Source organism: Malus domestica, chromosome 03 (assembly GCF_042453785.1).
Source record: "Malus domestica chromosome 03, GDT2T_hap1".
In the NCBI taxonomy this organism is placed as follows: Eukaryota; Viridiplantae; Streptophyta; class Magnoliopsida; order Rosales; family Rosaceae; genus Malus; species Malus domestica.
The window spans coordinates 34593141-34698651 of record NC_091663.1 but is presented as its reverse complement, the minus strand read 5'-3'; the positions used below and the strand labels follow the sequence as shown (position 1 = coordinate 34698651).

General features: G+C 38.0%; 11 protein-coding genes, 2 long non-coding RNA genes and 1 pseudogene across 14 annotated transcripts; 5 read left to right on the top strand and 9 right to left on the bottom strand.

Moving 5' to 3' along the window:
• The first annotated feature begins 4205 nt into the window (after window positions 1–4205).
• LOC108173099 (FCS-Like Zinc finger 16-like) lies at window positions 4206–6318 on the top strand. The gene is made up of 2 exons (XM_017331488.3): window positions 4206–5226; window positions 5873–6318. The coding sequence occupies exons 1-2, from the start codon at window positions 4913–4915 to the stop codon at window positions 6015–6017; spliced, it is 459 nt and encodes a 152-aa protein (XP_017186977.3). The 5' UTR covers window positions 4206–4912; the 3' UTR covers window positions 6018–6318.
• Window positions 6319–17579: 11261 nt separating this feature from the next.
• LOC103432417 (type I inositol polyphosphate 5-phosphatase 4-like) lies at window positions 17580–22533 on the bottom strand. The gene is made up of 14 exons (XM_008370604.4): window positions 21952–22533; window positions 21778–21865; window positions 21291–21359; window positions 21068–21155; window positions 20836–20940; window positions 20126–20744; window positions 19858–20051; window positions 19624–19732; window positions 19308–19456; window positions 18867–19179; window positions 18701–18784; window positions 18331–18407; window positions 18080–18157; window positions 17580–17818 (listed from the first exon to the last, which is right to left on the bottom strand). The coding sequence occupies exons 1-10, from the start codon at window positions 21979–21981 to the stop codon at window positions 18954–18956; spliced, it is 1677 nt and encodes a 558-aa protein (XP_008368826.3). The 5' UTR covers window positions 21982–22533; the 3' UTR covers window positions 17580–17818; window positions 18080–18157; window positions 18331–18407; window positions 18701–18784; window positions 18867–18953.
• A 6818-nt stretch (window positions 22534–29351) lies between these two features.
• Window positions 29352–29894, top strand: LOC114824239 (glycine-rich cell wall structural protein 1-like). Its single transcript, XM_029100683.2, has one exon. It carries the CDS (start codon window positions 29352–29354, stop codon window positions 29892–29894), a length of 543 nt encoding a protein of 180 aa, XP_028956516.2.
• A 4826-nt stretch (window positions 29895–34720) lies between these two features.
• On the bottom strand, window positions 34721–36887 carry LOC103432510 (probable polygalacturonase At3g15720). The gene is made up of 3 exons (XM_070819780.1): window positions 36056–36887; window positions 35668–35951; window positions 34721–34932 (listed from the first exon to the last, which is right to left on the bottom strand). Exons 1-3 carry the CDS (start codon window positions 36841–36843, stop codon window positions 34721–34723), a joined length of 1284 nt encoding a protein of 427 aa, XP_070675881.1. The 5' UTR covers window positions 36844–36887.
• A 400-nt stretch (window positions 36888–37287) lies between these two features.
• On the bottom strand, window positions 37288–38176 carry LOC103432416 (CST complex subunit STN1). Its single transcript, XM_008370603.4, has one exon. It carries the CDS (start codon window positions 37901–37903, stop codon window positions 37406–37408), a length of 498 nt encoding a protein of 165 aa, XP_008368825.3. The 5' UTR covers window positions 37904–38176; the 3' UTR covers window positions 37288–37405.
• An 802-nt stretch (window positions 38177–38978) lies between these two features.
• On the top strand, window positions 38979–39958 carry LOC103421084 (uncharacterized). Its single transcript, XM_008359124.4, has 2 exons — window positions 38979–39277; window positions 39408–39958. The coding sequence occupies exons 1-2, from the start codon at window positions 39178–39180 to the stop codon at window positions 39815–39817; spliced, it is 510 nt and encodes a 169-aa protein (XP_008357346.2). The 5' UTR covers window positions 38979–39177; the 3' UTR covers window positions 39818–39958.
• LOC103432414 (homocysteine S-methyltransferase 2-like) lies at window positions 39898–48132 on the bottom strand. The gene is made up of 7 exons (XM_008370600.4): window positions 47702–48132; window positions 47102–47158; window positions 46797–47026; window positions 41503–41632; window positions 40972–41175; window positions 40561–40632; window positions 39898–40392 (listed from the first exon to the last, which is right to left on the bottom strand). The coding sequence occupies exons 1-7, from the start codon at window positions 47879–47881 to the stop codon at window positions 40231–40233; spliced, it is 1035 nt and encodes a 344-aa protein (XP_008368822.1). The 5' UTR covers window positions 47882–48132; the 3' UTR covers window positions 39898–40230.
• LOC139194556 (uncharacterized) lies at window positions 41947–42443 on the bottom strand. The gene is made up of 2 exons (XR_011579524.1): window positions 42306–42443; window positions 41947–42157 (listed from the first exon to the last, which is right to left on the bottom strand). It is a non-coding gene; the product is annotated as an uncharacterized lncRNA (long non-coding RNA).
• A 572-nt stretch (window positions 48133–48704) lies between the features above and the next one.
• Window positions 48705–50961, top strand: LOC139194555 (uncharacterized). 2 transcript variants are annotated; one of them, XR_011579523.1, is made up of 3 exons: window positions 48705–48925; window positions 49566–49629; window positions 50334–50961. It is a non-coding gene; the product is annotated as an uncharacterized lncRNA (long non-coding RNA). The 2 variants fall into 2 exon arrangements; XR_011579522.1 differs by having other exon boundaries at window positions 49566–50961.
• Window positions 50962–51066: 105 nt separating this feature from the next.
• Window positions 51067–53983, bottom strand: LOC103408106 (serine/threonine-protein kinase 54-like; annotated as a pseudogene).
• Window positions 53984–73606: 19623 nt separating this feature from the next.
• Window positions 73607–81110, top strand: LOC103448961 (protein NETWORKED 1D). The gene is made up of 5 exons (XM_008388221.4): window positions 73607–74020; window positions 74359–74431; window positions 74554–74841; window positions 75290–79521; window positions 79759–81110. The coding sequence occupies exons 3-5, from the start codon at window positions 74739–74741 to the stop codon at window positions 80806–80808; spliced, it is 5385 nt and encodes a 1794-aa protein (XP_008386443.3). The 5' UTR covers window positions 73607–74020; window positions 74359–74431; window positions 74554–74738; the 3' UTR covers window positions 80809–81110.
• On the bottom strand, window positions 81084–84269 carry LOC103448962 (protein ANTAGONIST OF LIKE HETEROCHROMATIN PROTEIN 1). Its single transcript, XM_008388222.4, has 3 exons — window positions 84129–84269; window positions 83445–83805; window positions 81084–82605 (listed from the first exon to the last, which is right to left on the bottom strand). Exons 2-3 carry the CDS (start codon window positions 83587–83589, stop codon window positions 81551–81553), a joined length of 1200 nt encoding a protein of 399 aa, XP_008386444.3. The 5' UTR covers window positions 83590–83805; window positions 84129–84269; the 3' UTR covers window positions 81084–81550.
• Window positions 84270–84846: 577 nt separating this feature from the next.
• Window positions 84847–85332, bottom strand: LOC139194852 (uncharacterized). Its single transcript, XM_070819779.1, has one exon. The coding sequence runs from the start codon at window positions 85330–85332 to the stop codon at window positions 84847–84849; it is 486 nt and encodes a 161-aa protein (XP_070675880.1).
• Window positions 85333–87902: 2570 nt separating this feature from the next.
• On the bottom strand, window positions 87903–94100 carry LOC114824210 (sulfate transporter 3.1-like). The gene is made up of 12 exons (XM_070819401.1): window positions 93558–94100; window positions 93115–93322; window positions 92220–92391; window positions 91600–91665; window positions 90764–90877; window positions 89854–89970; window positions 89591–89717; window positions 88995–89281; window positions 88696–88886; window positions 88516–88601; window positions 88329–88405; window positions 87903–88222 (listed from the first exon to the last, which is right to left on the bottom strand). Exons 1-12 carry the CDS (start codon window positions 93892–93894, stop codon window positions 88034–88036), a joined length of 1971 nt encoding a protein of 656 aa, XP_070675502.1. The 5' UTR covers window positions 93895–94100; the 3' UTR covers window positions 87903–88033.
• Window positions 94101–105511: the final 11411 nt, after the last annotated feature.

Sequence of the window (105511 nt, the reverse complement as noted above, 5' to 3'; positions counted from 1 at the left end):
TAGTCATATCCAATGATTAAAATATAGATAATATCGGCGAAATATCACCGATATTATCGTTTTTCAGAGAGACCGATATTTTCCCACGTATCCCCTTAATTTTCGTCAAAATATCGCGATAATATCGCGATATATTCGATACTATCGAAACAATCGTCGTGGCTCCGTCGTCGGAAAGGCAGCCAAGGCTGCGTCGTCGCAGCTGCCCAGATCTCTCTCTGCAATCCAGGCTCAGACCCAAGATCTGCGCCTCCATCGTCGGAAATGAAAAATCCATTTTCTCCGGATCCCAAAACCCGCTCGGGTTTGAATCAAACCGTTTGATGGATCCCCTTGCCTGATGGTGCTCGTCGGGAGGTGAGAAAAGGAGGAGGAACGATCCATAGGTGGTGATGGTGCTCGCCGGAGTGTGCGCCACTGTGGTGGAGGTCACGGTGGGGTGTGGGTGTGGTATGTCTGTGCTCCGGGAAGGAGAGTTGCAGAGAGATAGCCATGGTTGCTTTGCTAGAGATTTCTGGAAAAAGAGAGAGAGAGAGAGAGAGAGAGAGAGAGAGAGAGAGAGAGAGAGAGAGGGAGAAAGATTTCTGGGATTGTGTTTCATGGGTTGATAGGAATTAGGAAATAAGAGAGAGAGAGAGAGAGAGAGAGAGAGAGAGAGAGAGACTTATGGGATACGAAAAAGAAGAAAATAAAGTAGAGGAAGAATAAGTGAGAGAGGAGGAACAGGATACGAAAAAGAAAATGTCAGATATAGCATTGAGAGTCTCAATTTGGGACCTTGGGTTATGTGAGGGAGGTGAGGTGGAGGGGTCATCATGTGGTTTAAAGAAAATGTTAAACACTAATTTCATTCAAAATATCTTATATTTATTTTTTTATTTTTTTAAATTAAATTGTTTTATTTGGGAAATCCATCTTTGAGACCTTGAAAGTCTCTTTGAAGATTAGATCATGCTATATACTTGAAACTCTAACGTCACATATACTATTTTTTTGTAAAAAAAAAAACATATTTTTCACGTCTTTCTTATATTGTACTAATTCATTATATATAAATGATTATGGTGTGTTTAAACTTCTTTCATTAATTACTACATATTTTCTGCACTCACAATGTTTGCCAGCTCGCTATATAATCAACTTAAATCAGTTAAATCCATTATGCAATGCATTTCCTTCCAATTTTTTGTGATAAACTAATAGATAATTGACTAAATAAACATTCTGCAAAGTTTCAATAAAAATTTCCAAGTTTTTCTTACAATTTCCGTGGTTTTTATTCAATTTTTATCGATATCGATAATATCTCAATATTTCCATTGAAATTTCCGTGTTTTTGGACTACCGATATTTCCGATATCATCGATATTTAATACCTTGGTCATACCATAGTGCTTGCTAGGATAAAATAGTAATATTTGAGAGCATTAATAGATTTCTGCGTACTTATTTTCTCTTCCTACTCCTACACACTATTTTTTAATATTTAAATTACATTAAGTTAAAAAAAAAATTAGATAACACATAAAGAAATGTGTCTTTAATTTAAAGAAATTAATATCAGCCTCAATTCCGCGGAACTTGATTGTAGCTCGATCATACGGCCTAAGATCATTTTACCACAACCACAAAATTACCCAAAAAATTAAGGGAACTTTCATGAAAACGGCTTGGATTATGTTTATTTTAATAAAAAATCATGCTATAACTTTATTTAATTAAAAAGACTTAAATTTTAATGAAAACCCCTTAAATTTTAATAAAAATGACAAAAGATCTTAAATTTTAATGAAAAGGACATAATTTTAATATTAAAAAAAATATGACGCGCGAACCCACGCTTCCTCACACTGTTTATGAAACTTACGACACTATTTATGAAACTTAATGCACTGTTTATGAAAACTTACGACACTATTTATGAAACTTAATATATTGTTGTTTAGGCCCAAATTATTGGTTTGGGCCGATTTTAGAATTATTCTCGGCCTGGAAGCGTTGCTCTGGGGCCGGCCGTGTCCTATCAGGATAAGGTAGTTGAATCCTGATACAATAAGGAGTCTCGGCAGGATGAGGATGCTGAAACTTGGGAATGAATGAGGCCTGATAAGAGGTTGAGTTCAAAGTCGTAATAGGAGTAGGACTGGCCGAGATAAGATTGGATCAGGGTAAGGAATCATAATCCGAGTATAAATTTGATTCGATCAGAAGTAGGTTTGCTACTATAAATAGAGGCAGGAGTGCATCATTTAAACCCCCTCCAATTCAACACACAAATTGCCCTGCGCAAACTCTCCCTCTACGCGAAATCTCTCAACAACCTTGAGATTTTTATTTTCTTTTTTGCTGACACATCTTTAGTTTGGATAAACAACACTGTGAATACAACCGGCGAACATCTTTAGTTTGGATAAACAGCACTATCGCCGCAGAATCAGCCGACCACGAAGTACCTTCAGTTTGAATAAACAGCACTGCGTCGAGGCCGACTGGTTATCTATCCAAGTCTCGGCCGAGAAGGGTTTTCGAATCCTTATTGGCAGAGGTCATCTCACGAACTTTCTCGGCGAAGTGAGGTGTTACGAATCACCAGACTCAGTGCGTTGAACGCCGAGTTATTTTATGATTGGATACTCACAAGTTGGATTTAGAGTTCGACATTCTAACTGCCGAACCACATTTACGATGAAAACGTACATATGTTTTGAATACTTATGTCCATATAGTCTGGTGTCGACGGCGTGCTTATACGAAAATAATCACTGTGACCGAATCCGACGTCGACGATTTGTGAACTTCGTAGAACTAGCAGCCTTGTCTTTAGGCTCTAGAACCCGAAGGTCGAGACTGTTCCTTCCTCGGCCGCAATAACAAGATCGAGAAGTCTGCAGCGCACCTAACTCAACATCAACATATTTTACTCCTCGACCGAGCTCGGTCGACGAGTTGGCACGCCCCACATCAACCGAATGACGTAGTTAGCTCATTAGTTACTCGGCTTGTGCGCCACGTAGGCTTGGTAGTTTTTAGGGTCAACAACTGTTTATGAAACTTAATGGTACTACATTATTCTCTCCTCTCTTGAACTCAATCTCTCTAGCACCGAGAGAAGAAAGCTCTCACCCTCCCACTTACCTTCACAAATCAACCCCAAACTTAGCATATTCGAAGTCTGTGGGATGCAAAGATCACAATGGTGGTCTTACATGTGGGATCGGTGCAATGTGGACATCGGCACCATTAATGCCCGAGAGCTTGAAGGTCTCAAACTCAAACCAGTGAGGTCTCTACTTACTTTTGAATTTCTAGGTTTTAATCTCACTATGTTGCACTCTGTGATGCTAATTTTGCGTTGAAACTCAAGGGTTTCAACCTTTGCAACTTCTTCGCATACGAAACCCAATCCCGATGACAAATTCCAGCAAAATGCCGTCTAAAGTCGGCTGGTATTAGTAATGCATTCATTCTCTCTCTCTCTCTCTCTCTCTCTCTCTGTTTGGATGAAGGATTCGTTGTATCAATTTATATGGGGGGATGCGCGCAGCTCGTTACATTACGAACTTTGAATGCTTACGGAGACTTCAAGCCTTAACTTATGAGTGGAGCAAAACCTACCAATCCCACAAAGTATGAATCATGACTGACGTAGAATATACAGATCAACATATGAATCATAAAGATCCCAGCGCAGGTTGGGTTCTTTATGGATTTTTTTTATTTTTTATTTTTATTATTTTATCTTTATCATTAAATAAAGTTAGTGAATGGTTTTTTTTTTTTTTTTATTAAAATGTAAACATTTGAAACCCTTTTAATTAGTTTTCCTAAAAATTAACTACTTGAAAACCAAGTTTTACATTGAAAGTTTTACTGTTAACACTTCTGAGTTTCTTAGTTCTTACCTAGCAGCAGCATGGGCAGTGTCAAATCCTCCTAAAAAAATATTCAAAAATTAAAAATAATCCTCCAGAAAAAAAAAATAATAATAACGATTAAATGGTGGATTTTGATTCATTTTTCTTACCCAAGTACACTTGTTTCCCACAATCCCTACACAAAAAAATAGACAGCGAAAGGACTCAAATTCAGTACACAATTAGAGTATCCAAACAGAGCAATAGTACATCAGTATCACTGTAACCAAATATGGGATTCCCATCTCCCGGTCCTTCGATAAAACGTAACGCCCCGATACTACGAGCTCCGGCCCTCTCCGGCTCTTCTTCACTCGCTGCGGGAGCGCGATCCTCGGCTCCGCGGAAGCATAGTAAGTCGGCTCCAGCTCCAATCGGGAATCGGACGATATAGTCCCAGCCACTGCTTTTTTAGAAGCCGAAGACGAAGATTGATATAACAGATTTTAGAGCGTTAATTATGTCATACATATATTATGTATAGACACTGAGCAAACAAATTAACCATACGAAAATATTTATTCTAAAAGAACCAAATATATATACCTAGATTCTTAGGATGTCCGCCATAGAATCCAGCCGCATCGATCTCTCGAATTTCCTGTGCAGCTGGTACAGCAACCGAAACCAACAGAGAAGAAGGGAGAGAGAGCAAATGAAACCAAAACCACAGAACCCAAACCAAACGAAGTCAAATTAGAGGAAAAGAACGGGAAGATGCCAGAAGACGCTGCGATGGCCGACAGCTGGAGAGGAAGGGCAAAAACGCAAGCGGTGCCGACTGCAGAGGAAGGAAGCGGTGGAGAGGAAGCAAAGAAACGGTGAGAAAAGAAAAGATGCGTGTGGATGAAAGGGTGTACAAGTATCCAGACTTGGACGTATTTGACTCCTTCTCTCTCTCTCTCTCTCTACAGTAGTTATTTGTTCGTACACTCTTAAACCTCCAAGTTCTCTTCTCAATCTTCCCAAATCCCTACAATCTTCAATCTTCAATCTCAATGTCGGCAAAGCGCTCGCGGAGTGGCGGCTCGTCGAGCTTCGACGACGCCGGAGTGTCCAACCACCACCTCCTGCCGCCGAAGCAGCCGGCCGAGGGCTCCGATCCCCGGCGCCACGTCCGTGCGGGTTTTGGTAATGGCGCGAAGGCTTTGAAGCCGTCGCCGGAGGCTGAGAAATCTCCGCCGTCGGTTTTGAGGATGTCGTCGCCGGAGACTGCGCGGATGGGACGCGCGGCGCAGGTTGACGAGTTCCTTGAGCAGTGCTTCTTTTGTCACCGGAAGCTACCTCACAACGAGGACGTGTTCATGTACGGGTAAGGTTTCTTCACTGATTTCGTATGAATTTCTTTTTGTTTTTAAAAAATTAGCGTTATAGGAGGAATTTCATTGTGTAAATTTTTTATCTCCGTTTGGCTTCTTCTTCTTTTGTTTTAATTGTGCATGTTGCTCTTTTCCTCATTACTCAGGTGATATTTTTCTTTTGTTTTTGAAATTATCCTTGTAGTAAGAATTTTGTAGTGTAATTATTTGATCTCTGTTTGGCTGCTGAGAAAATCAAGGAAAATTTTGAGTTGTGAACTTGTGATTTATAATTCTTCTTCCTCTATTTTAATTGTGCAAAAATTTTCTGTTCTCTTTTACTTTCTTTTATGCTTCTGTTTTCTTTGTGGAATCATCATCATTAGTACTGTTTTCCCTGTGTGATTGCGTAATTTCTGTTTGGCGGCTGAGAAAATCAAAGAAGTATAGTAGAAAGGAAAAATGTTTGAGTTGCAAATATGATTCTTCATCTTCTCTTATCCATTCTGTTGTTTGAATTCCTTTGTTTTCCTTCTCAGTTATAACTTCGATTCTCCGTCAATATACGTGAACTTCACATTACTGCAGAGTTGTTTATATGCCTGTGGCAGCAAATTAATGAAATTTTATGTGTTCTGAAAATTCCGTGGCGTGATGCAGACCCTTTCGTGCCTTCTGCTCACCCGAATGCCGTGACCAGCAATTCAACATGGAGAACGTAAAAGACCAACCAAAGCAAGCACGTCTTCAATCGACTAAAACCCTGTACAGCATGACAAACAATGTGAATGGCCGAAGAAACTAGCTAGGCGCTACCCAGGCGGCGCATGGCAGTCATGTTTTTTGAGATTGGCACGAGCTTCCGGTTAGCAATGGTTTTACATTTAGTCTGTCACATTCTGCTTCTCTTTAGGTAGTGTAAAGCTTTACTAGTTTCTTTTAGGGATCATCACAGATGAAAGCACTAGGTTTTTATTTCGAAGGATTACAATTTAGAATCGTTGGATATATTTCGACGCTTTGTTTTCGTGATTACCGTGGAGCTGAAACATACTGTAGCTTAACTGGAGCTTTGCTCAAATAGATGATCACCGAGTATATTGTGCTACTAACTTATAGCCTGCCTTCACCTTACCTTTTTAGTTAAAGATTTGAAGCTGTTAATCTTCTTAGCTATCTGAAACTTTAAACCTAAAACAGGTTATCGATGTTTCTTCCGGTTTTCAATGTGTTTGACGTTATATTTATCTGTTGTAAGGACATTTTCATTCATCAGTGTTTTTGCTAGAAGTGCGTTTATTATAAACATGTTGAAGTCTTAAAAAAGAGAAATTCAAAAGTGTTTAAAGAAGCACGAAACCAAAAAATGTTTCTATGACCCAACAACGCTTCTTTATTTTTCTTAGGCCCTTATTGGGAAATGACATATGCTGCTTGACAGAAGAAACATCTTATGTAAGACTTCGGAATGCAAGCTGGAATGGAATTTCTGTTTCCTCCATTGGACTTCCGAATCCAAATCTGAAAATTTCCTAAACTTACTACGTTGGATACTGGATCCATATTGCCTAATATTCTTATACCCCACGATCCTCCCATCAGGTTTAATCTTTTGTACAGATTAATGGCCCAATGAAGTGTATGCATTGGGCTGAAGACCAATTTGAAGTTTGAACAATTTGAGTTAATAAGTTCTAGAGCCCAATTATTATGGATTACGAAACTGTTTCTATAACACTCATCACGAGATTCCCCCAATGACGAAACCCAAAGTAAAAGTATGATGATCCAGGAAATGAGTGGTATACTTGAATGTTTAGGTTCAATGTAATTAAATTTGGTTGTCACAAGGAATATATCTGTGTTTCTGTAACACTTATCAAGAGAATCTTTGAAGGGCAAGATTGAAAAAGAAAAGTATGAATAATCATGAAACGACTGTTAAACTCGAATGTGTAGGTTCAAGTTTACACGTAAGTCTAGTTGCCACTAAGTCCATGGACGCATCCACATAGGGTCTTAGAGGCTGGAAAAAACATAAGGCATGTTCTTTAGGGACCATTCGAATGCTGATATGGGACCTTGTGTGTTCACTAAGTGTTTGACGAATTGTATGATCGACAAGATGAGTCGACGTCACTTGGCATGGATCTAGACAGAATGCAATGTGCATCATGGCTCGGCAAATGACAACGAGCATACTAATGTTCGACAAAATGCACCACTTAGAAAATTAAAAATAAATAAATTTCTTTGTATTTTTATAAAAAAAAAAACCTTGGATGTTTTACACTAGGACTCTCCAAGTTAGACTCCTAGATCTAACTAAGTCAAAAATTTTGAACTTAAACGTCTTGATTCAAATGGCCTAAGGAATAATCTCAATCGCAAAATGTTTAGCCACGAAAATAATCAAACACGTACTTAAATCCAGATCACTTGCTACAGCCTCAAAAAAATGAAGGATAGTATTACTAGCCCATTATGAGACTTAACTTACTCCCTAACCCCTTAGTATAGATAATATCGTTTCTAAAAAATAAAAAAAATTCCAAAATCACTTGCAGAATTATTAGAGCCAATGACAGCGGTAATTAACGAGGAAAATCTTTCAAATACAAGGTAGGAAAATTTGGAAACACTAGGAGGGTCTGCCATGGCTGACTGAAGAAGCTACAGCCTCGAGATTTCTGAAGAGAGTTTGAACTTTGCACGTGGAGATAGAATTGTTGAATTATTAGAAAGACGGGCTAACATCCCACTTCCAACACTATTGATATTGTCCTTAACTTGTTAATTACCATCTGCACAATCTGTCAGATGTGAGTTTTATCACACAAGACCTCAGTATTAGTTAAATTATGATATTGAAACTCTTCTTTCTTTATTTCTCTAGCAGATGTAGGATTTCATCAAGAATCACACAAGATGCTAATTAGTTATTAACTAATTAATTAATTAGTCTCCAAATGTGACACTAACGATTATATCAGAATCACAAAATATCTGTGGTCAGCGAGTAATTAATTTCTGTCTCTGTTGACTGTTGACCGTTGGATCATCGCAAGCCCTGTGCATCTGACTCGCCTCTGAATCACTGAGTCGTCCTGAGCAGCATGCAGCACTGATGCCTTGTACAACAAGCAATGGACAATGCCTTTAAGTTTCTCCCAAAACCCTAATTAGTAAAAAGTTTTTAAGTAATTAACCATGACATCACTCAAAACGTTGCAGTTTTGTACTTTGTAAGATCATATGATCGTCCTATTTATATCTAGCTTTAGATTCTATTAGCTTTCAGAAATTATCTCCTGAGGACCTGAGAAATTGCCACTTCCATGTTTAAGACCTAGTTTTTCTGTCGATACTTCCAGAGAATAAATAAATGCTGTCTGTGCTCAAAATTGTCAAATTTCACTTTCTTGGTTTAAAGCCAAATTATGGTGTAGAGTTATTAAGAAATTAGGCTAAACTTGCATCAGGATATTTTGAAGGGCGCCAAGTTGACATGTTTGGCGGCAAAGGATTGCTTTTCCTTTATGGTTTTGGCGGTGATTTTGGATTTATTCCAACGTAAATCAAATGGTCTACAACATAAAATAGGAATGTAATGTAGATATTGTCATTTGATATCGCCTAAAGATATCAATCTTATATTAGTCTTGTAACACAAGTAAGATTGACAACGTCCTTGATTTCATGTGATTATGATACCTAACTGATAGGCTAAAAAAATGGAATTTGGGATTTCTTTATGGACAGAACCTTAATATCTTAGCTAGTATAAATACTAAAGTCCCTGCAAATCTTAGATACGCAACAAATGCTCCCCATAAAGTAGTTGTATTAGGCTAGGTGTTTTGTAGAAAACCTTGGTGATGCCGCAACATCATCCTCCTTGCTTGGTCTCCAATGACTATCCTCTCCACTTGGTTTCCAATGGCTATCGCTTCATGATCAGGTCATCGAACTCCTTGTTTTGTGTTTTAATTATATAACCACCGCTTGGTCTCCAATGGCTATCGCTTCATGATTAGGTCAGCCAACACTCCTTGTTTTGTGTTTTAATTATATAATCACCGCTTGGTCTCCAATGACTATCGCTTCATGATCAAGTCAGCCAACTCCTTGTTTTGTGTTTTAATTATATAACCAGCAAGTGGCCTTGTTTTGCCACTATGGTTTTGATCTCTATATAAAGAAAGTCAGTGCATGAAGTTGGAGACACTCAAAACAATCAAACAAATATTTCTCTAGAAAACCAACGTAGGAAACCTTTAATTTCAGAACTCATTTTCGTTTGAAAGCTTAATTTAATATTGCAAGCTCTTTCATTTCTTTCAATGAAAGTCAAATCACTCTTTCAATTTATCATAGTTTTGTTGTCTTTACAAGTATTCCTCTTTAAATCTCTCTTTTTTAATAGCTACTAACATTTCAAATACAAGTTCTCTCTTTAAACTATTATTGTTGTTGATGCACAAAATTAGTGAGGACTTTGGTACAACAGAAAGTGTCAAGTTTGTGACATTCGCTGGATCGCTCCGGTCGCTAGTGTGGATAAATATGTAAATGGATAGAGACAGGGAAGCAAACACAAGATGTACGTGGTTCACCCAGATTAGCTACGTACACGGAGTAGAGGAGTTCTCATTAATTGTGAAGGGTTTACACAAGTACATAGGTTCAAGCTCTCCTTTAGTGAGTACTAGTGAATGATTTAGTACAAATAACATTAGGAAATATTGTGGGAGAATGATCTCCTTTTATAGAAGAGAGTTTCTAGCTTTGTTCTGATATTGACACGTGTCGTGTTGTGATTGACTTCTGATGTTGACACGTGACGTGCTATAATTGGCTTCTGATGTCGACACGTGTGATTGGCCTCCTGGTTGGAGGAAAACTCTTCTGGATCCTTGACGGTATAACGTTGACCGGTGCTCAGTAGTTTCAGAATTGGTCAAGTATGGTACAAACAATTGTCATTTCGATACAAGATATCTCTTACTATTGTCCTTTCGATACAAGTTCTCTCATTATTGTCATTTTAATACAAAGCTATAAGCAATTTTTCTTTCTCTTTGAATCATAGCTTGAACTCTTTGTGTCAAGACTTTAATTCACCATTTCCATATTGTGATTTATTTCTCTACATAAGCAAAATTCTTGACTTTAAAGCAAAGAAAGAATCTTAGTTGAGTCACTCCCACGCAGTGGAACAATTTTTTGTTTAGAAGTCAAATAGCACAATCTCCATCACTTAAATATCATCTACTAGCGGTAACTAGTAGTAACACGCTCACTATCTCCAATTTCATGTTCAATTAAATTTCCGACCTACCTACCAGACCTAGGGCGAATCTAGAGGGTGAACAAATGCAGATTAGGGTTTAGGATTTAGTGCGTCACACACCTTATTATTCTGAATCGATCCTCTCATTGTGTTTTGGCATTTTGCTGTCTTGATTCTTGAAGTTGTTCACAATATTCATCGGTTTTAGGGTTTCTAGGGGTTTTAGGTTTTCGAAAAGTAGGGAAAGTGGATTTTTTTAATGTACATTGTAATTATAAACCAATAGTTTGATGAGCGTGGGATGAGTAGGGTTTTGAGGTCACAACTTTGACTGAGTGGGAATTTGTAGAAAAAAACTCATGCTTAGATCATGCCCTCGTGCCATCTTCAACTTCAAGCGTGCGGCAAATATTGTCAGAATTTCTTGGACAAACCTATCGCCTAGAAATGCTTCATTTTAAAAATGGAACTTTAACGAAAAACTTCCGGTACTGTTTATTTTAACAAAAAACAACATTTTTATACTAAAAAAATCAATCATGGTACTATTCACTTTACCCTTTATTTTGTTCTTATCGTTAAAACTCAAAGTTTTCAAGTCATTTTCATTAGTTTTCATTTTAAAAAGGTCCCCTCCTTGTAAGGAGAAAAGTTCATTTTCTCTAATTTTACATCATTATGTCGTACCAATGTTGAAATTATAATTGTTTATTTTCTTTATCATTATCTAAAGATTATTTAAAAGAAAATCATTCTATTTGAAGACCTATTAGTGGGAAATAAGAACTCGATTATGACATTTGTATAGTAAAATGTTACATCGTTAATGAAGAAAGAAGACTTTCCTCATTTATGAGAAGGGGAGTATTGTTATTTAAATTTTTCTGAAGCCCCTTGAGAAAAGCAAAAAGGAAGATGTAGCTAGCATGCACTTTTTAGTATAGTGAAATGCTGCAATGTGTAGTGGGGAATGAGAACTAGACCATGACATTTGTATAGTGAAATGTTGCAACGTCAATGGAGAAAGAAGACTTTCCTCGTTTATGAGAAGGAGGGAACTATTGTCATTTTTTTTTATTTTTTTGAAACCCTTTCAGAAAGGCAAAAGGGAAGAAGTATAGCTAGCTAGCATGCATTTTTTGCCACTCTTGAATCTGATACTGTTTAAAGTGATACAAATGTGGTTTCAGATAAGGGTGCTGATTGGTCATGTGCAACATACATATACAAAGTCATCATTTAGATTTGTACGTATAAAGGAAGAATGAAAGCTACCTAGGACCACAAGCTGCAGCTGCATGAGCTACTAAGTAAATGATCGAATCTGTTGTTGCATTGCAGCCGGCATAGTGATCGTGACAAAACACTGAAATTACAATGATACACACACACACACACACACATATCATGCAGATGCAGAAAATATATATAGTTGGGTATCATAATTACTACTAGTACTCCTTATGATGCTTTTAAGATATTGGGGTATATATATAACACAAGCAACCATGTAGCTGGTAACAGAAATGTTAAGAAGACTCCTTCAAAGTGAGATTCTTTATGAATTATTTACCACCTAACAGTTTAATATCAATTCTGAGGCAGTAGAAAGTCTATCGAGAGTCCCATTTGAGAGACTCTCCTCCTTAGCATTCTCTAGCATGGTAATTAATTTGAATAGGGTAATGGTTTTGACAAATCTGAAACGTAAAAATATTCCACCTCTGGCTCTAGACCAATATAATATCCAATAGAAAGAATATTTAATAGAAAAATATTGCACCGATAGAATATCCAAACCCTAAATCCTTATATGAATTATGAACTCGAATTTTAAAGAGATTTTTTGAAGTATTGGGCATTCAAGCGATCCTCTATATATTATACTATAATTGATGAAAATGATATATTTTTTAGTGTTTCTTTATTTATTTTATGACATGTAGAGTAATGATCGCTTCAATATCGGGTGCTTTGAAAAGTTTCTCCAAATTTTGGGGCCCCGCTTTCATCTACCACTACCGGAGTCTAGTTATAGCTACCAAAACAACCATTTCATGCTATGCAGATCACATGCCAAGGTGCCACTGCCACATCAGATATGTCTCACCCACGAGAGATTTTTCATTGTGACTGGAACATGGAATGGTACACCATGTGTCACCGTATCAATGGTGGAATATGTGTGCTAAAAAGTTAGTAACTTAAAAAATACAATTTCCCATCACTTATACAAAAACACATGGTGTACCATTCATGTTTCCGTCACAATGAAAAAATTCTCCTCTTCCACGCCCGAGAGACTGATCCGTACCGGTGCTCCGGTGACTTCCAAGGCTGACGTGAGAGTTGTCTGTTTAAAGCAACCAATGAGGATTAGATACAGTTCCTTGGACAAGTCATGCATATGCACCACCATGTCACGCCAGGTATAAAGAGATCTGGACGTTGTTGTTGGGTTTGCACTTGCTCCATCGTACTTTGCAGTGAATTACCATAAAGTCATCAACTAATTTTGAAGAGCAATATAAATAACAAAGACAAATTTAGAGAACAATTAGTAACTGGAAGCAAATTAGTTATTGGAAGCAAATATGTAACAACTGAGTGCTTATAGTACTATTAATCTCACTATTCCGACTCTGTAACCCTTAGACGTGCAAGATCTGAGACCTGAACGCAAGATTTTGTGACCTAACGCCCGACCAGTCACTATCGCTTGGAAATTAACAGGACCCTAAATACCAAAACCCAACACAAAACAAAAGTGTTTAATCAACTCGACCAGTTAATTAATTGTTAAGGAGGGAGGGGAAATTAAATTTAAAAAAAAATAGAACTGATAAAAAGGAAGCATAGACAGAGATCAGGATGTACGTACGTAGTATGGTTGTGTAGGAAGGGCACTTTTCCTCTTTTGTCTTCCTTAAAACCCGTCTAGGGTTTGGCGGTGTCTTAGACGACTCTATGTCCTTTAAAAGCAATATAATTATGTTTGCTTCATAAAACAGAAACCAAATGTGTCACTCCCTCAACCCCACTTGGATTTTCTGCCTCCCCAGTCCCCTCTTTACTATTAATCACTTCTACTAAAGCTCATTAGGTTAAGTTTAGTGTCAAAATTCAGACATTAGCTTATTCAAGTTAGTTAGAATAGTGGGTTCTTCACTACAACTAAATTTGAATCTTATTTTTTGTAGTTTTGAAAGTAGAATATCGCTTGTATCACAATCTTATTACCAAAATAACTCTAAGCACCTTCATTAATCCAAAAGCAGAAATCCTGGCCAAAACTGAGAACCAGGAAGCCAAACTTAAAAAGTTGATCAAAGTAAATTCCTTGCCTCACTGGCCATGCACTGCATTGCTGATGCGTGCAGCTTATGCTCAACTTTGTCTTGGAAGTTAAGCATTCATTGAGATTTGTGCAACACTTGAACTCTGCTGTTTCTTTTCTTTCTTTTGATATGAATGAACTCTCTGTAGATGTACAAATTACTGAGTAGTAGCCTACAGTGATGCACATGCGCCAATAGTTCCTTGGAGAAAAAAAACAATGCTTGACTCATTCCCGCTAAGGTACAAGGCAGGAATTCAGATTTTCTCTAAATCTCTGTGTTCGGTTTCAATGGATTAGAAAATTTGGGCCGTTTAAGAGAGAAAGAGATTCGGGTTGTTCAAAGGTTTGATTTTGTGTGAATTTGGTCAGTGATATGAGCTAATGAAGGTGATATAATTTAAATTAAGTGGTCCGAATTCTTTAGTTCATCGATTCCAGACACATAAATCTGAAGAATATTTAAATTCGAGTACAAGAGTACAATGCATGCAAACATATACAGAAATAACTCGTCAAATGTACAAAATAAAATTTTTATATGTAGTAAACTATAAGTCGCAACTACTGAACTCATTCCCAACAAAGAAACATTGTATTCTCCAACTCATGTTTCATAATAAAAAACAATATTGAATATTCCAACAAAAAGTCATCTTCTATTAAAAAAACAATATTCCAACAAATAGTGCATGTAATATTTGTTATTTTTTAACTCATTACCTTATTATTTTTACTGTATACTTTAAAAAGTAGATGTAGAACAGCAGCCAGAAGGAAAAGAAAAAAAGTGAAAAAGAATCATAACAGGAAGCAGGGAATCTCCATGACTTGAATGATGTGTCCAAGTCGACAAATCCTGTGGGACTCTCAGTTGCCACATGGCAGAATTTGTAGGCCACAATTTTGTCACCTCGATCAACTCCCTTTTACATTCCCCACTCCAGCTTCCTGTAAATGTGCTTGGTAATCATCTTGGAGATGGAGCTCCCCAATAATGGGGTAGCTTGACCATCATGAGAAGTGATACAGTGACTCTATTAATAGTGGAACTTTGTATGGATTTTTTGTCATCTTATATTTTTTATACAATATTTTGTAATATTTGTACGAAAATTAATATTAAACTGTGAGGTAACAAAGAATTTATAAAAAATCTCAATTTAAGAGTATCCTTAGCATTTCTCGTTTTACATAAGTAGGTAGAATGATACTTAACTATTTCATTCCTTTGTACAATGACCCGACCAACCACGTAATCAAAATGCCGTTTGTGAGATTATGAGGATAAAGTACCAATAGTGAGTGACCAAACCATGCAAGGGTTTATAAGAGGTTGAACTATTTTCCATATTACTAATTGATTTTATAATGGAACCTCAACTTTCTTCACCGTTTATAAGTATTTATCGCAACTTAATTAAGTTTGTATTTTGATAGTCACTTGAGCTTTTAGTTCTATCTTTTATAAGTTGATATTATAAGTAAACTTTAGTGACAGATAATCACACACAATTTTTATCTAACTAATCTAACTCATATCGACAACTTTGAATTCAATTTTAAGTCATCTGACTTTTTTAAAATGTTACAATTATCTTGAATTGTCAAATATGTCCAATTTTTCGTCGAATTAAAGATGATTTCCATTCGTTTTTATTGGTGGAAAACTAACAAAATGTATGATAATTGAAAACTGAAGATAAGTTTTGCACACTTTTAAAGAACCAAGGAAGATTAACAACAAAAACTGAAAATCGAGAGGGCAAAATGGGAAAATGACACAAGCCTAAAACCAAATTGACAGTGTGCAGCACGTGCACATTGAGCGAGTGACAGAAGAAAGGTAAGTAGGTTTACCTGGAACACATCCAGTGAGACGGAGACGGGTCTTAGTGTTTGGGAACAAAGGCCGTTTTCAAGCGCGTGGATTTCAGTTAAATTTTGACCTTTTTAACCTTTCGGTAAAAATGGAGCACACTTTCAACACTGTAACAAAGTTTTATGTGAGAAAATGGCACTTCTAGGACTCGTAGTAGTGGTCACTAGTATTAATTAATTAATTAATTTTTATTTTTACTTTTATTTGGGAATTGACAAGTACCTACTAATTTATTTCTTTCTTTTTTTTTTGAAATTCATATATTTATGAAAACGAATTCTAAACTCGTATTACACATAACATGTCTTAGGTTTAATTGCTAACGCTGATGAATCATACGATAATGCTCAGGAAAAGGCTAAAATGACTATTGAGTTTTTTAGCCCTCGAAGTAGTCGACTGATATGATAAAGCCACCTTCTAATCTCATATTAACGGAAAAAAGTGAGTGTTAATCATCCTATTCCCATGCCATGATATTCCTCCATAGTCCATACACATACAACAAAGAATACCAATGTAGTCGTTTAGGTTAAATCTATAGATGATATATCGACAATTAAAGAGAACATTTACGTTTTACAAAAAAATTCATGAAGCGCATCATAAAAAATAAAAATAAAATCATTTTTGACTCAAAATAAATTGACAGGGTGAGTAAAAACTTTAGCTCACATGATGTTGAATGAGATTTGGTTGTTTTTGTTTTGATTTGTTGGAATTTAATTTCTATACTTCCGGAAATTTAATTTGTATTATAAAAACGTGTATGTACAAAAATGGGTTGTTGTTGGTCAATAAATTGCACCAACTCTGCACACACAAGTCTGAATTCTGATCTACCAGACTCTACCATAAGTACAATTACTTCCTACTTTTCTTTGTATTGGCACTTCAAGTTGTGGGGGGTTTTCATGTCCTATTAATTTATTCGATTTTTACTTCTTGGTTTTTTTTTTTCAAATTACAATTTGACATATGGATCGGAATTTTTTGTTTTTTGTGAGTTTAATGAGTTATTTTTCACAATGAGGCTGTGATTTAAAGATCAAGTTCTACGACTCCTTATATTTAACGAGTCAAACAATATTATAATTCTAATCGAATAAACATAGTTGACACTAGATCATTCATTTTTTACCAACTAGATAAGAAAAATTTCATGACATAGGTACATCATTACCAAGACATTCCTTGTCAATGATATGAATATGTATAAATATTTGTCCATACAACTTTATATTATTTACACAAAATACGACAAAAATAATGTAGCTGTGTCATCTAAGTTGCTTTCCAGCTTGGAGGCAACATTGTCCTTGATTGCATGGAGAAGACTTGAGGATATTGTAGGTTACGAGTTGCCCTCACGAATCAATTTGTTTTTACCTATTCTGGTGCAACCATATGACCCTAAAGATTGGTGAAAAAAAAAGAGAAAAAATTTAAAATTATTTGTTCATTTGTGTAGGCAAAACATTAGATTAGAAGCAAGCAACAGAAAAAGAAACTTAGGGTTTTAGCCAAAATGGTTTTTAAGATTAGCATAACTCTTCATCTTGCTCATGAATATTAAAAATCAATACAAGTAGTCCCGAAATTTATCTACCGTCAATTATTTTGATTTTTCTATGAAAATCTCCGTTACATGGAAAAACAAGTGAAAAGGTTGATTGAACAAAAATATCATCAATTTAACAGAGATTTTTTCATAAAAGGGTCAAAATGATTAACAATAGACAAACTAAAAGATCACTTTTATAAATCTTCAATCTCAAAGATCAAAGAAATTATGACAATTTCAAAAATATTTTTGACTAAAAAAAACCCTTTTTTTTTTAAAGCAAACAGAAGATGTCAATTTCTTCCATTTTATTCACAAGTATTGAGTATCCATCACATCTCCCACTTCTTTTTGCTTTATCCAGTACAAACAAAATATATTAAAAAATTAAGCTTTACACTAATGATTTTCTCCTCTACTTTTTTCCACTGATAACTTCATGATTTTATCTTATTTTTTTATTCAAAAAGATTTGTCAACAAATTTGATGTCAAACTAACTTGGCGCCTCCGAAACTTGGTCAGCTATTCCTACAAAAAAAAAATCACAAAGTAGTTAGTAAAGATTCTTATCTTATGAATGTTTTCTAACTCTTTTACGAGATAAACTTACATGTACCGAAAATGTTACTGTAGTAATATTTTACGTTAATCACGCACTACCATGCGTATTTATTAATTTCTAACTTAAAAAGTCTATGATTAACTTAAGATACTGCTTCAGTGACGTTCCTGCTGAATAACCAACAATTTTATAAAGTCAAAACCAACATTCAATTTCCATAATCTTACCTGATTACCAAGATCACTCAAATCCAGAAACTTCCAAACTTGCCAATTGAGAAATTTGGGGATGAAAAGAACTGAAACCTGCAAACGTGTGGGGTTACTTAGTAGGTGTCAACAAAATCACCCTAAATTTGTACCTGCCTGCTCTCCGTGTGTGTGTGTGATGAGGAAAAGTATGAGGAGAATTAGACAAAGAAGAATGTATGAAATGGCAGCCAAAAAATGTGAAAAAGGAAAGAAAGTGAGAGGCCAACCTTCTTTTGGATTGTGGGCAAAACAGTGTCTTCTGGATTGTGCCCACTTGCAATTTGGGGGACCAAAAAATTTTCAACTGATAAGAAACCAGAACAAGACAGAGATCTTCTCAGCAATACAACTTTAACCGGGAAAGAAGACGGGTTTTATGCCCATGCTTACGAAAGTATATGCGCAGTACATGTTCGATCTTTTCATCAATGCATGACTGGAAGGCAACTGAGGACTAAAGGAAGGGTTCTTGGCATAAAGATTCGATCTTTTTCACGACAACAACATTTTTTTGAGTGGTAAAGAAAACCCTTTGCTTGTGTTATCGGAAATCATGACGAGGGATTGTTTAAAATGAGGGAAGATGGCCAAAGTTACCTGAATGATTGAGGAGGTGAAACAGAGTTGAAACTCCTGAAAATTTTGTGTTTCGGTAATGACACTTTGTGTTTGTAGGAATTCCTGTTTGCAGACCGTTGAAAATTAATTCGATTATATAGAGACGTGTGAAAAGACGCAAGGAAACCAGATCATAGAATGTTACCTTATGTAAAAGTGGCAGTAAATTCTGATTCAGTTGTCCTGAGCTGAGCATGTGGACAGTGAATTATCAGACAGGAAAGGCCACCCTTCAATAGAAATTAAGGCCGGTGTATGCATGGGAGTGTGGCAACAGCTCCTCTACCTCGATTCGGGAACTGGAACAACTCATGCTTTTTTTTATTCGGCTACGGTTAATGGACTCAACCTCTGCCAGGAATACGCCGTAGACTGGCCTATGATCTGAGAATCTCGACTCACCACGAACATAAGATAATTGATGGAGGCCTCTTCCGTACCATAATATACGATCACACCTTCACATGTAGATAGCAGGTTTAGATTTTCATAAATGTACAAAAACGAAATGCTTTACTAAATGCCTGATAACTTTTCAATGTTTAATTACTCTTGAAAAGAATTTCTCTACAAGATTTGTTATTACCATGCTGGAGTTCTTCGCTTCTCCTTGGTGTGCCTGTCATCACCTGCATACCGATCTGAATTATTTAAATACTTGTAAGTTGGAGGGAAATATATCCTCCCTTCATTCCAACCCTCAAAGACGCGTCCTCTTCTTTGCTCTATTCGTAGCTGAGAGTATAAACCATCAAAATTTCAGATACAAGCCATTCGAAAGCAAGTCAAAAAAGACCACAACTCTTTTTTTTCTTTCCTTTTCTTTTTGGCCCCATGGGGGTACACAAGACTAACACATTTGAAAGAAAAGCACAATGCTTGTAGTGGAATAGGTAGCATACCTGGTCATTCTCTAACAATGCCCTCCAGTTGCGCATCTCAACAAGAGCTTTAGCAGAGCGGTAAGAAAGGGCAATGCGATAATTCAAATCCCCAAGCCAAATAATTCGACTGCACATGGAAAGTAATATTTGAACTTAATCACTCTAAGGCTAGTTTCTTAAAAATTATCAACTTCAAAGAGAAAGAACAGCAAGACTTAATGCATAAAGAAGTTCGACAAAAGGGGGACTTACTCATGCTCTAGTATAGTCTGAGGAGAGTTTTCATCTCCCATGCCATGAACCCAAGGAAACCTTGTCTTTCTAAGGATCTCCATGACATCGGAATTCCTACGAAGTTCATCTCCTTCCTTCTGCCCCGAGGTCAGGTGAGTACAGATGAAGCAAAAGCTTGTTTGATGCAAAGACATGCTAATGGAAATTGAACCCTGGAAAATTCAAGAGAATGAAATTGCTGCGTCTACTAGAAATTCAACATATATACCATAGGAAACTATTGTACCTTATTTCCGAGATAGCCCATTAATCCTCTTCCAACACAAGACACTTTCAAATTGCGAACATCATCTCGCAGATCACTTTTTACCCACACTGTCAAAAATATACCAACCATTTGTTTGCTGGCAACTAAGCAGTATCTCGAGTGGCCTAGCTGTCTATCTCTATCCTCCATTGAGAAAGACCCACTGTTGGACATTGGTGAATAATGTGTCACAACAGGTGAATCACCAGGTACATTCTCATCATCAGAGGAACCCCATCTGTAATTGGGATCATAATCACTTGGTCTGTGTCCAAACATAACCTGATCACAAACGCTGAATCGCCTATCATGTCTGGGTTGTGGCATTGACATGTCATTGTCCATTCTCATGCTGCGGCTCAAGGATTGGAAGGACCTGCGGTGAAAGAAAGAGGAAGCCTTCTGCCTAGTTGATCCCTCAAAGTCCGCGTCTAATTCTACTATCGGATCAGAAACTGGTGAAGGTGTATGGCAAGCACCGCTTGTTCCAGGAAGATTATTTAGAGTCTTCCTTATAAGAGCTAGCCACTTTTTAGCTGGCCCGATGTCTTCAGTGCCTAAAACATTGCCAGCATTCAAAGGAACTATTTCTTGAAACCTGGAAACCAAAAGGATTGATGAGGATTATATTACCACACAAAAACTTTGCACAGATTAGAGAGAACATATCTATGTATGCAAGAACATACCCAAGAACATAAATATCAGCAGGAAGAGATGTATGAAGCCAATCTTCGAGATTCAAGCAACTCGGAGGAGATTTTCCAGCCACATTCCATGTAGCTACAAAGATCCTGTGCCCACATTGAACACCAATACATATTACAAACGGAGAAAACCTAGCCCGAAAATTTTGGATTATCTATTCATCCACAAAGAAGAAGTGCTTAATTACATGACAATTCTAGTTTCATTTCATACCTATAATTATGTACATCAGTAACTTGTGATGCTTCCATATCAATCTTACCCCGCCGGATTCTATCCGAATGCCTCTTGCTCAACCTTTCTGTGGATTTAATTGGGGTTTAAGAGGGGATTAGTAAAAAATTAGAGAACTGGCCATAAAATTAGGAGATTCTAAACAAAAAATATGATTGTTTTCTTATGTTAAGAATTTTGTGGTCCAAAGCAAAAACTGAACCTGTTTTACTTTTCTTGGTTGTGCATGCCTCCCTCTCTGAATAGTTGCTCCTCCACTCTCCATCACCACCTGAAAAAGATAGCCCCATAAAGTTGTTAAAGCTGAGCTTTTTCCACTGTTGATACATTCAGATGATTCAAAAATCACCACAAGAAAACAAAAACAAAACAATAAGAACAATTTTCAAGTTACAAAATAAATGAAGAAAATATTAATATTAATAATAGTTAAAAGAAATTGTTTCAGAAAAAGAGGAAGAAAACAAATGGCAGATCTTGAAGCTGCAGAGTCCATTAATATCTGAAATTTTTTGTACCCAAAATTGCAGTGATGCAGATTAGAGCAATGCAAGAGTGTTCGAGCATAGAAGAATCTAAAAATGCAGAGAAATCCCATTTTTTGTATCCTGATTAAAATCCAGGATTCCCAAATCAGAAAGTCCAAATTTTTTATAGAGTCCAAATCAATGCATGTATGTGACAATGACCTCCATAAACGGCGTCGTCTGCATCGAAGTCCTCGGCTTTGCTCTTGATGTTGAACCATTTTTTAACCAGTGTCTTGGGCCATGAAAGCTTCAGAAAATAGCACAAAAAAAGTCAGCAATCTCAGAACAAAAATGCAGAAAAAAAATTGGAAAAGTGATGGCAATTTATCAAACCTTGCTTTTCTTGCAATTCTCATCTGTCATTGTTTCACTGCTTCATAAATGGATATCTGTACTTGCAGCAATGAATGCGGATGGAGAAAGAAGAAGAATACCAACAAAATTAAAACCCAGGAAGAAAAATGGCTCAAAAGCTCTGGTTTTTTCAGGGAAACAATGGGAAAAGCTCACTGATTTGCTTAGAAGAAGAAGAGAACAAAAATGGGTAGTGGGAAAATCCCCTGTTTCCTCAAGCAATGAAGGGAACCCGAGTCGGCATTTTATTTTCCCAGCTTCCAAACAGAAAGTTAAAATCCAAAATACCCCACTGGGTACTTTTCTCCTGCACTCCCACACTTCTGCGTTTGGAAGGAGAGAAAACAGAGGAAACTCAAAGCGGAAGAAACAGAGAAGGACACAGCCCTTCTAAGGATAAATCAAGACAATGCAGGATTCCTAGAGAGAGAGAGAGAAAGAGAGAGAGAGAGTGAGAGAGTGAGAATGTGGGAGTTGTCTGAGAAAAACCTCGTTATGGGTACACAGAGCAAACAAAGTATCGAATTTTGAAGAGAGAATAAAGTGGAGTGGTATAAGAGTTAGAGAGAGAGGTTGGCTCTGTGTGTCGAGAGACTTTTTACCCCAAAATCCAAGGCCGACTCAGCCCTTTGCTTGGGGACTTGGGGAGGGGCGCTCAGTAGAGATATTTTTTAACGTGACCGTCACACGAAATGGTACATTACGTTTCACTATATAAATGGTGAGATATGTGTGTTAAAAAGTTAATAACTTAAAAAATAAAATTTTCCACCACTTATATAAAAATACATAATGTACTACCCGTATTCCAGTAACAATTAAAAATTTATCTGGACTGTGACTTTGGATTATATTTGGTCACCCACTCACACCCAAATTCCCTACACTGCCCACTGCCAAGCTTTCTCTCTCTAAATTCTTCCCTTTCTCTCTCTAAGTTAGGTTTGATCTAAACCCTGGCAGTTAAAGAACCCAACAAAATAAATAAATAAAAGAGCATAATGCATTTGGGAGTTTGTTACAACTCATGACACAACTCTGATTGGTTTGAATCACTCCTAAATTACCAGTGACACTGTCCGATTTTATATTCCGGTAGCAAGTTTTTTTTTCACTTCTCTGTTTGACTTGTGAATTTTTTTAATTTAACGAAGTATATTTACACTAAAAGTGGAAGATTTGGGCTAAACAACAGAATGAGATAGTCGACGAAAATTAAACAAAAAACATCTCACTTATAAATAGATAAAAAAAAATGACTGGCATTAAGTGATGCTTCACTTGTGAACCATATGCGGTTGTGTTTTCACAATTGGTAAGAATGTTTGGAAGACTATTTTTTTATAGGTCAAGAATGTTGTCCCAAGTGTGGGTTTTGTGCTTTGCTTTGAGACATCCATAGCCATAAGCTTTTATAGGGTTTCATAGAGGGTGTATTTTTGTATGACAAAAAGGGGTTTCTTCTCCAATGGATGTTCATTGCTTTAGGTCTGGGAGATTGGAAGAATGTTTGTGGTCCAACTTAAGAAGCATTGCATATTTCTCCTCAAAACCTTCAATGGTTTGCTTTTTAGTTGAACACTAGGTTACATTGCCATGCCAAATTGAGGCCTTTTTTACTCCATCAAGACTTGTGTCCATGAGGACCAAGGTATTTGTCCCAATTTTGGGGTTTCAATTTGGGTAATTTCAACTTGCTAATCTGCAAGCTCACATTTCATTTTCTGGATGAATGTAAAGTTTGTGTCTTGAAAAATCCCCCTATCATAAAAAGACTCGTTTACACAAATATAAGCTGAGAGATTTGTGTTTTTTAGGGATAGAGAATTATTTGATTCTTTGCTATGGATGGAAAAAGAAATCCTGATATAGATATAGTGTTCATTTGAGTGGTAGATGTTGTCATTGAAGGATTCTCTTTGAACGAATCCGATTTGTTAATCCTACTCCTCAGGTGAAGTGTTTCACGTGTTAGTTGGGCCCTTGATCTGCGTAAACCAAGGGCGAACACTCATCGTTTACGGCATGGACTACCAGGATATCTAATCACATTCGTTACCCACGCTTTCACACTCCAGCGAGGAAAACGGGGCCTGCTCAATGTTGAATAGTATACCTCAGTCATGATACCCCATTGCTGGTAAGTCTCGAGGTACCAATTGAATATGGTTCTCATTGTATTGTATTTGTGCCAACACATCACAAGTATACATGACACAAGCCAAATTAACCACTCAATATTTCAGATTAATCATAAGGACACAAGACAGAAGCCAAACTAGTTCACACTTAGTTCACATAAAGGTAGGATCTGTTAGGCCATTGAGGGTCCCTAATCGTAGCTTAACTCATTAATCTACAACCCACGCGATCTCCTAACTTTTCGCCCTTAAGTATCGATTATCATTGTTTAATGCCTAAGCTTGAACAAAGTACTTTCTTGGATTAAGCTCTCAGGGCTTGATTTCTTAATTGACTAATCCTCAACACACATGCTACATGTGGGAGACTATGTCTTCTTCCCCTATCAAAGTACTTAATGTTCATATTTTAAGGTTGTTTGCAATCGATTAGCATATTGTTTAATGTGTTTAAGGACTAATTAAACTACTAAGCTAGACAGCTAAACACACCAATGAAAAATACAGAATCTTCATTTCCCAATTGCCAAATGGGAATCCCTCACAAAACCCCATTGAATCCACTAGTCTAGTGAAACTACCCTCATGGTCAACCAGTCCAAATATAGAGTAAATTGTAGTTATAGTCCCTTAACTTTAACTCAATTGAAGTAATGATCTCTCAACTAAAAATTCATTACCATTGGTCCCTCAACTCATCAAAACGTGCAGTTATGGTCCCTCAACTAAAAATTCATTATCATTGGTCTCTCAACTTTAATTCAACTGGAGAAATTGTCTCTTAACTTTAACCCAATTGTAGCAATGGTCCTTCCAACATAACTCGTTTTGATAAAAATTTTGACGTAATTGACGAAAATGACCATAATTACACATTTTGATGAGTTGAAAGACACTAATTATGTAAATGGTTATTCCAATATAACTTATTTTGCCAAAATTTTAACGAAATTAATGAAAATGACTATAGCTATACATTTTGATAAGTTGAGAGACTAATGATAATGGATTTTTAGTTAGAGGACCATTGCTCCAATTTGATTAAAGTTGAGAGACCATTACTACAATTTACTTCCAAATATACGTTGTCAACGACTTGTCTAAAACACATAGAGCTGTCGTACAAAGGGATCACTTTTCTATCAGCATGGCATTTGGCAAAATGTCATTCATGTATAGTCATAAATAGAGGTATGACTGTGACACCCCATATTGTGTGTGGCCGGTGTTGAGTCTCACACTGAAAAGTACTATGTCAACCTGAGTTGTATGGGTGATTGCTTGGGACTATCTTTCTATCCGCTACTCTTACATTCTCTTATTTTGTCTTTCTCTTGCTATAAAAAATTAATATAAGGTGTTTGCGTGGCTTAATTGTGATCGTTCAATTAGGAGGGGAGAGAATCATACTCCAATTGCTTGTATGTAGCCTCACTAGTTACTAGTCCTATTGAGATCAATGTAGTGCCGAAACTAGGTCGTGACAAATGGTACACCAGAGCCAACCTGAGCACATATTTTCGTCGGTGTTGAGTCTCACATCAAAAAAGTATTGAATCAATCTAGGCTATATATATAAGCAATTGCATGTAGTCTCACTAGTGACTGATATTGAGATCAATGCACTGCTAATATGCCAACTGATTCGTGATATATGATATCAGAGCCAATCCGAACGTGTGCGAGTGTTGAGTCTCACATCTAATTAGTACTGGGTCAACGTGAGTTGTATAAGTGATTGCATGTAGTCTCATTAGTGGCTAGTTACTATTAGGATCGATACTATGAATAGTTACTATTAGGATCGATACATTGACGAAATGACGAATAGATTGTGACAGATAATATCGGAGCCAACCCGGACAGGCATAATTCACTATGGTGAGAAACTGAGTAGAACCGTAAACGTTGGCTAATGCATGTCACGATGGCAGCACCCTGGGATAGTACAAGAAGTATGAGAAAGAGCAAATACTAAACTTATGAAAGAGTTACGGGCAAAAGGCCATGAAAGAAGAGACAGACTACCCTACAACTCGATCGAATTCTTTTCTTTTTACTGCTGGAAAACTGTTCTTTTCTTTGACTCACACAAAAATATTTCATCAAACTAGTGGGATCAAAGAGGACACCATATAATTGGATTCGGTTAATGATATTATGAATGTGGATATATGACTTGTACCTGTCCTTTGGCAAAACGCCACGTATAACATCCGTCTGCAACTTCATATTATTAGAGGTAAACTTAGTCAAATTGTACATGAAATCGATGGACACTCTCCCCTCCTCTTCCTTTCTGGGTACTTCACGGTCGACTGATGTAAAATGTAATTGCTCGCTCTCATGTCCAACCATCATTTGTCATCAAATTTTGGTTAGGGATAGTGGTTTTCTGTTAAATTATCAAAGAGACAGGCTAAAAACTTACTTCCAACAACACTGATATTGTCCCAAACTTATTAATTACCACCTGCACAGTCCGACATGTGTGAGATTTTATCATAAAAGGTCTTGGTATTAGTTGAAGTGGGATTAGGATATTTAAACTCTTTTTCTTCCCCTCATCCTGCTAATGTGTGTGAACATTTCACGCTCTTGTTTTCTCATTCTCTTTAATTTGTTTGGCAAATACCGCATAAACTGATGATAATGAATTTTACTTTAGAAGTTACAATTGTTTCTTTAATTTAGAAAAAGAAAAAAGATTATCAGTTTCTCACTCTGATTATGAATGTAAGATAAATACTTCACCGTTGAAGTTATTGGTCATGTATGAAAGATTATCTCTCGATATTATTATCCCAACTTTGATTCCGATTCGATAATGATTTTAAACTCTATGTTCACAACTAACACACAATAAATCCGATGCTAAAGTGATAAAGAAAAGGAAAAACTCAGGACCTCCGGTGCTAGGGTTTTTTGTAAAACTCGTCCATGCTTGAAAATCAAACGAGTAAACATCATAGATAGACAAACGAGGCAGTCAAAGGGATGATCTTTGATTTGATTTGTACTTTGGGCAAAGTATATATCTTCTTCTCTTAGTTGAGAACATGATTTTCTTTCTGTTTCTTTTGCTTTTCTAGCTTTGAAAAACCTTCTTAAGGCACCCCCTCCATCCTCTCTTTTGCCTAGCTACACAGCTTCAGAAACAAAAATTTGTGTCAAAATTTTGGCTTTTTTTTGTGTTTTTGTGGGTATCTTTTGTTTTCATTTTCTTTCCATCTGCCAAAAGAAAGAGAGATGTATTTCCGAAGCACACCTTTGGGTTTGGGCTTCAAGTACTTCTTGTGGTGATGTGGCTTCTGATGTAGACTCTCTATCCTTCGATTCTCTGACATGTAATTGTACATTAATTATACATTACATGCCCACATAAACTTTACATCAAAAGTAAAACTAGCTAGTTCTTAAGCTAAAAAATTGTCCTCGTATATACAAAGTATAAAGGCTTGAAGCTCAATCCACAAGCTTTCACATATAGGTTTTCGTTGGCCCAAACACTTTCGTGGGAATTATCGGAGATATTTTTGAGTAGAAGCTTCCATATTACATTATTCGTCTGTTCAATCCTACACAAAAGTGGCGCATCGCATTAGGGTTGAAATTGGAAATGTGTGGGACTCATATGCATGAGGCGCTCATATATATTTCTTAGATGAACAAGTGACGTAGTACAAAAACCTTACTCAAGAATCTATCCGATAATTCGGGAAATATTAAGATCAATTAATTACTCAACTATTGAGCTGATTGTGATCTTTTTTACTTGCATACCTTATGAATAATGAAGGGTCGAAATCAGTCCGTGTGCACATGCTCAACTTAACCCTAGCACTCATTTACAACCAAATGAACCAGGTAGAATCATTTGCTTATCAGATTAGAAAGTTTGCTAACAAAGAGGCCCCTATTAGTCACAAGAGTGGCTCATGGTTCTAGTAGTACAATGACAAATATTTTCACTCAAAAAGGAAGCACACATCACAAATAAAATACTAATTGACTTGTTGATATTGATGTGAAGTTTTTCACTTTTGGGTGGAAAAAGGGTAGTGTTATTCACACACTTATTTTTACCTTCCACACACCTTTGTTAAATTTTATCCATTGTTCTTTTTCAATTCATTCCATCAGACGGCAAAAAATTAACAGAAATGTATGAAAAGTGAAAACAAGTGTGTGGATAGCACTACCAGTGGAAAAAAAACAAAAACAAAAACAAACAAAAAAAAAAAAAACCACATGCATTGCATTAAGTTTTCATCCACTTTAGTGTCCTGGCTAAAAGATCTTGTCACTATCTTTGCTTCCCCTTTCATTTTCCTAGCTTTTATCACCATCCAATGATGCAATCCATGGTGTTTTTTGCTGCCCATCAAATCTTTGTGGTCTGTCCATTTCATCATTTATTTATTTTTGTCTTCCTTCCAACCTTAGCAATGCTGGCTTAATCTGCAGAACTGGTTCTAGACTTCCAGTTAGGAATGTAAATTGACTTTTACGTACCATTTGTTTTACCAATGCAAGCCTTAAGTCATAAAAGCTAGATACAGAAACCTGCAGAAATTTAACATGTGAAGCAATCCAATGTACCATATGATAAATCCGGCATCAAAGAAGTTAGGGAATGATGTAATTCGTATTTTCATGACCACATCTGTACGAGGATAATAATTTACAAGCATTAGAGTGCATATGTCACATGTGCATATATATGTCATATGTCACGTGCTACGACAAAATATGTATAGTATTAGTTCATATTTAATACAAATGCATTTTAGCGTAAATACAAACATGATTGTAGATGCTAGATCGACAAGTCCATTCTTCTCTAGTCAAATATAGATTAATCTTAAATCATCAAATTGACAAATTCAGCTGTTAGATCGACATGTTCATTCTTCTCTAATAAAATATAGATTAATCTTAACCTATCAATTGGCAAATTCAGCTCCTCCATAGGTGTGTTCCATAGGCTATCCAATCACTACTCCATTCTGTATCAACCTTTAATGATTAAGCAGGAATATGTATATATAGCTGAACAAGTAACAGTAATACATTTTTCAACTATTAGGTACAAATGCTACAAGATTGCTGGTTCGCTCTATGTTTACAAGTCAAAGGTAATTCCAGTAAAAATTGATTTGTTACACAAAGTAATAAGAAAAATAGTTGTTGTTGAAGTTGTATATATCTGATTCGTCACCCTCCCTTGGCGCCTCCATGATATCAAGTTGTCCCTCCGCATGTGGCACTGGCGTGGGCGGGGTTGGTGGCTCAGGTGGTGAGGGGAGTGGACTAATTGCATCGGGCGGCAGCGGTATGATGTCTTCCGGTGGTGGTGGCGTGATAGGTTCAAGTGGTGGTGGTATGACTGGTTTTGGTGGTGGTGGCAACAATGGTATGATTGGCACAATTGGTGGCGAAGGCAATGGTTTGATTGGTTTCGCTGGTGGCGCCGGCGGAGGTACGATTGGTACAGGTGTTGGTACTGGTGGTTGTGGAGAGGGAAGTGGTACGGTAGGTGCCGGCTGCAACGGTGGTGGCATGATTGGTAGTGGTGGAGGGTTAATTGGAGAGGGAGGCGGAAGTATCTTAGGGTCCGCTGTGGCTGGTGTAACTGGCTCGGTTGGCGTCGCATGCTTCGTCCCTGAACTCTTCAAACAAAGCACATTAGGCACCGTCGTTCCGATTGAAGTTCCTTCGGAATTGTTGCAAGACGCAAAAATCATCTTATCCCCCACCGAATACTTTATATCAATCTGATCCATCACAATATTATAACAGCCACCCGAAATCTTATCGCAGTCGAACTGAATCACCTTCTGTGGCTGGTGTCCCTTCGAAATTGATGTACGTCGCATCCCCCCATGCCGACGGCTGACTTTTGCAGTTCTGGTCCTCATTACAATAATATTGATCAATAACAATAGGGTTTTGAGCTCCATCAAGTTTGATCCTCTCAAACGTTATGTTTCTCGCGTACCCGGAGCCACCCTGCCACGTCTTGATCCTTGCTCCGTTTATAGTTCTGGTGAAACTACAATCTTTCACGTAGATATTATCCACTTTCTCAGTAGCTCCATCTGCTCCTAAACTTCCAACACTGTTTGCGAGAGACAATTGAGGTTAATATCATGGACAACATCACAATAATTCGTTGGTCGAATAATAAAACATACATGATGCATTAACATGACAAGAGACTATTTTAAGTCATTCGAATGTGTGGGGGCATACCTAATTCCATGACCTGGTCCGCATGCAAATGTTGGTAATATAGAGAAAGGAGCACCCGCCGTTGATTGCAATACAATCGTCGCTTGTTCTGATAAATGAATCTCGAATGCTGATATAGCTTAAGAAGGAGATGTCAATACTGTCAGTGTTGGGACTGTTTTCTGGCGCATGAACGTTCAAATGCAAGACATCCGCATTGTCACAACCGTTTATACCGATATGTGCTTGTGGGCTATTCAAAAAAGGGAGTCCGCTGAGGTTCAAACAGTTGTTGAACTCAAGTGCCTTTTGTGGTTTGCAGTTGTCGTTGTCCCCTAAGAGCTTGCGCGATCTTGCGTCGTATTAGGCTGTGCTCCACCATGCAGAACCCTGACCATCGATCTTACCCAAGCCGTCGACCATGAGATTTTCAATATTAGAAAAACTTAGCCAGCTACCCGACTCACATTCTTTCCATGCACCACGGTTAGGTGCCAACATGTTACCTAAAACATGAATATGTAGAGTAGACTTTTTGGCTTGCATGGACCTTCAAATTTAATAGGTTGCAACATGAACGTTTTGCCCTCTGTAACAAGAAGAGTCAGTACAGCGTCATTCTCACCGTTACATATGTCACCCCATGACTTCAGAAAAGCCGGGGAATCATCGGTTCGTCCGTCTCCAACAGCACCGTATTTGGTTATGTCAAATATTTTTTGGCTATGTGCGATGCCAATAAACAGGGACCCAGTGAGGAAGAAGAAAACTAAAATGCGAACGAGTATGTTAAACCGCATTGCTTTCAAAACAACAGAGAAGATGTCTCAGATGCTAGAAGAACACAAGGATTGTAAACACTAAACAAGAATGTAGTGTTACTATATTTACTTGGAATGTTAGTTTTGTTCCAAAATACTATTAGTTTTGGTTAATTTCCATTGCAACTTGGTACGAAGGAAATCCTCTTACCGTTAGGAATAGTTTCCCGCTGTATCCCAAACCCACCTATCAACTACAACCACGACAAGGCACCGGAGAGAGACGGTAATTAATTTGGAAGCATGAATAAGAAACTAATATAAAGGAAAGCACTAATTAATTCTACCTAAAACCCCACAATCATGGAGGGAGGACACATCCAGTCATCAGGTTGCTCGAAATTCATAGGCATATTTTGATGTTACAATTGGAATTGGCTTTAGTTTACTTCTTGTAACTTGGAGTCGGATGTTCCATCAAGGAAATCGAAGTGTTAGGTTTCCTGTTCCTAACAATTTGTCGGACCAAAGGTTTATTCATGGCCAATCCTCAAAATAACTATTACGAAAAGTGATTCTAACTTTGATCTAATGTGAGAGAACGCAGCTCCAGCTAGCTTTACTAAAGCGAGGACTTTACTCTATATGTGTTTAATTGTTTTCTATGGTTGGTCATAGTTTTAACTAGTTTTAAAGACCTGTAGGTGTAGCAGGCAATTACCAAATAAGTATAGTATGAATTTATGCTTAATAAAAACGCAATTATAGAGTAAATATAATCGTAATTGTAAACTTTAGATTGACGAATTTATCATTGCTCAGTAAAGTGTACACCGTTATGTTACATCCCATACTAATGCCATAATGAGATTTAGACAAAACAATTTAAACGTGTTTTTTTTATTGACACAGAACGTCAGTGTACCCAGGCCATGTAAACTCTTTCTGACTATCGTGTCACTTTCTGAGCTTTTATCACCATTCTAATCCATATAATTGTTACTTGCTGCCCATCAAATCTTTGAGGTATTTTTGGCTATTTCATCATTTATTCATTTTTCGTCTTCCTTCTAACATTAGTAATGGTTTGCCTTCGTCTAAAGAACTAGTTTTAGTTGGAAAAGTAAATTGAATATTTATTTACCTACCAATTATTTTACCAGATGCAAGTTACTCAAGTTAAAAGCATGTGTTACACAAGTTAATCAAAAAACAGCTATTGCAACAAGAACCGTCATCAGTGGACAAAACAGGTAGTAGTTTATATGTATATTAGCACTGCCAGAACCTCCACTTCCGGTGTAGATGGTTGTTGGCCTTGTAGGCTCCGTCGCTGAACTCTGTAGACAAGGCACGTTGGGCACCGTAGTGCCGACATAAGTCCCTTTGGCGTTGTTACAAGTCGCAAAAATCTTCATATCCCTCACCGCTGGCATTATATTAATCCTATCCATCACAATATTATGACAGCCACCTGAAACTTGATCACAATCGAGTTTAATCGCCCCCTCCGTCGCAGAAGTGCCTTCAAAATCGATGTACGTCACATCCGCCACCACCACGGCCGACGACTGACTTTTGCAATCGTGTTCCCCATTACAATAGTGTTGGGACTTAAAAAAGGCTTCACTACTTTGGAGATGTTTATCTCACAAAGAAGAATGAAATGCAGCGGAATTGATAGGCAAGAGAAAGAACACTCAAAGTGTTATACAAAAAATTTTTATTTTCACACAAACTTAGTACAAGAGGAAACACTCAAACATTCTCACACTCTCACACTTCTTGCTCTCTTACTTGCTCTCACTTCTTCTTGCTTCTTGATTGCTTTCACACTTTTTTTACATGGTTGCATAGCATCACACACCTATTTATAGGCATGTTTGCCGACCTATGCCATCACTAGAGTTTTCTAGTGCATGAACATGCACATACTACACCAACCTAGGCATTTGCTAGATTATTCTAGCTTATTATGCATGCTAGTAGCACAATGCCATTCTCTTCTTTATCTTCTTTCACATAATTGACCTTTTCATCAGGTCTGTTGCTTGGAGCTCTACATTCCCAAGCATAATGCCCGAACTTTTGACAATTGTAGCATTGAACTTGAGATTTTTCATACCTTAAGTTTGAGCGTCCTCTTCCACGACCTTTTGTTGAGCTTCCTCCTCTTTCGTAGTTACTATGGTTGTTGAAGTTCCAACCACGTCCACGTCCATGTCCACGTCCGCGACCTCGACCACGACTTCTTTCGTACTGGCTTCTCTCGTTATCGAAGCTTTCTTCTTTCTTCTTTGGCTGAACATGCGTCTGGAGGAGCTGCTCATCATTCCCTTGCCTCTTCTTATGTTTCTCTTCATATGCTTGTAGCGAACCCATTAATTGCTCTATACTAATTTCTTCCAAGTTCTTTGTTTCTTCAATCGTCACGACAATGTGCTCGAACTTGGGGTCCAACGAGCGTAGTATCTTCTCCATAATTCTAACATCTTCTAACTTTTCTCCATTTCTTTTTAATTGATTGGAAACGGCTAAGACTCTTGAAAAATAATCAGAGATTGATTCAGACCCTTTCATTTGTAGAGATTCGAACTCACCTCTTAGTACTTGAAGACGAACCTTTTTCACTTGTTCGGCTCCTTTGTAAGAGGTTTGAAGCTTCTTCGACATCCATGTGAATGCAGTGTCTCCCATGAAGAACACAAATCCAGTAGTGCTTTTTCTATCATCGGAATCTCCTGCCCAGTCACTATCGCTATATCCAACAAGTTTGTAGTTATCAGAATTTGAATAGAACAAGCCAAAGTTAACAGTACCTTTAAGGTATCGAAGAATTCTTTTGGCTGTCTTCAAATGTGTAGTTGTGGGATTCTCCATGTAGCGACTGACTAATCCGACGGCATAGAGAATATCTGGTCTTGTGCAAGTCAAGTAACGCAAGCTTCCAACTAAACTCTTGAAAAATGTTGGATCTACACTTTCTCCTTCGTCATGCTTGGTTAGTTTGACTCCGCACTCCACTGGCGTGCTTATGGGTTTGCAGTCGTCCATTTTGAACTTTTTCAGTATCTCCTTTGTGTAGCTTTCTTGGGAGATGAAAATACCTTCTTCGTTCTGCTTGACTTCAATGCCTAGGTAGTATGCCATCAACCCGATGTCCGTCATCTCGAATTCTTTGGTCATCACTCTCTTGAACTCTTCAAACATGCTTGGATTACTTCCGGTGAAGATTAGATCATCCACATATAAGCACACAATCAAAATATCTCCATCTTTGACTTTGACGTAGAGAGCATGTTCATGAGGGCACTTGGTGAAGTTGTTCTCCTGGAAGTACTTGTCAATGCGACTATTCCATGCTCGTGGCGCTTGTTTTAACCCATATAGGGCTTTCTTCAACTTCAGAACTTTATCTTCATGCCCTTTGATTTCATAGCCTGATGGTTGCTGAATGTAGACTTCTTCTTCAAGGACTCCATTTTGGAAAGCAGACTTCACATCCATTTGTTGAATCTTCCATTTGTTTTGAGCTGCCAAAGAAATTAGTAATCGTATAGTTTCCAAACGAGCAACGGGTGCAAATACCTCATCATAGTCGATTCCGGCTCTTTAACTATAGCCCTTCGCCACTAATCTCGCCTTGTATCTTTCGACCTCTCCGTTGGCATTCTTCTTTGTCTTATACACCCACTTGACTCCGATGGCTTTGTGTCCTTTCGGAAGAATAGCGAGTTCCCATGTATCATTCTTCTGGATTGCTTCAATTTCTTCATCCATTGCTTTCCTCCACTTAGTATCTTGCACTGCTTCTTGGAAGTCAACTGGTTCACAATCAGCAAAGAGACAGAAAAGTGTAGGATTATCGAGTCTTTCAGCTATCTCATAGAGATCTCGTAGACTTCTTGTGCGTGGTACTTCTCTTTCATTTAGACTCCCACTTAATGATGCTGATGCTGGTGAATTACCATGATTGGTTGATGTTGGTGAAGCAAGTGGAGTAGTGGATTCTTGTTGAACCTGTCATGGAATACTGGATTCTTTGCTAGGGCTATTGCAGACTTGTTGTCGACATAGATCTCTGTTGGTTCTTCTTGTGGCATGCTTAATTCTTTTAGCAAGTTTCTCAGCCAGATTGCATGACAGGAGCAAGCACATAGATACTCGTTATCACTACATAAGAGAGTGCATTGCAAGAAAGGATGTGCAAGTGGAATACATGAAGTCACAAGATCAAGTCGCCGACATATTTACCAAACCACTTAGGCAAGAAGACTTTGTCAGACTGAGAAACTCAATCGGCGTCACAAGACAAGATTAAGGGGGGATGTTGAATAGTAATCTTGTCTTAGGCCCAAGACAAGTGATCCAACCCAAAACCAATGAGAAAATGCTAGAAGACTCTAGCAAAGAAGGTAGAAAGTTGGAAAAGTCTAAGAAAATCTAGAAAAATGGTTTGTACGTGGCATGCATAATAACCTATAGATTTATGATGGTTCTAGCATTTTCTACGTACAAACCATTTTTCTAGATTTTCTTAGACTTTTCCAACTTTCTACCTTCTTTGCTAGAGTCTTCTAGCATTTTCTCATTGGTTTTGGGTTGGATCACTTGTCTTGGGCCTAAGACAAGATTACTATTCAACAAATAGTACTGATCAATAATGATAGGATATTGAGCTCTGTCAAGTTTGATCCTCTCGAACGTGATGTTTCTCGCATACCCGGAGCCGCCCTGCCACGTCTTTATTCTCACTCCATTTGTAGTTCCAGTGAAACTACAATCTTTCACATATATATTGTCCACTTTACTACTAGCGCCATCTTCTCCCAAGCTTCCAACACTGTTTGCAAAAGAAAATTAATCTATGTTAACATGTACGACATCACGATTGGCATTCGGCGATATTTATTTAACAATTAATGGAAGATAGGAGAACAGACATACCTAATTCCATGACCTGGTCCGCAAGCAATGTTGGTGATGGAGAGAAAGGAACACCGGTCGCCAATGGAAATACAATCGTCGCCTGTCCCGATAGACGAATCACGAATGGTGACATGGCTCGAGAAGGAGATGTCAATACCGTCAGTGTTTGGACTGTCTTCAGGCGCATGTATGTTCAAATGCGATACATCTGCGTTGTCACAACTATTTATACCAATATGCGCTTGTGGGCTGTTTAGAAAAGTGAGTCCGCTGAGCTTGAGGTTTTGGCAGTTCTGGAATTGCAGTGCCTTCTGTGGTTTGCAGTCGTTATCCCCCAAGAGCTTGCGCGATCTCCCGTCGTATTGGCTAGTGCTCCACCATGCAGCCCCCTGGCCGTCGATTTTGCCTGAGCCGTCGAGCATTAGGTTTTCGACGTTTGAAAAACTTAGCCAGTCCTCCGAATCGCATTCTTTCCATGCACCACGTGCAGGTGCCAACAAATTTCCTAGAACTTGAAGGTGAACGTTCTTTGTATTGCATGGACCTTCAAATTTTAAACGTTGCAACAAGAATGTTTTCCCCTCCGGCACATTAAGTGTTGGTATGCCATTAATAGCTTCATTAATTCCTTGACATAAATCTTTCCATGCATTCACAAAAGCTGGGGAATCATCCGTTTGCCCGTCTCCCACAGCACCGTACTTGGTTATGTCCAGTATTTTTTGGCTATGTGCAATGCCAATAAACAACGGCAAAGGGAGGAAGAAGAAAATTAAAATGTGAATGAGTGTGTTGATGATTGACATTGTTTGCGAAACAACGAATAATTCCCAAAGATTTGAAACTATATATAGCTTTCTCAAAGCTAGAACAATGTTGATCGTTGGAGTAAACAATACAGTGGTTCTACATGTGTATAAATACTAGTAAACTTACTTTTTTTTAGTAACATGTTCCTTAAATTACAATAGTTTTGGTTACTTTCCCATTTAAAAATTGGTAGCAGAAGTTGTAGGAATGAAATACCCTTTGAATTGTTAGAACGGGAAACCTAACAATTTGGGGATCACACTAAGAGATTGCCAGATTTAACTGGAATACACCTCGTATGCGACGAAACGTGTATGTCATCTCCAACCCCAAGGGATATTATATTACTAGTTCTGGCTCGAAAGCTCCTCAAAAGAACCGGATTCAAGCTTCCGGAGAAGTGCACTGATCTAGCCAACTTGCCTAATTCGAAACAGATGTTGCATGAAGGAAACCAAAATTGTTTAGGTTTAATGATATCAAAGTGCAAGATCAATTGAAACCAATTCAAAAAAATATACAAACAAAAATCCAAAAGCAATTCCACCAAATTAAATTCTATTTATTTGAATGAGGGATGATGTTGTAAACTTTTCGCGCCAACCTGATGCAGTCCAACCAGTGCAACATCTCCACGTTGGGGTCTCTCTCGATCACGACGTCCGACACCGTGATCTGCGTAACGCCCCTGTAGCTGGTGATCTTCCCGCGCACTCTGGCCACCACGCCGAGCTTAATCTCCGCGGCGAAGCGCAGTGCGTGTTGGGCAATAAGTCGAACATCTGGCGGGCTGCGGCGGGAGAAGTAGGGGGAGAAGAGCTGGTTGAGCCAGAGAATGCAGCTGACGCAGCCGGTGCCGTCGTCGATGGTGAACCTGAGGAACTTGTTGGGTTTGAGGTCGCGAGACGTGACGGTGCCGACGGTCTCAGCGCGGGAGAGGAGAGCGCCGTTGCGGGAGAAGGAGATTGGGTCCGAGGAGGAGGAGGAGGTTTGGGTGAGAGAGTTGAGGTCGAAGGCCAAGAGTTTTACGTGGGTGTTGTATAGTGAATGCTCCATCGGTAAAGAGATGAGAAATTTGAGAAAAAAAGTGTGAATTCGGTCCTCCCAATGTAGTTCAGGGGAGAGGGAGAGAGAGAGAGAGGGCGGAGGCTGGCGGCGGGAGGGGAGGAGGAGGCTGAGCTTTATAGGTTAAGTTTGTTCGCCGCCATTGATTCTGAAAAAGCTCTCTGCAATTCCGCAAATTTGGGAATCCTGCACTTTCCCACTCTTGCAACGACGAAACGAAGCCCGAGACGTGCCGTCGGGGTTTATTAAACTTAACTGCATGTTTGCCCATAAATCGTAGGGATTTTTCATTTTGGTCCTTCAACCTTTTTTCATCCCAAGTTGATATTTTTGACAAACAATAGAATTAGTGGGGCTAAACTGTTAATGGTTAGGGAGGACGATCGATGGGGATTGAAGACATACCAAATTGATAATTTAACAATTGAAAATTTGTCTACTAAGGAAAGAAAGTGGCTACTTGGAAGTTCATAGAACTACATGATCACCTTTTGAAGCGATTTCGATAATTCATCTACTTTTTCAAGTGTCATTCACTTACTCTTAAGTGACAATTTTTATCCAAGGCTAGACATTTATACTGAAAATCGCACAAAACCAACAAAATCGAATATGTGAGTTTGAGTTTGGAGTTGTTTTCCTAATCATCACTAAAACTGATTGAAATTAAAAATGATTTTTTCACTTTACGAATCAACTAATTGAATTGCGCCTACCACTAATCATGTCAACATTTATAGTTTTTTTATTTGTTTTTATTATTATTAATCAATATGAATTCATATAACTGAATAGGTAAGGTTTACTCATCTACCACATGAACACACTACATAAAATTCAATGAAAAGACAGCAGAATGACTAAATTAATTTGCAAGTTCTATTTTTAGCAACCAAATTAATGAATTTTCTATTTCAGAGATTATCATAATTGGAAGTTTCAACTTCAGGGACCAACCATGATTAAAAAAAAAAGCCCCTTTTGAAATCGTTTACCAAAATTGGAACAGGCAAATGAGGACCAAATGGAAACAAGCATCAAAGTTTAGGGGTCAAAAGCATACATTGAAAACGATTAATAGGCTTGAGAAGGCACATAACCCGACTTGGAACGAGAACGACCCGAACGATTATCCCATTCCCTGCTTCTCTACGGAATCCTAAACCTAAACCCCTCTTTTGAAAATTGGGGCTAAATCAATTTCCAATCTTCCATCGTCCTACAAACCCTAATTCGGAGGAACCAGACCCAAATTCTTGCCCAGCATGAAGAGAGCAATTCCATGGAGTGATGAGGAAGGAGATTCGGATTCCTCATCTGGGCAGTCATCAGATTCACCACCCTCCAAGAAAACAGCTTCACAAGGTACATATACATACACATATACATATATATATACACGTATATTTGTATATTTACTGGTTTGGGTTTTGTGTGTTGTGATTTGTGTATTGAATTTGTTTTAGCTGGCTGCATACTCTGTTATTTTCTGCAGGGAAATCTGGGAAGCCAAAGAGCAAAGTTGTGGACTTTGAGGCACTGAAGCAACATGGCTACAAAGGTGGGCCCTCGGTGCTGGCTGTGCCGCCACCGAGAGAGCCGGAGCAGGAGCCGAACTGGTCTTGGGCTACCGGCAGGGAGGACGGTAAGGACAGCAAGCCCGGAACCAAGAAAACCGAGGAAGAAGAAGAATCTTATGAAGAGCGACAGAAGACGAGGGCTGCATTGGCCTCGGGAGAGAAGCTTGAAACTGCGCTGACCCGGAGCGATAAGCCAAACCTGTCCTTCTCGCAGAAGGAGAAGAGGAAGAGAGAGCTTGGGCAGGCAAGCAGGGGGAAGAACTATGTTGAAGAAGAGAAGAGGTTGCTGAGGGAGAGTGGTGTTTACTCTGGTTTTGATGCTTAGGAACTCTATACTGTAATTTGTAATTTGTCATTGATTTTCCCTTGGATTCGAAATGACGCTTTCGACGAGAAATTTCTGGGTTTGTTCAAAACAATCTCTTTCACTTATCTTAAATGCATAACTGATCGTATTTTTGTGAAATCCGAATGAAGGAGTCTGCGATAAAATTAGCTTATAATGTACACAGGAGTCGAGTGTTCGATAGGTAAACTGCTCTGGTTAAGCTCACACAGTTACATCTAAACAACTGAAAACTCTTGGTGTTGGGTAAAATCCATGCATGTAAACATCCACCACTAGAAAGCCAAAAGAATGACGCAAGCATCACGCGATATGGTGTTGTTCGACAGATGCCTTCTCGTAGTCTTGCTCGACAGATGCTCAACCGTCCTCTCTTTGTGAAGCCAATACGGTTACTGCTCCGGTGGAGATGTTGACCTATTGGGAAGAGTCGTGTATATTGCTCTGATAGTATTTGGTGTTGTTCTGCAACAGCCTCCAACAAGGGAAGCCCCTGCTTCACACCATTTGTTTACATACGAGACAAAATCTTCATCTGAAACCCCAGTGTTTTGCTGCAACGCGGAAAAAAAAAAAAAAAAAAAGAGATCAGAAGAGTTGGTGTCTGGACAAGAATATCACAACCGCAGATTTCCCGCACTAATTCCACCTTCTAGATAACAACAATATTTTCACAGATAATTCTATCGAAAACACGAGACAACCATAGAAACTTCACTTACCACCCACATCTTTCTATCTGGATCATAGCTTTCACCACTATTTGGGTACACAATAATTGGTTTTGTAGCCACCTGAAGGATTTAAACATGAAAATAAGTACAGGAACTCCAAACAGAGTAATGTACAATTGTAATTATTCCGGGAAGCCTACAAATTAGAAATACGTCAGAAATATAGCATATGAAAATGCAGCAGGATATGTTTAGTTTGTTGATTTTTCATTGAACATTAAGAATTAGAAAATCTCAGAAATTGAAACAGTAAATACAGTTTAAAGTCACTGGAGGCAATTTTATTGCTGCTCCAACAGTTGGTCATATAGCTCAGTTGAAGCTTTTATTGTTTGATCAAGATAAAGAACGTAAACTAAATTTATTCAAACACAATACAAATAGCCTAAATGATTATACCTGTGTAATTAATGTTAACAGTCCATGGATAAATCTAGGGGGAGTGCAGTTGATTCCAACTGCAACAACTTTCTTGCATGATTCAGCAACTGTGGCGCATTCAAGGAGAGAATCACCACTAACAACATTGATGCCGTCTTTAGAGTTGAAAGAAAACCATGCAGGAAGTTGCATGTTTTCTTCTTCCAAAAGCTCAGCATAAGCCTGCATAAACACCGAGCATGATTAACTGGGGAAAAGAATAAACACCTAGTTAAAAGTGCAAAACAAAATTATGTCAAGATATTTTTTCCTTGAAAACAAATTAACATACATCTCTTTAGTAATAGCTCCATTTTTACTAAATTTCATATCCTTCACTTTCGGTCACATTAAGTGCTTACCAATTAAAACATTAGCCACCTAATGAAATGCTATCAGTAAGCGAGTCTAGTAAGAAGCTTAGAATAAAGAAATGTTGGCCTGTCAGATTTCCTCAACCAACAAGGACAAGAAGAAATTAAATGCTATCAACAAGCTTGCGATCATTACCTGAGCTTCCAGCTTATTTGGAACTGTTTCAAATGCAAGTAGGTCAGGACCAGATTCTGCTAGGATTTGGACCCTTCTCCGATGAAAATCTTTTAATCTTCCTAGCGTCATAGCCTCACCATAATTTCCACTGCCAAGGGACAGACCCAAAATATGAATATTAAAAAGACATTTCAAGTTCAGAAAACAATAGCCTTTTCATGCAAATAACAGCAGCCAAGACTATCTAACTTCATCTTTCAAAGCTTTCTCTGGGATCAAAGGAACACATTTTCCTAAGCAAAAATCCTACTCATATTATTAAAGAGTCACATATATAGTTTATTGTATTTTGGTTACAAGTCTGTTACAACTGTCTATGTAACTAATTACTAGATTAGTTAGTTAACCAAGGGTAATTAGTCACTAAGCTATTTCTCACAAATGTATATAAACCAGTTGTAATTTCCTTATTCATTAAGAAATGAAAATATCAGAGTTATTTTTCTAATATGGTATCACGAGCCTCTCTGCTCACGCACCGATCCTAGCTTCCTCCGATCCTAGCTTCCTCTGCAATCTTTGAGATCTTCCTCTGCAATCTTTGATTTTTCTACCCGATTTCATTTTCTCTCTGCAAATCCTTGATCAACAATGGCGTCTTCTACCTCTTCGCCTGCAAATCCAGAAGTTTTCGCTCAGAATCCTACTCCCATTTCCTCAAATTCAGCTCCGATAAACCCTAATTCTTCGTTTTCATCAATTTCAATCCAAAACATCAGTTGTATGGTTCCTACAAAGCTTAAGAAGGACAATTATCTCACCTGGAAAGCTCTTTTCGCTCCAATTTTCCGGCGCTACAAACTTACAGGTATCATCGATGGATCGGAGCAATGTCCATCGCCCTTTCTTCTCAATCAAAACGGTATCGGTACTGCCATTCCTAATCCTAATTACGAGATCTGGTTTGAAAAGGATCAAAATATCCTGATCTGGTTGAATTCCACTCTCTCTGAAGATCTTATTCCGTTCACCGTTGGCGTCACCTCATCTCGAGAATTATGGCAGATTCTTGAACAACGGTTTGGCGGAGTCTCGGCGGCGCACATTCACCAGCTCCGATCGCGTCTTCATGCGATTCAAAAAGGTGATTTGTCAATTTCTGATTATCTGCAGCATATCAAAGGCATCTCTGATGCTCTTATGGCTGCCGGAGCACCGGTGTCAGAACCAGATCTCATTGCTGTTACACTCAATGGCCTTTCGGATGATTACGAGTCTTTCATTGATTCGATAATGCTTCGCATTTCATCTACTTCTTTAGATGAACTTCATGGCTTACTCATGAACAAAGAGATCTTTATGCATCGCAAGAAGACAGCTCATTCGTCGTCTCTCACTGCACCATTTCAAGCATTTGCTGCTCAAGCTCCGCCTCTCCAGCAAGGTCTCTTACCTACGCCTCCTCCCTCCCAGGCATATGTTGTTCAACATTCTACCTACAACAATCGCAACAATTTTCAGCGCCATAATCGTGGCCGCAACAATTTTCAGAAGAACAACAGAGGTCGAGGCAATTATCGTGGAAATTATACTAACTCTGGCCCTGGTAATGGTTCTTTTCATCATAATACTAGTCATTATAATCGCAACTCTGGTGGCTTTCCTCGTTCTTCTGGAACTCGGTCTCCCTGTCAAATATGCAATTCTTTTGATCATGAGGCTCTTGACTGCTATGCTCGCATGAATCATGCCTTTGCTGGAAAGATTCCACCTGCCAAGCTTGCTGCTATGTGTGCTTCTACTGCCTCTTCTTCTCAGCCTACATGGCTTCTGGACTCTGGTGCTACTGCTCATGTCACCAATGATATCTCCGATATCACTTCCCCCATTCCGTACTCTGGTGAAGACAAGGTTTATGCAGGTGATGGCCAAGGTATGCCCATCCAACATACAGGTTCTTCTATTCTCCAAACACCACATGCTGCCTTTCGATTAAATAATGTTCTTCATGTGCCAATGATGCAATTCAATTTGCTCTCTGCATATCAGTTTCTAAGAGACAATTATTGCTCTTTAACTCTTGATTCTGATGGTTCTGTCATCAAGGACCGTTCCACTGGGAAGATGCTTTTTCGAGGCCCAGTTAGGGATGGTTTCTATCCTCTGCATGGTCAGCCATTCCAAGCTTCATATTCTGCACTTGTAAGCACTCAAGCATCTTTACATCAATGGCACAAACGACTCGGGCATCCTTCCACAGCCATTCTGAGACGGATTTTACGTACAAATAAGCTTGTTCCTCATACTTCAACTTCTGTTCAGTTTTTTTGTGCAGACTGTGCTATTGGCAAAAATCATAAGTTGCCCTTTTCCTTTAGTACTACCACTGTATCTCATAGTTTGGATTTAATTCATTGTGATGTCTGGGGTCCCTGTCCAGTTTCATCAGTTAGTGGCTATACGTACTATGTACTCTTTGTGGATGAATATAGCAAATACAGTTGGCTGTTTCCTTTACAACACAAGTCTGAAGTCTTCTCTACTTTTATCACTTTCAAAGCATATGTTGAAAACTTGATTGGCCATAAAATCAAGATTCTTCGAACAGATTCAGGGGGTGAGTTCACTGGTTCTGCTTTTGCTTCCTTCTTGCTTCAACATGGTATTTCTCATCAGTACAGTTGTCCCCACACACCTGAGCAAAATGGGTGTGTGGAACGCAAGCATCGACATCTCACTGAAACTGCTCGGACACTTCTTGTTGCTTCCAAAGTTCCTCACAAGTTTTGGGTAGAAGCCTTTTCTACTGCACTGTATCTTATCAATCGGATGCCTCTTTCTGGATCTTCTCAGTCTCCATGGGAAATGCTTTTCAAAAAGCCTCCTGATTATTCCAAGTTAAAGGTTTTTGGTTGCTGCTGCTATCCTTGGCTCAAGCCATATATGCAATCCAAATTGGATGGTAAAAGCAAACCATGTGTATTTCTTGGTTATAGCCTTCAACACAAAGGTTATCGGTGTTTGGACGTGTCTTCTAACAGAGTCTACATTTCAAGGCATGTTGTCTTTAATGAAGATCATTTTCCATTTCATCACAGTAGCTCGTCACAGTGTTCTTCCTCTGTCCCCTCCCCTACATCCCTTGAGTTCTCCCTACCATTTCCTCAATCATGTCCCCCTGCACCACCGCCTTTTTCAGTTTTCTCTCAAGGTCAATGCTCAAGCTCTTCTCGGGTGCATTCTCCACAGCAATCTCCACCTCCACAACACCTTCAACCTTCACCATCTACACGGCACTCTCAACCTCCCCAGCAACCTCAAGCCTCTATTTCATCTCCGGTGCCTTCTCATTCTTCACTTTCAACAATCTCAGTCCCTACCAACACTCATCCAATGATCACTCGATCTAAAGCAGGAATTTTCAAGCCTAAAGTGTTAGCAGCCACGAAGCATCCTATTGATTCCAGTTCATTTGTCCCTACTACTTATCTGCAAGCCTCCAAGTATGATCACTGGAATAAGGCCATGCTTGACGAATTTCAAGCTCTTCAATCCACCGGCACTTGGACTCTTGTACCCTCATCTCCTCATCAAAACTTGGTTGGATGCAAATGGGTTTTCAGGATCAAAAGGAAACCTGATGGTTCTATTGATCGGTATAAAGCCCGTCTTGTTGCTAAGGGTTTCCATCAACAAGAGGGTATTGATTTCAAGGAGACTTTCAGTCCGGTTGCCAAACCTGTCACTATTCGCATTCTTCTTACAATGGCAGTGCAATATGATTGGTTTTTACATCAACTTGACATCAGCAATGCTTTCCTCCATGGCAATCTCCAAGAAGATGTTTTTATGCAACAACCCCCAGGTTTCATTGATCCTTCCAAACCTTCTTATGTCTGTCAACTCCAGAAGTCTCTCTATGGATTGAAGCAAGCCCCTCGGGCTTGGTATGATAAGTTGTTTCAAGCTTTGGTCTCTCTTGGTTTCACAAACTCCCAATCTGATTGTTCTCTGTTTGTGAAACTTCAACCATTCCCTGTGCTCGTCCTTGTATATGTGGATGACATCTTGGTTACTGGTCCTAATACCTCTCTCTGTCAACGTTTTATTCAGCAACTCAATTCCTTATTTCCAGTTAAGGACTTGGGGCCTTTACACTATTTTCTTGGCTTAGAGGTCCACCGATCTGATGATGGTATTTTCCTGTCTCAAAGCAAGTATGCTTTAGATCTTTTAGTCAAGACTTCCATGGCCGGTTGCAAGCCCTGTCCTACTCCTCTGGGAACTCAAAAGCTTGATCATACTGGAGCTCTTTTAGCTGATCCTAAGGAATACCGGTCTATTGTAGGGGCTTTACAGTATCTCACTTGGACAAGACCTGATCTTTCCTTTGCTGTGAATCAAGTATGCCAGTTCCTTCACTGTCCCCGGGATTCACATTTTCAAGCTGTCAAAAGAATATTAAGGTTTTTAAAAGGTTCTTTTGATCAGGGGATGTGGTTTAAGAAGTGTCCCTTGCATCTTACTGCCTACTCTGATGCGGATTGGGCAGGTTGTGTGTTTGATCGAAGGTCCACCAGTGGCTATTGTATATATTTGGGCAGCAACTTGATTAGTTGGAGTGCTAAAAAGCAACCTACAGTTGCTCGTTCCTCTACCGAGGCTGAATATCGTTCTCTTGCGCACACAGCCGCTGAACTTACATGGATATGTAAAATTTTCAGAGATGTCGCTTTTCCACTCACTACCATTCCCACTCTTTGGTGTGATAATGTTTCCGCTATTTCTCTGGCCTCTAATCCGGTTTTCCATGCTCGTACCAAGCACGTGGAAATTGATTATCATTACATCCGTGAACTCGTTCTTGCTAAGCTACTTCAAGTGCAGTATATCAATACTCAGTTTCAAGTTGCTGATATTCACACCAAATCTCTTTCTAAGGCTCGGTTTCAATATCTTCAATCCAAGCTTTCTCTCGGCTCTCCTCCGTTCAGCTTGAGGGGATGTAAAGAGTCACATATATAGTTTGTTGTTTTTTGGTTACAAGTCTGTTACAACTGTCTATGTAACTAATTACTAGATTAGTTAGTTAACCAAGGGTAATTAGTCACTAAGCTATTTCTCACAAATGTATATAAACCAGTTGTAATTTCCTTATTCATTAAGAAATGAAAATATCAGAGTTATTTTTCTAATAATTATGTCAACAATACATTTATAGGACCTGCGACTGTTTACATTCGAGGTACTAGAACCAAAGCCAACAGGAATAATAGCTGATGCAATGAATTTTTATAGCAGAACTGACTCACCTGTACTCAGACCCATCAGCCAAATAAGCACCATAGCTCCCCACAGATGCCGCAACTAAGATTGGTCGACGCTTGAGAATTCTACCATTTCCACTGTCAGCAGAAGAGCATTGAGTACATCTGTCGTAATAGATATCTCGTGCCTCTCGGGCAATTTCAACACTTTTCCTAAGCAAAGATTCACTCTCTTCTGTAGAAAAGCCTTTGGCCTTGAAACCTTGAATGGTGGCCTGCATAAAAACTAACACTTTCAGTTTCAAGAAAAAATATAAAATGAGAGAGACATCATCAGTTACCGGGATTACCTGATACGATGCTGTGATTATGATATCTGCACCAGCTTCAAGGTAATCAAGGTGTACCTGCTCCAATACGCAACAAAACAACACGGTACATGGTCCTATTAGTTAATCAAGTCTACACATGAATTACATTTACATAAACCAATCTCCATTCTTTTGATTTCGTCTTCACAAAAGCTGAATCCTTTACACAAGAAAGAAAGCAAATGTTCAATCCTGCCTGACTTATCGATAGAGAAATATACAAATTAAAGTTGTGATTAGCTCATAGAAGTCACATTCCTCACTAAATACATGATCAAAGCATAGCAACAAGTTTCCTTCTGATGCAAACAAAATCAGCAAAATCTGACAACTTTTGGTCCAAATGCATAGATAAGAACTAAATTTCCCAACAAAAATCGAATGGTAATTCCAAAAGAAACAAAGCTCAAAATTGTCAAAAATCAAAATTTCCACAGCAAAATTAGCACTTGAGAAACTTAGCAAAAACCCATTATTCTGCACATATCTACACTCATCAGAGTACAAAACAAAGCAAATTACATTCCCAATACAGCATTTCTAGAGAGAGGGAGAGGGGAGAGAGAGAGATGAGGATACCTTGCGAATGAGGTGTGGGGAAGTGAGGAGGCATTTGGCGCTCCAGAGAGGATCGTTGAGGTCAGCGCCGTGGCGTTCGAGCTCGGTGGAAAGTCCACCGTCGACCACCGCGACTCCGCCTGCCTGCCTGAGTAAGTCCCTCATTAACGACGACGTTTCGGCGCTGCTGCCGCTGGCCATCCCGTCGTCGACGCAACCACCACTATCTGAATGTGTGGAGCCGGTTTTTGTAATTGTATTTGTTAGGAAACCGGAAAAACCAACTAAACCCACCGACACCTGTCTCCCCCTGTTTTTGCTCTTTATAGCATTTTAGCTGCTCAAGAAATAAGAATTAACTATTTGAAATTAGCATTTCGACCCCTTAAGTTTTGTATAATACTAAAATGTCCGAGGGTGACGTTTGGTTCGCCAGTTAGGTTTCTTGGGAACGAAACTCTCGTGTATAGTCTCAGGAGGAATTGAATATTTTCATTCTCGTGTTTGAAAACGCTTAAAAATGGGACCAGAAAATTTATGTTTACACGGTAACAGATGTACAGAGTTTCGTAACGTTCTAATATATCAACATAATATTATGTGTAGTATTTATTGTTGGTTAATTTTCATGTCAATTTGTATGCGTGCTTCATGTGGATATAGAGAAATTTTTCCGTGTGTCAGGCAAACAACTTAGCACACCAAGTGTCATTATATAATTTATTGAATTTTTTTTTTCAAGTTTTCAACCAATTGTATTATGATATTTAGTGTATCGGGTCGTATGTCTAGCATACTGAAAAATCTCTCATGAATATGGTATGAATGGGGATGATCATGTAACAACTCGTCCCGGAGTTTTTCGAAACAAAAGGGTATTTTTGTAATTTCATGAAAAATGGGATATTTTGAAATATGTTTACTTTTGGGTCTTGTTTGGTGTGCCCAAGGGGCCCACCTTCGGTTTTTGTTCCCCGGCCCAAAGCAACTCAGCTTTCTTTCTCTCTCTTTCCCTCCCTCACTTTTCTCCTTTTCTCTCATCTCCCCCGAAACTCTCTCTCTGTGTGCTCTCCCCTTTGGCAACCCACACCCACCCACAACACGACGACTACGACACCATCAACCCCCCAACGAGCCTCTCAACCTCCCGACGTGGGAAGGAAACCAAACCTAGGTTCCTGGCGTGAGCCGTGGGTTTCAGACGACATTCTTGGCCAACTCTGACCACCACTTGGGAAACAAAAGGTATATTCATAAACTACTCTTGGTGGTCTTCAATTTGGTGGGTAGATCGTAGGTTAGGGTGGAGAATCGGAGTTGAACGGAGCTCAGGAAGCTCTGGCATCATTTTCCGTTGAAACCAGTCTGAAACTGGGTCAACTCGGGTTGACCTGGTAACCCAAAACTCGATACCCTTTAGGGCAAGCTCAGACCCATTGAACCCAGGCCTTTAGGCCTTGCAAACCTGGGCTTTCGGCCCATTAAACCCAGCCCAAGTCTAATAGCCCTAAAGTCTAAACCCAAGGCATCCAACCCTATCTAAACCCAAACCTAGGCCCAGGCCTAAGCCCAACCTTGCAGCCCAGACCCATTAAACCCTTGGACCAACCTATGTGGAACCAACCCAGATCCCAAGCTGTGCGTGGGCCTGGGCGTAGGCGTGTGTAGGTGTCTGCCTTGGCCAGCGTGTGGTGCACGCACCTCCACCAAAGGTACTGTGCTCCGGCACCAACGAATTTTTCAGTGACCCAAAATGGCGCGTAGGCGGCCACCCAAGGTCCCCTTTATGTTTTTCGACGTCCTGAATCCGTTTATGACGTCCATTTCCCGAAATTCAATCGTTATGATGATAGATTTTTATTAATTGCTACCTTTATGTGCTTAGGTGCAATTGTATGTGGCGTTTCCGTGTTCGCTAGTTTGCATGGCTCTTCGACGACGGAGTATCTGTGAGTGGACCCCTTCAAAAATGCATATTTTACTATTAGAAATGCATACATGAAAAGCATGATTTAATGGTTACGTTTTATGAAACGTTTATGAATAATTTGGTTTCACGTTTTATGAATTATCATGCTTATCGACTTTACGTTCTTCATAGTATGTATAATTGATGACTATATACTATGAACATGATTTATGATATGATGTTTGAGCTACCGAGCTCCGTTGAGATATATATACTTTTGGAAAGATTATGTTCAATAATTTTTGTGCTTATCTAGTGGTTACTATATGCCTACGGGCAAATGATACTTTTATATATGCATTCGGGTGGGTGCTGTAGGAACTTACTGGCGATTGATACTTACATATGCCTTAGAGTGGGTGATGTAGGAGCCTACGGGCAATTGAAACTTATATATGCCTTCATGTGGGTGATGTAGGAGCCTACGGGCGAATGAAGTGTTCTAAATGAAGAGTTCTATATGCCTTCAGACAATACTGATACCACTATTTAGCACACTATATATGATATATGTTTTATTGAAGGTTTTACGGCATGCTAGGGGTTTCAAAAAACCTATTACATATTATACTATTGAGTTTTCATAAACTTTGGGGGTTAGTACATTGTTGAATAACTGTTCAGTACTACTTATATATATATATAAACTTGGTCCACTCATGTTTTGTTTTGCGCCCCCTCAAGACTTAGAATTCGAGGCGTACAATCCTGACGTCAAGGCACTCCCGCATCGGCATCTTCGAGTCCTCTCAGTGTGAGACCCATTCCTTTGCTCATTCAATTTTATATTGTTCATTTCTAGTGTCTCGGTTTAGTTGTATGCTCTGAACACGTTCCTCGATTGCTTCTCATGCATGTTAGTATGGCTTCGTCACCTTCGGGTGTCGATCAGCACGTGCCTACCCTGGTGTTTGGAGGATATCAGGATCAGGTGTGTCAGATCATAAGTCCACTACCATTAGTGAATTTTGGGATAAGCATGGGCAATCCAATAGCCAAAGAATATCCACCAAATTTCATATCCAAAGATCCCTAAAGCCCCTACACATCAAGTGGAAGTGTCCTTTGGGATTTCTAGTGGAACATTAGGTAGATATGCCTTGCACCACAAAAAAAGTGCAAACCAATTTGATTTTGGAATTTCTAGTGGTTTCCTCTCTTTTCTTAACTTTAAACAAGAAAGAATTGCATGTCCACTCCTCATTTTCCCTTTGCAGGACGTCCGCCCTTTCTTAATGGACGGATTGTATAGCTATAATGTTGATATTTGTATCCCTTATATCAATAAAGTATGCTATCGATGTTTTACTAACATCATATCAACAATTCATTCCTGTCAAAAGAACCGTATATTCTGTTTAGAGAATAACTGTCTCGTGTCTCGTCGAAATAATTTCCAAACCATGCACAGAAAAAATACCAAACAAAACTGCCGGACCATTTTCTATGGGTTGCAACAAAACATTACAGCACAAATTGCAGAAAAAGTTTGAATCCCAAAAGAATTACATTAATAAGAATGAAAAGGGAACCACAAACAACATGGCTTTTCAAAAACGCTGTTTGTGCATTATTCAGAGATGTGTGCTGCAGTCTAGCACTTAACTGGCAACCGGTTTTAGGTTTTCCTAACATTTGCACTGCACAGTCTACAAAACTATGTTACACGAAACAAAGAAGGTTATGGAGCGCAAGGTGTGCCGAAACAGAAACAGCCGGTGGACTGGTCTTCAGGTATCATGCCGCCTCCCTTGCTCGTATCTATTACATCCAACAGCTTCACTACCTCTTCCATTTTAGGGCGTTTATCCGGGCTGGCAACCTTACATTTTCGCATGACGCTGGCCAGTGTGCTCGGGCAACATCTTGGAATCTCTGGTCGTAAATTCTGCCATCATAGCATAAAGTATATAAGACAAAACATGAAGAAATAGTATACGTTACAAGTTACGACAAACATTTGGTGATCGACATAACTTAAAAACCAATGATAGACAAAGAACTTGACGAATTATGTGCAACGACAAACCAACCTGTCGCACTACTGCAGATGAGACATCGGCAAAACTTAGATTAGGATAAGGCATGTCGCAGCAATAGATTTCCCATAAGCAAATACCAAAACTATAGACGTCGCATTTCCTGTTGTATGGCTTGCCATCAAGGACCTACAGAACCTTTCATGTTAAATTCTGATCCAGTTTGCAGGAAAGGGAAAGATGGATAATCGAAAAAGAGTGCTTCAAATCTTTATAGAACTAGATTTTGGAAACAATGAATTAAAACAATTATACCTCTGGTGTCATGTACCTAAGGGTACTAGTCTCTCCAGTCATGTCCCTCGGGTTCTGAGCTTCTACTCGAGCAACGCCAAAATCAGCAATTTTTAATGTTGTACGAGTATCTAGCATCATATTTTCTGTTTTCACGTCACGGTGTACAATTTTCTTCGAGTGAAGATAGCTCAAACTGAGAAAATGGAACACAGAACCAAATCCTTTAGTTTAAAACCCAACAACAAATTGAATAAAATCAATCACAAAAAACTGAACCTGATTCACCCTTTGGAGAGATCTAAAGCAAGTTGAATCACAACCTTAAAGGCAAGTTTCTTTCTTCTATTCCTGATCAAAAAGTTCTTTAGCGTCCCACCAGGAACATACTCAACAACAACGCAACAAGCTCTGGAAGGAGGACATTTATGATTATCGTTTGATGTGTTTTTAACAAGGATTTTAAGATTGGAAGTTCCCATTGAAGCTCCAACAAACTGTCACAGATACAACCGTTCCAGTTTAAATAGATAAATCTCAACTGTATGAGAAGATAATAGCACACAAACATCATTGGAAGATCTCATTTTGACAATATTTCTAAAATCCAAAAATTATTAGGACAGCAAACTGCATCAAATTTTTCATCTGAAACCATCACGACTTTATATCATGCATACTGATACGAAGAATCAACGTATATTAGTTTTACCTTTGGAATATTTGGGTGGTCAAGTTTATGCCAAACAGCAACCTCTTGCTGAAACGATGCCCGAAGAGCAGCAGTTTCAGCTGCTGTGGCAATACCATCCTCCCCTCAATCCAATATCTTCACTATAATATCAAAAATAGCAGCAGGCCATGAGAAGAATATTGATAAAAACAAAGACATGATCACCTACTGATTGGGGTTTCATTTTACACTTGAATTATACAACGCTGATTAGTGATTCATAAGACTTGCAATACACACGACCGATGTACGAAATATTTTTGTATTTGATATTTTGTATCTATACGTAGGCAAGCACTCACGTGCACTGCTTCTTTTCTGCAGTGAAGTAAGTAAACCCTGAGTCTAATAACACTGAAACTTTAAAATTTGAGTCCACCATGCTAAAATCATTCCCAATAGTGATAGATTGATAGTTAAGATGTCTCAAGAAATAGATTAATCGTCTAATATACGATCGCTGTAGCAACATCCTGCTAATACTCAAGGCTTGTTTGGGACTACTACTGTCTTCTGCAAGAAGTGCAGAAGCGCTTCTAATAAACACGTTGAAATTGTTATTAAAAATCAAAGTGCTTTATGGAAAGAGCTTCTACTACCTAAATGTGTTTCAAGTTTGTTTTCTGAAAAACAGAGTCAAAAGTGCTTTTGGTTATCAGAAAGAACTTCTAGCTCTCCCAGAAGCAATCACAAAGACCCTTAACACTATACGAAACAATTATGGGTGACGGATCACCGTCTACCAACTCATCAAAATGTAATTTTTCTCTTCATTAACCACTAAATTATGTTTAAGAAGTCAATAATATGCAAACTTAAGGTATGCAAAAATTCCTGCACATTCATCAAAATTGCAACAAAGAAAAAGAATTGAAGCCTTCAGAGAAATCAAAGTACCTGCAACATCTTGGCCGTCATAGGCGCAGTGGTACACGGTGCCATACGTTCCATGAGCAATAACATGTCTTATATCCAACTTAGCCAAATCAATCTCCCACTCTTCCATCTTTGCATTCACTTCCCTCTCAATCTCCCAACCCCTACTCAAGTGCTTCTCTAACTGGACATCCCAGCTCTTGAAATCGATCTTATCGGCCCAAAAAAACACCTCTTTCTCAACCCCTCCTCCCACATCCTTCCCCTTCGAACCCAAACTACTCGACCTTCGAAGTCCCTCAACTTCCATTTTTCTAAACTTCCCAACTCTTACTAAAAAATCGAACTTCAATGACCCAAAACAAAGAAACCCAACAACGAACACACGATTTCGACACAACCCATGAATCAAAACACACCCAAAACTTGTTTGTGCTGATCAAGTTCAAAACTTTTAACACAAGCAACCGCCAAATCTCAAAACTTCACCTTCACAACATAAAAACTTCCTTAAACCCTCCGAAAACTCGATTGAATTTTGAGAAAGGAGCTGGAAAAATAAAAACGCCCCCCCCCCCCTCCCCCCGGGGGGAAACCTTGGAGCTGAAGAATCCCACCAAATCGAGAAAAAAAATCAGATGGGAAAAAAGGTAGGAAAAAAAATGTTTTGGGTATCAAACGAGAGTGAGAGCCAATAGAAAGAGAGTGGACAGAATCGTAAAAGAAAAAATCAAACAAATATATAGGAAAATTTATGCGCGGGTTAAAGCAGTAAATTTCTGGGTCAGGTAAAAAATCCAAGCTTGATTTCGGAGTTTATTTACCTTCCTTTTTAACTGATTGACCGGAATTTTGTGATTTCGTTTTCCTTCTTCAGATGGTCCGTCAAAATGTATGAATCTTCGGTTAAATAAACAAAAACACGGTTTTGTTTGATCCTAAATCATACATCCGCCCCTAATCTTCGCTTCATCGAATAAAATCATTTTGAGGGTTCTCTAAATATTTGGCATGAGTATTTTTTATGCTCATTAAGTGTTTGGTATATATTGGTGGGTTGATGATAAGAAGTTCATTTTATTCGGAGAAATGTTTAAGTGAATAACTTAAAAAGATTTGCGTATTTTACTTTCTGTTTCCATCTAAAATCTTAAATTTTTAACGTTGAAAATCCATTACTCGAATTTTAAATCCGCAACTGTATACAAGTGGTTGATTTTCCTAGAAGAATGTGAGCAAAATTTGGATTGCATCAGATAAATTTCGATAGGTGAGATGAACGAAAACAAAGAATCCTTTGCTGAATGTCAACTGTAATAAAAGAAATAATAGTAACAATGATAATACTAGTTGACATTTCGTAGTCACCCACGTCACAAATATTCTCTGTCTAGGTCGTTCGTTTGTAACTAAAGTTCTGTCGGCAAATATATATTTGCCGGACAGTATATTCCTTCCAAACACATTCATCAATTTTTAATTTTGATTTTGTGCCGATGTTGAGGTGAAAAAAGTTAATGTTCCATCATAAAATCAATTTGGAATATGAGGAATAGTTCAATTACTTATAAGCATATGTAATTTCTTCTTTTATCAATGTGATATTTATTTTTAACATAAAGAAACTATACAGTGAGACAATCATAATTAGATATCAAATATGTTACCTATTCAAGTTGAATGTGATAAGTGTTACAAACAAGAGAACTTAGGTGAAACGAGTTTACCGTCATCTGACATTTGAGGCTAGTAGTACAAAATCATGTAGAGAGCGTCTTACACATGACTTGTATTAATGATCCAAACATCACGGTAACATGTTTTAAAAAATTCTCTCAATTTTGCAAATGAAAAAAAAATAATGATAGATTGTATTGCTGGTGACTTGATTTGGGCTATTTTGGAGGATGGATAAAAATGAAATCAAGCATTGACAAAATATATCATAATATATTTTTATCCTATTCCCCTATTTTTTTGAAGAAATTTAGTTGAATCCCACTTTGTCCCTAGAAGAATAATTGAAAGTCTAGGCACTTTTCATGTCATTATCGGAAAGGAAAGTGCGCACTAATTTTTAGCTCCCACACACTCTTGTTAAATTTTGATCATTAATTTTTTTTCAATTCATTTGCTTTAATGGCTAAAAATTAAAAAAAAGATTTGTGAGAAGTAGATGAGTGTAGATAGCATTATCCTATTGGAAAAGTTTCTTGACATCTACAAGAATTTAAAAATAGCCAATTTTTTGACAAAAGATGATTCGAGCGTTTCTACAAAGGTCTTAGGGTTTGTCTTAGTAGAATGATCCCTTCGTTTAATTCGCATAACACAATTAGGACCAAAAAGGGCATCTCTCTCTAACTTGAAGGACCGTACGATGCTAGGGATTCCTTGCTTAAGAAGAAAAAAGAAATGATGTAAAACTAGTAATATTTGTTCTATAAAAACAATTGTAGTCCTTTCTTGATCGACCCTTATGGGCAAGGTCGAAAAAGTTCACCAGTCTCACCAAGAAAAAGCTCATCGGTTGGATTGGGTTCCAGTGGATTCGACTAATTGGCTCGTTGGTTAAGGCAATATACCCAATCCCTTAACGCTTGAGTTCAGATCATCATTTTCCATTTTCCTTTTCATAAAAATGAATATATACAAGTAAGGCTATGAATTAGTTTCTTACAACCGAGATCTTGTCAGAATTTCGATAACTCACTCCACTCGAGCACAACTTCGGAATGAGCTGAGCTCTTGACGAAACTATTCGGAAACGAAAGACTCGAAGATGAATTATGACTCCTCCTGCACATGTATATCATCATTCAAAATTTAGGGACCAACAACACTGCCCTGAGGGTATGGTGATTTCTCAAATCAGGGCTTATGTTCGAGATCATCTTCATCAGACAATTCAAGGCCCATTTTTTGCTTGAAGTGGTGATGATGTGATCCATGCCAAATATGAATGTGCTTGGTTTGATCCTGCAAACCCTATTTGAAAGCAACAAATTAATGATGGTAGAACTCCAGAAGAACAGAAATAAAAAAGTGTAATTCTGTGTAGACCCTCAAACAGATGCATGCAGATAACGCCATTTACCTTGGAGTAAACAGCTAATCTAACATCCGTGATTACACCATCAGCTTCAACTCTTAAATCGTGGTTGCCTATACAAGTTGCTTCGACCTTCACACACTGGGAACTGTCCTTTTCTGTCTGCACAGACGTTTAGAAACTTGCTGAGGGAATAACTCGATGGAACACAAACAAGAAACAACTTGCACGTAAGATATTATAATGCAAAGTTGAAAAAATGGCCAATTAGCGTAAGACTTCCTCAATCAGAAAGCTCCCATCTGGTTTATAAGTGGTCGAAACCTTCGATAACTTTGAGCCAGTGCTGTCGTATTCATTCTCCCACTCAGGTTCCGTGGTATGTCTTTCACAATGATGGATTCTGAAAGGGGGAGAAGAATACCATATGGAGTGTATGGCAGCACAAAAGGATTTCCGTTACAACTCTACTTTTACAATGACAAATCTACACGATAATACAGGAAATGATCATTACAGCTGGAGCTTCTTCAATTATTTTCTGGTGTCTTCTCTGTACGCTGCAATCTCTTTCATATAAATGTAGAACATTCCCATGTTTGTCCCCAAAGATCTACAATATCAAACAATCACCAAAAATCAAATCATATGGTTCTACGCCAATTCATGTCATGTCACGTTAAATTTAGTTTTTCGGTAAGAAAACATTTTTATTATCTTTTTAAAGTATTATTTAGACATGCATGTTGATATAATGCTCTAATAATTTCGTGTTTTTGTCACAACAAAGGGTCACAATCCTGCGAAGATGAGCTAACTCCAAAAACTCAACCTCAGTGTGAACTTAGAAAATTATTATAATATCTTTTGCGTTTCTTTTCATTTTTTAGTTGTTGAGGATAATTCAGTGCATGGGATGGGATTGGGCTGCATTGGGCTAGTTGTGTATTAATTTGGGGCTTCATTAGGCTTCTAGAAACAAGTTTTTGCTCTTTCTGACATACAGTCATATATGTGTACTCAGAATTTAGAACCTTGTCCAACAAAGTGAAGATTCAAGCGATACTAGGAATTAGAACCTCATCTGGTCAGATCATTTTAGAACAAGCGAATCATTTATGATGAAGAAGATGGTTGTTTTATTTTTATTAGGCCTTCCACAATCTAAAAAAATGAGTGCGCTACCAATAATATAAGAATTAAATTTCTTTATCTGGTCAGATCATTTTAGAACAAACGGACCATTTATGATGAAGAAGATGGTTGTTTTATTTTTATTAGGCCTTCCACAGTCTGAAAAAATGAGTGTCTACCAATAATATAAGAATTAAATTTCTATGGACCGGAAAAGTTTTGTGAGAGTGATTCTTAGTTTTGAGTTCAATATATATATATATATATATATATATATATATATATATATATATATATTAACAAACAATATTATCTACACTAAGAGGGGTGGGGGAGTGGGTTAAGCCTTACAATGAGCTATCAATAAACTGATTCAAATTTGCCCGCCTTTGACGAGAATCGAACCTAATACCTCTTAGTATATTGAACTCATGAATATGATGCATATACAACAAATGACAAGAGAGAGAAAAGAGGTAACCAATCATAAAATAGAGAAAATAAAAAAGTAGACAGGTTCCACACTAATATACAAAACTGACCTGTCAAACTCATACAACTGTGGCAATGGCGTAATACGAATCAAATTTTCGATGCCTAATTCTTATATTTAGATATCACGCTCATGTAACCATTGTAAAATGCCTTTGTGGATAGAGTATTGAGTTTTTACCCATGCCTCCCAGGTTCAAAACTTCCTCTACTCTAAATTATTGTGATAGTTTCGAATTCTTCTCTCTCTGCTTAATAATAATAAATTAAAAAAAATACTTACACATTATACACAAGGGATGTGATATCCACACACCATTTTTTACTTCTCTCACATCCTTTTAATTTTCGGCCGTCGGATCGGATGAATTGAAGAAGATCAAATGACAGAAATTAACAAGTGTGTGGAAGAAGTAAAAATGGGTGTGTGGATAGCACACCCCTATACACAAATCAATGATTTGATATATGGATGGGGCATTTACAAGAATATTAATATTAGTGGGTCAATTAACTTTTTCTATGTTGAGCAAAATAACAAAGGTTTGATTGATCAAGAAATGACAAAATGCAAGGACTCGCTATCGTCCCAACATGCAACAACCTGAGCTATTATTTCTCATGGAAATCGATCATTTCTGTGTCATCTATCAAAGCTTGTGATTAAGATGGAGCACATGCATCATCACCAGCCTCACACTTGTCCGCACTTTTACCTAACACCATCATGCCTTTCGCAACTATATGATAAAAGCAATTTAGAATCTATGACATGTTGCATTGCTGGCTAATTACCTATCCATATATAGATATATAGATATATACACACACATCTATCTTGAATTTCCTTCGTCACAACATTTTCGAGAAATGCTGTAAAACAACCAAAATTCTATTTTAAAAGTTATATTTAAATAAAAAAATTTACTAGATGTTGTAAAAGAGTTTTTATTATAGCAAAATAAATAATCACTCTTTAAATTTATAGTGCAACTATTCACTTGCTAAATATTAGAAAAATAATAAAACTCAAGGGTGTACCCTTGAGCCAAGATGAGAAGGGTGTTTTAGAAATTGAGTAGGTTGAGTTTGAAGTGTTAATGAAAAATATTCAAAGTTTGTTAAATTACGGAGTGTTAATGAAGATAAAAAGTTAAACTAATTAGCTAAAATAGTTTTTTAACACTATTCATTTGTTAGGTTAACAAAAATTTAGATTTTATCTTGAAGATGCTCTTAATGTATATGTATACTTTCAGAAGGGCCCATTTAGCGCTCACTTGTTTCAATCTTTCATTGATTTGTCTTAATAATGTGGTTGTTGCTAAGCAGTATAATTTAGTTGTTAAATACTTTTTGTTACATGTAAATGAGAAATCTTAATTTTAATTTTTATGAATAATAAGTGTGACATCAAAATATTAAAATAATGATGTTAAAGTAAAAAGTGGAGTACTTCCCATGTAGGGTTTGGTGTGGGTACGGTTTCGTTTTGGTGGCTGTAAAAGTTTGCACTTTGCATTTAGGCTTGGACGCTACATTTGTCTTCTGGTCAGCCCCATAAGCTCCCAATCACATAGCGCATCTTGCTTGCTTTTTCTCATACACTTCACGTGTACACGCCATTCAGCCTATTCTTTACAAAGAATTTTGCTAGGAATAATCTCACGTGTAAGTAAGTTTAGTCTTAATATGCATCAACGGCTGACAGTTATCCACTAATGCATAGACAACTAATCAAAACATTAATTATACTTATTCTTTACTTTTGCATCAATATCTTAGAATCGCCTACTAATTACATGCATTAACGGCTGACAGTCACTCACTAAAATATAAGTGTCTAATTTAACATTCTTCTTCTTCTTCTTCTTCAAAACTACGCTTATTTCTTTTTGCATGCATTAACGGCCAGAACTCACGACAATTCGCTAACTCATAGGTGCTCTCCAAAAGCATTATCAATCAATCTTATTCATATCTATGATTATCTCATTCTTCTTGTAGTAATTATATGATATCCTAGAGACATATAGAGGGTGTGTGTAGATGCATAACTGAAGCTTTGATTTGTAGAGTTTTGCTTCCATAAAAGTTTTGTGTAACCAAAGTGGCTTGGTGACTTTGTTTCAAGTCATCAATTGCTTTTGCTCACAAAAAAAGTGGATCAAAATTTCTGGAAAAAGCAAAGTCCCACTGCGTTTGCCAGAATTCTATATCCCTACCTATTGTTTAACTTGCAAGAAGAGACTCTTGCTCTCAGTTACACTCCAATTCCAACAATGCATGGTCACCCCTAACGTAGAAAACACCCTCACTCTCTCTCTCTCTCTCTCTCTCTCTCTCTCTCTCTCTCTCATATATCAATTTAAACTTGACTATCCTTTTAAATTAGATAAATCCTTTTAATTAGTGTTTGATTGTTATCTAACGGTCAAAGCCTCCAAAGCTTGTTTTTGGTGTGGCCTCTTTTGGGGGGCTGCTAATTCTGTACACCTTTTTTGAATCATTTATAATAATCAAGTAATCGGACCTAGCCGCCATTATCCCTTTTTGAAAATAATTCATTTAAAAATATCCCTTTCGACACAAGAGTCTAAACAATATCACTTCCCACTAATTTAGACTTTGAAAACCCTAGCTACCAACAAGAATACATGATGATCAAACCGAAATTTGATCCCTTTTCTAATCTCTTCGTTTCTGCCAATTTTGCATAACTTGTAAATAATTCTATACTCATAAGGCAACAAATTACATAGTCATGGTAACTATCTCTATTTTGATTGATGCATCTTTATTCTCGGAATTTAGGATAATAAAACACTTTGTGATCAATTTTACGGAAAGAGTTGAACTCTCATTTCTCTCTCTCTCTCTGTTGATTTTTTTGAGTCAAAATTTTCACCTTGATTCTCAAACCTACTTAATAATTTTGGACTATGAAAGATGTCACAGCCTGTTCCGAAATACTTTTATCGAAGGTGTGAAAAGACTAGAATGCCCTTGGGCGTTGAGATGAGTCGTATGTGACATGGTTTTAGAAATGGACCAATATAATTATTTTCCTAAGTTTTTGGGGCCAATGAGAACTAAACCTTGGTTAGTTGTGATTGGTGTGTAGATTGGACCACACACACACATCCACATTACTTTATATCTCTCTTCCCTCCCGTGTTCTCTCTCTATCTCTCGGACTCTCTCTCTCTCTCCTTCGAAATGGTACGGACAAGCACCCAAGACCCTTGAAACTTCACGGATTGTGGCCAAAATTAGTACCATTGTGCTCGTGAGGACCATACGAGTTCAAAGGTACCCATTTTAGGTAAGAACTCGTTCGATATCACGTTGAAAATTCAAGCTCTGAGTTGAGCACTATTCATGAACTTTTAAATGGTTATGTTTTAGGACAATCCAGGCTTGTAGGAAGCTTAGTGATGTCCCAAGGAAGCTCGGAGTTCTTCATTTGAAGGTTTTGGACGTCGGGATCGTGTGGACGAAGTTTGGCCGGTTTTCTTGGAATTTTCCAGTGAGATTCCGTGACTTTTAGAACTTTAAATTAGTATGATCGTGTTCTACAAGTTATGAGCTTCATTTTGGTATAAAATATAGGAAAATGGTGCAAAAACGAGTGACAAATGGGCAGTTGCAGGTCTACCTAGAATTCGGCGCCGATGACACAGTTCCGGCGTCTGGAGGTTGAAGACGATGCGCGTGGGTCGCACGTGAGGCCGTGCCCTCCCCGCGCGTGGGGGCGCGTGAGCCACCTAAAAAATTATCTAAAAATATCACAATATTCGTGAGGTTGTGTAGGTCACGTTGGTATATTTAAATACTAAAATTGAGCAATGTATGAGAAGTTATTAGCTAGTTTTGTATATGTGCTTTAAAATAACGTTTTTATAATTAATTCGCATATATGTGAGACTTATCCCGAGGACGAGCGTATCCACGGGCGACTCGGGGGCTACGACCCTTCGACATACCAGTGAGTGGGCTTTTGTTTTCAGTATATACTTATATACTTGATATATTTCCCAGAAATGCATTTTTAAGGAAAGTATGCTTAGAAATAATATGCCAAATGCTTCTATATTTTGAATATGCATTGCATGGTTGCATATATATATATATATATATATATATATATATATAAATGTGGAGCTGTGGAGGCACATGTGAGTTCAAGTAAGTTATGTTTGGTTGTGTGAATCATCGATGATGTGATATGTGATTAAGTAATGTTGAGCTCATAAAGTTGCACCTAGGGTGATTGTGAATTAGCCAGAGATATGAATTACAGGCCTGTTTATTTACGTCACCTCCCGCACTATATGCTCATATTTGATCCAACTTAAGTGCACAGTCTTGTCGTACAGACCTTATTCATGGTTCCGACTCGTATGTGACTAGCGATTTATTGCCCGGCTATTATGAGAGAATAGAGTTGAGCATAATTATATTACACCCAACCTTGTCGTACAGACCCTGTCTAGGGGTTCTGACTTATGTGCAGTACATTGTCGTATAGTATAGGTCATAGTAGTGACTCCGGCTAGATTGAGTTTGAGCTATGAATTCAGCCGTACAAACTACCACAGAAGTTCCGGCTAACATATCATATTTCTCTGAAATTATTATTACTTGGATTGTTTACTTTGTTACATTTTGGCATGGTATACATATGGATATGATTATGTGAAGCATGTACTGAATTGTTATGATTTCAGATATATATATATATATGTACATGCTTATATCTTGATTTTGGGAAAATAATACATGTTTTACAGCGAGGGGTTAGTATATTGATAAATGAAATGATTTTGTAAAACATTTGTTTTTGCCCACTCACGTTTTCTGTTTTGCGCCCCTCCAGGTTCTAAGTAAGCTTGCTGTTGGTGGCTCAGAATCGTCGGCAGTTCTAACCTATTGAATAATAGTAGGACATTTATGGTACTGTGTAACTAGTACTTGACCTACTGGACTGCACCTAGACTTTTTATGCTTTGATTATAAGTGTTTACGGTTGTAAATAACTCCTATCACTCCCTGCTAGTAGTGCACTATATTAATGTGATTTTTAATTATTCGTATATTTGCTATCTTTATCGCTTTCACACTGTGCACATGGCTACATCACTCTCACATGACGAGCAGCATGCCTTGACCTCGGTCGGGGTGTGTCAAAAGAAAAAAATTGGAAAACATGTATGAAAGGAAAAAATTTCGAGAAAAGTAGATTAATTCTAGATTAATTCTGCTAATGGAGGCATATGCATATCAATTATAACTATTGATGGGTGGACAACTACTTTTTCAGGTTCCTTAACTATTGTTATAATTAAACCACGCTTGACCTCTAACACTCTGAGAGTTTGATATAATTTTACAGAAATTAATTAATTAATTTCTAACCTTGTTTCAATTTCATATATGAACTATTTGATAGTTACATGCAAAACCAGTTGGTAATTAAAAGCGAATTTAAGTTACACTAAAGAATGTATAAAGATTTGAATTTGAGACGAAGTAAGTTAAACTCGATCATGGTGCTCTTAGTTGTACCCGTTGTTTTTCTCCTTAATGTTATTTTTTGGTAGAAAAAAAAAGTTTTAAAAAAAAAATTTACTAAAATAATCCACCACTTGAAAATACAGTTGATAAATTTCTTACTAACTCAAGCATTGTTGTTTCACAAGGGGCCATACATTTATAGAACCAATGAAATTAAAAAGTGGGTCAATTATTTGTTAATCATTTCACATCTTATGTGTTTCTCAGCATCTAAACCATTTAAAATATGAATAGGAGACGTGTTTAAAACTTAGTGTTTCCTACTTGCATCCTATTTATTTATGTATCTTAGATGTAGTGTTTGGCATGCAACACAATGTCACTCTCTCAGTACTTATAAGGATAGAGGGTGTGGACATAACTAGAATTGACAATTAAAATTAATACCATCTTTTGGTCATTCTCTTTTACTTATCAATTTTCACACTATCACTGGACTAACCCAATGATTTACGTAACATCACTTTTCTTATCCTCACTAATGCATACAAAACAAATCAACTGTGTTACATTTACCATAAACATATGACCACGTCTGTAAGTGCTTGTAAAATGACTGAAATTACTGTTGGTTTGATTTTAGGTTCCAAAAGTACTTGAAGTGTTCCTTTTTTTTTTTTTGATAATAAGCACCGAGTATATGCTTTTTGTACAAGTGTTTTTTTTTTTTTTTACTAACGGTTGGTTTCAAAAATTTATTCACCAAAAATATTTTTAGTCATTTTAAAAACACTTCCACATGAGTATTATATCATTTTTAAAATTATATAAGTTGGAACTCCTTCATTTAAGTTGGTAAGAGTTAATAGGATATTTTTACAAATGATCCTTTATATTTCGTCATGTCATTAGTTTGGTCCTTTATGTTCTAAACTCATCAATTTTGTCATTCATCTCTTGTTTTGGTCAGTTCTTGTCGCCTAACTGCGTCGACTCATTAGTTTAGTCCTTGATATTCCAAACTCATTAATCTACATGGCATCATTTAATTGACTTTGTAGACCCTATACGATTGCCACGTCAGCACCCTAATAACGGATTATTAACGAAGGTGGACGACAAATACAATATTAATGATCAAAGCAAGAGATGAGAAACGAAATTGATGAGTTTGAAACATAAAGAACCAAACTATGAGTTGACATAACATAAAAAACCATTCACGATAAAAATCCGAGTTTATTGTAGTTCAAAGTTCAATGCCTAGTAGAGTTGCTATAAATTGAAGAATAAGGATCTTCTTTGTGAATATTCCGGAAATGGGTGTGATATCCACACATCTCATTTTACTTCTCACAAACCTTTTTAATTTTCGACCGTCGGATCAGATAAATTAAAGAATATCAACGGACAGAAATTATGAAAGGGTGTGTGAGAAGTAAAATAGGATGTGTGGATAGCACATCCCTTCCAGGAACCCATCTATCTTGTCCGTCCATCATACATCGTGTGGTCAGAAATCATTTTAAATTTTATTATTTAAAATTGAACACAAACAATACCTGATAAAAACTGATCGCACGATATACGATAAATGAACACGATTTACGGATCTCCGAGATCCTCATAAAGAGGATACGGATTCTAAAATGAAATGTTGGGGTGTATTCTTCATGAAATACACGTGGTCCTCCAATCAGAAAAAAGAATAAAAAATACAAGCTGTCCAATTTTGGAGAATATTATTAGTCGCGTGACGAATGACGACCGCCCAATCTTTGCTGCCGCACCGCCCTCCTTTTGACTCTGTCGTTTCTGCCCAGTACTAGAAAGATTCTCGTCTCCTTTCCCTGGCTATTTACCATAATGCCCTTTCATTTTGTTTACAAAATATTTTCTTAATCAAAATTATTATTGTTTAGAATTAGAAACCATAAATAAATAATCGGCTAACTTCTCCCCCCCACAGAAAAAAAAAACAACGGCTAGTAAGTCCGTTTGTGGAGAGATTTAATCATTTTTTTTTTGTCGAAGAGAGATTTAATCATTTAAGGATGGAAAATATGTGCATTATATGAGATTCTATATATGCACCTATGTATTTATTTAAGGCAGATTTTTTTTTTTCCAAATATGCAAGAAAAAATAATAATGCATATGCACCCTAGTGCATGTTCGATCCCTAGCAATCTCTCATTTTCACTAATATTTAACAATTTAACTCACTAATGCTATCATTTGTAAAAGAAAAACTACAATATATGATCTTAATAATACTAGAATTCCAACTTGTGTTTTGAGTTTGACGAAAAAAGTCGGGAGTGAGCTAGAAGTTGGAAGTTCAAGCATGGAAATCAATTTTTTTTATTTTGTTTGGCAACTCTTACACTGAAAACTAGAAATTGACGCACCTAATAATTTGTGAGAATAAAATGACCAAATGTTTGAATTTGATAACCTTAAAGTAGTCATATATTCTCCAAATCCCACCGCACGTAAAGATAATGCAACAGTCTCATTACAACAACAACAACAACAACAAAGCCTTTTCCCACTAAGTGGGGTCGGCTATATGAATCCTAGAACGCCATTGCGCTCGGTTTTGTGTCATGTCATCCGTTAGATCCAAGTACTCTAAGTCTTTTCTTAGAGTCTCTTCCAAAGTTTTCCTAGGTCTTCCTCTACCCCTTCGGCCCTGAACCTCTGTCCCGTAGTCACATCTTCGAACCGGAGCGTCAGTCGGCCTTCTTTGCACATGTCCAAATCACCGGAGCCGATTTTCTCTCATCTTTCCTACAATTTCGGCTACTCCTACTTTACCTCGGATATCCTCATTCCCAATCTTATCCTTTCTCGTGTGCCCACACATCGCACGAAGCATCCTCATCTCCGCTACACCCATTTTGTGTACGTGTTGATGCTTCACCGCCCAACATTCTGTGCCATACAACATCGCTGGCCTTATTGCCGTCCTATAAAATTTTCCCTTGAGCTTAAGTGGCCTACGACGGTCACACAACACGCCGGATGCGCTCTTACACTTCATCCATCCAGCTCGTATTCTATGGTTGAGATTTCCATCTAATTCTCCGTTCTCTTGCAAGATAGATCCTAGGTAGCGAAAACGGTCGCTTTTTGTGATCTTCGCTAGATTGCTCCGGTCATTAGTGTGGATAAGTATATAAATGGATAGAGATAGGAAAGCAAACACAAGATGTACGTGGTTCACCCAGATTGGCTACGTCCACGGAATAGAAGAGTTCTCATTAATTGTGAAGGGTTTACACAAGTACATAGGTTCAAACTCTCCTTTAGTGAGTACAAGTGAATGATTTAGTACAAATGATATTAGGAAATATTGTGGGAGAATGATCTCGTAATCACGAAACTTCTAAGTATCGGAGTGTGGTGTCGTCTTGACTTGCCTTATCTGTCTCATAGGTAGATGTGGCATCTTCTCAGGAAGTACTTTTCCTCCATCTAGGGGTGGTATATTTAACTGGTGGAGATGCACAAGGTAATGTATCAATTTCACTTGAAGCTTACTTGTAGTTTCAGGCTTGGTCAAGCGCGATACAAACCATGTAGTAGGAGTCCCCCAAGTCGCCGAGCTAGGGGGTCTGCTGAAAGAGGTGACAGACAAGGTAAGCAATCAGAGCTCCGACTGATTGTTCACCTTCTCCCCATCTTGCAACAGCATGAAGGATAAAGAGAAGAAAAATGAGAAGAGATGATATGAGATACTTTTGCTTTTGAAGAAGTAACTTTCCACAGGCTTATTCTTGAACTGAGCTGGAGGGTTTTCTGGTTTCCTCCAGAGTATAAGGCCGACTGAAGAATTTGAGGGTCAAAACAAGTCCATCAAATCTAGAGTACGTTCCACCCTGCTGATATGGGATACTTTTGCTTTTGACAGAGTAATGGATGTATCGGCACGTGTGCTGTTACGCTTGTCTCCACATGCTTCCTTGTATCCTTCGCACTTGCCCTATCTGTTCCTCAAGCAGATACGGAATCTTCCCTGGAAACATAAGATGTTGAAGATGAGTACTCGAGAGCAATGTCAGGTAAGTAATCAGGTAAGGGGTTCCAGGCAGTCAGTTCCTGGCTGGAAGCTTGATTCCAAGTGCTGACTGATTGCTCTCTTTCTCCTTGTCTTGCAGGTAAAAACAAGGCCAAAGGAAAAGACAGGGAAAAAGCATGATATGGGATACTCTTGCTTTTAACCCTGATGATATGAGATATTCTTGCTCTAGTATAGCTTGTTTGCAGAGGTATTATCGGGGGGAAAGAAAGCTGAATATTTCGAAAGGCTTCGTTGGGAGTGCCCTCTCAGATATGATGAAGGGTTGAGCATTTTTGCAGGTCTGCCTGTCCGTTGGGGATGGAGGTCGACATATATAGGCGTCTCCCTAACAACAAGTAGTAATGCTATTCCTTTACCCTGCTTGATCATAGCACGGTAGTGGGAGCTGTCAGTTTCACATGTTTTAACTCTGTCAGAGCACTTTGAAAAAGTGGTCTGTGGTATCTGGCTCTCGAGATTCGGAGAACGATGCCTCTTCGATTTTTGAGAAAGCAATCATGCTGGGGGTCTGGCTCTCGAGATTCGGAGAGCAGTGTCTCTTCGATTTTTGAGGAAGTAATCATGTTGGGAGTCTGGCTCTCGAGATTCGGAGGGCGGTGCCTCTTCGATTTTGGAGCAAGCAATCTTGTTGGGAGTGTTGTCTCGAATTTGAGTAAAGGTTGGGCATGTTTGCTAGTCTACCTTGCCACGAAGCACAAAGGTTGACACACAGGGACTTTCCAATTATCCAGCAATGGTATTGTTCCTTTACCCTCTCTTCGATTTTGAGAAAGTAGTCATGTTGGGAGTCTGGCTCTCGAGATTCGGAGGACGGTGCCTCTTCGATTTTGGAGCAAGCAATCTTGTTGGGAGTGTTTTCTCGAATGTGAGTAAAGGTTGGGCATGTTTGCTAGTCTACCTTGCCACGAAGCACAGAGGTTGACACACAGGGACTTTCCAATTATCCAGCAGTGGTACTGTTCCTTTACCCTTGTGGGTAATAATATGGTAGCTAGACCTTCAAAATTTATGTGTCTAAACTTTGTTAGTGCTGTTTCTTTGCTATTCTTTTACCTGTCTTGGTCAGAGCGATGTAGTGGGAGCTGCAAGCTTCACGTGCTCAACTTTGGCAGAGAACTTTGGCAAAGTTATCTGTGGTACCCATGAGCTATTGTTGCGTGTGGGAAGTGGGTAATTGAACAGTAAGATTCATGTGCTTTCTACTTCACCAGAAATCTTCGACAGAATGCCCATAATTTCTGCAAAGCTGAGTGTGCGTGTGACAGGTGCTGACAAGGCTAGAAAAGTAGGTGCCTCTTCGATTTCTGAGATCGGCCCTCGTGGTCTCTGAGCAGCCCAGCTTTTGAGAAAACGAGCGCCTCTTCGATTGATTCGGAGAACGATGCCTCATCGATTTTTGAGAAAGCAATCATGCTGGGGGTCTGGCTCTCGAAGATTCGGGGAGCAATGTCTCTTCGATTTTTGAGAAAGTAATCATGTTGGGAGTCTGGCTCTCGAGATTCGGAAGGCGGTGCCTCTTCGATTTTGGAGCAAGCAATCTTGTTGGGAGTGTTTTCTCGAATGTGAGTAAAGGTTGGGCATGTTTGCTAGTCTACCTTGCCACGAAGCACAGAGGTTGACACACAGGGACTTTCCAATTATCCAGCAATGGTACTGTTCCTTTACCTTCTCTTCGATTTTTAATAAAGTAGTCATGTTGAGAGTCTGGCTCTCGAGATTCGGAGGACGGTGCCTCTTCGATTTTGGAGCAAGCAATCTTATTGGGAGTGTTTTCTCGAATGTGAGTAAAGATTGGGCATGTTTGCTAGTCTACCTTGCCACGAAGCACAGAGGTTGACACACAGGGACTTTCCAATTATCCAGCAGTGGTACTGTTCCTTTACCCTTGTGGGTAATAATATGGTAGCTAGACCTTCAAAATTTATGGGTCTAAACTTTGTTAGTGCTGTTTCTTTGCTATTCTTTTACCCTTCTTGGTCAGAGCGATGTAGTGGGAGCTGCAAGCTTCACGTGCTCAACTTTGGCAGAGAACTTTGGCAAAGTTATCTGTGGTACCCATGAGCTATTGTTGGGTGTGGGAAGTGGGTGATTGAACAGTAAGATTCATGTGTTTTCTACTTCCCCAGAAGTCTTCGACAGAATGCCCATAATTTCCGCAAAGCTGAGTGTGCGTGTGACAGGTGCTGACAAGGCTGGAAAAGTAGGTGCCTCTTCGATTTCTGAGATCGGCCCTCGTGGTCTCTGGGGAGCCCAGCTTTTGAGAAAGCGAGCGCCTCTTCGATTTTTGAGATCGGCCTTCGTGGTCTTTGAGCAGCCCAACTTTTGAGAAAGCAAAAGGCTCTTCGATTTCTGAGATCAACCCTCGTGATCTCTAAGCAGCTCAGCTTTTGAGAAAGCAAACGCCTCTTCGATTTCTGAGCAGGCGCCTCTTCGATTTCTGAAGCTCCGTCGAGTGCAGATTTTTATAGGGGCTGGCATTAAGTTCTAAAGCACACTTGAATCTCCACCAGTAGAAGCTTCATTCTTGCACTTCTAAGATCTTGATTTGTCCGACCTCTTCTCTCTTCAACACCTTTGAAAATGTGTGGCCCCTCCGACCGTCGTTTTGAATTGAACCTTGTTGAAGAGGCAGCCCCGCCTTCTCTAGACAACATATGGCGCCCATCCTTCGTCTCCCCTACTGGTCCTCTTACCGTTGGGGATTCCGTGATGAAGAATGATATGACCGCTGCGGTGGTGGCCAGGAACCTTCTCACTCCCAAAGATAACAGACTACTTTCCAAACGGTCTGATGAGTTAGCTGTTAAGGATTCGCTGGCTCTTAGTGTTCAGTGTGCAGGTTCTGTGTGTAATATGGCCCAACGCCTATTTGCTCGAACCCGCCAAGTTGAATCATTGGCGGCTGAAGTGATGAGTCTCAAACAGGAGATTAGAGGGCTCAAGCATGAGAATAAACAGTTGCACCGGCTCGCACATGACTATGCTACAAACATGAAGAGGAAGCTTGACCAGATGAAGGAAACTGATGGTCAGGTTTTACTTGATCATCAGAGATTTGTGGGTTTGTTCCAAAGGCATTTATTGCCTTCGTCTTCTGGGGCTGTACCGCGTAATGAAGCTCCAAATGATCAACCTCTGATGCCTCCTCCTTCTAGGGTTCTGTCCAGTACTGAGGCTCCAAATGATCCCCCTCCGGTGCCTTCTCTTTCTGGGGCTCTACCAACTGCTGAGACTTCTCCTAAGCAACCTTTGTGAAGGCTCCCTCTTGTGTGTTTATTTTGACTCATGTATATGTACATATTTGTAGCTTATCGGGGATATCAATAAATAAGCTTTCCTTCATTTCAACGTATTGTGTTAAATACACCAAAGCCTTCTTCGCTAAGTTCTTTGAATTTTCTTTTGTTGAAGCTTGTATGTTGAAGCTTTCTGAGTGGAGCATGTAGGTTGGGGTAGTGTTCCCTTAATTTCCCGAGTGAGGAAAACTTCTCGGTTGGAGACTTGGAAAATCCAAGTCACTGAGTGGGATCGGCTATATGAATCTTAGAACGCCATTGTGCTCGATCCTGTGTCATGTCCTTCGTTAGATCCAAGTACTCTAAGTCTTTTCTTAGAGTCTCTTCCAAAGTTTTCCTAGGTCTTCCTCTACCCCTTCGGCCCTGAACCTCTGTCCCATAGTCGCATCTTCTAATCGGAGCGTCAGTAGGCCTTCTTTGCACATGTCCAAACCACCGTAACCGATTTTCTCTCATCTTTCCTTCAATTTCGGCTACTCCTACTTTACCCCGGATATCCTCATTCCTAATCTTATCCTTTCTCGTGTGCCCACACATCCAACGAAGCATCCTCATCTCCGCTACACCCATTTTGTGTACGTGTTGATGTTTCACCGCCCAACATTCTGTGCCATACAGCATCGCCGGCCTTATTGCCGTCCTATAAAATTTTCCCTTGAGCTTCAGTGGCATACGGCGGTCACACAACACGCCGGATGCACTCTTCCACTTCATCCATCCAGCTTGTATTCTATGGTTTAGATCTCCATCTAATTCTCCGTTCTTTTGCAAGATAGATCCTAGGTAACGAAAACGGTCGCTCTTTGGTATTTCTTGATCTCCGATCCTCACCCCTAACTCGTTTTGGCCTCCATTTGCACTGAACTTGCACTCCATATATTCTGTCTTTGATCGGCTTAGGCGAAGACCTTTAGATTCCAACACTTCTCTCCAAAGGTTAAGCTTTGCATTTACCCCTTCCTGAGTTTCATCTATCAACACTATATCGTCTGCGAAAAGCATACACCAAGGAATATCATCTTGAATATGTCCTGTTAACTCATCCATTACCAACGCAAAAAGGTAAGGACTTAAGGATGAGCCTTGATGTAATCCTACAGTTATGGGAAAGCTTTCGGTTTGTCCTTCATGAGTTCTTACGGCAGTCTTTGCTCCTTCGTACATATCCTTTATAGCTTGGATATATGCTACTCGTACTCCTTTCTTCTCTAAAATCCTCCAAAGAATGTCTCTTGGGACCCTATCATACGCTTTTTCCAAATCTATAAAGACCATGTGTAAATCCTTTTTCCCATCTCTATATCTTTCCATCAATCTTCGTAAGAGATAGATTGCCTCCATGGTTGAGCGCCCTGGCATGAACCCGAATTGGTTGTCCGAAACCCGTGTCTCTTGCCTCAATCTATGCTCAATGACTCTCTCCCAGAGCTTCATTGTATGACTCATTAGCTTAATACCCCTATAGTTCATGCAATTTTGTACGTCGCCCTTATTCTTGTAGATAGGCACCAAAGTGCTCGTTCGCCACTCATTTGGCATCTTCTTCGTTTTCAAAATCCTATTGAAAAGGTCAGTGAGCCATGTTATACCTGTCTCTCCCAAAAGTTTCCACACTTCGATTGGTATATCGTCTGGGCCTATTGCTTTTTTATGCTTCATCTTCTTCAAAGCTACAACCACTTCTTCCTTCCGGATTCGACGATAAAAAGAGTAGTTTCTACACTCTTCTGAGTTACTCAACTCCCCTAAAGAAGCACTCATTTCATGTCCTTCATTGAAAAGATTATGAAAATAACCTCTCATTAAGCAAATAAAATTGTATTTATGCCGTTTAAAGTCAGCAAATTCGGTTAAAATAAATAATAATGGTTAATTTATGGAATAACTTTGGTCTAAAATTTATATTGCTTATTAGACAACTTATTTGCCACATAGTATATAATATGAAATAAGGATGATTTGCATGGTCACATCCAACCATCTTTTTGTCTTGGTCTACAATTTTAAATACCCAATGGGGACTCATAGCCATATCTAAAATCCCTTTTCTAATCAAGGAGACAACTAAGATGTGTGTGATTGAAGCAAAGAACAATAAAATAATAAAATATGGAAGCCTAATGGTAATTTAGTAGATAAATGTTAAGGAAATTCTTTTAAAAGTAAGATTTTCTATGGACCTCTGATAATTTATGTTTTTTGCATGATATTTTATAATATTAACATTAAATTGTCAGATAACAAAAAGTATAAAAAGTCATAATTGAAGAAAATCTCCTTAACATTCTCGTTTTTTAACACCGTCTTAAAAACATGCACAAAATCATAGTCAAACATCAACAAACCCCAAGATTTTTTTTTTAAATTTTGTAATTGCAAGGGCATTTTAGTCATTTCACCCGTTCTTAGTCATTCCCTTGAGAATCAGTGGGTTTTGGGGGGTTTTAGTATCAGAAAAGGAACTGCATATGCTCTAATAATTTTTCCAAAATCATAGTGAAAAAATCCAACAAAAAAACCGAAATTGGAAACAAAAATCCGAAAAATAATGGATTAGAAAAGCATTAACTTTAGCTTTTGCCGTTTGTATTTTTTTTTTTTTACCGTTTGTTTTGCAGTCGCTGTTTTTACTGTTTCCGGCCTCTCCACCAACCTTTATCTTTGTTTTACTTTCATCTTCAAACGGTAGAAAACCACAGCATAAAAGGCAAAAGCAGAACGCAGTGAGAGAGAAAACAGAGGAGCAATTTCTGAGACGGAGACGTAGCGGTCTAACAACCATGGGGTGAGAAAAGAGTAAAGCAAAAGCAGCTGGTACGGGAAGTGCTTTTTTTCGCTGCTTCTGTTGCTATTCACAAACGCAGATTAAGGAAGAAGAGAAGTTGTTTTGATTGATCGTTTTTGCTTCTGGGTAATTTTGTTGGATCCTTTTTTTTTTCCTGCTGAGAAAATCATGCCATTGTGTGTATCTTCATGGAAGAATGCGTTTTGTGGTTTATTTGGGCTTGATCCTCCTACCCATGACTCTGCTTAACTAAATTTTTAATTTTTGGTTTCTGGGTAATTAAAAGTTTGATCCCTTTGTTTTTCTGTAATTTTTTTTAAGGAATTGGATTGGTTTTTAATTGTCATGGATGATCACTTAAGATTTTTTTTGCTTCAAAGTTTGGTGATTCTATTAAGCTTGTGAATTTGTTGATTTTTTTACTAAATTCTGACCATCTGTCTTTTGGGTTTGTCTCTGATCAGGTATTTTTGTGGAAAATTCGTTCATATCAGTCAATTTTAGCATATGATTTCGGACCGGAGTTTTACTGATCAGGTAATTGCTTGCTGTTTGTCATCTTTCTAGTTTATTCCATGTTCTTAAGAATCTGATCTCACCCACCATGTTGTTTTATATTCTAATTAATCTGGTTTTTAATTGTGGATTTTGGTGATTAGGCGTGATCGTGTGAGAAGTTAGAGTATACAAACCTTCATCCTATCGAGAATTACTGAATTCTGGTGGTTTAGAGCCTGGTTATCAGGCCCCTTGTTGAGTTTATTCATCTTGGTTTTGGTTTTTATTCGTTTGTGGATCGGAAACAAAATCAGTAGCGAAGGTGGTGCTGTTATTGGCCAGAGTTATGGCTACCGCGTCGCAGGCAGACTCTAGACGCAAGTATTCTTGGTGGTGGGACAGCCACATAAGCCCGAAGAATTCAAGATGGCTTCAGGAAAATCTTACAGGTATACATCATATAACTGGTTTGGTTTGCCGTGTTTCTCATATATGTGGAGTGAAGCAATGCTCTCTCGCCGGACATCATTAAGTTTTTTTATCATGTCAACTGCATTGCATATTGTGACACGATTTTTACTTCGTCCTATCAAGAAATGTTCATAATGAATAACGAATTCTCGTTTCCTAAACTGTTACATCATCAAATATGGAATATTGGATGGCTAAGAAGTGGAACTCGGACCTTATTTAAGTTAGTTTGAATAGTGTAAATATGTATGTTGGTAGATTCCCAATTTCTGTTGTTGACTGCTCGATGAGACGTCATTGTGGTAGTACCGGGCCTGTAAACTGCAGTGATCCTGATTTGTCAACATATTGTTCTCTCTCCCTCCGCCTCTCTTCTATGTATTAGATATATATATAGAGTTAATTATGTTTTAACTTGTTGAACAGATATGGATGCCAAAGTCAAACACATGATCAAGCTCATTGAATTGGATGCCGATTCCTTTGCTAGGAGGGCAGAGATGTACTATAAACAGCGCCCAGAATTAATGAAATTGGTAGAAGAGTTCTATCGAGCATACCGTGCATTAGCTGAGAGATATGATCATGCAACTGGGGCGCTGCGCCAGGCTCATCGAACCATGGCAGAAGCATTTCCCAACCAAGTTCCCTTTGCAATGGGAGATGATTCACCTGCAGGTTCCTCTGCTAGTGAGGCTGATCCCCGTACACCTGAGATGCCACATCCAATGCGGGCATTCTTAGACCTTGATGAAATGCCAAAAGATGCTCCGGGAATCTCCTCATCCCATTTCCTTGGTGTAAAAAAGAATGGAGCTTATACCGATGAATCTGACTCTGGAACAAGCAGAATGGGCTTGAAACAGCTGAATGATCTATTTGGGTCTGGAGAAGGAAGGGCGAAAAAAGGTCTCAATTTTCCTGATGAAGAAGAAAAAGACCGCAGCATGCAGGACAATGAGACCCATAACGTCAAGGCTCGATCATTGTCCGAGTCTGATCGACTGGGTAAAGCAGAGACAGAAATTTCAAACTTGAAGGTGGCCCTTGCTAAATTAGAAGCCGAAAAGGAAGCTGGCCTACTTCAGTACCAACAGTGTTTAGAGAGGTTAAATAATCTGGAGTCTGAAGTCGCTCGTGCACATGAGGATTCCAGGGGACTGAACGAGCGAGCCAGTAAAGCTGAAGCTGAAGTTCAAGCTTCGAAGGAAGCACTTGCTAAATTAGAGTCTGAAAGGGATGCTAGCCTTCTGCAGTATCAGCAGTGTTTGGAGAAAATCACTAATCTGGAGGACAGTATCTCTTGTGCCCAAAAGGATGCTGCAGAGCTCAATGATCGCGCGAGTAAAGTTGAAACTGAAGCTGGAACTCTAAAGCAAGATCTTGCAAAGGTCGTAGCTGAGAAAGAAGCTGCGCTTGCACAATATCAACAATGTCTAGAAATGATATCAAATCTGGAGGAAAAAATACTGCATATTGAGGAGGATACAAGAAGAATTAATGAGCGAGCTGTTAAAGCCGAAGGTGAAGTTGAAACCTTGAAGCAAGCAATTGCCAAGTTAAATGAAGAGAAGGAAGCTGCTGCTCTCCAGTACCACCAGTGCTTGGAAACCATATCTGCTCTGGAGCATAAGATAGCTAGTGCTCAAGAGGAGGCCCAACGGCTACACTCTGAAATAGATGATGGGATTGCAAAGTTAAAGGGTTCTGAAGAAAAGTGTATTCTGCTGGCACAATCAAATCAGACGCTCCAATCTGAGTTGGAGTCTTTGGTGCAGAAAATGGAATCTCAGGGTGAAGAACTGACTGAGAAGCAGAAGGAGTTGGGCAGACTCTGGACTTCCATACGCGAAGAGCGTTTGCGATTCTTGGAGGCTGAAACTGCTTTCCAGACACTGCAGCATTTGCATTCTCAATCCCAGGAGGAACTTAGATCTATGTATTCTGAACTTCACAATGGAGCTTTAATTATGAAGGACATGGAAACGCGTAATCAGGTTTTGGAGGACGAAGTCCAGAATTCGAAGGAGGAAAACAAGAGGCTGAGTGAGCTCAATCTGTCTTCATCCATGTCAATAAAAAATCTGCAAGATGAGATCTTAATCTTGAGGGAGACAATTAGAAAACTTGAAGAGGAACTCGGACTCCGAGTAGACCAAAGAAATGCTCTCCAGCAAGAGATATACTGCCTGAAAGAGGAACTCAATGGCTTGAACAAGAAACACCAAGTTATGCTAGAGCAGGTAGAGTCAGTTGGCTTGAATCCAGAGTGCCTTGCGTCATCTGTGAAGGAACTGCAGGGTGAAAAATCACAGCTAGAACAGATGTGTGAGGCTGATAGAAGTGAGAAAGCGGCACTGTTAGAAAAGTTGGAAATCATGCAGAAACTTCTGGAGAAAAATGTTCTTTTGGAGAATTCCCTTTCGGATTTGAACCTTGAGTTAGAAGGTGTTAGAGGGAAGGTAAAGGAGTTGGAAGAATCATGTCAATCTCATCTGGAAGAAAAAGGTACAATTGCTGCTGAAAATGCCGCCCTACTTTCCCAGTTACAAATTATGACCGAGAACTTGAAGAAATCATCGGAGAATAACAAAATTTTGGAGAATTCCCTTTGTGATGCAAATGCTGAACTTGAAGGCTTGAGGGTAAAATCAAAGAGCTTAGAAGAGTCCTGTCTATTGCTTGATAACGAGAAGTCTGGTCTGACCAAGGAGAGAGAAAATGTAGTTTCTGAGTTGGGCGCTACTCAGCAAAGACTGGCAGGTCTGGAAAAAGGATATACAGAAATAGAAGAGAAACTCTCTGCTCTTGAGAAAGAAAGAGAATCCGCACTTCGTAAAGTGGAAGAGCTACATGTTTTCTTGGATTCTGAGAAACAAAAACATGCCAGTTTTGTTCAGTTGAGTGAAACCCAGATGGCTGGTATGGGATTGCAGATCTCTCGTCTCCAAGCAGAAGGCATGTGCATGAAGAAAGAATATGAAGTGGAACAAGACAAAGCTGTGAACGCGCAGATTGAAATCTTTGTCTTGCAGAAATGCATAAAAGATCTGGAAGAAAAGATCTTGTCCCTCATGGTTGAGCGTCAAAATCTGTTGGAGGCATCCAAAATGTCAGAGAAACAGGTTTCTGACCTAGAGCATGGAAATCTTGAGCAACAGGTGGAGATTAAATCTTTCCTTTTGCAAACGAAAGTACTGAGAATGGGGCTGTATCAGGTGTTGAAGACTCTTGACGTGGAGGCAAACCTCAGTTGTGCAGGAGAGGTTGAGCAAGACGAAACACTTCTTAACAACATTCTTGTCAAACTTCAAGAGACGCAAAATTCTCTCTCTGAAACTTGTGATCAAAATCAGCAGTTGGTTATTGAGAAGTCAGTTCTCATAGAAATGATTGACCAACTAAAACTAGAGGCAGCAAATCATATGAGAGAAAGAAACACCCTGGACGGAGAGTTCAAGAATCAGTCTGAGAAGCTTGTGGTGTTACAGAGTGGGGCCCAAAGACTTGAGGAGAAGAATGAAGAATTGAAGTTGAAAGTAGTGGAGGGAGACCACAGAGAGCAAGTGTTGAGGACTGAAATAGATGATCTGCATGAGCAGTTCTTGGACTTGCAGAGTGCATACAACGATGTATTGGAAGAGAATGGCAAGATGCTTGTAGAGAAAGGAGCTTTGACAAAGATGGTATCGAATTTGTGGGAAGAGAATCGTGACCTCGAAGAGGAGAAATGTGTCATGTTTGGTGAAACGATATATCACAATAACTTTTCACTTGTTCTCAAAGATTTTATTTCAAGAAAGCTGCAGGAACTGGAAGAGCTCACTGACTATTTAGATAAACTTCATCTTGGAAAGAATGACCTGGAAGATAAGGTAAGGATGTTGGAGGGGAAGTTAGAAGATACACGGATGGACAACGTACAGCTCAAGGAGTCATTGAATAAGTCCGAGAATGAGCTGGAGTTAGTTAAATCTGTTAATGATCAATTGAATGGTGAAATTGCAAATGCAAAGGATGCGTCGTACCATAAAGAAAATGAGCTTTTGGAAGTACATCAGGCCATCAGTGTGCTACAGAATGAGAGGCAAGAGTTGCATGCGTTAGTGGAGGACATGAATGGTAAGTATGGTGAGGCTAAGGTGGTACTACAAGATCAAGAGAAGCAAATTCTCAAACTCTCTGCAGACAATGAACTTCATATCAAAGAGACTGGCAACCTTTGTGTAGTGAATCAGGAGTTGGAGTCAGAAGTGCAGAAAATGCAGCAAAAAGCTGAAAAAACTAAAATCAAAGAGGAAGGTTTGATCAATGAACTGCAAAAGGAAAGACAAGAGATAGAAATGTGGTTGTTTCAGGCTGCCACATTATTTGGCGAACTGCAGGGTTCCAACATTCGTGAAACATTGTTTGAAGGAAAGATTCGCGAGCTCATTGAAGCATGTCAGATCCTCGAAGACAGAAGCAATTCCAGAGGCATCGAGAACAAAATTTTGAAAGAAAGAGTTTGCGCATTGGAAGACGAAAATGGAGGGCTACAAGCTCAGTTGGCTGCATATATTCCAGCTGTCATCTCTTTGAAGGAGTGTATAACATCGCTTGAGAAGCATATACTCGCAGACACCGGTTCTCATAAACTTGACACTGAAGAATCAAAGGTAACTTTTCATGTCTGTTTATATATTACCTATGGAAATTGAAAGTTTCAATTGTCACGAGCCATTATTTGAACTCATGCTTTATCATCAACATTCAAGGTTTATCTCTGGCAAGTTTTACGGAAAGTAAGCCGGTTTCTGTCTAAAGCTTATTTGGCTTAAGACATGATGACTTCGTTTTATAGTTCAATGGTGGATATCATTTGAAATAACATATTTGTATCCCACTTTATCCAGGATGCCCTTCTGCATGCTGAAAGCCCTCAAATGGATGGAGATCAAACAGCCACAGTATCAGATGGTGTTTTGGACTTGCAGGATTTACAAAGAAGACTTGAAGCTATTGAAAAGGCAGTGGTGGAAAAGGAAGGTCATGTTTCTGTAAATCAGGTTCGTGACACTATGAAGAAGCGTGAAATATCTGGATCAGGGAATGAAGTTCTGACAAAAGACATCGTTCTTGATCAGATATCGGAGTGTTCATCCTATGGGATAAGCAGAAGAGAAACCATAGAGCCTGATGCTCAGATGCTTGAGTTGTGGGAGACCAGTGACCAGGATGGCAGCATTGATTTGACAGTTGGCAACTCCCAGAAGGCAGGCGCTGTACCAACTGACCACAGTCAGATGGAGGCAGTAAAGGAGCACAATAAAGGACATCCCTCTTCTGAATCATTGGTTGAGAAAGAATTGGGTATTAACAAATTAGAACTCTCTAGGAGATTTACGCAGCCCCGTCAAGAAGGGAACAAGAGAAGCATCCTAGAAAGACTTGATTCCGATGTGCAAAAGTTGACAAACCTTCAAATTACTGTGGAAGACCTGAAGACAAAGGTGGAGATTACTGAGAAGAGCAAAAAGGGCAATAATATGGAACTTGATAGCGTAAAGGGGCAGCTGGAAGAAGCCAAAGAGGCCATTACGAAGTTGTTTGATGCCAATCAAATGTTGATGAAGAGCGTTGAAGATGATCCCCCGTCCTCTGCCGGATCTTCTGGGGAAGTACCAGATGAAAGTGGGAGCGTGAGAAGGAGGAGACTTTCTGAACAAGCAAAAAGAGGGTCGGAAAACATTGGGCGGTTGCAGTTACAGGTTCAGAAACTGCAGTTTCTTCTTCTGAAAATCGATGGCGAAAAAGACAGCAAAGGATCAGCTAGAATCATCGAGCGGAAGAAAAGTGTTCTTCTTCGCGACTACCTCTATGGCGTGGGAAAACCCGTCAACCAAGGGAAACGGAAGAAATCGCCCTTCTGTGCATGCATACAGCCCCCAACCAAGGGAGATTAAACCAATGAAATTTCATTAGTTTACAGTAAAATGATGAGGCACTAGTTTTGCTTCATTGTCCATAAGTTTTTTTAAACTTTTTAGAGCTCTACTTGTTTTGCCATATTTTAGAGAGAGAGACAGAGAGAGTATTGGGTCTTGGATTAGTTTTGAGATCCTGCTGTACATTTCAGGCCCCATCTTCTATTCAAAGGAAACCCACTCTGATGGGGTTTGCTTTTCTTTTTTTTCCATGTTTTTTTCCTTCTTCTTTTACATAAAGAGAACTAGCAGAGTGTATGAAAATAAAATCTTTTATTGAATCCTGTTGTTCGGTGTATACATTCTTTCTGCGTTACAAGTTCTTGTATAGATTCTAACATTCTCCAGAATCCGGCGAGATCCTTACATGTAACCGGGAGATTATCCCCCTCGCCTTGTACCACTCGTCACGTGAATTGTTACACCACTGGGTGAGAGGGATATACGCTGGGTTTCACTCGAGTTTTTTTCTGCGGCTCTACATGTTACTTGCAGTCTATAGTACAAACCCTAATACATGCTCAAGGAAAAAGGATCAAAGTGACGGCAGAAACAAGCTTTTCCTGACAACCGATGACACTGAAAAACCAGGCAAGAACAGATTCTTTAAGCCTAAACACTTTAGTTTCTCCTCGAAAGGTACCTACGGGCAGCACCTGTTCGATGGAGGCCATAAGCTTCCAACTTGAACTCGTCTAGACCAGACTTGGTAGAGCAAGATTCACATTGGTGTAGCAGTCTGCTTGCCGTGCTCCCGGTGTTTGATCAAGTTATCCCTCAATGTCCTCCCCAGTGGATCAACTTGCTTACTGCACTGTTCTCCATATCCTGAATCATGATGGCCGGATAAAGCAACATCCGGGTCCAATATATCTCCACTGTCGATGATTATATTGTGAAGCAAACAACATACCAAGATAATGCTTGGAAGTTTACGTTTGTCAGGTCTCCACATAACCTTGCTGAGGATTCTCCAAGTGCCCTTCAACTGCAAGAATGCCCTTACTGCCAGCGACCTAGCAGCCTCATGCATGGCGTTAAAAGGAGAAACGGAAGGCGGAAGGCCATTGCTTTCAAAAGGAGTTATCAGCCAAGGAAGCAGAGGATAGCCAGCCCCACCAACTAAGTACTCTCTAATCTCTACTCCTCCAGATAAACTTCCAACATCTCCATTCAAACGCTGTCCACCTTCACAGAGCTTGTAAAACCCCGAACACTTCAACAGTCTAGAAGCAGTCATGCCCCCAGGCCAACCAGTCACAATATCAAGAAATCTCATCTCATGGTCAACAATTCCCTGCAAGAGCATGCTGTAGTTCTCCTCTGAGTCACACCAATCATCTGATGTTTGAACCGTAGGTAGGGTCATAATGATGTGAGTACCATCTATGGCTCCACAGCAATTCGGCAATCCAAAGGATGCTTCAAATTCAGACTTAATCTCTTCCATTCTATTCGAATCAGGCCACTTGAGGTGGTGCTTTGCGCGCTCTTCCAATGCTTCAATGAATCTCCAAGTCACCTGAGAAACTGTGGACTGGCCGACCCCAAATGCAGCCCCCACTGAGACTTGAGACTCCCCGGATGCCAACCTTCTCATGGCAATTGCAACCTGTTTCTCAACACTGAGAAGCCTTCCTTCTATGTTGATGAGCCCTGATGGCGGCCTCGACACCAGGTCTTCTCTTACAAGTGAACAAATGTAATCGAAAGTCTTTTTCGAGACCCTAAAGAAAAACTTAAATCCTTCCTCCTCATCATTGGATACTGAAGAACCTACACACGTGAATTCATCGGATATGCAGAATGAAGTTGTTATCACGGACACTTCAAAACCAAAATCAACTCTTAAAAATCTTTACTAAAATAGAAATCAACAATTTCCCCACTCCAGATTCCAAACCAAAATCTCTATTATTCAATAGCTAGTTCTCTTGTAACGACCACCAGAAATTTACCACACTTGCATTTTTTGACAAGTCGATATATATTCTAAACCACTCTAATTTACGCATAAGTGGGCTAAAGCCCTTTAAGAATGGTTTTGTTTTTTAATTTTTTTTAGTACATTGATATTTTTACACTAAGAGGAGCTAGTTTTCTTGTAACGACCACCAGAAATTACCACAACCACTTGCATTCTTTGACATGACGATATATATTCTAAACTAGTCTAAATTTACGCAGATGTGGGCTAGGGCGGAATGTGCTCCCCTCATGCATCCAAGTTCGAATCCCCTTCCACACATCTTAGATTAGTATAAACTATAAAGTAGAATATCACTCGTATAAACAAAAACTACTCTAATTTACGGGAGGGGAATCCGAAGACAATTGGCCTAACCCACATCTGCATAACCAGGTGCATTTTCCGGCGCTGGTCTGAATTCTTACCATTTCAGTGATCAAATTCATGATGCTAGCTAACTTGAAAACCACATTTTACAGATTTTGAGCTGTAATTATGAATAAATGTACGGACTTTAACATTCTAGAACAAATTTTGAATAAAACCCACATCACTATTTCTCTTGGAATGCAGCATTTTCCAGTAAAAAAAAGCAGGAAATTAAGAGAGTAACTGAAGAGTGAGTGAGCTCAGTGAAAAGTAAAACCTGCTTGGGTTGAAGAATTCTTGTGCCAGAAACTATCCCACCAATCCGAATCCACGGCTTTTGCCTCAACCGGAACCACCACGCTCTTGCTTTTCCTCAATTTCCTGTCTTTCTTGCTTTTCCTTGATTTCTTCGGAGGCGCCATGAAAGTTAAAGCTCTGATGGTCTCAGAAAAGAAGTGTTTGGATGGGAGGAAAGTGATTGAAAGTTAATAAATTTGAACTGTTTTCTTCATCTCCAACACATGCGTTTCCGACATTTGATGACTGAACCGATTTCGAGCTGGTCGTGTATCTCCACATCTCGGTAGGAACAGAACGGATACGACTGTTGGTGACCAAATGGCTGTGGGCTGCTTTGACTGTGGATGAAATTTGGATATTTGGTTGGTCAAGCCCAATAAATTTCTAACCCAAAATTTTGGTGTGAAAAATACAGTGTATTATCGATGCTTCATCGGCATGAATTGGCTAGGCTTTGAATTCTATTTCATTGTTTAGTGCAACACTATTGATGGATTGCAATGTACTTAATCCATGTTTTTCCTCGATTTTCTTAAATTTTCTAAGTAAATAATCAGTTAAGGCTAACTTTAGACCAAATTTTTAGTTAAAATCGTAGATTCAGAAAAATCAAAGTACCCATGTTTCAAATTCGAAGTAAGGAGGGAGAAGAGGGAATTACCTTGAACAAAGAAGATGAAATTGCAGAAAAGAGGAGAGGCGGATGATGAAATCAGTGGAAGGGAAACGCAGAGAGCTCGAAGAAGAGAGAAGCTCGACTGGCTTTGTAACCCACATCGAGCGAGAGGTATGATTCCTGTCTTATTTGGCACTCACATCCCGACCCAAATCCAATCCATGTGACATTTTAGCGCATTAAACATAGGTTAGGTTACAAGTCCAATTTGAAAGAAAGTAACGTTTCCTAGCCAGCCCACCAAACGGACCAAAATAAACCAAAACCAATTGTCATTAGGAACGAAGAAACATACGTACCAAAAAAGCTAACGATTTCATGTGTTTCCTAGTTTAGAGTAGGAAAAGTTTGAACTGTACTTAGAAGCAGAAACCGTACCAGTTAACTTGGTTTCCTTCCTGCAACATCTGCATACTTCCAAGCGACAATTGGAAAAGTCAAGATAAACGTAAATCCAATTGGAATGCAAAAACCAATTGTAACTGGGGAGCATGGCAGCCTGAAAAAAGGTACGTTTAGTTTACTAGTATATAATGCTGCCCCGCCTCCCTCTGCTTGCATGCTACCATACTATTACTCACTTGCATTGTGATCTTCTATCTAGAGAGAGAAAGTGAGAGAGGAGAGAGAGACAGAGAGAGATGGCGAACAAGAACATACTTGTTAGCTTTTTGATTTTGTGCCTCGCTTCATCTCAGTTTTTTTATATTGGACACAGCCGACCCACCCCAGTAGCAACTGCATCATCGGCCAAAACCACGCCCGTTGCCATGCCAACTTTGCCGCTCATGCCAATTATTTCGACGCCCCCCATCAGTGGTACACAAATAATACCCGCCACGCGCTCCATTGCTACGACACCCCCGGCCGTCACGATTACACCAGTGACGCCAGCCACACCCTCCATCGTAACGCCACCCGCGCCCGCCGCAGATACACCAGTGACGCCCGCTGATCCTTTGATTTCTAGCCCACCGCAGCCGGCCGCCGAGACACCCGATGCACCCTCCATGGTTACGCCATCTACTCCGGCCACGGATACACCAGTGACGCCCGCTGATCGTCCGATTGCTAGCTCACTGCAGCCGGCTGCAGATAGCCCTGAGACGCCCGATGCTCCCTCTATTGCTCCGCCACCTTCGCCAACTCCACCAGAGACTGATGCCTTGCCATACCCATATAACGACATACTGGACTACTCAAACGGCGCTGCTAAACTGAATATCAGTTACTCCCTATTTTATCCATTGATTATGTATCTGTTTCATCAACTACTATTTTGATTACACGGTTTTCTTTTTTCCTTTTTTTTCTTTTTTTGAGGAAACTTTTTACTTTGTAAGCATAATAAACAAGGGAATTTTAACGAAAAGCTTTCAGTATTGCTCCCTCTATTGCTCCGCCACCTTCGCCAACTCCACCAGAGACTGATGCCTTGCCATACCCATATAACGACATACTGGACTACTCAAACGGCGCTGCTAAACTGAATATCAGTTACTCCCTATTTTATCCATTGATTATGTATCTGTTTCATCAACTACTATTTTGATTACACGGTTTTCTTTTTTCCTTTTTTTTCTTTTTTTGAGGAAACTTTTTACTTTGTAAGCATAATAAACAAGGGAATTTTAACGAAAAGCTTTCAGTATTGTTCATTTTAACGAAAAATCATATTTTTACACTAAAAAGTCATTACTGATACTATTTACTTTACCCTTTATTTTGTCTTTATCGTTAAAACTCAAAGTTTTCAAGCCTTTTTTATTAGTTTTTCTTAATAATAATCTATTTCTGTAGCCAACAAGATCCTATATGTTCATTTTACATCATATATCGTGCGGTCAGTTTTTGTCAAGTACTGTTTGTATATAATTTTAAATAAAAATATTTAAGGTAATTTCTGATCCCAGGATGTACAATAAACAGATAAGATTGACGAATCTCCAGAATCCTCACAAAGAGAATCCGATGAGAATCCGAATTTTTTTTTAAGCTAGCTTGGCAACAATGTGATTAGAATAATTTTGAAGCTATGCAACAATGTGATGATCTTAGAATCATGCAATATTCTTGTAAAGTTGTAATTGAGCTTAATAGTTTTTCTTTATTTTTGGTGAGAGTGTAAATTAGACGTCTGAAAGTTAAGAATTAATATAGTATATAAATAATAAAAACATATACAGAATCAGAACAAGGTGTCAGAGCTAGCTTTATTTGTATATTTAAACAGTAAAGAGTCATGACACTCCAAACATGACACGATAAGTTAAAAATACTATAGATTGTACCTTGAGCTCACCTCTTCAAATATGCTTATTCCACTTGTGTCTCTGTTTCGAACAGGTGCAAAGGGATCAATTTTGGATGAGGATCCTCTCCAGATCCCTTTTTCAGGGATTCTTACATCATGATCATTTATCGTATATTGTGTAATTAGTTTTCGTTAGGTATTATTTATGTTTAATTTTAAATAAAAAAATTTATAATAATTTCTGACAGCATGATGTGCGATAAACAGTTAGGATATGAAGATACCTAAGATTCCCACATTTGGATCCGGAAGGGATCCAAATCCATCAATACGAGGGTGATTAATACTGCTCATTAGATGGTGTCCCAAAATTTTCTTTGAGGAATTAATTAGTGCGCTGCTATTATTTATTACCAATATAACATAAACATATAGTAAGCTACTTTTCCCTGTTTAGATTTTATCCTATCTTCCTCGTCGTTAATCCACCTTATAATCCTGAAAACACCTGTAGCACTTTGTGTTATAGATTAGACTTATTGTTATAGATATTATGTGAAAGTAGAGAGAGAGAGAGAGAGAGAGATTACAGGAAGGGTCTTACTTCTTCGTTCCAACAATTATTATTGCCATATTGCCATTAAGGAGATAATATTCTTTAAGCCTAGCTCAATCAATCAAAACTCATCACAATGATAATCCTACAATCAAGGGATAATGTTGATTTCTTTACTTGTAACTTGAGGGTTGATTTGATATGAAAGTAGGGACTCATTTAGGAAGTAGTGTTTTCGAATTCCTGAAAAAGCTTTTAGAGAAGAAAAAAAAAAGGGTTTCAAAAACACTTGAAGTGCTTTTTGCAAGAAGCACTTCAAGTGTTTTTCCATGATTAACTTGCATTTTTACTAAGTATTAGTTTCAAAAATATTTTATCTAAAAGCGCTTTCAGTCATTTAAAAACTTAATGTTAAGTTCAGTGAAGAAATTGTTGGTTTTATCAAGAAGAAATTGACAAAACACACAGAATTTTCAGCGTTGCTGCTACTGCAGTGATGATTTCATTGATTCATTCACATTGGATTCCTCCATTGGTGTAGGACAAGCTTATCAACGAGCTGTCCAAAACACTAACAGCTGTTAATTCAATCTAAGCCTTACATCCCTAACCTATTTTGTATTTAAAAGGAAAACAAGCCGTTGGACTCTTAGGCTTCCTTGCTAGCTAATCCAAAATCAAGAGCCCAAAATTCATTTGGTTCCAATACTTGGATGAAATCATAATCGTTAGACCTATTTTAACAATCACGTGTAAATGTTGTTCCAGTTTTATCAGATGCTCCCGAAGGGACAACAATAACATATAAATGGACTATTCTTAATAATTCAGGCTCACAAAAATGAATCTATGTAAAGTTTTGTTTCGTTATGAGATTTACAATATTAAGGACGAGAGAGGGAAAAAAATTAACGCTTCCAACTTCCCACTAATTAAGCAACCAAGAACATAAAACGATAAGACTAATTTCTCATTTCAATGTGTCCTCATCATATTTTACGTACACTTCACATTGCTTTATGTGATACAAAAATTTACACTGGTACATACATAGACAAGGTAATTGAGCTAGCATGCAACTCAGACGTTATTCCATACGCCGGGTTCTTGATCTTTGATTGGGTCGGGTTTGGTGGTGTGAAGCATGAAATTGCATGCTGCAACTGCCTCTGCAACTGTGAGATAAATCCATTGCTGACCTATTTTCTCGATCAACTCTGACTTGTTCATCTTCTTCATCACCTCACCTCCGGGGTTCGCCAATACAAGCTAATTGCATAAAACGAAACATGGTGTCAGATTTAGTGTTCTTTGTATACTAAAACTATTATTGACAATTTAATAAAAAGTCACGATAAGAGAGTATAGACTATACTTGAAGTCCCCTTCTATCAATTAGCTTCTTAACTTCTTCAAACATGCTAATTCCACTTGTGTCTATGTTAGCAACCGCTGCAAGGAATCAATTATCGGGTGATTAGTACCACTAATTGAATAATTTACCATTATTTTCTTTAAGGGATTTGATTAATACATGATTATTTTTTAATAATTTCCCTTACCACTCATATCCAATATCACATATTGTAAGCTACTTTCTCCTGCAGATTTTATCCTATCTTCCTCGTCATTAATCCACCTTGCAATCCTGAAAATATATAGCAGTTTAGGCCAACATCAAGCTTTAATTTCCTATTAATTACATGTAACACTGTTACTTTTCAGTTGTAAATTTTAAGTACCTTTCTCTTAAGTAGTTGGTATTTGCAAAGTAAATGGGAGCATCAATCTCAAGTATGAGAATTCCAGGAATATTGCTTGCACTTTGGTACTGGTCAACATTTCTGTAATCCATGGAATTCGGAAGGTTTCCAAGAATAAAAGTCCTAGGCCTTGCCACAAACAAAAGCACCCTGATCACAGATATTGCTACCTGCATAAAGAAGTCAAACCATCGTAAGTTATTGACCTGTTGTTACCGTGACACAATAATTTTTCATTAGCAGAGTGTAATTTCAGTGTGACAGATATTAATACGAACCGCTACGACTAGGCCGATTTCAACGCTGGCAAAAACGACGCCAATGTACGCACTCATGCAGATGACGAAGTCAAACTTGTCAACCTTCCAGAGGTGGATTGCGGCTTCATAATCTATAAGGCCGAGCATGGCGGTGATTATGATGGCAGACAACACAACAAGGGGAGTGTAGTGGAACAATGGTGTGAGGAACAACAATGTGAACATCACTGCAATTGCCATGATAACGTTTGACATTGCCGTCTTGCATCCTGCATTGTAGTTCACTGCTGATCTGGAAAATGGCCCTGAAAATTATTGAAGAAATTTCATGTGATTAATGAGAGGAGATAATTAAGCATATGAATTTAATTAAAGGGCTCTTCACAAATATTAATCACAATTTCATTGTAAAAACACTTCAAACGCTGGTTTAAGTAAAAAAAAAAAAAAAAACATTGGACTCAATTGTTATTATACTCAATTATTATGATGTTTGATGTTAATAGTTGATACATGATCCTTTTTTTCTATACTAGTATACATGCATGATTCTAGAAGTGTTTCTCTTCAACCATAACAATCTCAGGAGACTACACTAATTAAGTAATTAATACCTGTAGTGAGGTAGCAAGAAGTGCAAGAACCAACAACGTTCATCATCCCAATGGCAATCATCTCTTTGTTCCCATCAATGTGGTAATTCTTGAACATGGAAAAGCTTCTCCCAACGGCTATTCCTTCCTGTACATAATTATCATAAAAATTTCCATAATCAATTTATTAATTACTTTAAGCTATTAATTAATTATGGTGATCAGTCGTGTTAACCAATAATTAGTACAGTAATCAAGGATTTAATTAAGATATATATACTTACAGCCAGAGCTATGATGCCCGTGATAATGCCAGTTTTAAAAGCTGTTGTGAGATAAGGAGACACAAATACAAGGTCTCGAAACGACAATGGATTAATCCCCTTCTTCAGCTTTCCTATCTGAATATATTCACCAGAAAATGCAGGCATTAATTAGAAACCTTTTTTCATTGTGTAAAAAACAAAAAGAAAACAAAAAGGAATATTTATTTTACTTTTAAATTCCAAAAGAAATGAAAAGGAAAAGGTATTGAGTCTATTGACCATGACCTAGCAACCAGAACTGTCACATAATGACATGGGAGATGGGGCAAAGTTAAGGATCCACCGAGTCACCACCCAATGCTATTGTTTGTGGGGAGTCAAATACTGAAGACAATACAGTGTTTGAACAATCATTTTTTGGTTTGGCCCAAGATTAAAATTTGTGAAGGGCTTTTAACACATGGGTTGGGGAGGTAGACCTACTTTGTATTTGTTTATGGTGGTTCAAACTGTTCCTAATGTCATCTGCACATTAAGCCACTCTAGGTAGTGATCACGGACTCCACGTATGTGTTTGAGTGTTTGCAATTCTCGTCATGTGAGACATAGACAAATATATGTACGAGCGTATACACATGATGTCATGATAAAATCTTGTGCATGAGAGAGATGATTTTTCATGTATATCTTCATGTGTATGTGATTTTCATAATGTGAGATGTAGACACACAACTATATACACCGAAGAATCTTAGGGCGAAAGAGGAGCAAAATATATATGGGACTGTCTCAACTCTCATGAGCTCTTTGTGTCTTTGACCGTTTTAACTAGGTCTCAAAAGAGACTGACACATAACACTATACGACTATCCTATGAAAGTTTTTTTCTTGGGAGGATAGATTACTTTAGTTTGATGTGAGAGCTCACCACTTGAACGCCGTGTTTCTCAGCATGGGTGAGATAAACCAGAACGCTTCCCAAAACTATTGACGTCAAAGGTGCCAGGGCTGAGATCCAAAAGAGCTTAGGTTTCTTCTTGCTCTGCATTATCATGTTGTCCAACATATAAAGACAAATAAACTATATGAGCACATTAGGATTAATTTAAAATTTCACTTTTCTTCCCGCTTACAAGTTACATCATAAACAAAACTAGAGCAATGATTCTAATGACAAAGCCAGAGAAAGAGTCCAGATAATGGTTAATTAGTATATATGTTATTTTAAAAGTTCACATGGATTAATTAAAATTTGTTATTATTTAATTAATCCTAGTATTACTTTAACAAGGTGCATGCAGATGAAGATGGGCCGGGGTCATCATCTTTGGAAGTTTTTTTACTTGATGTTGAAAGTGGGAGCAGGTTAGGGTTGAAAAAAGGAGAATTTTGAAGAAGAAAATTTATATATACCTAAAAGTCGATTCCAAACCATGAAAAAGTGAGATGCAAAGCAGTTTCAAGAAGTGTTTTGATTAGGACATATGTATCCCATCCAGTGATACTTTTCTATAATTAAATTATTTAAGTAATTCCCCACTTAATCCAATCGAATTATACCTTCTTTTTTAACATTCAATATTTTATGTTATTTAATTTTCTGGTCCAGCAGGCATATAATTGCGTGACAGGAGAGCTTAATTTTCTATCAAGGTTAATTAAAACATGACAGATATAAAGAATAAGCATCTGATGTATAAAACAAAATAAGTATATGAAATTAATAAACAAGAAATTAAGATATGGTCGGTTCGATTCACTTACAAAATATTTTGTGGTGAGGAGGAAGAAAAGAAATAAACATCCCAAAACTCCGCTTTCCCATCTCCACTGCAACAACCATCGATAGAAATAGAATTATATATACAATTAAAAAACCAAAGATGCAAACTTTCATGCTCAAATTCTTCTATGCCTATTGTTATTTCAACACATCATATGCCTTTTGAAATAAAAACACTTTAAACTTTAGAAAAATCCCCTGAACTTTTTCACTTTTTTCCTCAGCATGGCCACTCGAGCTAGGTCAATAATCGATCTCATCTTATGTTGACGCAAAAAAGAGTTAAATTCCTTAATAACATTTTCTCGTGAGTATATACAAATAATATTATCTTCACAATAAATGTCTAAGTCATATATAATTAGTCATATGTGCCAAGATATATCACATATGACTTTAAAAACAGTATTATATAGAACCTTAGCGTTAAGATTCATTAATTTCCACTCATGTTCGCGTTAAGATTCATTAATTTCCACTCATCTTTTTCCATTAATTGAATTAAACATGTAGAAACGAATCAGTGAGTGTTTGAGGTTTATAAAATTGTGATATTGGCTTGTTTGTGTGGGTAGAAAAGTGCAGGGAAGGGACAACAAACCTCATGTGTTTGGCTGAAAACAGAGCGCATAACTGACACTAAATCGGTCCCACGGGTGAAATGGTCAAGCCCTAGAATTCCTTTTAGCTGTTGCAGGCAAACCACTGTCGCTGCCCCCGCCATAAACCCTACTATCGTTGCATGTGATAAAAAATCCACAATAAACCCTAGCCTGCGATAATCCAGTCGAATCAAATTATGTATCAATCTAAATTTAAAATATATATATATATATATATATATATATATAAATACACAAAAAACAGAAAAATAAATTCGGATTATAATTCTTATCTTCTTTCTATCCTTATCTTGTTTTTTTTATTTTTCCAATCTATATAAGCTGGCAGTGATCGATCACTATCTATGCAGGATCTTGAATACAATCCGTTACAAAAATGAGCGTTACTCTGATCGAATCTCATTAGTCTATATTGAACTAGGACAAACTTATTTCTCCTAAAAGACAAAAAAACCAGAAAACAAATACAATTTGAGATTGTCTTGTTGTTCCACTACAATTAATCATATGTTATTCTGTCTTTTTATGAAAGTTAACAAGTTTGCTTCTAGCCACTCAGTACTACGATCTGGTGGTATTCCTTTTCGCTTAGAAGTGAGAAGTTTTAGATTCGAATATCTTGGATAAAGAATTCGATACCAAATTAGGTTGCCCATTGTATGACTTAGTCGAGCTCCCCCTCCCCCTAATGTAAAAATATCAATATACTCACAAAAAAAAAAATAATCTCACAATGTACTAGCAATAATGTGTTTCGAATTCTCCTTCGGCGGTAATTGAACCTAAGACCTCTCACTTACAAGCGACAGCAAGAGGACGGCAAGAAGAATATCATTAGACCGTAATACAAAAGAATCATTAGTAATTGCTAACCTCAACAAACCCAAGGAAGCTTGGAAAACTCCGGCAAAGAAGGTTGCGGTGAAGGCAAGATGAAGATAAAGGGTAGGGTTTTCTGCAGCATTGACCTCAGCCCCCAGCATTGAAGCTGTGAGAAGTGAGGCCACAGCCACAGTCCCCACAGCCATATCTCTTGAGCTCCCCATCATGGCATAAATCAATGGTGGAACAAAGCTTGAATCTGCATTATTAATTATTTTAATTAATAAACAAATAAAGTTCAATAATCTATCACAACCCAACTCGCACATGACACATGTGACCTATAATTGTTATTAATCCAGTCACGTTAAAATTAGAGAAAAAAAGGATAAAATCATTCCGACAGTATTGAGTTCTGAGTGCAGAACGACAAACTGGGAGCATGAATAACATGAAGGAAGAAAATGACTAATTTTGTTATAAAGGCTACTTACATAGGCCAAGAATTGGTGGCAAGTTAGCAAGCTTGGCATAGCTAATCCCCTGTGGGATCGCCAGGCTAGCGATGGTGATGCCGGAAATGAGATCTGATTTCAAGAACTCGAGCGTGTAGCGAGGCGCCCATTCGAGGATTGGAAAGAAGTACTGGAAGCCAAGAATGAATTTTCTTGAAGTAGGTTGGTTCTTAAACGGCCTCAAAGGGTCATCAGGAAAGAAGGTCTCCTTGAGAGAAGACTTCAATGTTTTGATGAAAGGTTGAGGTGGTGGGATCTCTACTCGGTGTAGAGAGTCCTCCACATTGGTTGAAGGGTACGCATGATCAGTACCCATAATAAAATGAAAAGGAAGTGATATCCAAACAGCTAGTTAGGTACGAACAAATTAACGTGACACAATTTGTAAAAGTATTGAATGGGGTACAAATTTGGGATATGCTAAATTTGGAGAAAGATTTGGAGAATGTGGTGGGAAGTTGGGTGAGAAATCAAGAAGTTGTGGGAAGTCTTGAGAGAGGGAGAGGGTGAGGGAGAGAGAAAGCAGAGCTGATTGTTAAGACTGAGAGGAGTGATTGCTTGTGGCAAATATATACAAGTGGAGGAAGGAAGGTAGTGTTTGATTAATTTTCTCAATTTTTTTTCAAGAGAATGCGTTGGGGGACCCACGATGGGGTATTGTATTAGGATCAGGATCCTCTCCTGACTCTTAAAAACTGGGCTTGTTGAGCATGCAATCGTAGCTGTTGAAATTTGATCCAACGGTTACGAATATGAGATCTTCTAAAAATTATAATTATTGTAGCCGTTAGATCAAATTTTAATGATCACGATTACCTGTTCAACAAACTCACTTTTTAGGGGTCAGGAGAGGATCCTGATCCATTGTATTAGTGATTAAAGGGGGACACGATTGTAAAGGTTTTCAAATATGTTAGCTGCACACCTTGTGCTCTATTTTGTTCACTTCTGCTCAGCTGAGAGGAGGCAAAATCGAGGAAGGTCGCGTATATAAATATTATGGATCTTTTCTTCTTTTTAATTTTTAAAGGATTTTTTATTACAAGTGACAGTGTCACTGTACATTACACGAATAAGAAGAAGGGAGTGGTTTAACTCTTGAAAAGGAACGAATTGGGAGAAATACCTTATATGCATCTAGGATTTGGATATGCATATATGGGCGTGACCTACTCGTTGTTTGCCACTATGGCATCACTTGTGATGATGTGGTGCACTCTCATTGGTTGTTCTAGTATATATCTATGAATCTCAAACATGGATCCTTTCCGGATCTAGTTGTCCTAATCCACCTAGTCATATCATCCGGATCATTAAAATTTGATTTAACGACTTAAATTATTATAACTTTTAAAATTGGTTCCTGTTTGTAGCTATTAGATCAAATTTCAATGATCCGGATGATTTGACTAGGTGAATTAGGATAATTGGATCCCGAGAGGATCCATGTCCATGAATATCAATTGTTCTGAACACGTGTTGGCTTAAGAGTGTTGATTAGTTTGTGGAAGGCAGTTATTTGCAGGTAATTGCCATGCACCCAGTTTTGATATTCTCAGATTACCTAATTATTAAGGTATAACTTTTGGCATGTTTACCGACTTAAAAATATAGAGAGATGTTATGAATATGAGAAATCGTTTTTTTTTTTTATTTTGGTCAAACGATAGATTTTATTAAATTAAATGTTAAATTAGCCATCGATGAAATTTGAACCCACGCCATCATATATGAGTTTAACATTTATTCACCACTATAGTAAATAGTCACTTGTAAGAAATCGTTATTAGGGAAAGAAAGAGTGGTAAGAAATCCACTATTCCACCTAATTAATTATTCTCTGTTTTTTAAGTATTACATATGTGAGAGGAACATCTCAGAAATCATGAATTAACATAATTCTAATTCCTATTTCTAGTATATAGTAATTAAATAAACATGTGTCATAAAACTTATGATCTCATCAAACTCATTTCGTATTATCTCTAGCTTATCGTATTTATCTTCTGAAGAAAATTGGTGTATTGGTCCATGACCTTATCATAATGTGGAGTAATGGTTTTTTTTTTTTTTTTTTTTTGAGTAACACTTCAACCTAAAATTAAAGTTCAAGGTCCAGCTCACAATTTTTAGTTTAGTTCCAATCAAACTAAAATTAAGAACCACTGCTCTAATTTCCTCTTATGATCAAGTTGGAACTTTTCAATTATTAAGATAAGCAAGCCTTCACAACAGTTTCATGGTATGTACAGAATAACTCGGCTGGTTTGACTGGATTATTAATAATAAGGGTTCAAACTTAAGAGTGCCTAACATTGCTTGATTTTTCGAGTGTACATGTTAATGCACATTCATGTATGGAGCAGTCAACTCGTCAAAGTTGGTAATCATCCTTCTTTTCTCTTTCGTTTTCGGCAGACTGAGAAAATCATTCTTAATTTGCGCACTTTGATAATTACCTCCATGCTTACGTGGAATCTTAATTAATTACCTTTCCTTTTTAAGTAATTGTATATGTCATATAACAAAACTTTTTCTCTCTCTGAATATCCTCTCTCTCATGTGAAAAACACATGACTCCTAAATTCCTAATACATATAAAGAAAGGATGGTTGTTTTCGGACACATTCATTTTTACTATTTACATATTTTTCTTAATTTTTTTTTAAAATAGTAAAAAATAATTAACAAAGATGTATGAGAAATAAAAAATGATGTAGTAATAGTGCTTTCCATTAGAAAATAAGAGGATATTTCTCTGTTTTTTTTTTGTTAACCGATAAATTTGTTAGATTAACGAGCCAATGAGATTTGAACTCACACCGTGGTGTAAGGGTAACACTTATTTCCCTCACTATGATAGAGGGCTCACTTGCAGAGGATACTTCTTTTTACATGCACAGTTATGTCGAGAGTAATATTCTGCACTGAAGACTGCATATATTGTTTACTGCTCATTTTAAAATGTTATATCAGATAGACTATTCACGCTTCAGGTCCAACAATCACAAATAAAGTATTTTTCTGAAACAAAATAAGTTAGCGTTTTGATATGAATATTCACCTTGTCGAGTACCAGATGAAAACCAATCAGCGGATTTGCCAACTTGATCCAAAAGAGGTTGATCATTCTCAGTCACAAATTCATTGAATAAATCAATCAAATACAGGGGTCAAATTTGAATTGCCCTTCAGCTGCTGATTACCTGCATAAAGCATATAAAGTGTTACTTTCTCAAACGTCTTACGTCTTTTTTTTTTTTTGGGCAAAACGTCTTACGTCCTTATATTCTGCTGACTTGTAAGGACTAAATTGATGCTACAGCACTCTCTACTACTGCACAGTAGATCGACAATTAACTCATATTTTTATAATAAATATTATTCGAGGATATGTCATCCTTTTGTTTTGATCAGCTATTTCCAGACAATAATTAAGTACGAGTCATAAACTCACAAAGGCAACTCTATTAATCAGATGGGTTTCAACGAGGGGAGGCAAATTAATACAAAATATTACTGAACCAAAATTATAGTTGGTGATATGTATATATATGATGAAGAACCAACATCTTGTGTTTGTGACAGTATCACGGGTATGAGGGTGTATCCCAGAAGACAAAGTGGGACAACTAATTAAGGTTATCTAAAGAATTCAACTATCCTCTCATGCATAATAACAAGCCTATGTCCAACACAATACTTTGACAAAATGACCCCATATATGTTGAACTGAATTATATATCTATTTTATTTGCCCCTTAGGCTTTCCCAACAGCCTAATAAAAATTAATTTTGATTCTAATTTTAAAAGAATCCATACCCTTATGGTGGGTTTGAGAATTTGATTTTTATGAGAGTGATTCTAATTATTGAGTTCAATATATTATTGAACGCGTGAGCTTGATTAGGAAGTAGATGAGTCCCATAATTAATAGATTGAATTATTTATATCAAACTCATACTAGTGTAGCAATTCTGTTATAGAAATCAAGTTAAAAATGTCAGATTCTTATATATAGAAGAAACCAATCACACTTAAACTAATGCGGAAGGCGATATAATTAGTAATTTCATATTTTGCTTTAATTTCGTGTTAATCATTGAAGTGGATAAACCAATAAAACATATCAATTATTAAGAAGAGGAATTGTTTACATTGTCCCATTATAGACTAGATTATAAATTTTGTTGAGCTTTATGGGATTTGTAATGCTTGTCAGTGTTCGAGGTTTTTTTTTTAAGTAAATAAGCATGATTTAGTAACAACTAGAAATTTCATATAAATTGTCTTTTGGAGCAGGTAACTTTTTCTCAACAAGGGCCAAGGGGACAGAGGGGTATCTTTGATCTATCTGAGTCAAAAATTATAGGACAAAGCCAATGTTTTTTAAGGAAAAGGATCATCATCGGATCATTTTTTTTAGGAATTTCAGAGATTTCATGATCATGACCGTTTATTGTATATTGTGATGTCATAAATTATTTTAAATTTTAAATTTAAAAGTAAATATATATAGTACCTAATGAAAACTAACCGTATGATATACGATGAACGGTCACACACACGTGGAAAAGGATCCGGCCGTTTTTTAAATAATTGTGTACTATATGGTGAGCTGCATCATGGCTGTACGTTCAACCTATATTATGACTTCTACACCTGAATAGTTGTACACTCATGCACCAATAGGGAAATGTAAAATAAACATTTTTTTTAATCTTTTTGAATTTTTTTTTTCAAAAACTTCGCTTGTGTGAGTTTATCTTACACTGCCGGTTACAATCCCAACTAAAAAGAAGGAAAAAAGCATTATGTAGTTGATAGCCGGTACTCCGTTTTTCACGTCAAATCCTATAATAAAACTTCAAATTGGGAGGCAGTCTATGTACCCAAGTTTTGAACTTTCTTTTACAAAAATATTATTTTGTAATTCACGTTTATGTAATGTGTGCTATGTAAGTTCTAGTGGGATTACAGACTTTTTATTGAATTGCCACTAATTTATTCTTTTATTTATATTGAATTATGGGTGTGATACCCATAAAATATATAGCCGTTGACATTGCACAGGCCTTAATCCACCGAGAAACCTATATTTTGCATGTGCGCAGTACCTCCGCATACGTTTTTGCATGCATTTATGTATTCTTCATTCATTCGTATATCTGGTTCTAAGAATCAATTATATAACACGTGTGTGTGTGTGTCTGGTCCTAGCCCTGAAGGTTCGGAGTCATACTCGATATTATCTGCAACAAATAAAATGCAGAGTCCAGATTATACATAGGTCATGCATATCAGTTAAATATTAACTAAAATTAATTACATTTTCTTACAGAAAAATGTGACTTATATGAAATTTATTTATGTAGAAGAGCTGTTAAGAGGCCATTATTTACAATATAAAACGTGATAATTGAGATAATGCAGGCCAGAAAATTTATAAATAAAGCTCGATGAACATGAATGTGTTAATTTAATTGGCAGAGTTGACATTTTGCTGACGATTTCAGTTGTTAATTGAGTTACTAATTAAGTAGTATTTTCTTTTTCAAACTTCATTTTGTCTACTATTTTTCTTGAATCATTATGTTGATATTTTTTATAATCAGCAGGAATCAAATCCAAGTTCACACTTTGAATAGATTGTTGTTGGAATCTTTCTGTCAAGAAAAACCTGCCCAAGTTACAACCTTCCTGGGCAAAAACCTCACAATGCCCTCCATGAAACTTCTCTAATTAATCAATTAGTTATAATTTCTTTCGCTTTCGCTTTCAATATGTATATCTGTATGGTTGTCAATTACAGTCTGGTGCATGTTTTTTCCACGTAATTATCAATTCCAGTATTACAATTTAGTGATATTTCTTTTCACTTGTAAGTGAGATGTGTTTTAATTTTGACTCTCATGAATAGTGAGTTTGATATGGTTTCATTGTAATAGTCTTTTATGTGACTTAGCCCGAATCACTCGATCAACTCTTTAGAATAAAATAATGTTGTACATAAAAAAATTAAAAAAGAATAGTGTAACCACGGATAATGTTTATCCTAATTTTCATCTTCTTATACCTTTTGCTCATATTGCTTGAATTTAAAATGAATTTTTAGCTCCACTTCATCTTACTTAATTAATCGTGCCATGTATTGTGAACCTGGTGACTGAATATCAAATCCGAAACCGATAGGTGAAATGAACATCGTTTCAAATTTCCATGATTTCATTAAAGTTACAATAATTGAAGGCAAATGCTCCAGGGAAGTTGCTCTTCATTGTCCTTCGATTTACGATTCGGATATGGATTAGGTATCCTTTGTCTGCCTACAAAGGCTGCACAACTAACAATGGAGAATGCATTCTCTTAAAAGCATTCTCATATATATAGTTAACTTCGAGTCTGTGCTAGCTCTTCTTGTCATATGCTTATGTCGATGCAATTGCTAAGTTAAACTGCCGTGAAATAAGTTCTAATTATATGTGGGGGCGCAGACAATGACTTGATGGAACCTAAGAGGGATAAATAATATAGGCCTTGAATTCATGCAGCTGTCTAGGGCTGGAAAAAAATCCCAAAGTCCCATACCGAAATTCCCGAAAATTTCAGTACCCAATACCGAACCGATCTCGAAATTTCGGTACGGGAATCGGTCTCAAGTTTTTGGGATTTCAGTAATCCCAAACCGAACCGAAATATATATATATATATTATTTAATTTTTAAATATATATTTAGAATTTTAATAGCCGTTGGATTTTGTTGAGATTTAATCTCAACTATTGCATATAAATTGTGTATGATTTATTCTTCCTGGTGTGAATGTATATATGTGTGTCTGTGTGTGCGTGTGTGCATGGGAAACACGAAAAAGTTTGGCATTTATCATTGTAAATGACTAGGACAGATAAGGAGGGGAAGGAGGAGTGAAATGCACGCTAATGACTAAAGGGAATTTTGATGCTCAGGTCCTCCATGAAATTTAATCTGTGCACAGATTAAATTGTAAGTTACAGATTAAATTTATTTTTATTGCAACATATTGGTTTGGTTGTATACTTATAACTTACAATGGCCTATGAAATTTATTAAAAAAATTTAGTCTGCAACAGATTGGCAGCCCAATATAAAAAGTTGAATTTTAGCCTAAAACATAATATGTCAAATTTTAGTCCAAAAGTCCGAAAGTCCAAAATCATTTCGGGATTCCCGATTTGTCCCGAAATCCCGAAATTATTTCGGGATTCCCGAAAATTGGGATTCCCGAAAAATTGGTATGGGATCGGTATTGGATTTGGGATTCCCAAAAATTTTGGTTTGGGAATCGAAACACGGGTTTCGGTTCGGTATACCATACCGAACCACCCCTACAGCTGTCTATCATGCAAATTTTCTCCAATTCAACAACAAAATTTACATGCAAAGTTTCAGAAGATAGTTTTTTTAACCGTGGTGAGAGATACATGGAAAATGAGATATATTTCTGATTGCATGCTGGAATTTAGATGCATATTAAAAAAAAAAAGTAGAAAATAGTGTTATGTTGGGATCAACTATGTAATAATTTGAACTATAATTTAATTTTATCTTATAACCTGCATTATTGGTTGACTTCATATGACATCTGCATTATTGGTGGATTTCATATCAAATTTCTTGCATTTTTTAGAACATCATGAATGATCGAGTTGCCTATAAAATAAAAGGAAAACTAATGAAAAAGGCTTGAAAACTTTGAGTTTTAACGATAAGGACAAAATAAAAGGTAAAGTGAATAGTACCAAGATTAACTTTTTAGTGTAAAAATGTAGTTTTTTGTTAAAGTGAACAATACCTCAAACTTTTGGTTAAAGTTCCCTTGAGCATGATAATGTCTTCAAGTAGAGCAGAATTCGTGGCTACAGATGATCTACTTCATCGAACCCGGTGGCATGCATACTTAGAAACTCCTATGGCCTAAAATATTTCTACTACAAATCCTGAGTCCACAAACCCTCCATAGTTGAGTAACAGAACGAGTGAAAAATGAACAACCCCTCCTCCTCCTCTCTCTCTCTCTTCAATTGTGGGAACACTGTTGTTTGCATCACAAATATCATTGAATTCACAATTTTTTTTATTGAGTTTAAAGGTCTCATTGCAGTCTAATTGTTGATGAGAGATTTTTTATTGTGCCGGAACGCAGAGAGGTATGTTTATTTTACAATTGCAAGGACATTTTCTTTTCAAGTGTCCTTACACTTAAAAATGACATATGACATATATACTCGTGTTCCGGACACACTGAAAAATATCTCGTTGTTGAGATAATTGCAATTTCATGTTATGAGAGTATCATAGGTATATATGTACAAAAAGGAAGGTAGGCCCTCACAAAAAAGAATATATGACCACTCCAATGAAACCCGAAAGCATTATATCCTTGAACAGGACAGGAATATACAGTTGGTGGTGAGACCCATTTCAGGGTTTGGGGTGGAAAAATTGTGGCCTCAAAGTGCTGCCAATATTTCCTTCGACTTTTAGAAACAAAGTGCAGAGAGGTTGAGAAGGAATGTATGGTGCCAATACTCTCCTTAATTTCTTCTAGGTTCACGGAGGCTATTGATCAAAGTACATGTGGTTCTACAAAAAAACAGAAGAGTTCAAGAGATTGGAAAACATGAAATTTATATGTTAATAGTGTAATTTTGTTCATAATTTCATGGATAATTGTCCTCTCAAATAATATTACTTTCTAATGGCTTTATTTTCTTAAAAACATAATCATTTTCTTTATTATATATTGTTCGGAGACTCCTCCGGCATGAACAGAGATTCTCTTTTCAGCCATATTAGGCAAACCAATCCATTGCCATATCTCTTGCTGCTTTTGTGAAAAAAGTCCGCTTGAAATCCCCCTCAAATTTGTGCCCACATTGCCACATCCTATTTACTTTTTCTCTATAAATTGGATGATAGATGATAGATTGCTGATTGACTCCTTATATGGAATGATCGATTAATTGTCACACACATATTTAACAATAACTCATTAAATTCACCAAAAAAAAGTCCGCATGTATTATTAACATTGATGTTTGATTTGTTTGCAAGAAGAAACAACCCATTTCATTACAAGCTATCTTTTGAAATATGGGTACTAAATCCAGAATTTCTAGTCATTTGATGTGTACTTTAATTCAAATTCAATTTTTTTTTTAATATTTAATGTTTATTTTATTCTATGCCACCCATGAAATATTTGAATGTATTAGTATACACATTTTAATTTATTGATTTTGTTTAACCTCCCACAGTTATATCCTTATACATGTACTTAAATGAGAAAACGTTAAAAAATTAGTGACGCATAAGAAATATGTAAATACATAAGTGTAATGAAAATATATTAAAATGCATTCATGTATATAAATGTCCGTTTTGACAAAATATATTTTCCTGATTGGCTAGATGAATGCCTTTTAAATTAACTATTACTTTGCTTCACACCTTTTCCTTTCTGGCCGTCTATAGCTCCTCATTTCGGCCATATTTGAACATATTATATGAAAAAATCAGTTTACCTAAGTGTCTAAACAAAATATATTACAATGAATGGAATAAAATTAAGATCAAATTTAATTAATACATTACAATTGGGAATAAAAGGAGAAATAAAACGTCAAAATATAATTAATAAAATGAGGTAATTAAATTAAATGTATCAAGAAACTAAAATTAAATTTTAATCTTACACAAAATTTTAGTTTGAAGGTCATCTTTTCCAAGAATTAGGATCTTTTGACATATCATGTGACAACCCGTCCCTAAAATTTCGTTTTTATTTATTTAATAGAGGGAATTGACAAAAATGTCTAGAGGCAAGGATTTTGATTTCTGTTGATCATCGTCTAGAAGAACGTATGACTTATTCTTTTGGCGTATTTGCATAGTACTCGATGGTACGAACGCATAGGCGAAAGCCGTTTGCGAGTCCGGATTATAACGGTATAGTTATGAACATTTGAAATTGGTTACTTGTTAGTTTAATTTTGAACTCCCACTAGGTGGGAATGGTGGACCAATTAAATTAAGGGGACAATGAACCAATTAGAAAAGAGGGAGAGGGCAACAACCCAATCAGAAAATCAGGAAAAGCAAAAAAAAAAAAAAAAAGGGAAAGCTCCCAGCTTTCCGTGCACCCGCACCCACACCCATTGCGACCACCCATCCTCTAAGGCCGATTTCGGCCAACTCTGGTGGAGTTTTTCGACGCCACCACCACCATCTTGAAGCTCTCATTCCCCTGTACAAAACCCACCCAAGAACCACCTTTAGAAACCACCACATGTGGGGGGGGGGGGGCGAAGCCACGAAATCTGACCCGTCAAAACCGTGTTAGGCCACTCTTTTCAAATTTCTGGCAAATTGGCAAAGCGATGGCCGATGCCACCACTTGGGCTTTGTATCCAATCATCCCAGGAGCAAATCCCAACCAACCTTGACCCCGTTGGTCCACCGTAAACGACGAATCGACGTCGGGAAGTTTTAGGCACCGTCGACTTTGTGGGAAAAATTGACCATCTTCCGTTCACTTTTGGACTTCGTGGCAGGTATGAAAGTTGTTCATCTCTTTGAGATCTTCATTTTTTGTATAATTTGAGAATTTTTAGAAATAGTGGAATTTTCTTGCTAACCGTGGCGGCCAGCCACCACCCGCGGCGGTACGTGCGGTGGCGGCTTGGCCAGGGGGACAACGATATCCTTTTAAGTTTGTTAATGCATAAAATCAGCGAGGACTTTGGTACAACAGAAAGTGTTAAGTTTGTGACATTCGCTAGATTGCTCCGGTCACTAGTGTGGATAAGTATGTAAATGGATAGAGACAGAAAAGCAAACGCAAGATGTACGTGGTTCACCCAGATTGGCTACGTCCACGGAGTAGAGGCGTTCTCATTAATTGTGAAGGGTTTACACAAGTACATAGGTTCAAGCTCTCATTTGGTGAGTACTAGTGAATGATTTAGTACAAATGACATTAGGAAATATTGTGAGATAATGATCTCTATTTATAAAAGAGAGTTTCTAGTTTCATTCTGACATTGACACGTGTCGTGTTGTGATTGGCTTCTGATGTTGACACGTGTTGCGCTATGATTGGCTTCTGATGTCAACACGTGTTGCGCTGTGATTGGCTTCCTTGTTGGAGGGAAACTCTTCTGGGTCTTTGACGATATAATGTTGACCGGTGTTCAGTAGTTTCGGGATTGGTCAAGTATGGTACAAGCAATGCTCCCCTAAGTTCCCGAGTGAGGGAAACTCCTTAGTTGGGGACTTGTAAGATCCAAGCCATTGAGTAATCACGAAACTTCTAAGTACCGAAGTGTGGTATCATTTTCACTTACCTTATCTGTCTCATATGTAGATGTGGCATCTTCTCTGGAAATACTTTTCCTCCATCCAGGGGTTGTATCTTTAACCGATGAAGATGCACAAGGTAATGTATCAATTTCACTTGAAGCTTACTTGTAGTTTCGAGCTTGGTCAAGTGCGATACAAACCCTATAGTAGGAGTCCCCCAAGTCGCCGAGCTAGGAGATTTGTTGAAGGAGGTAACAGACAAGGTAAGCAATCAGACTTCCAAGCAAGCAACCTGGATCGGAGGTTCGACTTCGGCTTCCGGTTGATTGTTCTCATTCTCCTTGTCGTAAACAGCAACAAGGATAAGGAGAAGCAAATGGAGAAGAGATGATATGAGATACTTTTGCTTTTGAAGAAGTAACTTTCCACAAGGTTATTCTTGAACTAGGCTGAAGGGTTTTCTAGTTTCCTCCAGAGTATAAGGTCGACTCAAGAATTTGAGGGTCAAAACAAGTCCATCAAATCTAGAGTACGTTCGACCCTGATGATATGGGATACTTTTGCTGTTGACAAAGTAGTGGATGTATCGG

Bases quoted from the DNA above. Each gene is read 5' to 3' on its own strand.
- LOC103432417 (XM_008370604.4), bottom strand. From the start codon at position 21,981: ATGACAGATGAGAATTGCAAGAAAAGCAAG. The intron at 21,156-21,290 runs GTTCAGTTTTTG...TTAAATCCACAG, and splicing joins AACCAAGAAAAGTAAAACAG to AAAGGTTGAGCAAGAGGCAT. The intron at 19,457-19,623 runs GTATGCTACCTA...TTATACTCTCAG, and splicing joins CATTGTTAGAGAATGACCAG to CTACGAATAGAGCAAAGAAG.
- LOC103432416 (XM_008370603.4), bottom strand. From the start codon at position 37,903: ATGGAGCATTCACTATACAACACCCACGTAAAACTCTTGGCCTTCGAC.
- LOC139194852 (XM_070819779.1), bottom strand. From the start codon at position 85,332: ATGTCGTTATATGGGTATGGCAAGGCATCAGTCTCTGGTGGAGTTGGC.
- LOC108173099 (XM_017331488.3), top strand. From the start codon at position 4,913: ATGTCGGCAAAGCGCTCGCGGAGTGGCGGCTCGTCGAGCTTCGACGAC. The intron at 5,227-5,872 runs GTAAGGTTTCTT...GGCGTGATGCAG, and splicing joins GAGGACGTGTTCATGTACGG to ACCCTTTCGTGCCTTCTGCT.
- LOC114824210 (XM_070819401.1), bottom strand. From the start codon at position 93,894: ATGGGTACTGATCATGCGTACCCTTCAACCAATGTGGAGGACTCTCTA. The intron at 92,392-93,114 runs GTTAGCAATTAC...GGATTATCGCAG, and splicing joins GCTTCCTTGGGTTTGTTGAG to GCTAGGGTTTATTGTGGATT. The intron at 90,878-91,599 runs GTAAGTGAATCG...ATGATAATGCAG, and splicing joins TCCTCACCACAAAATATTTT to AGCAAGAAGAAACCTAAGCT.
- LOC103432510 (XM_070819780.1), bottom strand. From the start codon at position 36,843: ATGTCAATCATCAACACACTCATTCACATTTTAATTTTCTTCTTCCTC. The intron at 35,952-36,055 runs GTATGTCTGTTC...TTTTGCAAACAG, and splicing joins GGACCAGGTCATGGAATTAG to TGTTGGAAGCTTGGGAGAAG. The intron at 34,933-35,667 runs GTAGAAAGTTGG...ATTGTGAACCAG, and splicing joins AGAAGACTCTAGCAAAGAAG to TTGACTTCCAAGAAGCAGTG.
- LOC103432414 (XM_008370600.4), bottom strand. From the start codon at position 47,881: ATGGCCAGCGGCAGCAGCGCCGAAACGTCGTCGTTAATGAGGGACTTA. The intron at 47,159-47,701 runs GTATCCTCATCT...GTATTGGAGCAG, and splicing joins CCCCACACCTCATTCGCAAG to GTACACCTTGATTACCTTGA. The intron at 40,633-40,971 runs GTATAATCATTT...TAAATCCTTCAG, and splicing joins TGTTAACATTAATTACACAG to GTGGCTACAAAACCAATTAT.
- LOC114824239 (XM_029100683.2), top strand. From the start codon at position 29,352: ATGATATCAAGTTGTCCCTCCGCATGTGGCACTGGCGTGGGCGGGGTT.
- LOC103448962 (XM_008388222.4), bottom strand. From the start codon at position 83,589: ATGGCGCCTCCGAAGAAATCAAGGAAAAGCAAGAAAGACAGGAAATTG. The intron at 82,606-83,444 runs GTTTTACTTTTC...TCACGTGTGTAG, and splicing joins GAATTCTTCAACCCAAGCAG to GTTCTTCAGTATCCAATGAT.
- LOC103448961 (XM_008388221.4), top strand. From the start codon at position 74,739: ATGGCTACCGCGTCGCAGGCAGACTCTAGACGCAAGTATTCTTGGTGG. The intron at 74,842-75,289 runs GTATACATCATA...CTTGTTGAACAG, and splicing joins GCTTCAGGAAAATCTTACAG to ATATGGATGCCAAAGTCAAA. The intron at 79,522-79,758 runs GTAACTTTTCAT...CACTTTATCCAG, and splicing joins TTGACACTGAAGAATCAAAG to GATGCCCTTCTGCATGCTGA.
- LOC103421084 (XM_008359124.4), top strand. From the start codon at position 39,178: ATGAAGAGAGCAATTCCATGGAGTGATGAGGAAGGAGATTCGGATTCC. The intron at 39,278-39,407 runs GTACATATACAT...TATTTTCTGCAG, and splicing joins CAAGAAAACAGCTTCACAAG to GGAAATCTGGGAAGCCAAAG.